The sequence below is a fragment of the Tetrao urogallus genome, assembly GCF_951394365.1.
Source record: "Tetrao urogallus genome assembly, chromosome: 3".
Classification (NCBI taxonomy): domain Eukaryota; kingdom Metazoa; phylum Chordata; class Aves; order Galliformes; family Phasianidae; genus Tetrao; species Tetrao urogallus.
Genome location: NC_136815.1, coordinates 70,143,028 through 70,287,206, shown reverse-complemented (window position 1 = coordinate 70,287,206; position 144,179 = coordinate 70,143,028).

Here is a 144,179-nt window from a genome sequence, read left to right as displayed (position 1 = left end):
TTTGTACCAGCTTTTTCCATTATTAGACTCCTTTATGGCTGCTTTTGGACATTATGTAGGAGGAAAATTTTAGATCATATTTATTTCAGATAATGGTAAAGAAGGGTCAGATTTTTGCAGAATGAAGTTCAAGGTGAGTGGGAGGGGAAACAAGAGAGAGGAGGCATCCATTTTTACAGCTGTGAGCCTATAAGGCTAACTCAACTTCCCATAAAATAATAATAATAATAAAATATAATAATAATAATAATAAACACTTCTGTACTGATTGTGTGATTTTTAATATATTATAACTTTTTTCATTCACTCTGGTATGTTTAAAAGCTTGTTAATACTGTTTTATAGCTGAAGAAATATTTGACTTACATGCACAAGCCCCAAAGGTGCTGCAGAAAAATAGCTTAGTACTTACAATATTATAGGTGAAAATGTATTGCCCTTCAAACTTAGACTCATGCAGATAGAAGGAAAAACAGATTTCAGACATTAATACATGTAAATAAAAAAAGAATGATTCTAAAAAAAAGAAAGGTGAATCAGTTTAGGACCTGAATACTGTAAGCTTAAAAGCTAAATATCTCCGGGTATGGACACTGTTATGAATCAGGAAAGTGATGATACTGGACATGAAAAAAGAAAGAATAACTGAGTAGAAAGAAAGCAAAACAGCATCCACAAAAAAAGCCCCAGAATATACAGCCTCCAGTCATTATAGTATACAGTTATTATAGAAGTTATTCCCTGTTGAGAAGAAAGCATGGCATAAATAACGAGGGAACAGAAAATGAATAAAGCATGTAGCATTTTCTGTATTGGGAAAAGGGAAGAGAGGGATGACAACAGCAAAAAATGTTTTGATGTTCACAATGGCTCAGCTGATGGGAGCTAAATGTACAAAACTAAATAAAGAAGAAGGGAGAACTACTGGGAAAACTTAGTAAGCAAGCCCATATTTGCCACTGCCCAGAGAGTATAAAAGAAAATCTGGTGCCAGCGTAAATATTTGGGCTGGTATGAACCAGAGACTTACATGTTCATGGGGACTACAGAAATTATTGTGTGAATCAATCTTCATCTGTGCTTCAAGGAAACTTTATTTGAGCTTGGATTAGTTAAATGTTACCTAGAGCATTGATGACTGATTTGCTAACATTAATGTGAAAGATGGAATACCATGGAAATGCCTGTCAAACCAGGAAGTTTAGTCTTGAAATATTGTGGATGCTAGTCAGATCTTCCATCCTGATTTTTTATTTATTTATTTATTTTTGCCTCTATTTTTCAATATCTGTGCTATATTTGTTTGAGGCAATCAGTTTTAAGAACTTGAAGTATCTTGAATCTGTTCTATTAAAGGAGAAAGGCTGATAGATGGTAGGAGATAATTAAGTCTGCAAAGGGCTGGATTACAAGCAGAGATAAAATTAAACTATTTTCATTATTATTAGTGGTCAAATTGTGGCACATTCACCCATTTTGTTTTTTTCTTCTTGCTTTGTGAGTGGTCTCATTAGAATAATTTAATCTTCATGCATACTAATTCACTAACTGCTATGACTAAGCCAGTGAATAAGCAATCTACCCTTAGGGGAATCAGTGACATAAACTAGTTTTATCCATGTAATGTTAACATTTGTGTTAACAAAAAAAAAATTACAAGTGTAATATTCAATTAAGATAAACATGTGTTATTTTAATAAGGCAATAAAACTAATTATCTGGACTTGCCCTTTAAGTTTACCTGTAAGAGTACTGTCTTAATTAATGATTTGCCCCATCTCTGGACTCTTTGTCTTCCTGGACCAGATCACTGTTAGGAAACATCTCAAATTTTTTCCAAGCCCAGGTGACATGCATTTAACAGAGACCGAAACAGGAAACATGGCATTCATTCACAAATCATAGAAAGGAAAAAATGCTTCTGTGATATCTGCTGTGGTAAAGATCACTTCTGCCATAGTTTTTTCCCTTGTGGTTTAAAATAGTAAGATTGATATCCTAACTTTATAAGACATCTCTTTTCCCTTGTGGTTTAAAATAGTAAGATTGATATCCTAACTTTATAAGACATCTCTATACATAAAAAAGGTACAATACTACTAGAAAAGCTCTGAATGATAATTCTAAATCTTCACTTGCCTGAAAAAATTAAACCACTTTTTTGTGTGTGTTTTCTTTAAGTAGCAAAAGAGATGCCTGACTTTATTCTCATGTGAATACATGTTCTTTTCATACAAATATCCATGTTGTAACCTTTTTAACAACATTCTGGTATTTCCAGGGGAAGTTTTGTTATGAACAGCTGCCACAGAAAGTAAACGTATGCTGTAAGTGCAGCATTGATGTAAGCATTCATTCAACACTTTTTTTTCATACCATGGCATATATCCCATAAGCTTCAGAATCCAAGTATGCACTCCAGAGCATATACCAGGTTGCAATGGAAATTCATCCCCTTCTGGTATGCTTTCTGCTCCTTACTGCTCAAATAAAGTCCCACTGTCTCCCTTTCAAAATAAGAGGCAATATGCTGAACATCTATAACGCATAGTAAGATCTTCCGATTGATTGACAGGACACATCATAGGCTTTGTTGCTACCAGTTAGTTGCTTCAATTCACCTTCAACTAAGATGTAGTAAGATGCAATAGAATATTTTTTTCGTAACTTCCTAAGTAATCTTCACACTTACTGGTATTTGTAACAGACAAAGCTGAAACCAACGTTCTCTTTCACTTCTTTATATGTAAAACGTCTCTTTGATATAGTAAGGGCTATCTTTATGTTTGACCAGTTGGTAGTTTTCTAGTTTACTGTCTAAACTGAAGTTTAGAATGCCCACTTATTTGTAACTCAACAGGATGTTTCAGTTATCTTACATTTTGCAGCCTATTTATTGCAATCATACAAAATACTTAAAAACAGGATAGATATCAACATATATTTTCTGATAGTTGATTGAGACCGGACAAGACAGTTATTAGTTGGTTTCAGATACTGATACGCAAATTCTTCCTCCTCTGTGTAACAGTACAGGTAAATTTCCTGTCTTCAGTAGATAGAAGTATAAATTTACTTCTTGTTTCATGTATTTTCTGATAAAGTAGATATAGTTAAGTATTCTAGTTTAAGTATTCTAGTTTATTAAACCTGAATTTTAGAGTCAAGTTCCTCATTAATATTGAAAACAAGCTACTCTTTTAGCTTCAACTTACATGGGCTGCAGTTCTAGGGAATGAATATTTCACTGTACTTTGATGCTTCTCAAGAATACCCAAGGAAAAGCAATTTCCGAAGTTGTTGCTGCTCGAGTTACTTTATTTTCTGTGGTGTCTCCCAGTATGCCATCTTATGGTCTCAGCAAAACTGATTCAGAAAAACAGTGAAAGGTTTGGCTTTCCAGCCCTGGAGTTATTTTTCTCCTTCTTGCAAACCAAATTTTCTGTTAGCGGAATTCTCTCTCAGCAGGAAGCTGTCAGTACTGTAGCTCAAGTGCTTTTTGCTGTTGTGTTCTCTTATTGATATATTGCCACCAAACTTCATGATTCTTACTGTTTGGTTATCTTGGTCTTTCAATGCCACTATACAGCAAATTGCCTTTTGACAAATCTTTTTTTTTTTTTTCCATAGAAACTGTAATATTACGGACATGTGAAGTGACAGAAGTTTTGAAAGAGCTTCATGTTCTTCACTCTTTTTTACTGCATAGAATTTTGAAGATTTTTTATTGATTCTGTGTTTCACACACAATTTCTGTCTCTCACTTCATCATCAAACATATGGACTTGCATATTTCTCATGTCTCTTTTAAAGAAAGAGAATTTCCTTCTAAAGTCTTGAATTAAAGAAATAAAAAGGAAGCATTAGGAAGGTTTTCAGTAGACAGAAAATGAAAAACAAGTAGCCAGATTGTAACCTGTTATAGATATGAAATGACTGAAATGCTGAAGAGCTTTTAATTATGCTCTTGTCCAGTGTTAATCTTGCCCTTTATATCCAGGTAAGTGACAAAGTATGAAGAAAAATCCTAGTCCTTTTCTTCCACACAGGCAGTTCCTGTAGGGACTGAAATGTCACTTCAATGGATATTCACACAAAAGAGAAGTGTCAGGATCAGGATTTCAGGTCCCAAGAATAGTACTCAATGTTTTGTTACATCTATTGAAGACCCCATGCAATGCTGTAGCTGATCCTCAGTCTTGGGAATGGACTGTTCCTGTCTGACTGCTAAAATCCTCAATTCTTTTTGCCACCTGGTGTCCTCTGTAGATTTTTCTACAGTGAGTTTGCCACTACTGGACTTGTTGTAATGACAAAACGCAGTAGTCACAGGGAATGGGATCATACGCTGAAAAGCTGATGTAGATATGCCTTGCAGCTTAGTTGAAATAAAGTATTTCTAGAAAGTTTGCACTTTTTCCTTTTTGCAAGGAAGATGATTCAGTACAGAACAAAACTTTCCAGTATTCTGTTTGAAACAGCAATTGTTGATCCGAAACTTAACACTTTATCAGCCAATTTTCCCTTCTGTTCCTCGTGATTCTGTATCTAGAAACTCCATCACTTACTTTTACAGAAAATCATAAAATGTCACTATGAAGGTAAGTTATTTTTGATGTAATTTGGCAATTTGATCTACAAAGGCTAGATATATTAGAGGGTTGTTGTCATTCAGGAAATACTTGTTTCCATAACATGGAGTTATTAGAACATGAGACTATTGATTCACTGATTCAAGTTTTCCTGTACCAACTTAAAAGTGTTTTGTTTACAACTCTAGCTAGTGTAACTCAAATATTAGTAAAATGTTGGTGAACGTGATTCTAAAATACTTTCTACTTGTTATCACCATTTTATGCAGAAAACTAGTGTATTAACAACGTTTAAAATAATCCTTGTCACATTTGTTCATCTGGATAATTGCTAAATCTTTTATTTGTCTTAATAAGTAAGGCATTAGATTCAAAGCTATTTACTCTTTAGATGAAGCATCAGAACATTTAATGTTTTTAGTTTAGCGAATCAATTACTTTCCTGAGAACAATGTACCATATACTCATATCTTTCTGAAACAGAAGTATAGCATTTGTGAAGGATCTTCTTAGAGAATTTTATAATTTCTCAGCTATCTTACATAAACCTCCCTCTTATTTTTGCTTACACAAATCCACATGTTTCACACACTCCAGAAAAGCCTATTTGGCAACTTTCTTATTGAAAATGCTCAAGCATCATCTTCTCCAGAGAAGCATCACCTGTCATCCATTGAGAGTTGCTTTATTCTTAAACATATGGCAAACCACTTCCGTTAGCATCAAAGTATGCCAAAACAGGAGTGCTAGTGCCATTTCCTCAAGCATTTCCAACTATGTAGCTCATCATAGGCCTTTCTGTTTGTTTTTTTGAATCCTGTCAAAATACAAATACATGAGAATGCAGGTTTACCTTTGAGCTCATAGATTAATGAACAGTTCAATGCAAAGTATCATGAGTTTCATGTATTTGTTTAAATACTTTTTTCCTTACCCCAAAGATCTCAATTTTTACAAATTTCCAACATCACTGTTAGCAACAAATTTGAGATCTTAGTGTTTGAACTTCACTTTGAGCATTCCCACATTTGATGCAAAGAAGATATATGGACATGGGAAGGACCTGACTCCAAAATCTATGTAAGAAACTTAAATTATTTCTCTTGCTACTAGTGGCTTTTGATCAGAGAATCTTTAACAGAAGAATAGAAACTTAAGTGCTGTTCAAACTATTATTCATTTTGAAGCTGCAGCATTTTTTATTTCTTTTTCCTTTGTGTCTCTATCAAAGAAATAAAGTAAATATTTTATATCAGAATAACTATGAAGTACTGTAAAATACATGGATAGTATACCTTACAGAAATGCAAATGTACATGTTTGTTTTGAAAGGGGATAATACATAAATTGTGCTTACTAGTATTTTATAAATAAGACGCTAATTGCAGGCATGCCTCTCAAATTCTGTTTTCTTTTTCTTTTGGAAAATAATTGTTTTTTTGCAATAGCAGACCAAAGTAGCATTCTGCTAACACAAGAAGGTTATACTTCAAGACAACAACAGAAAAGATTAAAAGTACAACTCTTCAATACCAACCAAATGAGAATGCTTTTAAAATTATGTCTAGCTTAAGTTAAACATTTAGCCACCTACATATGCAAACAGGAGAAATCTCATCCAGATTATTTCATATCCTCTGGATTCACAGTTTTACAAATAAGATTTAAGCTTCTTTGGAAAAGTTGGCTTTCTCTTTCCTGGTAAGGTTAACATCAGACATCAAGTAATATTCTGACAAGAAGTTGTCATGTGAAATCATGATGGTTATGAGAAGTGAAGATTGTACTCAACAAGGAGAAATTTAGTAATCAATGACAAGTCAAATGCACGACAATGTCCTGACGGCATATATTTATTTTCTGTTACCACATCTCTGTTTTCATCCTAGATGAACTTTAACAATTAGCAATTAAGAAATAAAAACAAAATTGCATAAATTATGTGTCTAGTGAAATACGTAGGCTACAGATCAGATACGTAATAACAACTTTGAAATATGCATTCAGTTGGATACCCATTTGTCTTCTGTGCTTTAAGATGGGCTAAGAAAATTTATGAAAAAAGTTTTTGTGAAGAACCACGTAAGTGTATATAAAATATTCATAGAAATCAAAGTTTGAGGTTAACATTAAAATGCAAGTAAGCACAGTGATTGTAGGAAAGATTTACAATAGGAAATGAGAAATTTTTCATACAGTGATATAAAACATAACCATGTAAAATGGAGCAAGATTGTGTGTACTGTTGACTCAGATAACAAAACAGAAGTTACAAATTTATACAGTGCATTTAATTTGATTCCTTACATTAAAAATCTTATTCCTTGTAAATGAGGTCACACAAGTAGAGGTGACCTGTAGATGTGCTATGCAGGAGGTCATGGAATTCTTAAAGCTTATGCTGACATGACATAAATGCAGATCATTTATTTTAACATTTATGAAGAATCCATTCTGTGAAGTGTTAATTATGAAAACGCTGTTCTGAAATTAAATTCAAGCGCTAGTGCTACATATGTTAAAAACTTCAAAAATTTAAATTCTGTTATAAACTTTTTTATATACATACATTCAGTTTCATTAAGTGGTCTCAAATCTGTTCTTCTCTTACAATGTAAAGGAGTTTGCTTCCCCAACTCCTGCCTAGAGGTTGAAGGACTTAGAGACGTGGGAAGCCTGATTTGCAGACAGAAGCAAATAACCTACTGAGTACCTCCATCTTTTCCGCATTCTCTGTTGCCGATTCCTAATTCTTATTCATCACAGAAAGTACATATCTTTGCTCTATCCTACAATTATGAAGACAAAACTTAATATTTGTAGTCCTAACTATACACTCTTGTAGCATATCACATGCCCAATATCAGTAAGTATATTATTGATTTTTTCCCACAGTGTGTTTCTTCTTTCAGAAAAACAATTCCATGGACTGGTAGCCAATGATTTTTGATGTAGATGTGATGTCTACAATCCTTACTGCCTCTAAAATCATAAAGTAGATAATAAAGTTTGAAACTCTAACACCACAACAATATTCATGTTCTTTCCTGTAGAATCTAATGTTTTATGTTATGTTTTATAATGTAATATAATCTAATTATATTATCTAATGTGTAATGTTTAATGTTTTATCAATTCTCCACTTTCCTATTTATTTGTGCTTCTTTATGCGTTTGAAACTGGAATGGACTTAATTATGGTACTAGGGGAAACCTTTCCTATTTTCCTTGTGTCAGCAAAGCTGAATGTGACTATGCTTGTGCCTAAGACTATGCTCAGATAACAGTGAACTCTGTAAAAGTCTTTTTTTTTTCTTTTCAAAGTAAGGCATAACTGTAACTCATCAGTGGAAAGCAGGGGGAAAATAGGAAGAAGAAAGGTAAAGATGTTCTCCTGTCTCAGTAGAAACTGTCTGATATGGCATATATCTTCTAGTTACTGAAATGGTGTATGTGTTTATACTTGTGCATCATCTTATTTCTACACCATTCTAGCAGCTTTGCCACAAGAAGTGAAAATAAGAAATTATCCACATTGTTTAGTTCCATACAGTCTGTCATATTTAGCTTCATGCTGAAGCATGCTGCAAACACACAGGAAATACATTTTGATTCTTAAAATGTTGAAGAAGGAAGCTATTTTTCAGAGTACTGTGTGCCACTATGTGGGAAGCCTCAGGGCAGATACAACAAATAAAATAAAGCAAAACACAAGCAAGCAAAGAGAACAAAACAGGACAAACAAACAAAAATTAAAAAAAAAAAACAAATAGCCACACTAAAAAAAAAAAGAACTTCTATCCTAGTATATATGTATTATTAGTCTTAATATCTTTTAAAGTAATTTATTACTTGATTGCTGCAAAACTGTTTTGTTCAAGGCTATATTCTTCAGGCATGGAATATTGTATATTATGACATCTGTAGTAATAAAAAGTTATTATTAAAAAATTATAAAAAGTTATGTGACTAATAGCAATTGCTGTGGTACCCTAATTAGGCTTTTTTTTTTTTGGGGGGGGGGGGGGGAGGCATCTGTAAAGTGACATTTTTTATGTCACTCCAGAAATGTCAATGGTTACATCAATCTTCTATTTCTGTACTTACAAATATTTCTGATTAATTTGTCCAGAATCTTTTATTCAAAGCTTGTTCTTCTTACCCGCTTTTATATAGTTTTATATTGCCATCCTAAACTGACAAAAAGGTTGTAAATTAGACCTTTGTATCACAAAATACTCTACAAAATACTCTACAAAACTACATACTATACAAAAATCTAAACACTTCAATCTACTTCCCTCTTTTTCTTTTTTTCATTCTCTATTTTATGATAATTCCAGTGCTTTTTGGAATGAAGTTTTGGAATCAAGTTTTCCACGCTATTCATAGCAATTGTTCTTAAATACATTACTGATTCAACAAACAGGTATTTCATTAGGATGTAATTTAGACTAATTTTTCTCTTTTTACTTCTGTAGCATTTGACATCTACTGCAAAAGAGATCAACTCACTCTTTTACTACAGTATAGTTGGTCAGCCATTTATTTGTAGGGGTCTCCAAAGGTGTTGTGCACAACTTCTGAACTTTTATTTCATTATTTGTAAGTTAGCAAAAAATGTCATTATTTTTATTTATTTTTAATATATAATTTATATTAAATCAAAATGGGAATCCTGTCCATAGTTTTCTTGTGTTGCCATTGACGACCTCAAAGATAAAATATTTAATCTTCCAAAATATTAAATTTATTTTGGCTTGGTTTGTAAGAAATGTCACATTGCAATGTGTTTTTTCAGGAACTGAACTTCTGATAAACTAGAATATGTTTTTATTTTTTTTAATAACAAAATCTCATTATTTTCTATTTGGCTTCCAGCTTGGATGTTTAGAAATGCAGTTGGGAATCATTGTTTTTTTACATCTTCCATTTTGGTTCTTTCATGTTCATTGTATTTTTTATTGAGTAGCAATACCACCATTAACAGCCTATGGCTTGCTGTGTTTCCTCTGTTACTGCTCTATGAATTGTGCTATATGCTGTGTTATTTACTTTCCATCCCATGTTATCAGTGCAGTACTAATGTGGAAATTATAAGTGGAAATAGTCAAACTAAAATTGTGGTGAAAAAAAATAAAGGTCTTTATCACTTCTTTTCAGAAGTGATGTCATCTAACTGAATCTTACTAACCAAAATAGAACAGGGATTGCTCTATACCTAAGGATACCATCTTAATGGTTTGAAAGCAAGCCTGAGGAGAAAACGGCTTGAGATCAGCCCTGAGGAGAAGGATGTGGGGGTGTTGATTGTAGAGAGACTGAACATGAGCCGGCAATGTGTGCTTGCAGCCCAGAGGGCCAACTGTATCCTGGGTTGCATTGAGAAGCATGACCAGAAGGTTGAGGGAGGTGATTCTGACCCTCTGCTCTGCTTTCCTGATGCCCCACTTGGAGTCCTGTGTCCAGTTCTGAGGTCCCCAACAGAAGGACATCAAGCTGCTGGAAGGGTCCAGAGAAAGGCCACAAAGATGATTAGATGGATGGAGTAACTCCAGTTGGACATTATAGCAGCGTTCCAGCACCTGAAACAGGCCTACAGGAAAGCTGGAGAGCAACTTTTTATAAGTCCATGTAGCGACAGGATGAGGAGAACTGGCTTTAAAACAGAAGAGGGTCAATTTAGACTAGATATTAGGAAGAAATTCTTTACTGTGAGGGTGGTGAGAATCTAGAACAGGTTGCCCACAGAGGTTTTGGATGTCTAATCCGTGGAAGCACTCAAGTCCAGGCTGGAAGGGGCTTTGAGCAACCTGGTCTAGAGGGAGGTGTCCCTGTCTATAGCAGGGGGGTTTGAACTGGATGATCTTAAACGTCCCTCCCAACACAAACCATTCTTTGATTCATAGAATCATAGCATGGCCTGGGCTGAAAATGACCTCAGTGATCGTCTAGGTTCAACCCCCCTGCTATAGGTAGGGTCACCAGTCACTAGATCAGGCTACTCAGAGCCACATCCAGCCTGGGATGATTCAATGATTCAGTGATGCTCTGATTAATGGCAATGAAGAAATGCGCTACAGGCAGCAGAAAGCTACAAGTACCTAAAAAGATTAACACAAATGCAACGAAAGAAATATCTGGTCATTGATATCTCAATTATTTGGCTACTGCTGACAGGTTTGAGAAGCAGCTATATAAAATTTTAAATAAAAATAGTTCATTTACTATTTTAGATTGCAGACAAACCCACAGTGGAAACAAAACAACCAAAAAAACCATGCACACAAAGCCTGAGAATTCTTTAGTAGTGATGTCAACCCAGGTGTTTTTTCAGTGCTATACTTGTTTATTTTTCTTCCATCACAATATATTTGGAGATCAAGTCAGGCAGTGCTGCATTTACTTCTTCCTGCTCTGTTTTTGGAACAAGTTTCTTACTTGTTTATTTGTTTCAGTTTTCATTGAATCTTCATGAAATTGTGCTCATTTCTTACAAGTATTTAATCTACCATGCCTTTATCTTATTAATTAACTGTTGTTAAAGAAAATATTAATTTCTTGGGTTCTACCATGGGCATTGTTGAAACTGCTGATTTTATTGAACATTGTTCCACAGGAGTACAACTTCTTTTTACAGAAAAATTTCTTTCAGAAAGCTATTTTAAAATATAGCTACTGTGAAAAAAATTACTTAAAAGTGTTTTGAATTGTGCTAATTTGAGGAACACCCAGGGGTTCTTTATGAAAGTTACTACAGGATGACTATTGTATGACTGCTGTAACTCAGCTAGACTTCTCAGTATCCTTTGCAAGTCCCATTTAAGTATGAAATTATGATTGCTTTAATGCTAATTTCATGCTTTTTCTTCTTTTTTTAGTAATTGTCAGGCATTTTACCTTAGATTTGAATACAGACATCAAGCTGCTTTGTTTACTTACATAATGAAAGCAGGTAAAATGAGCACTTATATCACCAATTAACTATATCAGTAGAAGTGCCAAAACAGATTTTATTTAAAATCAAAGACAAAAAAGACTATTTTGTATCAAAACCTGTAACTTATTAATATCTTTTTACTTCAAAACCATCTGTAATTGTTTATATATTACATGAAGCAGCTTTATAAGATAGATATGCTCCCATTAAAAGAAAAAAAACTCCCATTAGAAGAAAAAACTATCTGCTTAATGTGTCCATCCACTATCTAAAGCATGACAAGTTTTGAGTTTATGTGTAATTTCGATGTATGCGTATCCGCTTCCTGAGTACAATAAGTCACAAAAAAGAAATACATTAGAATCACCTTTCAATCATAACCTCACTTTGAAAGATGTATTTACTTCTTGCAGATTCTTTATAGCCACATGATTTTTTTTTCTAATCTTCCAGAAATTATACTGAAATGCAATGATAGAGAACTGCCACTGCTTAGGTATATATGCACATTTATATGAAGACACTTGTAGTTGCTCTGAAAATAATACCTCCTGTTTATTTCCATGGAAACAACAACAGGTGAAAAAGAAAGGAAGTGTACAGTGCTTAATTTCAAAGGATTTGTTGAAGATTTGAGGCAAAATCTGTGACACTGCAGACTTCACAGGAAAGTGTTTTCTGTCTTAATAATGATTAAGTATAGGAGTTAGATTTAACAGCAATGGAACAAAGCACTGACGTATTTGGTTAGGATAGTGAAAAGGATCTTTATCAGCCGAGCTGAAAATGTTTGAAATCCTTGAGATATACTTTAACTATGCATATTAGCCTTACAGCAAAACTCAGTCCTAAGTTTTGAAAAACAAACGTATTGATTTCTGAGAAAGCAGAAGCTCTTTTGCCTTTCAAGTGGTATCTAGCTGGAACATATCACTTAGTATCCATCTGTGTAATGTTACTTCTCACAGCTTGATATCACAGACATATTTCAGCAAATCATATCCAAGTAATTAGAAGTTTATAGCCAAAAGCTGAAGCTAATAGAATACAAAGTATCTATCTATTCCATGCAGACGCTAATGTTTGCAGAATGTTAAACATTTGGAATGTTGTTTCATCTTTTGATTTTACCAATTTCCTATTAATAGCACAAATTAAACCAGCATATTTAAATGATAGATGCTACAGCAAAACTATTAGGAAAGTCATTGAAGAGCCATTAGCAACGGCATTACTCTGCAAGGCTTCCCATCTCTCCAGGTCAAGAGGTCTCCAGTCAACAGTATCTCCCAGTTTAATGTCATCAGCAAACTGCCATTCTCCCACTGAGCCAGTTCATCACCCAGAATAGCCTAGGTGAACCTGTTTATCTCACGAATGGACAATTAATCCAGAAAGATTCTGTGAGAGACAGTACTAAAAGCCTTACGAAGTCTAGAAAGATTACATCCTTCCCTCATCCACTAAATGGGCCATCTTAACATTGAAAGAAATGAAAGTACTAACACAGTATTTCCCTTGAATCCATCTTGACTATGCCTTATAATAGCTTTATTGTATAATGTCTTTCAATTGCACGCAAGGGAGTTGCTATTTAGGAGTCTTGGTTTGTTCTACAAAATGATGGAAAACACTTTGGCAACAAAATAATTGTTCATAACGTTTTGTTTAAATGACATAATGCACAGATTCTATTCTTATTTCCAACTCTGTCCTTCTCCCACATAAGAAAAGTTGCTTCACCAAAGTTGTGACTTTGAAATCCAGGAAACAGCATGTTTATAAAGTTGTAGAAATGACTAACCTAAGAGGCAGCAGCTGGGCTTATTTGATCAGTACTGGCATGTTTCAGTCCTTCCATCATGATTCTTTTTCATCAAACAGAATTCCTCTGCTTTTCCTGTTTTCAAAATATCAATATTGTGAAATATTTGTACTTTCTTAAATGCTTTGATCTTAGTGAAAGACTTGCTCCTGCACTTCAAGACACAGATGGCATTTGAGTTATAGTTCCTTGTGATAGGAAGTGTGCAATTTGTGCATGTATGTTCTATCCAGCACAGATAAGTCCTCTGAATGTCACATAAAACAATGTTGACCTGCAAATAGAGAATTCTGTCATTTTTTCTATTAATAAATGTAGAATAACATGAATCTATCACAAAATACCATTGGGAACTATTATTTGCTTTCAAATCTTGCACTTCCCCCCACACCCCCCCTTCAAAATCTCATTTATTTTATTCTTACAGATGATATGTATTAGAGCTCTGACTACTTCCCTTCTTCCTTTGAAATCAGTATCGGTAAGGGTAGAAGAATGAGAACCTTTATTACCTATATTTCCCTCCATAGCCTGTTGTCTAATTACAGGTAATAGTAATAATTCACTTAATTGTTAAGTATATTGCAACTAAAGCTGTTTAATAACTACAGTTATAAATAGATCCTACCATATCAGTCCAATTCCTATTTATGACTTCTTTTGTTTGCTTATAGATGACTTTTTGATTGAATTTAATTTTATTTGCAAGCATGTTTCTGGTAAGTACAAATACTGCATATGGGAAACCAAATAAATATTGGCAAGATATGACATTCCAAAAGAGAACGTTAATGTCCTTATTAAATAAATTATTATTTAAATAAATTATTAAATAACATAACACTCATTTGGTTCTCCTCAATCAACTTCTATTTCTTTTTATGCCACAGACTACAGGTGCTGAAGTAACATGAATATAACTATGCACAGATTTTTCCACCAAGAAATGATTCTATAATACAGTCACTTCCTTTTTTCTCTCCTGCTAAAATTCTTCTTTCCCTATCTTCCTTGCCTGGTCTAAATAACTCTAAGGACCCTATTACTGTGAAACTTTGGGAAACTGGAGGGTAAGACAGAGAGCAAACAGCATCTGTTTGCATCCAAGGGTAAACAGGAGGTTCTTTTTGTATGCATTGTTAATCTTGTTATGCTTAAGAAACCTTTCATCCTTTATCACTTTTGTTTGGGAGAAACTAGGGCTGATTAACTGATTAGAGGAACTGTTAGAGGAACAGGAATTTCTTGTTTGTAAGTGGTATATGAGATGTATGTTGAACACAATAAAGAGAACTATTTTGATGCTACAAGAAACTATGAGAGCTCTCTAACTCGACTGGGTGTCAACAGTAGACTTAGAGTAGATATTTTGAAGAAATTCTTTACTGTGAGTGTAGTGAGATGCTAGAACAGGTTGTGAATGTTCCCTTCTAGGAGGCATTCAAGACCAGGCTGGATGGGGCTTTGAGCATTGTGGTCTACAGAGAGGTGTCCTTGCCTGTGGCAAGGGTACTGGAACTAGATGATCTTAAAGGTCTCTTCCAATCCAAATCCAATTCTTTGATTCTATATATTTAAGGGCTACAGGTATACCAGTAAACTATATCTCTTGGGAACATTCCTCATATACAGAACCGGCTCATCTATGCAAGAAAGTTATTAGAAATCTGCTCAGCTCACACTGGCCACAGGTCTTGCCAAACAATTCCCAGCAGTTAAAATATTTCTCCATCTGTGTTCAAGTAGATTTTGTAAATCCTTCATATCATTGTGCATTTCTGCTGTCACAGACTGGATGGGCACTTAAAGGATTTTAGTGTATATTTCCATTCTAAGGAGTGCAGAACAAAAAACTTGTCCTCGTAACTGACTTAGACAGTAATTGAACCTGCTAACAGTAACGACTATTCACATGAAACAAATAGTCAGAGGAACTGGTAGAAAGGAGATGTGTCCATTCTCAGCCCTGGGACGAAGTAGAAGCTCCAAATAGAATCATATACATGTATATATGTATATTTATATATATGAATAAAACAATCAGTTAATGGAGAATTATTCTTTATAGACATGTATTGTGAAGCAAATTTCTTTTTGACATTCCTGAAGACGGAAAAAGCAAAAAAAAACTTTGGTAATATCAGATCTTAATGATGTTTATTTTCTTCCATCTGTCCTGCAGCCAGTGTGGCCTCTCAGTACAATCTGTAGGTGACACTGTTCAGACACAGGAAATACTTCAAATATACAGAGGTCTGTCAAGCAACATGCTGTCTAAATGTTGCCTGCCTAGTGTATGTGGGAGTGATCACAACAGTCAGTATATTTTAGTGTGAATAATCTCACTCAGTGAACAATGCACAGCCTCAATCTTGGATTACAAGGAGATAAAAGGTTACAGAATCGTGCTCTGCTCCTGCAAATTTAAAAGCATTAAAGCAGGCTAGGGCTATTTCAAGAGACCCAGGGAATTCTCTTTGGAGACAGGCTGATGGTTTACATGTGGACACCTTGCCTTTCCATCTGCAAGGCGCTAACTCCTGGTGGCTGATTCTTAGCAGCTTAACTCTTTGTTCATGGGAAACAAGAATACAGAAGCTCAATACTGAGCCTTACTGCAATGTGCTGTACCAATACAAGATACACAGTATCTCTGTGTTGCTTAAGCTTTATTAGATCAGATTCACTTTCTGTAATATTCAGGTCTATAAATATCTAAGGTGTAGGGGGCTGAATGGCGAGGCCAGACTCTTTTCAGTGGTGAGTGGAGACAGGACAAGGGGAAACGGCTGGAAACTGCAGCATAGGAAGTTCCGCACAAGCATGCGCAAGAACTTCTTTACAGTGAGGGTGACGGAGCACTGGAACAGGCTGCCCAGGGAGGTGGTGGAGTCTCCTTCTCTGGAGATGTTCAAGACCTGCCTGGATGCCTACCTGTGCGACCTGCTGTAGGAACCTGCTTTGGCAGGGGGGTTGGACTCGATGATCTCTGGAGGTCCCTTCCAACCCTTACAATTCTGTGATTCTGTGATTCTGTAATATCTTGGAAACAGTGTCTTACAAAGCGGAATATAATCAGTAAGCAGCCATCTTGATGCACTGGCTGGACATTAATAATTTGGTTGTCATGACAACAACAACGTATTTAAAATATGAATGTAACTGCAAAATGTGCAAAGAAAATACCTTTCAAAAATAAAAAAGGAACTGACAAAATTTTCAGTAAGAAAACTTAATAGAAGTCTTTAATTAAATCTTTTATATTTGCTACCACACAGATTTCTTCAAGTCCCAAAGAGCACGTGATTGAGCATGCATGAGCTTGAAAAGCTGCAGGTACCAATCAAAACCAAGCAATTCTGTATTACTACATATATATAAAATGGAAACCATTTTATTTACCAGCTTTACCAGCTGGTAAGTAGTCTTCACTTTACTTCTGATATACTGCAGTAATACTTAAAAATAGATTAACATTGAGGTATTTAACATTTATATTCTGTAATATGGTAAAATTGTAAATGAAATGTGAAATATAGATTCTCCCAATCACAATAAATGTCCTAACCATAAACAGTCACAAAACTGCCACTCAGTATTATTTACAAGGACATGAAATTTTCAGTTAAAGATCTATATGGCCAAGACAAATGTGCTTTTTGATTCTTAACTAGTAAACATAGGCGTTTCCAAACAAAACCTTTTAGAATGCTTACTCTTTATTAATCTATACTATTATATATAATTTTCTTTTCTTTCCCTGGAGAAATACAAGCTCCTCAAATTAAAGCAATGAGATGTAGTACATCCAATGTAATTATATACCCAAGTGCCTAGTTTAGTGTTTTATAGGTTTCGGGACCTAGTTATTGAATCTTGAATTTATGTACTTAGTTGCATAAAATTATTTTTCCAATAAACTATTGCAGACCACATAATTAGTTTTGTTTTGTAAAAAGATATGATTTTAGTAATTCTTCACTGAAATTTGACCTTTTTACCTTAAGAATCTGAAAACAGAGAGTAATAAAAGCACGTGAAGGATTTGGTTTTTTTTTATATAATAAGTACAGAACAAAATAAAAATCTTACAGGAAATAGAATAAACTTCAGGGAATCACTGTATTCTGTATCTTCCATGAATCAAAAAGAATAGTTTAAAAACTTTCTTAAATATAAAGTATGAGATAATAATATTCATTTGTTTCCATTGAAGGGATATCACATGATGTAATAAATGGTAGATTTTATCAAAACTGAGATTATTACAGCTGGACACTAATCAATCTTCAAGATAGGTTAGGTAAAAAAAAATAGTATATTGGTCTGATTAAGAAAAAAGATAAGTAATTACTTCAAAAATTTACCTACAAAAATGTTCAAACTGTGACTGTACATATATTTTGATGTAATTCTGTTAGACTACTCAAAATCTTAATGTTATGTAGGGTAATTAAGTATTTAGTAATCTGAGCAGTTACACATAATGCGTAATGCATAGAGCTTAATTTTCACAAAGTCACAAAACTTTGTCTGAAGGAAGGTGAAATTACTTTGAATACAAGTAAGTACTTTGAATACAAGTGAAGTACTTTGATACAAGTAAGAAAAAACAGAATTGTTTAAATTCCTGTAACTCACGGAAAACTTTTGAGCACTGCATTTTGGAATCCTCTGCAGCTTCTTCCTTCCAAGTCAATTAACTGGGGATGATATGCTGAAGTACACTGTAAAACTGCATTTCAATAGGAAATTCATATTTCTGGTTTTGTTCTGTTTCCTTTCATCTGAAAATGAGATTAAATATTCTCTCTAGAAGAAAAGAAACCCTTATTACAGCTTACTGAAGGGGAGAAGAAGTAAATGGAAAAGTTTTGTGCCCGTTAAAAGACAAAATAAGCTAAAATATAAACTTAATAATATCAGAAGATATCATAAATTCTCTGGTTTGTTTACAACTTTGGACATGAAAAACAGTTATTTCTGGCAAAGCATCACTTAATTTAAACTCCTTAAATTTATGTGTTTTAGTGTGTTATTACATTTGTCTAAGTTGTATTTCTATTCTTGTTACTCTGATTCAAACAATGTCACTGCTGAACAACTACACTTTCTAAACAAATTTTGAACAATTTCCATTTTCTGTGCTTTATAAAAACTTTATAAAACTTATTATTACTACTGTATTTTTATCACAACAAATGTCCAAGTTTAAAGCAAATTATGAAACTATTAGAGAGAGTATTTTTCTTTCATTTTTTTTTAAAGATCAGTTACCTTAAATGATTGGAATAATCAACTATGTTTAATTTTATTTTCTGTTGTAGTTGCTTCATGCATGTAGGATGAGTTGTTATATTTTAAATGTTCTAGATGCCTAACCCAAGGCAGTTTGCCGTCCATTTGAATAGTTACTGTGTCTTTACTATATGATGAAGGTACTCTTCTGGCTTCAGAAAATCTTAACAAGTTAGTTAAAAATCTAATGTTCCACAGTGACAAAGTAGCCAAGATGTGAAATAATTTTCTGTATTTTCTTTCTGAAATTTCCAAGTCCTCGGCTTGAACAGAACCCTTATTTGTAAAAAATATGTAAGTTAATCAGTGAATATGTCTCCCTCATGCAATAGGTCACTGGGTACACTATCTAAAATAAAGATTTGTACCAAAGACAGAGCTCCAAACTGCAAGGGGTGCTCTGAAAGTAATGCCTCCTGTTTCATTATGTTGGCCCACTATGCCAAAGGCAGATGATGGTGGTATGGCAGTAGAGGTTGAACCTTCTCACAAATATTCCATTCCATTTTGATGTTGTGTGACAGACGGCAGCAGACTGGCAGTCTGACAGAATGGTGACAGGCATGAAGTGCAGAAGAAGCAAAGATGTGTCACTGAAGTCTTCCATGCAGAAAAAATGGCACCCTTTGACATCCATTGATGCTTGCTGAACATTTATGGACACCAAACAGTAGATGTGAGCACAGTGAGATGGTGGGTGATTCATTTAAGTAGTGGTGACAGCAAAGTGAAAAACAAATCACATTATGGATGACCATGCAGGTTTTTATGTGTACAACATGCAGGCTTATGCTCATCGCTGGCGCAAATATAGCTATATCGAAAACAGAGAGTTTTGTAGCTGAGAATTTGTTCTATCAGATAGTGCTATTACCTCTTTGTATCTGCTGTATTTCCATGGAAATAGATAGAAGGAGTGACGTGCATACAAGAGAAGAGAACTATATGACATGGAATGACTTCTGCCTTGCTTTCTATTTTTAGGTGTTCCTACAATGCATTTTTCAATGCACTGATTACTCTTTTGAGTACCGCATTCTCTACATGGAGATTAAATGTTATATCCAATGGTTTAAAAAAATAGGTGTTAAAACTGAATGAACTCAAAATATCCATTAGTTTAATGCTTAAGTAACTTTAAAGGAAGAAGTGATCTGTCTCAAATTGCTTTCTCAAATTGGCAAGAACATGGATTTTGACTTGTCTTTTCTAATACCTGGTAAATATCCAACTTATCAGAAAGTTTAAAACGAATCAATCACATAATCAGTTTTCATCCGGGTTCAGAAGGCAGTTGAGGCTTTTTTTGAATCTGTTTTTTTAGAAGTAAATTTTATTAGAGATCTAGTATTTATTGAGTGAAAGAAGTATGAGTGTCGGTTTTGTGTTTATCCAAGGTTGATAATAAAACTTGTAAGTTAGTACAAAACTTGTTTAGTTTACTAGATATAAATATGTTCATCAATGCCTGATTTGTTTTCTGTATAGCAATATTTATTTATTGTTTTTCTTTCTTTTTTTTTTCCCAATAATTAGATTTGATCTAATAATGATTCCTGTATTAAACTGAGGATTACAATAATATCTTGTCTATATATAAGGTCTCCTTCTTTTTTGCTCTTTACAAGATCTTGAGATTAACATTGATTTTTATATGACTGAATTTTTCTATCCATTGTCTAATATAATAGGAAAAAATCTTAACGTAGAAAGAAATCAGAAATGTAAATAAGAGAATTTTTATCCTTATAAATTATTCCCAAAGCAGAAATTGCTTTTACTGATGAAAGCAAATATATAATTTTTCGATTTATTGGTAGTGCTTTTTAAATTTTGTTTAGTTTTTTGAACTTTAGAATATTTGATTTTTAAAAGCATTCATTCTTGGTAGCATAAAATGTATCTCAGAAGTTAAGTTAAAAGAATACAGGCAAGAATTCTGACTCTTTTTGCATTGCCAGGTATGGTTTTGAAATGTGGTTGTGTAAACAAGGGTGTTCCCAAAGTATTTTTATTTTCATTGCACCTCTTTCACATTCTATTGAAGATTAAATGTGATTAGTCAATTTCAGGGGAATTACACAAATGAAGATCCACTTCATTCACCCTGCTATTTTCTTACTAACATTTGTGCATGTGAGGTATGAATTGAATCTAGGTGCATCAAAGCTGGAGTGGATAAATCGAATTTTTGAAGAATAGAGTTACATGGACTGAAATAAGTAGTAAAAACATGGACCAAATGTGAAATATTTACTTGAGAACTTTAAAAATTCTAGATGAACAGAAAATACCTTCAATAAACATAAATAATTCAATGACTGATATCAAGGAAAGAAGAAAAACATTAAACTACTTTTGAGGTATTTATTTTATGCAAAATATTAGATTTGAAACACCTTTTTCTTTCTTTCATTGTGAGAATGCCCATGAAAATACACTAAAATCAATTGGAGCCATGCTGCTTTTAAGCGTATGATCCCATTACTCTGATGACATGGCAGTGCTGTGGAGTGGCATAATAGGGAATTTATTGAAGCAAACATCAACCCTAAGTATTTATATATGAAGTCTTTAAGAAAATGCATTTCATGTATTCATACTCTCTCACTCACATAGAAACACTTATCTAAGATCAGTTATGTAAAAAATGAATGACTTGCCACTTTCAAGTCTACTTCAAGTTAGTTCTCTGCAGCTGTTCACTGGAGATGGCAATTTTCAGGACAGGTCTTTTGCACTATTTAGAAGTGATAAGTCTTGTCTGAGAATGTGGCTGATTTCTGTGTCCATAAATCTTCAGTTAATTTATTAAACTTTATATGTTTTTTTCCCTTATTTTATGGTTGAAATATGTTTCCATAATCTCTGCTACTGATAAGCAAATAGAAAAAAAAGAAAGGTGTATTCTGTATGTGGCAACATAGTTGCCACCCTTGTATGAGAATTGAGGTGGGAACCAACCTATGCTGCATTCTTAGAGTGCAAATCTTTTTGTCTTAAGAAACACAATTCTTAGTGCTACCTCTAAGAACAAAGCCTGGGTGCCATTGCTTCTCAATGCAGGCCGCCTTTAAAACCTTTTCTGCTGTTCCTTCCTTTCATTCACTGTGCATCCTACAAACTTCACTATTTCTAAGTATTATAAATCCATGCAGCATGACTGTGCAAAATTATCTGAGGGTTTGCCACAATAATATTTCAGAGAAAACTGGAAGCTTGTTTCTGCAATTTTATTAGGCAGTATTTATTAACCCATCTTAAGAGTTCATCAATTTTTGAATAATGACCAACAGGAGGAACACTGTTTAAAGAGATTGTTTTCGTGAAGAACAAAAGCTTTTTCCAGCTTGAGGCTGCAGATAGAGCTTCTTTGAATTTTCTGCATGCTTTCAGCAGCTCTGTACCAATGAATCAGATTATTACTTTAAGGAAGGGTGTACCATGAGATTCCCTTCACATGAAGTATGAAGTCTTACAAAAACTAAGAACACAACACACCCTGTGGTGGTGAAGTTCCATATGTATCTTACATTTGTCTAGATGTTCTGCTGTTATATTAATTTAAGGTAAGAAAATACAGGTTCTGGATAATACTGTGTAATGTAAGCATTCTGATTACTTACTGAGATTCTGTTTTTCATGTATTATATGTCTGTAACTCACATTGAACAAATCATTATTATAATCTTTAGGATCAGGAAAATATGCTCTTACACTTTAATCTGACAAAAGATGCTCACTTAAATGTTGATCATTTACACTCTATTTTCTTTGTTGTTCACAGGAGGCAAGTCATAGCAAGCCATGGGGCATCTTAAAAGGAAGTTTTATTTTTACTTTCTATTTATTTATGAAAGCATTGCAGTTCTTGACAATTACACACAATTTAGCAATAACAGCAACATTTATCTCTCAGAAAAACCATGTGATTTCTGTAATACCATCTATTGCAACTTCATATATAGGTATTAATAGGATCAATTTTAAGTGTAACAATAGAGATCAGTGTTGCTGTGCTGATCCCCTAGTTGACACCTAAAGTTAACTCTTCAAATAGTATAAAAATCTAGGAGTCATAACTACTGTCAGATTACTGAAAAAGATGTGGGATGTTTTGGTATGCGGTTTTGGCTGGATTTTGCAAGGAAGTTTCTCTTATATAATGCCTGCTGAGTACTTTCTTACTGCCAAAAAGCCATATCATTAGATTATCTTCATAGTTAAATAATGTATCTGAAACATGAGAAGAGGAAGAAGCTTGCTACATGAAGATAGAGACTTAGTTTTTTAATTTAGACCATTTTTCTAGGCCTGGAGTAAGGTCTTGCAATAAAGTGAGCCAACTTAAATATTTTGTTTGAAAAAATCTATGGGAAATTATAGGTATACAAACTCTTTCACTTCTACCCAAAAGCAACATACCAAGCCATCAGAAAACATCTTCAGGCACCAACTTACGTGTGGACATCAGTATTTAAACGTGAATGTTCTGACTGCAGAAAAGTCTAAGAAATGAAACAAAATTGGATATGATACCAGGTTTTTTAATTACTACAACAAAAACTTGTCATTATATACTAGACTTAATAGATTATAGTAGGATAGTTGACAAAAGCAACATTTATCGTTGATAAATTGTTTGTTGTGTTTGACCCGAATTGTAGACAACCTACTATACAAATTTGCTCAAGATTTTACAACAAATGGAACATTGCAGGACTCTTTCTGAATGTCAATTTAGAGCAGAAACATATTTCAATAAATGCTCATATAGTCCTTGAGAAGTCATTCAAAACTCTTTGTTTATATTATCAAACACCTGGATGTGGGTATTCACTGCTACATTCTATTTATGTAAATTTAGGACATCAGTATTGTCAGTAGGATTCTGCTGCTATTAGTGGTGTTTCTCTGCAGAGCAAGAAACTGATGTGCTGCTGACTTTCAAACAGATTCTCCTTGCTCACAAAATTTACAGTAAAAATCAGTCTATAATTTAGATCTGATGATATATGTTGGAAATTTGGGCATGTTTGGCTGAGGTCAGAAAAAATGATTGAGATCATGGCTAAAAGCATTGCAGTATAGACGAAGTCCTTTGCAAGCAAAAATGCACAGCTCCAACAGCTAGTAATTAAGCAGAGTTAGAATGGCTTTAGTTAGACTCAGGACTGCAGCAAAGACTTTGGGCAGACAGTTAATGGATATAATTTGGCAGGAAGTGACTTGGCAAGGAGTTAGGAGTTACAACACTGTACTTTAATGCCAGTATTGCAGGACCAGTTTTTCAGGGGAGTTAACTCTAAGGGGAACATAAGAACTATTAGACTGACTTGTCTTCTGAAAACTGAATTACCTGACAGTAAAACCATTAAGATATACTGGGCCAGGGAAGCATCCGCAGTAAATCAAGAGCTTGCGAGACTTGTCATTACCACATCAGAGAGAATTAAGATGAAGAACTAGGTACACTTCCTTGGAATTCTTTTGCTATAAATGCCCAGAGGGTTTAAGACAGGTGCACTTGGTGCAGGAACTCGCTGAGGGAGGGAGATATGAACAGACTTACAATAGTGCCTGCATGACTCACCAGTTCTCTTCTCATCTTCCACATTTTATACTCATATACAATTGTGTGCTTTGTACACTCTCTGTCCATTCCCTTAAAATTATTCAGTCTTTCTGCTTACAAAAAAAAAAAAAAAGACAAACAAACAAAATAACTTCTATACTTCTCTTTTGAAGAGTAGAAAAATAACCTGAGGCATCCTTCTCTCCCTCTGCATCTATAAATTAAACAGCAAATCTGACTAGACCATTTTTGAATAATCTGCTAAAAATTCTAGCAATAATAAACCCAAGCTTTCCTTTTCTTTTTTTCTGCTTCTTTCTCTCCTACTTCCTTTTTTTTTCTTTTTCTTAATTTTATTGTGTAAAAGTGTGTAACTGTGTATACAGAGTAAGAGTTAGAAAGATCTTAACCTAACACCGATAAGTTAAATGGCAGCATTACCTGATTTGAATTGTGATTAAACCAGGAAATCTCTTTTAAAAATATAAAAATATCACCCAGAATGTTATGGGCGCATGCTAGGTTTCAATTAAATCATATTTAAATCTACCTTAAGCTGATTATTATTGTTCTCTATAATACAGCTACTACAGAACTAAGATTCTAGGATTTGGAATACACAGAACAAGTTATTCTTCTGAAGCTTTTTTCACAATGGGCATAATTCATTCTTAAAATAATGCAAAGAAAGCATACAGGCTGTATTTGCTTAGTCAGTTAAATCTGATTCGAAATTCGTCCTATCTAAAATGTTTGAAAAACATTTTATAGTGTAAAATAGTGTAAATTCAAAATTCATTTTAAAGATTTCAAGTAATTTATACCTAAGATACATCAAGTTCTACCACAGAAATTCTGCTAAGCAGGATACTTTTAAAGTCAAATGAAAACTGATTTATTTACTTGCTCATCCTAAAACCATCAGGCTTTATTTTCCACCTTCACTGTTATTTAAAGTAGTTCCTAAGATTCCTTGAAATATATGAGTAACACTTTACAAATACAACATTTTCTTTTAATAATTTAGTCATGCATTACTACTATATACAGCTCTCCATCCAGATGATTTCTGTGATGTGGAGCTAACCTTGCTAGCTATTGTTTTCTACAGTTTGTGATTATGTAGTATGATTGTTCAATATACTATCTCATCTTTTAAAAGGCTATACTGGAATGACTTAAGCGTATTATATTCGCATTTTTTGATAGATGTATCCCTATCAATCAGATCTTCTTTGTATATCTTAAGTCTACTCTTACAGACATAAAATGCATTTTTAATTCCTATTTTTCCTATTCCTATTTTGTAAAGTTTCAGCATAATTCCATAACCTTCTGAGAAGGGTGTACTAATATGACAGACATAGATATTTACCAAGAATACAATATCAAAGGTAATGCCCTAAGCATTGTGAATACCCTTTGATTGAGATGTCAATAGCTGAAATACGTTTGCATGCAAAAAACACTTCTTTAGCTTCCACAGAAAAACAATGATGTAAATTATTTCTCAGTTGATTAAATCAAACATTTGCAAAGGACTATTTTTGGAATGGATAGAACATATTGGCTTGGTATTAGACTTGTAATAGCAGGACAAGATATTAAAACAAAAGACAAGAATATGAAAAGAATAAGACTAAAAATATAGGATATACATAGAATTGCGTTATTTCACTCTTTCAGATTTGTTATTTTTAATTGTTATAATTGTTTTTTTTCTTATATTTTATTGTACCATGTTTTATAGCTGTGCTAGATAGAAGGCATGGAAAATGATGTTGTGTTTTCTGATGCTGAACTATCTAAATCTATATACAGAGCACTCTGTCTCTGTCTCTGACTAGCACTCTGGTCTTCATTTTCTGTTCTTTTTTGACAATGAGAATTACTTCAGTAATAACCATTCTACAACGATACTATGCTATGCTTACTTTCCCAGAGGGTTTGAAATATTGAATTAACATTATCAACATCGCTCAAATCTGACATAATTTTCAAGCCTCTCGTGTCAGATAATCTTCATATTTATAGAGAGACAAAGAAATGCCAATGGAAATTAATGACATAGTAGGGAAGAGATAGGAAAAAGAAGTCATATAACATCTGGGGAGGTTTTTTAATTGAATTTTTCAATTTTTGTAGGAAGACCAAATGTGATGAATCAGGAAGACCAACTGGTTGGATTTAAGAGAATAGCAAATAGGTGAAAGTCATAAGTTCTGTAATAGCTAAAAAATGAGAAGTCCACTATCAGTAGCCTATATAACTATAGGAAACTGTGCTCCTCTGCTCTGCCTTTATGAGTCCCCATCTGGAATACTGTGCCCTCAGTACAAGAAAGATGTGGAGATTTAGGAGCTGGTCCAGAACAGGGTCATGTAGACGGTCAGAGAACTGGAGCACCTCTCCTAGGAAAACAGGGTGAGGGAGCATGGCTTGTTCAGCCTGGATAAAAGAAAGCTCCAAAGAGACTTTATTGCAACCTCTCAGTACTCAGGGAATGCTTATAAAAAAAAAAAAAACAAAACAGGAAGGAACTTTTTGCTAGGACATGCAGTGATAGGACACAGGTTAATCAACAGTTGTAAACTATGAGAGGGTTGATGCCAATTAAATATAGGGAATATTTTCTTTATTATGAAGATGGTAATTCTCTAGAGCGTGTTGCTTTGAGAGGTTTTGGATACCTCATCTCTAGAATCATTCAAGACCAGATTGCAAGTGGCTTTGAGCAACCCTAGTCTGGTGGAAATTTTATCTACCCGTGTTAGAGGGGTTGGATGATCTTTAAGGTCCCTTCCAGCCCAAATCACAGTATAATGCTATAGTTGCGTGATTCTATGTATTACTTTTAATGTTCAAATATATTGGTGATATTTTATGAAATTTTATACTTATAGGTGAGTATTATGAAATATTATATCAACAGGCTCCTAAAACTCTTAAATAAATATTACAAATGTGAACTGTAAGAACAGAGTACTGCTGTAAACATTTGCAGATTTTGTCATATCTGCAACTAAATGTGAACAAAGAAAAAAACAAAGCCTCACTAGTTTCTCAAAGCATTTGGAACACCAGAACAGCTACTGACATTTCAAATGAGAAGTTAAAAAAAGAATAGAGCATGACCTCATTAACTATCCCTATGACTATTTGCAAATGTAGAACCTGAAAAAAAATGCAACGATTTAAATGCATATATGGTTGCTCTAACAACTCAAGCTTAAACCAACTTCCATAATCTCATGAGTTAACCCTCTTTGGGATTTATTCTAATTGCTTTTTATCAATACATTTTTCTTTCATCTCATTATTCCTGTTATAATTCACAAAGGATAACGTGCTCATTAATGAGAATTAGTAAGACCTTATTGAGATCAGATGCCCTTTTCCCTTTTTGCCCTTTTGCTCAAGGGCAATTACTACTGATCCTTCTGATGTCCTGGGCAGGACTTAAAGTAATTTATTTCATGGTAAATTATTCTTTGGTGCCAGAATCCTAATGTCACATGGGGACTTGGTGACAATCCTATTCACAATATTACCAGAAGCATTTAACAGTACTGTTTTACTCTTATCTCTCCTGAAGAAGCTTTCCACTGACGGAAGCAGCACCATATCTGGTGTATGAGATGGGAGAGATATCCCTGAACTCTGTGCTAAGGACAACAAAATACTATCCTGAAGGATGTAAGTAACTAAAAGTGGATTTTGATTTTACGTGTACAATTTCTATTAAAACCAATAGGTGGTATTTTTGCATTACCAAGAGAAATGTTTGAAATGTAGCTTAGTATGTTGCATCTACTTCTTTCAAACTACAAGAAAGAAAATTCTGCCATTTTCATCTTTGCTACACTTAAATACTTTCAAATGTTCATACTATAATAATGTATGGAAAAAAATTATTGACATTAACATAAATTCAAATTAAAATAAATTCATTGGGTTCACAAAACTGAAGATGATACTTTACAGAACATTCAAAAAATTGATTTAGTTGATACCAAATAATGATTTGATACTACTCAATCCAGTACTCAATCCATTATGTTTTGTCTTAATGACTTCAAAAATGTTAAACTACGGAGCTTCCCTGATTTGTGGTTTGTTCATTTATACATATACATACATACATATCTGTCAACTACTCAATTATGTCACAGAATCATGGAACTGTAATGGTTGGAAGCGACCTATGGGGATCATCAAGTCCAATCCATTACTAAAGGAGGTGTAAATAATTGTATTGTGTCCTTCATATATTTATTATTTTTATTATATATTTATGTATATCAAATTTACACATATTATTTATGCATACGTAAATACACTTTAATATAATGTGCATAATATAAAAATGTGCATTATTATATATTTTACATATGTACATATACATAAATATAGTCCTTCCAGTTAATCTTCTAGTTACATGGTACCAGACCACAGTGTCTCACTCCAATTTATAGGAGGGAGAGGAGGTTCTTTTATTATTTATATACCCAGCGTGAGATTAAGAAGCAACGGTTCAAATGTTGGTCCAACCAGTTTATTACAAATCTTAATCAGGGAAATGGGGAAGGGCAGGGAGGACACTATTATGAATTAGGGTAATGGGGAAGGGAAGGAGGGTGATAGAAAAGATAGAAAAGAAGAAGCAAGGAGTCTTTATAGGCAGCAAGAGGGACATAGTCACCACCATGGATCCAGCGTGGTTCGTAGTTCAGTCTTTGATCTTCAGTAGTGGTGGGTCATCAGGCAGAGTTGTTCTGTTGACAACGACGATGGACGACCATGACCATGGCGATGATGGCCCTTTTTCAATGCTTCAAAGTGGTTGAGTCAGCTGTCTTTGGAGTGACAGCTCAAATCCAAAGTGGTTGAGTCAGCTCTCCTTTGAGTGACAGCTCAAACCGAAGGTGGTTGAGTCAGTTCTCCTTGCAGTGGCAGCTTCTGGCTCTGGGATCTCAGCAGGAATCTCCTTTGCTCTTATCTTTCTTGCCAGAAAGATAAGAGGAAGCAGGGAGGCACCAACTTGCATCTTGCCTTGGCAGGATACAATGGTATCATCCCCCAGCCTCCCATACCAAGCTGGAGCGGTTTGGCCACAAGCCAGATCTTCTGCCAGTGAACACTCCTGAGTATTCTCTTCCGCTCTTCTACAGAGCAAGCAGCTCTGGGGGGCAAGGGGCTTTCAAATGTTCCCAAAGCGATATCAACTGTCACACAGTTAGCACCCATCACTTGCCTCCTTGACAAGTCACTCAGAGTCTTATCACAAGAAAAACCTCAGGAAGCAAGCTTTGAGCCAAAAAAACAAAGAAGGATTCTCACACACAGTAACCTTCCAAAGATTTGAATGCACTTGGGTTTTCTGCTATGTGCATCAACACATGCAATCTATATACAAGATTAAAAAAAAATCATTCCACCCAAATTTTAATGTCACTCTATGAAGCAGTTTGGGATATTTGTTTCACTTTTCCTGTACCCTGAGCATGACAGTGTCACATTCATTAACATTTTCAGCAAACATACTCTGCAGAGCTCTTTCACATACCGTTATCTTCTTACCATATTTCAGTTTGTCATTACACTATTTATTATTCAAAGTAACATCATCTCACACACAGTTATCTTTTTCTGTATTTGCAGGCAGTTTTTTCTTCCTTGAATCACTGAGTTTCATCTGTCACTGAGTTGTCAATAAATCATATATTGCTATTTTGATTGAAAATGACTTTCTAATAAAACTTCATTTATAATATGCATTTATAATTTCCATTAAATATAGTTTCCATTAAATATAGACTGTCCTCACTGATGAGAGTTCAGGTATGCAGTACTAATCTATGCATGGCAGTCTCTAAAAAACTAAAACATGGAAATTTGTGTTGAGGTTTTCAAGATTCCCACACAGTTGGCTTTCTAATTATCAAAATTCGGTAAAAATTCGGTAAAAAAAAAAAAATTTAAAAAATAGAACTTTGGCTGGAATTATTTTTGTTCATGTTTTGGAATGTTCCATCCATTATTAATATAACATGAAAAATGTATTACAGCGAATACTTTCTTATCTGAAGTATGGAATTCTTTGGAAAAAGTGAAATAGCCAGTTTTACTGTAAAATAATTTTGCCTACAATATAATGTCTAAATACAGTGGTAGGCATATTGTTTCCAAGATGAACTGGAAAGATTAAAACAATCACTGTTTGGGAAATCTTAATGCGTAAATTGCATGTTTAACTCACTGAGGAACTTCTAGATTTAAAAGGTTTCAAATAATTACAATACTCCTAAAGTTTTGTATTTCTTTTTAATTGTGATGGTGAAACTATACATATGAAGTCTCATGCAAACTTTAATCTTTTAATACTTAAGGCCTACAAGGAATGAAACCATGTGATACAGAGAAATCTTTAGTCTCTGAAACAGTTTCTTGGTTTTTCTAATTGCACCTTATTTCCCACTGCATCACACTTAGTTAAAATAGATAGAAAAAGATCAAAAAGGTAATACAGATGAGATACTGCTCCCTTAGAGGTTCAAGGATTTTTTAGTCCAATTAAAGCCAGTCTCTCAAAAAAAGGCAAGGAGATGGAATAAACACTGCTGTCATGGCAAAAGAACATTTTACCTGATATTAACAAGATATTTTGAATTACACTGGAAGATAGAGGAAGAAGGCTTTGCAGGTGTATCATGCATGAGGATGCAAACTTTTAAATATCACAGCTGTCCTGCTCGTATTTCCTCTTTTTAAGGAAAATAAAAATGTCATTATCAGCCAAAAACTGAATGTTATTAAAGTTGTGTGTTGTTCTTTAATATCTCTAAATTTTCAGGATTTTACTGTTGTTACTATATTACAAAAAAAAAAAAAAAAAAAAGTTATAAATTGACTGCCCCAAAGACATCATTTTACAGCAAACATGTGAGAAGTCATGACAGTCCTACACAATTCCTGTTGCTCTCTTCCAAACTCATCTAATGTCATAAAATACTCCCATTCTCCTCCAAGAAATTGTCCCCAAAGCTGTTTGTTTTCTCCACTCCTAAAAATTATTTTCTCCTATTTCAAAGAGAGAATTCTGGTGAACTTGACATTAGCCTTTGCAACTTGCATCAGACTTCTGGTATTTGGGGATCATGTTCTAAATGCTGTTACTCTAAGACATTACATTCTGGGGAGGAAACTTAAATGATATTCCTGCTGAAATTATGTAAAATACAAGTGCAAGGTGAACTACAGGCCAGTGAGCTTCACATTTGTGCGTGGGAAAATCATGGATTAGATCTTGGAATCTCTGTTACAGCAAGACAAGAATGTGATTCAAGACAGCCAGCAGCCAGCATGGCTTCACAAGGGCAAATCATGCCTGACCTATCTGGTGGCATTCTGCCATCAAATGGCTGCATAAGTGGACGAAGGGAGAGCAATAAATGCTGCGTACTTGGACTTCTGCAAAGTATTTGATATGATCTCACATTATTATCTCCAAGTTGGAGAAATATGGATTTGAAGAATTAACTCATCAAGTCTGCATATTACATGCACCTGAGTGGTGTAGTTGGTATGACATAAGGAAGGAACACCACCCAAAGGGATCTGGACAGGTTTGAAAAATTGGCTCTGATGACCCTAATGAGGTTCAATAAGGCCAAGCGAAGGGTGTTGCACTTCAGTCAGAGTAACCCCAGATATGTGTAAGGAGTGGGAGAAGAACTCATTGAAAATAGCCCTGCAGAGAAGGGCTTGGGGGTCCTGATGGATAAAAATCTGGATGCGAGCCACAAGTGTGCACTGGCAGACCAGAACGTCAACTGTATCCTAGACTGCATCAAAAGAGGGGTGGCAGTAGAGAGGGATGTGATTATGCCTCTCTACTTTGCCCTTGTGAGGCCCCATCCAGAATACCAAGTCCAGGCCTGGGGCCCACAGTACAAGAAAGATGTAAAGCTGTTGGAGCTTGTCCAGAGAAAGGACACAAAGATGATCAGAGGGCTGGGGCACCTCTCCTATGAAGGAAGGCTAAGTGAACTGAGCTTATTCAGCCTGGTGGAGAGAAAGCTCTAAAGAGACCTCACTGTGGCCTTCCAATTCTTACAAGGAACTTATAAATAGGGGAGAGACTGACTTTTTATATTGGCAGGCAGTGATAGAGCAAGGGGGAAAGACTTTAAACTCAAAGACAGGAGATTTAAATTAGATGTTAGGAGGAAATTCTTCACTCAGAGGGTGATGAGGTACAGGAACAGGCTGCCCAGGGACTGCATGGATGCCTCATCCCTGGAGGCATTCAAGATCAGATTGCTGGGGCCCTGGGCAGCCTGATCTGATTTGTGGTAACCCTGCCTACAGCAGGACGTTGAAGCTGGATGAACTTTAAGGTCCCTTCCAACCTAATCCATTCTGTGATTCCATGATTTTAACCGTGTTTCTCAATGTATTATGTGTAGTAACACTGAGCAAGTCAGTTTCTGTATATCCCACCTTATCCCCACAGTTGCCTCTTGTTCCTCAACCCAGAAAAGTGTTGAGTTGCCTAGTAACACACTGTCCTCACCTGTAACTTGGAATCACCAAATCTTAATTGTTTTTAGGTTGGATCTGCCCTTTAATCTTCATATCCAAACATTTGAATTATGGCTTTGGTTTGGTTTGGTTTGAGTTTTGTTTTGTTTTGTTTTGTTTTGTTTTTTTTAGGGGGAAATACTACTACCTAGGCTGAATTTTTTTTTTTAGCAGCAAATTTTTTTGTTTAGTCTGCCAGAATTCACTATCATTTGATGCCCGAAAGACCATTTCCTGTAACTAAAGTATTTATACATATGGGTTAATTTCTTGTTTTAGTATACAGAATAGTAATTTCTCTGGTTGTTACTTGTTATCATGGGTAGTTAGAAGGAGATATGTATTATGTAGTGAAACATCCAGGGTAATGTCAACTTTGAAATGTTGAAATTAAACAACTTTTTGTACACTCTCCATACTCTGAGACAAAATAAATCTTCAATATTCATAACAATAAGTTCTTCACTAGATGCAGGACAGTGAAACTGCTTTTCCTATCAGATAGTGATTTTAAAAGTAGTTCATGAAGTAAAATAATGTAGTAAAATTAACTACAACATCTTCTGATCCAATGCAGAGATAGTATGAATCAAATTAAGATAAAAGACAGAAAGGTTAGAAGTAAGCCTTTTCTAAAACAGTTTTAAAACAGTAGAGTTGTGTCAATGGGATGTTAGAGATACTAAGGTAAGCTGCACAAACTAATGAAAATGAATATATCAAGCAGTACTGAGTATAAAAACACTAGCTTTGACTGATCAAACATGACTCTTGAATTCTTATTCTGCTTTCAAATCATTCCATTAATATATACTTTTTTTTACTTTTTTTTTCAGACTATTGCTTATGTTTCAAATGTTCTATTGCCAAAGTGATTTCAAATAGCTACCTTCTTGAGAGCAGAGTGCACTGGAAGCTTTGCATTACTTCCCACATCTCTCTGTTTTGCAGTTTCTGAGAACGTCAGAATCTGCAATTGCAGTGACACTGAAAGTGCTATTAAAGCTGTGAGACAAGACTTTAAAAAAAATTCTTAACCTAATAGAAATTGCTCTGCAATAGCCTTAAGTGTCATTTGCTTAAACTACTTCAGTCGTGTATCAGACGTAGTTAGATCATGATGACATAACATCTAGGTTACCATGTTCCTCATTATAAAGTCTAATTCAGACTTTTTTAGCAGAGCCATGGAAAAAGAGGCTGCAGAGGAGCTTCTTTGACTTTGTCAGCAAGGGAAGAATGAGAAATCAGCATCATTTTTAGTATTTCCAATAAGAAGAGACACAATTTCAGTTCTCGGGATGCTAGCAAGCATCTGCCAGGCTTTGAGAATACCAGTTGTTGCAGAGCAGCGAGGCATATGGTTCATAAGACAGTGTGTTGATGTGCTGAGAGTACTCTCTTGGGCACGGGAAGCAATGTCTTCTACCCTTACTTGGTGCTGCTGTTGACTGCAGTCACAGCTGAGAAAAAAGGCATTGGCAGATAACCTCTGCTCAGCTTCTTTGTCTGAAGCTCACTGCAGTACTTTGGGACAATGAATAGATGGTGAAGAATGCAATAATCCTATAGTAAAGGCAAAGAAAAATGCTCTGTCATTATTATGTACATTTTGCTGATCACACCCATGCAAATTTCATTTGATAACAGTTTCATGATAGAAAGCTTTATGAGCTTCAGACAGTATAATAGGCAGGAGAAAATAACTGTAAAGAGAAAAAAAACCACAAAATAATTTTTCTGAAAGAAAAATCAAACTTTGTAGTTATACCATCACTTAGTCTGTTGTTATAGCAAAGATTAGATGGTAATATGAATGTCTAACCTCCTTCTAAATGAATATTAGGATAATGTATTCTAAATCTCTGATCCAAGCAGAGATTTTAGAATTTTTAGGGCAGGAAGCATTCCTGTGTTTGTTAATGTTTGTGTATCAGTATCTTCTGTACTGACACTGAAATGTGAGGTCAGTTGCAGCAGACTCCGGTCCACATAGTCTGGTATGCCTACCATTTGGACAATAATAATTCTAAAAAATAAAAAGAAAAAAAGAGGTTTGTCAAACAAAATAAGGCATCCAGTAATTTAGACAAGTTTGGGTTTTCTACCCACAGAATTTGTCTGGACATGATAAGAACTGATAAGATAACATCTACTCTTCAGATCTTCTTATATTCTAATCTATGGGTTTCTAACTTTTAAAGGTGATCAGAGTGGAAGAATGTCAAGTGTTTACAATTAACTATACTAACAGCAAGATTGATTCTATAATAAACTACAGATAGGCAAAACTGCAACTTATGAGTATAAATAAACCTCTCTTAACTGTCACTCTCTTAGTGAAAGTGTATAAATTAACAATAAAATTTGTTCTGTTGCTAGTTTTAGACATCACTCCAACTACTGTCACTACTGGTTAAGCATGACAGTGGTGTACATATCTACTCTAAAACAGGAAAGAAAATGCAAAATAACCTTGGGTTTCTCCTTTCAAGAAATTAGTGATTGCAATTATTTTTCTTATAAATTTATCTCAAATAATTTCGATTATTCTTCCACACCAGGCTTTATATCTACAGTTTTCTCTCTACCTAATAAGCATAAAAACATGTCATTTATACACTTTATTAGTTGAGCAAATGAAAAAATAGAACTGATCATGTTTAAAATACTTATATATCAATCCTACTTATTCTAGATATATAAAAGCAATATCTAATCTGTCCAGTACAATACTTCACTTATGAAGAGAAAAAGGAACAAAGAATTCTGTGTCTCTCAGAGCTGTGAAAAGTAAAATATGTAAAAGAAAATGAATTTAGAAGATGGTGAACTGTCAAGAATTTTTTACTCCAGAGATAAATCTACTTTTTACCTTGTCTAGAGAAACGTTTCCATTTAAACTTTATCTATGCATTTGCAATTCTGCTTCTCTGCTTTATGTATACCGCCTTGGCACAAGTAGATTCCAAATACATGACTAATAGATAGAGAATGACTTGAATAGCTGTGGACTCTGTTTTTGTGATAGGATTCTGCTTGGTGTCTGCAGCAGAAGGAAATATTGGTTAGTAGAGATTTCTCAAATTCCTTTGAACAGACTGTTCTAGGAGTCAACTACTCTTTCTTCAGTTTCTGTTATTAGCTTCTAATTTCCTACTGGTGAGACTCTTGAGAGCAGATACAAATTTATTGTTTTCTGGACACAGATTATTGTTTTTTTTCCTCTTTTTGACTGACAAAGCTGTATAGCTTTGAATAGTTTTGTATAGCTTCTCAGTTTGTCTTGTGTTGCAATCTCTTCTATGGTTTTGGATCTCCAGTTCTGGTTGCATTCTGATATCTTGTAACAGGTTCTGCCCACATTCTATAGTCATCTGTCTGAATCATCATTTCAAGTAATAAATTAATCAAAGGACTCTGCCTATGTAATGTGCATTAAGAATATGTTTTATTAAAAAAATCATATATTTGTTGAGAATGTTATAATCTTTAAACTTATCAGCTAAAATTTCAGAATTAACTCACTCTAACAAACCTGTTAGTGTTTGTGTGTTTTAGTTAGTGTTTGAGTTTGACTTAATTTATTAATATTACTAAATGCTGTTAATATATTCTTTCTCATTGAATTCCTTTGTTCCTACATAGACTTGAATACTTTCAAGTCTCCAGTTACTCCATCTCCTCAGGAATCCTATTTCCTCTCTCTTTCGACTCCTCTTACTCTTTGGAATAAGAAAAGAATAGCAATATGTTTTCTGAGATCCTGCTGTCTTGGAACATTAGTGACTGGCATTTTTGTTCTCAAAGAAAGAGCTTAACTGAATTCACAGTAAAAATCAAATGCTGAGCTTCCTTCAAAACATAAAATCACATCAACAGACTGCTTCTAGGGGCTGAATGGATTTTTCTCCAGCAATATTTTGTACATAATAATATATATAATGTATATATGTAAGGTATATGTAATATATATGTAATAATATACATAAGCTCTTAAATATTCTAGTATTATACTGTTTATAGCCATCAGTGCCCTCTTAATTTTCAGCCTTTATGGTGGAGCTGGCTGTAAAATAGTTGTCCAATTACTTTATACATATACACCAAGTCAAAAAGTAATGTTCTCTATGCTGAAGCAAGGCTTTATTTCCATTATGTTTAACCTGACAGTGCCTCACATGTAGGTCTTCCAATACTCTGAAGACAGCTGGGGGTTTGTAACAGCCTGCCGAGTACATAAATACTGAACTGAAAAAAAAAAACCAAAAAACAAACAAACAAACAAACAAAAACTAAAACAAACAAAAAAAACCATCAATAATCTTATTAAATATCATGGAAAACAGTGTTATTTGTATTCCGTACAGTTTTAGAGCTGTAAATAACTTCTGCCTTTTCATTGTGAAATCTGAACTTCAATCATTTCTGCAAACTGATCTAGTGTGAATCTTTTCAGTGTATTTTCTGTTTCTCTGTACTTTGGGTTCGTTTAACATGAGTTTAAAATGCTTTCTTTGTTAGTCTTACATCTCTTTGATAGAATGGATTTGCTTTATGAGCACTGTTAACAATATTTGGCTGCCCCTTTTTCACAGTTTTGTTGATTTCTAGAGCTGCTTATGCAGATGCTGCTGTTGTCAGATGAAATACACAGGCACATTACCTTGTCTGACAGAAACAATAAGCATCAAGAATTTTATGAAAAGAAACATCAGTATTCAGCATTTGAAGTTTCACATTTCCCAACACTACTAATTACATTATCTCCTTAAGACTGACTTCTAATAATAGGTATTGCTGTAATGTGTACCACTGCTCTTCTTCTTTAAAGAGAATTCATTTGACAAACTGCACAGCTCTTTTATCTCAGCCGTTGCATTGAACTGACTCAGAGCTGACTGGCTATTCCAGATGAATTCAGTGGCGATAATCCAGCCTATTTCAAACGAAGGAAAGATAGAAACTCACTGGCAGAAAAATGCCCTCCTTCATAAAGTTCCAAATGTCCTCTACTTCTTTGCCCTGATGAAGCCTCATCTTTAACTGGGAGTTGGACTAGGTGATCTTTGAAGGTGCCTTCCAATCCCCATGATTCTGTGAAAAAAAGCAGAGAACTAGATGGGAACAAAAGAAATTCCTGCTGAGGTCCAAAACCCAGAAGCTGTCACTCCAAAGGGAGCTGACTCAACCACTTTTGGATTTATAAATAAGTTTGTACTGCAGTTGAAAAAAAAAGTTGCTGTCACTGTCATCAATCGAACAACAACTCCTGATGACCCATCACTACTGAAGATCAACATCTGCACTATGAACAACACTGGATCCATGGTGGTGACTATCTCGCTTTCTACAAGGACTCCTTGCTTTTATTACCTTTCTCTTTTCTGTTGCCCACCTTCCCTTCCCCATCTCCCTGACTGAGTATCTTAAACAATGACTTGGATGAAGGATTAGAGTCCACCCTCAGCAAGTTTGCTGATGTTACAAAAACAGAAGGAGTGACTCTCCAGACTTAGACAGACCAGAGAGTTGGGTGGAGAGGAGCCTAATGGGGTTCAACAAGGGCAAGTTCAGAGGGCAAGTCCCCCTACACCTTTGGTTGTCTAACTGCATGCATCAGTACAGAGTAGGGGCTGACTTACTGCAAAGAAACTGCAGGGAAGGACTTGAGTGGCTGAAGGAGCTGGGATTGTTCAGTCTGGAGAAGAGGAGGCTCAGAGGAGACCTTATTGCTCTCTATAACTACCTGAAGGGAGGTTGTAGTAAGCTGGGCGTTGGCCTCTTCTCTCATGTAACTAGTGATAGAAGGAATGGCTTCAAGCTGCACCAGGGTACGTTTAGGCAGGACGTTAGGAAATGCTACTTTTCTGAAAGAGTGGTCAGGCACTGGAATGGGCTGCCTAGGGAGGTGGTGGAGTCACTGACCCTGGAGATGTTCAAGGAACGTTTGGATTTTGTGTTGAGGGATGTGATTTAGTGAGTACTATTGGTGATAGGTGGATGGTTGGACAGAATGATATGATCTTGAAGGTCTTTTCCAGCCTTAGTGATTCTGTGATACTCTGTGATGCTGCGAGTGTCCTGGTGGACAGCAGGTTGGCAGAGCCAGCATGTGTGATGCTATGCCAAGAAGACCAGTAATATATGGGGGTGCATTAAAGAGAGCATGGCCAGCAGGTTGAGGGAAGATATCCTTTCCTCCTAATAAAAAAGACAAGAAACTTTGAGAGTGTCCAATGGAGAGCAACAAAGATGATTAGGGGCCTGGACCATTTTTCTTATGAGGAAAGGGTAAGAGACCTGAGACTGTTCAGTTTTTCTGTTTAAGAAACTCTAGAGAACTTGCTATAGCTGGGAGGTTGGACAAGATGATCTCCTGAGGTCTCTTCTAACTCCTACAGTTGGAAGATACCATGTTATGTTTCTGTGACTTTTGCCTTGTCCTCTCTGCCCCCTCTTCATCCTAGGTTAATAGAAAATTTGAAATGTAGGAGGGAGGAGAAACTACCTAGCAAATAAATCAGGGGTATATCAAAGACACTCTAATTGCTAAGAAGTTACTGTAATTTGGATGAGATTTTCTGTTTTGAAAAGCCTACTCATCTTCAGCACGTCCTATTTCAAAGCAAAGAGCTCTGATGTTTCTTACTCTGAACCAGCAGTTGAAAATCTGCGATTGAATGGCATGTATTTACAGCCTGTGACAGAATAGTAATAATATCTTTGTCAAGCCATGGTCAGTACAACTTCCATTAAACTGCACAATTGCAGTTGAAATCTGTGTATAATAGGCTCACAAGTTATTCAGCATTACAGAAGACTTTTGTTGGCTAATGGGTAAGCTACATGAAATGACTGGGAAGCTCTCAGCCAAATTCTCATTTGAGAAATGCCTTAATCCAAAATGTAATAAAAATTGTCACTTATTCCTCTGCTGCCTATACTTGGAAACTGGTCATATCAAGGTTAAATTGCATAGCTAAGTAGCAACATAATTAATGGTGACTAAGAGGCACTCACTGCAATTATCATACTGCTTGTGGTCCCGCAGTATCTGATTATAGCAGTACAGTATTCTTTCATAGCATTAAAATTCAGTCTACGCTGTGTATAAATTCATGTCAAATGCATCAGTAGTGTCTGTTATATAGGGACACTCATTTACTGTAGATACTGACTATAAATTTGTTAAATAGCTGAAGAACAGTTTGGAAAAATTGAAATGTAAGACAAAGAGAAAAATAAATAAAGTGAAACTTTCAACATAAAATTTAATGAAGGACAGTTTTTTGCAAACTGTCTTGAGAGTAATTTAGAATTTTACCATTATGAGCAGTTTTGGGCATCGTGGAGAAATAAAGTCTTCCTTTTGTCCACGGAAGATTGAAGTCAAGCCCTGAAAGGCCATGCAAAGCCTGAGGATATTCTTATTTGAAGATTAAACAGTAAATATGGAGATAAAGAAATGTTGTAGCCTACAGTTTTCCAGCCCTCAAGACACTGTTACCATGAATCTCTGGTCATGAAATTCTTTTTCTACCAAAAGTCAGACTGATCTTTGGTTCCACAAATAATGCTTTTTTGTTGGCAACACTGAGAATGTATTGCTTTAGCTAATAAATGCATAGCCTTCTGAATTTACTTATTTTTTTCTGAAATTTCGTTCTGATAAAACACTGAGTGCAGATTGGCAAGTCTGAATAAACTTGAGGAATGACTGGAACTTAATACATCTTGACTGAAATACCTTTGATCTCATGAACTTTTGCTGAAAAGTTATTGTTCAGTACATGTGTGAATGGAGAATTTAGAACTCTCTTTCGGACAGAAATGGCTCTTTCAGATTTTATGTCTGAATGTTCGATAGAGACTATAAAAGTGCTGCCAGTTCTTGGTAGTGTTCCTGTTATGGATCTGATCAATGTTGTGTATTTTGTTATATAGAACATATTGATGGTTCTTTCCCTAGATATGTAACAGGAGTATTTCGCAGAAGTGACTTTTTCTGTATTTTGCCTTTGTAACATTGGTGTGAGTTGTCAGGGGACCTGAGATCACAACTCTGAGAAAAACTGTTTATTTAAGAAGTCTCAGCCCTCGACATTTTCGTGCGTTATCTATGTGCAGCAGAAGAGATTTAAAAACATCCAGATTTTATGAATAACTTCAATTTTAAGTCCATTTTGGATTTTTTAAGGGATTTTACTTAAAGGTATAAGTAATGTTAATGTAAAACATAATAAAGTAGACTCCTTTTGTTGCATAATAATGATGTGCGTAATAATGATGAATAGCTAACTGGTTTTTATCACAGAATCACAGAATGGCCTGGGTTGGTAGGGACCAAAAGGACCATAAAGCTCAAAACCCCTGTCACAGGCAGGGCCACCAACCTCCACATTTAGTACTAGACCAAGCTGCCCAGGGCCCCATCCAATCTGGCGTTGAACACATCCAGGGATGGGGCATCTACAACCTCTCTGGGCAGCCTGTTCCAGCACCTCACCACTCTCACATTAAAGAACTTCCCCCTGATATCTAACCTAAATCTTCCCTTCCTCAACTTAAAACCATTTCCCCTTGTCCTGCTGTTATCTACCCTTTCAAAGAGTTGACTCCCCTCCTATTTATAGGTTCCCTTTAGGTACTAAAAGGCTGCAATCAGGTCACCCCATGCTTACTAAATACAATATTTTGGTTATTGTATGTTTTATTAAAATTCTAAATTATAAAGATTAATAACTGTTTATTCATGAAGCTTGAATGTGCAAAGTTAGTCATGCGCCACATTCAATGATTGGCATCACATGAAATTATAAGAAAGCAATCAAGCTCCTGATTCGAACACTGCTCTTCAGTGTCTAAAACTTTCTGTTCAGTAATTACGCTTTTCTTGCTTACCATCAACATTTTTCAAAGAAAATGAATATCTTTCTACATACATCTGATTCAGCTGGACTGCTCTATTACAAAAAATTCTCACGATACCTGGGATTTATTTTGACAGCACCATGTGCTTTTATTTATCCCCTAACTTTGGAATATTTGTGTTTCCCATGTTACTACATGTTCACAGTATACCTAAAAAAAATTTTTTTTTCATTTGTTAGTGATATTTCTAATTTTGTCTTATTTATTTTGTAGTTTATTTAATCATTTTCAAGAAACAAGAGCATGATGTATACTGTTCCTGTTCTGCTTAAAGGATTGATTTATTTACTATTATTTTTATTGTGATTCTCTCCTGTGATGTTTTAGGGTTAGTTAGCAACATTGAGAAGGATATTCAAGATATTTCCTCTCATTTCAGAACTTGCAGCTTTGTCAGAATTTCTGTTATGCTTTTCCCATCCCATATGGAAGTCTTAAGATACCCTGCTTTGCTTCACAGTACAGCTTAACAGGAGTCAAGCAAGTACAACGCTAAAAAAAATTTAAATGACTTTGTGTAGTCAGCAGCTGTTCTTGTTTGGCAGAGGGTGATTTGGTCCAACAGATGGACATTTATGTTATCTTGCACTTGTGCTTTTTGACGTTCTGATTTATCACAGTAACTCACTGGAAGTGCTGAAGTTAAGCAGGCATATCACTGTAGTAACAGTGATGAATTCACTTATTATTTTAGCTGTGCAGTGCAGTCCAGACAACTTTAGAGATTATAAAGCATGTTCTTAGAATTTATGAATTTATTTAAAATTTTGTCCTGTAAGCTTTAATATTTTTAATTTGACTGATTGCTTAGGTGCATTGATGTTTTGCAGAGGTCACAAAATAATTTATCCGTAATTAACAGTTTAATCAACATTTTTTAAAGAATTGGTGACTAAGTATGAATTTGTCTAGAATGTTGCGACAACGGTAGTAACGGATATACAAAATGGATAGACAAAATACCCAGAATGCTCTCTGAGAGAGAATGAGCTATGAACTATGTTACTTTTCCTACCTGTAGTCAGTTTTTAATTCTACAAAGAACAGAGGACTACAAACTTCCTGCAAACACTGAGAGACAGAGTTTAGTGCCAGGTTGAATCTATACTCAGTGGCTTGTGTTTACATCTGTACAGCAGATTAAAATTACAGTCTCTCAGTACTATGCTGCTGCTGAAACTCAAATTTTCTTGGCAAAGTAAAATCAGTACAGATTGCTTCAGTACGTCAAGCAGCATCACTGATGATTGATAAAACTACTATTCTAACTACGGCAAGTGCAATTCATGCCATCAAGTTTTAACTTAGTATTAGAAATGGAAATAATTATGATGGGCTTATCACAGATTTAGAATAGATTCTTCCTTTTTGTGAAGAGGGAAGTACGTATAAAAACTTAGTTTACTTATCTAAAGAGAAAAAATACAAGCTTTCTTTTAGTATCAGACATTCACATACAAACATTTTTATTTCTTCTTCTTTGTCCATCAACCAATATCCTTCATTTTCTACAGAAACAGGAGGGAAGACATTAATAATAACATTTACAAAGATGCTGAAAATTCATGCCTGCTGGTTTCTTTTTTGTTGTTGTTACATTGTTTTGTTTGCTGTTGTTGCTGCTTGCCCAAATCAATAAGGAAAATAGGACTTGTTTATCATTTATGTTCAATGAATGTATCTGTCAAAAAAAAGAAATTGTTGTATAATTTGGCTTACCTGTGCTGGTACAATCAAGCTGGTATGGATAAAGGCATACTGTTGAGTTAATATTATACTCTAGGAATATGGATTTTCTGAGGAGACTGAATGGGTGTGATCCGTGAGCACCACATGCCCCATCATGTCAACTGACACCAGAGTAACGCTCAAACTCTGTGCCAGTATTCCCATCAGGACTGCAGCTATCTTTTTATTACAAGATCAGTTTTTCAAACTTTGCATGAACTAAGAGTCTAAATTCAAGAAAATGTTTTATGAACACTTCTGAGGTGAGCAGGAGGAAAGAGTCCATAGTGATAGTCCACTAGTATACCTGGTTTCCAGTTTCCATGACCTACTGTATGGCGCTCTGTTACAACTCTTGAACCTTTCAAGGAATTCCTGTCTTTACAGACTGAAGAGAGGTGTTCTGAGCAGTTCTAAGACAAGATCTTATTCTACAGCCATTTAGTTATCCTTCTATTTCCCTATTTCCTCTAAGTACCATGATACTGGGTGGCTTTTCTGTGTTTTGCTTTTTTTTTTTTTTTTTTCCACTTAGCATGTTTATGCTCTGCCCACCTATTCCTTTTTGCTTTATATAAGAGGGTTATTGGTTCCATCTCGACATGGAACATGAGATATTTTTGCAGAGTTTCTTACATGGCTCTTATTAGTTCATAGAACCATTCTAACGCAAAACCCTCATACTATATGTTGTTGATCTGGAGTTCTGCTTCCACTCATAACAGATTTACATTTTATTTTTCTAACCATCTTGCTATTATTCCTAGTATTCCTTTTGATTTTGCCTGGTTTTCTTTTGAAAACAAAGGCTTATGCAATTATGTTTTGTCTGTCTGTGTGCATGTGATGTAATAAAAGACTGCTGACTCACAGCTGGCAGTTTTATCTTTTTAGTAAACACAAAGTAATCATCTCACAAAACTCCAAATCTATCTTTGCAAATCCCTTGGCACTGCCAGCCTTTTTCTTGTCACGTAATAGTTTTCTTGGGTAATGTAGCAGTTCGTGAATTTGCCATAGCACTGTTGCCTGTGTAAATAAGAGTAATTAATGCTCTCAACACCTTAAATAGCAAATTAAGCAATATTTCTTTGTTCTCCACAAGAATAACACTGTTACTCTATTTTCAACTTTATCATAAATAGCAGGAATTACAGAACTTAATGTTGACTAAGAAATTTTTGTATTATTTTGTTTTGTTTTTGCTTTATTTACAGAAGAAATAGGAAGAAGAAGCCACTCTTTGGTGCTGAATAGTTTGTAGAATGTTTGTTGAATTTTTTTGCATTCAATAAAAATCCTAAATCCTGTACGACTTTTTCTACCCACTTCATATCACATTTCCTATCAGTATCTTAGGAATTATATGAATGATACATAAACATTTTGAAAACATTTTCTTCTGATGAAGGAAATACTCAGTTCAGAACCTGTGGCTGCTACATTTTTTCCCTCTGAACTTGTATTTCAAGCAATTTTCCTTTGTGTTTAGCATGAGATCAGACTTAACTGGCCTCATTTCTGCTTTTTTAATTGCAGTAGATACAGAACTCCTAAGACATCAGTAAACGTTCATTTTCTAAACTGAAGTAGTATTACCAAGCTGCTAACAATTCTGTTAGTTGCAGACACCTTGACCATCACTGATGGTTATCACTTAAGAAGGGATACAAGAAATAAAGGCTGCACTGAAGTCAGGCAGAATACACCACCATATCAGCTACAACACATTTCTCTATACAAAAATATTTGTGAGGAAAAGGAAACAAATTCATGCTATTCTCACTGGTTTTAGATTTTGTTAAGGTCTTATCTGCAATATATATTAAAACATATATAAAATTACGCATACTTGTTTGCCACTATCTGTAAATAATTTATAAGGAGATGAAAAATTCAACTTTGAAAATATTAACATCTTGGAGTAAATTTGAATAGATATGCTTGCATCTGATTTATGAATATCTCTAATCTATAAGTATTTCAACTGTACTGCAGTGGTATGCACGTCACAGTGAGACTTCCACTGAAAAACCACTTACAATACATGGGAGAACTTCTTCTCAGCAATCTTTTTTTTCCTTCAGTGAAAAGTATTTGTATGTGTAATGCCATAAATGAACCTTACTTTTTTCAGAATAATGATACAACCTACGCTAATGATAAGAAAACAATCCCTGCATTTTAATGAAGTTGTTAGAAAAGCATAATAATCTAGAAAATTGTAAAAAGTAAAAGAGCCTTCAGATTATTTTTAATGTTTTAGATTAGTTCATACTTTTAATATAATTTATATTTAAAGAAGATAAAAGTGAGGAATATTTATTGTTACAATATATTATGCAAAAGATTTCTTGTTCTTTAGGAAGTTATCTAAAAAATGGACTTGGTAATCTTGACATGTGATATCTACATCTATGTATAAAATGCATTCAAAATTCAGGAAACACACTGAAGGCACAAGATAAGAGTTGAAACTTTCAGAATAAATGAGAATTATACATGGTATTGAGCATAATAAATCAAAAATATGGAAATTGTCCAGGGTATAAGTAAAGTATTTTTCAAAAATGCTGAATGCAAGCTAGCTATATTGTTATGGTTTTGGCTGGGATAGGGTTAAATTTATTCATAGAGGCTTGTCTGATGCTGTGTTTTGTATTTCTGGTGAAAACAATGGTGATAAGAAATCAGGGTTTGTAGCTGTTGCAGAACAGTGCCTGCACAGACCCTAGGATTTTTCACTTCTCACACTGCCCTGCCAGCAAGGAGACTCATGGGACACAAGTAGATGGGAGAAGACACAGCCAGGACAGCTGATCCAGACTGACTAAAGGGATATCTCATATCATATAATGTCATATTCAGCAATAAAAACTGGGGAATAACGGAGGAACATTTAGAGTGACAACATTTGTCTTCCCAATAAACCACCACACATGATGATTCTTGCTCTCTAAGTAGTTGAACTTCCTGATGGGAAGTAACTAATGGATTACAAGTTTTGCTTTTATGTGAGCCTTTTCCATCATCTAGTCAGTTGCATTTATCTCAACCAAAGAGTTCTCACACTTTTACCTTTCCATTCTCTCTACCCCTTCCTATTTGGGAGAGTGGCTGTGTGACGCTAATCTACATGCTGAGTTTAAACAACAAAATATAACACACAGATAATGGTATTGCACTGCAACCCAATTTAAAAAATAAATCTTGTAAGTTCTTAAGGGTGATGCTATCCATTTCCCATTACTGTTGAAAATGACAATGCATCTGGATTTCCAAATACCAGATGAAAGTAAAAGCAGCAAGTTTCAATAACCTGGTACAAAAGGAAAGCTCCCTTTTATTTTTGTTTTTTAACTGTTTTTTCTTCTTGAAAGAAAAGTCAAGAGAAATTCATAGCTGATAGAAGACGCAGGAAGTATAAGAATCAACATACTGTATGAAATCTGAAAATCTGCCAAGCTGAATATTCTGTGGCCTAAACCAGAAGTATAGAGGTGATGAAACAGTGCAAACACACAGTAATGCATCCTCAGGATTTTCTAGGCTGTAAATATTAAAGACTCGATGATTGCATGCATCAAAAAATATGTATTTGCTTTCACTTATATAAGTAGTTCTCAATTTTACAGTGCAGACTTTTTCCATGATTTTTTGTAATTAATTAATTAATTAATTAACTCAAAACACCTTGCAGCAAAGCATTCCTCAGCTTAGTTACAATGTGCCAGGGAACCCATCTCAGTCTGATTGTTTTGAACATGTCACTTCTTATCTTTAACTGATGTTGCCATTACCTTTACCGGAGAAAAGTGAATGTTTCCTAATTATCTTTCCCATTCTGCTCTTGCATGTACAGGTCTCTCTCTTCTCCTTTCTGTTCTTAAAACAAAACAAAGCAAAACAAAGAAACAAGCAGTAAGAAAAAAAAGAAAAAAAGACAACAGAAAATCTATATAGAAAATAAGTATTTGATATGGAAGTCATTCCAGGCATTTGGTTATCCCTTGACACTCTTCTCTCAATCATTAACTGCTTCCTGTGGAGCAGAATTTCCTGGTCAGTAAGTTTATTCTCAGATCCTTTTCTATAATTTCAATGGATGCAAATATTTCAAATTCTCCAAGTGCAGCTAACGGCAGCAGGGACAGTCACACTTGGAACTGACTTGTACAAAACTGATTCAAAAACAATTTGCTGAAAATGAGGTGAATAAGTTCAGGAATACATCAACACACTCAGCTTTTTTTTTTTTTTAATATAATTTCCATCCTTCATTATAATTCCATCATTAACAAAATCCATCTCCTCTGAGAGATAAAAAAGGACAAGTTTTCTATTTTGTCAAAAGTAGCAAACTTTGAAAGTGAGCTACTCTTCACTCAGTTGCACTAGAACAATGTGCAGCCATATCCTTGGAAAAAGAGTATGGTCATCTTGTAGTACAATATAGGCCCACTGCTATCTGTGATTATATTCATATTATATGAGGAGAGTTAAATTGAAAAATACTTTAAATAGTATTAGATAAAAATGAATATAGCACAAAATTTAAGTATGTAACACGTGCATATGCACACAGAGCAAAGCACTTATGGCAGCTTTTCCATGTGTTACCTAAGTGTCACAGTTCGTAGCTTTTCCATATTTCCTGGCTTAGTAAGCTTTCTTATGTACACACTCAAATGTACAGAAATGAATGACATATCACAGTAATGATGCTTTCTGTTACTAGATACAGTCAGGATCAGAAAGCTTGTTGTCTAGAAACACAAGACTTCTACTGCTCTGCAGCTTTTTATTATTATTGTTTAAATTCTGGTGAAAGAAAATATACTGATTTTTAATTCAGAGTATATCAAATTCTATATTTGTTTAGTGGGTACATGATTTATTTTTTTGGCTTTTAGATTGTCAGATCTATTCATGTTCGATCATATTTTAATCCTGTAAATCTGCTTCCTCAATTAGTATTAATCTCCTCATTCCGCTGTATAAACAATGTTCAAAGGTGAACAGTTTCTAGCAGAATCTGTGACAGAATGGTTCAAGGGACAATAATTTACTACCTCCATCATTTATATCTGACTCACTGTGATTATCTCAAGGAGCATTGACTGGTGTACTGAAGACTGAAGTCACCCACTTCACAGTTTTGATGTTGTACATGTCTTTATATAATAACTAAATATTTAATTCCAGTTTTGCTCATGCCTTAAAATTCTATAACAAATTCTATCTATAGAACAGTCCTGTCTTGTTTTAGTTTAAATTTCAATAAAATTACTTTCAGATTGTGTTTTAAGTTGTAAAAATATTTTTTCTTCTACCTACAGAGACTTTCTGTAGGACTCCTAACTTAATAATCTGAAGGCAGCCTTACCTTCTGTATCAATGCATTATTTATGTTGTAGTTTGTACGTAGTAACAGATGGTGTGGCCTTTCTAGCCTAAAAGTTTAGCTCTGTTTTCAACAGTTTTATTATATTATTTCTGCAAGGCAGAGGACATTTTAGAATTTTTCCTTTAGAACTAGAAGGGAAATCATTTTAAGCAGGAACACTTTCTATTGCACTCTTTTCATTTCAGCTGTTATATCTCCTCTAAATCCTTTCTTTCTGCCTTTTTTCTCCCTGATTTTTACAGAAGAGGGATCCTCTCCCAGAGTCCCAGTCTGTAGTTTTGTACATGTCCCATACCATTTGCCAGATCAGAAGTTTCAGAACTAGGCAGAAAACTTAAAATATTTGCTGATGAATCGAATGCAGTGGAGGCTGATTCTCCTTGCTCTGTTATAATCAGCCTCCTATTGGCTACTGCTTCAGGTCACATGCAGTCAACTTGTTCCATTTGCAAGAGATCAAGTGAATATTTTAAGCTCCTGTGTCACTGTTCATTTGGCAGCTTACTGATTCTTCCTTAGGGAAAATGATCTGCTATAGAATTGCTGGAGGATATTTTAGTCCTGTTACATAGCAGTATCTTTAGTTTCAACCATGCAGTAATACTTGACATTAGCAAAAATTATTTGCTAAAAAATATTATTTTTATCCTGTTTGAGTAACATGGATATTTTTTTTTTCATTTTCTTATTTTATATAAAGATCCTGCTTGCAGTTAAGCACCTGTTTCCTTAAGAACTTGGAAGAGTTTTTGTTTGCTTGACATGTACCTTTACACCAGTCATGAACATTAGCATACAATCTGTCAGAAAAAAAACAACTAATGTGATTCTGTTGGGTAACTACTATGCTTCTGCTCCAGAAATGTACTGAAATAGTTATGATTAATATATTAATAATGATTATGCATCAATGATTAATGTAGGTTAAGTTATGGCAAATTTATAGCATACACCATGTAAATTCCTGTAGTCCTAGGAGATTAACTACTCAGAAGACAGGGCTCTGAAAAATAGTTTTGTGGTAACTGAGTATAAATAGAACAGCCTTTATGTAAATTATTTTCCTTAGCAAATAAAAGTTTAGAGATTTCCATAATTGAGATAGATCTGTAGTTATGGATCAGCAACAGAACAGGACACTGTCAGTGTAACAACATGAGACTAATATGCCATAGTATAGCCGGGAAGAAATTTGAGACCATTCACCTCATCACTTTCCCTTATAATTTTATAGTCAAAACTACTGATAAAAATTGTTGAGGAAGAGACAGAGAAAAAAAGGAAAACTCTTTTTGTTGTTGATCCAGAACATATATTAGCTGTACTGTTTGATATAACTAGCCTTTTTGATGGGCTTTGGACAGTCAGTTGACCTTTTTCTCCTAATACCTCCTAGCATTCATGTAGTGTAGAAATGATGGCTTTCTGCTTGCTTTAGCTATACTTATGAGCACACTGTTTATTATCCTTCTCACTATAATGTCAAATTGAAAGGCAAACATTCAGTGTGTTATTGCCATCTCTTTTCAATATATCAACGGCTTAAAATATGAACTCTGTATATGTTTAAGGTTCCTATGCATATACAGTGAAGTTGGATATCGTTCTTTGTCAAGCTAATAGAAGCCAGAAGGCAGACAATAAGGTCACTTCAGGTAAGAACAGTATAATTGATCTTTCTTTATTGCTTTGTGTGGCCTCAGTAAGGCCACTGAGTGAAAGAAAACAAGGTTGGACAGTGGTTGATATAACATGAAACAGAAAAAGTATTGTGGATCAGAATATAGTGATAACAGTTTTGTCTTGAAATGGAAATTCAATTCTCAGCTTACAGTTAATGAGACCATTAAAGTGTTCTCCATAGTTCTGAACACTTAGAGGTTGTTGTGCTGAATTCTAACTGATTTGTATCATTATGTTCTGTAAATGATGGAAATTAGCATAAATTGCCTGAAATGTGCCATTTGAAATGCAGTGCACAATAATGGTGAGGATATTGTCTTTCCACTTTGCAAAGTATTAGTATATAATTGCCTTTTATCCCTTGTGCTCATATTCCATGTATGGAAATGTTAAATGTTGCCAACAAAAAGTATAAAGTTGAAAAGTTTGTTTTTTGTTATATTCATTGTGGTAATGAGGTATAAATTGTGTTGGGCAACAAAAACGATGCAGGTTAAAAAGCCACAAAGTTTATCAATAGAAACCATTGCTTATATAATTACATATCATGGATAAAATGAGTCTAGGAGTTTAACAGTAAAAGATATCTTTCAAAGGAATGATGTTTGTGATGAAAAGTTATCTAACCTCTGCATTCTTTTCACAGGCTTTCAATGTAAGGCAGGAAATCATAAGCTGGCACACAGGTCTTTATGTGCAGCTACTTGATATTGAAGTATATCTTTGAGATAACTTGAAAAGTCTTTGGGGAAAGGAAAAATATCCACATGTAGTACACCAAAGTCCTCTTGCTTGTCTGCTTTAACCAGTTCAACAATGAAAAAAGTTTAGATTATTTTCACATATAGTTAGGCAGTTTCAATAACTAAAATTATAACTGAAGTGAGTTCCCATATAAAAGAAATTTTCATGCACCACTTCATATTCAAAAAGAAACACAAATTTATCTATAGAACATTTATGAAAGGTTTGGTCTCCTCATATTCATTTGCAAGCCACAATATAACTAAAACTTGGTTTGTGAAATCATTTAACCTGTTATTAACAGTGAGGGGATGTGTTCTTGCTCCTTATAGTCTTAATTACATATATAGTACTTGTTCCTATTGTGGGTAGTACTTTTTAAGATGGGAGATGAATGATATTGGAAACAAAATCAGAAATATACAGAAACATAAGAATTCATGCTCTACTACTAAAACTGCAGCTAATAAGACGATTGATATATTCTTTGATATATCAGAATCATAATACCTAGTGTTCTGGAATCTCTTTTGTCCTCATCCATGCTGTTGTAGGCTAACAAGTTTCATTATGCACTTTAATTCTTGCATGTCTCATTTGATCTTTGAGAAGTAAAGCACAAGAGTAGACAAGTTATTGCAATATGTCTGGTTTACAGTGTCTGAGCTAGTTGCCATATACTTTCCTCTTAAAGGCCTGAGTATATATTAGATTTCATACCCATTTCTTCAAGATTCCAAATTAAACAGAAACTTAACTAAAGGCGTAATTTATGTATTTTGAAAAATCAGTACACATGACATTTGAGTCAGCTCAGTCTTAGATGTCCATCTAAGGAAATAGATAGTATGCAGACCTTTTCTTAATTCTTTTATGTAGTCTTTTCTTCCTTCAGATTAAAAAGTTCCTTCAAAATAACAAAAAGAGATTTCTGTATAAGCTCATATACTGTTCAGTGGATGAAGAACAGGCTGCAGGATTGAGTCCAGAGAGTGGTGATTGGTGGATCAATGGATGAAGATCAGTGATGAGTGGTGTTGTCCAGATGTCAGTTCTGAAACTGGTTCTCTTTCATATCTATATCAATGACATTTACAATGGAGTCGAATGTGCCCCCAGCAAGTTTGATGATGACACCAAGCTGTGGGGTGCAGTCGACATGCCCAAGTGATGAATGCCATCCAGAGGGACATAAACAGCAGTGGGCCCAGGAACCTATGCACAAACTAAGTGCAAGGTCTTGCACCCGGGTGGAGGCAACTTCTACTACCTCTGTCAGCTGGGAGATGAAAGGATTGAGCACAGCCCTGCCATAACGGACCAGAGAGTACTGGTAAATGGCAAGTTGAACATGAGCCAGCAGCGTACCCTCACAGTCCAGTAAACCAACCATGTTCTGTGTTACATCAAAAGAAGTGTGGTCGACAGGGTTAAGAAGGTGATCCTGCCCCTCTACTCTGTACTCGTGAGGCCTCAGCACTCAGTACTGCATCCACATGTGGATTCCTCAGTACAGGACAGACATAGACCTGTTGGAGTGTGTTCAGAGGAGGGCCACAACATCCAAGGGATGGAACACCTCTCCTACAAAGACAAGCTGAGAGAGCTGAGGGGGTGTTCAGCCTGGAAAAGAGAAGACTCCAAAGTGACCTGCTAGAGGCCTTTCAGAATCTAAAGGGGAGCTACAGGAATGAAGGAGACAGACTCTCTAGCAGGGTCTGTAGTAATAGGACAAGGGGAAATGATTTCAAACTAAAATAGGAGAAAATCATGTTTGATACAAGAAAAAAGTCTTTTACAGTTGCCCAGAGGTGGCGAAAGCCCTGTCTCTGGAGACATTCAAGGTCAGGCTGGATAGGGTTCTCAGTATCCTGATCAAGCTGTAGATGTCCCTGTTAACTGCAGGGGAGTTGGACTAGATAACCTTTAAAGGTATCTTCCAACTCTGAGGATTCTACGATTCTATGATAGTAACTGATGGTACCAGGAGTTCCATATTAACTTGAAAAGAGATTGTCAGCTGTGAATGAAGATGGATGTCTTTGCTGACTTGTTTTCTACTCTGTTTGTGGAAACAAAACTTGGTATATCCTCAATCTGCAAGCAGAATTATCTTGAATTCACTTCCCACTTATCATTTCCTAATGGTTGCCTGCCCCTAGGTTTGAATTAAATAATAGATCAAAATGAGTAATGTCCAGTTCAGCCATTCTGTGAAACAAACATACTTTATAGCCTTATCTGACACTTCTTTTAAGGATTCAGGTGGATATATATATATATCTATATATATATATATATATATTTACCTTCTTTTTAGAAGTGATTTTGAATATCATTACTAAAACAAGAAACTTGTAACGTGTTCCTGAAAGCACTAAGTGGTGCCTTTGAAGCTGTAAGAATGTCTACTGAATGCCAGTGAGAGTCGTAAGAGGTCAGGTCTTCAGTTTCTCCTGGCGCTTTATAAGATCTTGTCATCTTTGTAGTACTCAAAATATGGTTTTACATAGCATGCTTTTAATATTCTATGAGACAGAGATATAAAACTTCACAATATAGCTTTCCCACAGCTGACCTCAAAATTAAGGATCTACTTCTATAAAGAGTTCTCATCTTACTACCATTAATATTCATGGATGATATGGAGTATTTGTGTTTCTCTAAATGTACTTGGACCTTCACAGAGGAGTACTGTGTTTCAGAAGGACAATGTTATAGTTCTTGCATGTTTTGAGAATGTTACCCAGAGGATATTATTATAGAATTATTCTTGTCTTTTATGCAGTTTCAATATCATTGTCAAACTGTCACCTCTCTCTCTTCCTTTCCCCCTCTTTTGTTAGTAAGAGTAAAAGTTAAACTACAAAAGTATTTTCCACTTGTAAGGAAAATTTCACAATTTTATCTGCTTTTACTTGGAGCGTATGATGTATTTTCTTCTTACAATCTCTGCTTATCTGCCAAAATATTAGATGGATTGGCTGAACTCTGCTCCCTGACATGGCTTTAAAATGGAATCCAAAAGCATGTGAACCATTTTTTTTCCTTCAGAAATACCCAAATGTAAATCCTTAGGCACACTAAAAAATAAAAAAAATTATATAAAAGAAGTCAGATAAGTTCTTTTTCTACATTGGCAATATTAAAGTTAACTGATAAAATAACTCATTAGTACTTGAAAATCATAAATTTGAAAGGTCAGTTGTCTGATTAAGAATGTTTTTATTCATTTCACTGCTATACAGAACAAACCCACCGAAAGCATTTGCTGTGGATCTATGACATATACAATTTCAGTTAGAAATGAAAGGTCAAACACTTGAGATCAGTTGTGTCCAACCTGCAGCCCATGGACTGCATGTGGCCTCAGAGGATCGCAACATTTTAACATTATTATGTAGTTTTTAGTGATATTTTTCTTGAGTTGATTGTGTATAGCTGAAGAATGGGCCGTTACATGTCATGTGCACCTATGTCACTTAGCAAGTAGTAAAGCACAGTGATTGTCAATAATATTTAAACCCACCTCCATGTGTGTGACTTTGAAGACACACATTTTTTTTTGTTAAGTAGACATGTAAGTCTTCTTATTTAATTATTAAATTTGGACTTATGTTATTTTGTAAAATAATTTAATAAGTTAACAAGTTCAGAGGAGAAGAAGTATCCAGAATTCTTGTGCAGTGCAGACAAATTTTATAATTTCCAGTATTTTGACGCATTGAGTAAACATAGGCCAGTAAAAAGCAAAAAATGCATGGCCATGCTTTCATTTTTGATTAAAGAATTTCAGAATAGGTTTCAAGATTGTTGTAAAAATCATCAATTATTTAGGTACATACGTGACTCAATTTTCAGTTGAAATAAATACAATTCATGTGAATTTTCAAATGCAGTGCATGAAGTTCCAATCAGATGTTCAGATCAAAGAAAAAAATCTGATCATGTCTCCTTACCAGACTTTTGTAAGACCTTTCTTACCAGAGAAAAATATCCCTTGCTTCGCAGTCACGCTGTCTTCACGTCATTGCATTTTGGCAGTGCATACATTTGTGAATAACTATTTCCAAGGATGAAGCACAGAAAGAGTTACATTAGATCAAAAGTCTCTGATAAGGAGCTTGAAAACTCACTAAGAATTGCAACCACTTCACTGAACCAGACTGATGCATTAGTGTCGCAAAAACAAGATCAAATATCCCCATATCTGTGAGAATAAATCTTGCATCCCTCATCTGTCATGCACACCATAACTCATACCTTGTATATGTGCCCAAGACAACGACTTTACTACTTCCCCTCTTTTTAAATGTTTTAATTAAATATATGTATGTATTTAAGAAAAAAAAAAAAAAAAGTTTTGTAAGTCATACACATAAGCCGAATTACATATTTTATACGCAGTCCAAGACAACACCTCTTAACTCGATGCTGCTCAGGCAAGCCAAAATTTTGGTCACCCATGCTGTAGATCATACGCTGATGCTGAAGGGTTTTTTCCTGAGGGACTTACCAATGTCAGCATCGTATCAACGTGAAGCTATGTATCCGATGAGCTGCACAAAATACCAGCCTTATGACTGTGGTCGGGTTCTGTGGAAGGCGATCAGTGTCACCATTCCTGTCTGATGATCAGTTTTGTTTTTAGAAACAAAAAGTCTTGACCTCATTAAAGCTATGAAAGAGAAACATGTCTCTTTAGGAAACAAAATGATGACATAAACAGGAAAATTGTAATTAATAATAGGACATGCAGCTCCTGTTGATCTTTCTGCCATTGAAAAAGACTGACTTCTCCTGGTATCTCTCCACCAGAGGGCTGTTGTTGTGGGAGTGGAATGTTCCTTTGCACAGAGTGTGTAGGTCCACTTCTCTTCTCAGCCACTACAAAGAATTTGTCACAAGAATAAAGTGCTTCAGAAAGAAAATGGCTAAGCTTCATCATTGGCAATTTTTATTTTATTTATTTATTTATTTATTTTTTGAACAGGAGTAGTTTTGAGCCATTGAAAAATTTTTCAGTGTTTCATTTGTTATAAGAAGTCAACAAACATTTTAAAGAGAAATGAAATAAGCTCATTTGGATAATTGTGTCTATATTTTTACTATAAATGAATATAGTATGGTTCTATCTCTCTGTATTCAAATTCATAGAATCATATAACAGCTTGGGCTGGAAGGGATCTTACAGATCATTTATTCCCACCTTCCTGCTGTGCAGAGTTTCCACCCACCAGCTCAGGCTGCCCAGGGCCTCATCCAATCTGGTCTTGAATGCCTCCAAGGATGGGACATCCACGGCTTCTATGGGTAATGTGTTCCAATGCCTTACCACCCTCTGAGTAAAAATTTCCTCCTAATATCATATCTAAATCTGCCCTCTTTTAGCTTAAAGCTGTTACTGCTTGTCCTATCACTGCATGATTCTGTAAAAAGTCCTCTTCAGGTTTATTGTAGCCCTCATTTAGATACAGGAAGGCTGCAATCAAATCTTCCTGGAGACTTCTCCAGATTGAACAAATTCAGCTTTCATTCTCTCTTCATAATAGAGGTTCTTCAGCCCTCTGAGCATCCTTGTGGCCTCCTCTGTACTCACTCTAACAGATCCATGTCCTTTCTATGTTGCAGGGATCCCCAAGCTGAACACAGTACTCTGGTTGGGTTCCCACAAGGGTGGTGTAGAACTGGAGAACCACCTCCCTCAAACTTCTGTTCATGCCAAATTCAGATACATTATGTTCTTTTATTTTAAACATTATTCACAGATTCTGTGCTTCACTAAGTTTGCTCTATAGTTTCTTATTTCTTACTTAGCTATATCCTTTTACAGACATATGTTTAGAAAGCAAAGTCAAAATAAAAAAAGTAATGCAAAAAGAAAAATTCCACTGAACTGTAGATTAACTTGTCAAGAATATTTATTAATTTTTGTTCCATAAACACAAGTTATTTTACTATGTAAATTGAGAAATAAAGTGTATTCTTGTATTTACCTTTGTTCTGTTTTACACTTCCAGTGCTTTCAATTCAAAAACAATGTGATAAATAGGCATTGTTGCTTAGCAACTGTAAATATTTCCTTTCTAAAAGAATGCTTATAGTTTGAAATATAATATAAGCTCAGTGCATATTATATGATAATTTATTGGAAAATAATTGCCTTCTTCTTTCTTGTATTTTTTCTCAGGTATATTTTTCATGGGTTAATTTACCTTTTATTTTTCTAGAAAGAAAGAGCTTGTCTATAGTGCATACACATGTAAAGATTTTGTTAAACAAATGGTTTATTATCCTACATATTAAACAATTATTTTTTTCAGCAATTAACATTTAAGTAAAATTTATTTTACTTGGGCACTGGAACAGGCTGCACAGAGGGATTTTGGAGTTAGCTTCTTTGGAGACGTTCAAAGACCCATCTGTCTTTTGTGTACTCTACTGTAGGGAACCTGCTTTAGCAGAGGCATTGGACTCAGAAATTTCATCATAGCCAGCATAAAAAGTCAATTTCCTGTCCCTAAGGATTTGTGAGATTTTGGCTCCATAGTCTTAATAATACAATTATTTAGTTTGTAAGGAACTCCCAGTGGCCATGTAATCCATCCTTCTTTTAATGAATTTTCTTTTACATTACAGGGAAATAGTCCTTATAACTGAGTAACATGCAGTCAGTTTAAAAATGGGAATAATTTTATGGAACATACAAATGAAAGAATAAATATTATCTTAAATTTGTTTTAGAACTGTTAAAATTTTAAACTTCAAAAAATGTAAATTATGAGGAAGTGAAGCATAAGTGTTGCAAATAGCTGGCTAAAATACTAATATGCGTAAGTATCTAAGGGTGTCATAATCATGAATCAGTACTTTAGTCTGATGCATACTCTATAATTACACTCCCTAAACGGATCTCTGCCACAAAAGGATTTTTAATCTCTGAAGTTTATATATAAGAGAGTCACACAATAATACATAAAAGTCTAAAAATGAACATGATTAATTCATTAACACATCATCAAACCAATGATAATCATGGGTTTTACAAAAAAATAAATGAACAGCAAAGCAATATATCAAGTAATATTTTTTAAGAATCATTTAATTATTTAAGATGGAAAAGATCTCTACGGTCATCAAGTCCTGTCATTAACCTTGCGCTGCATAGTCCACTGTTAAACCATGTTCCTAAGAACCACACCTACACATCTCTTAAATACCTCCAGGGACAGTGATTAAAGTGTTTCTCTGGGCAGCCTGCTTCAGTGCTTAACAACCCATTCAGTGAAGAAATTTTTTCCTAATTTTCATCTTAACCTTCCCCTGGTGCAACTTGAGCTCATTTCGTCTTGTTCTAAAGAAAATGGATTATGGAAATGTTAGTGGGCATTTATGTGGAAATTCTGTGGCAGATTGAATTTGGCCTGCTACCAGCCACACATTCACTCCCTTCCTCAACAAAACAAGGAGAACATGGAATGAAAAAGACTTTGAATCAAGATAAAGGTTACCAATTATCACCACAGGCAAAATAGACTTGATGTGGGAAAATTTAATTTATTGAGAACTAAAATAGTTGTTAATGGTGAAAAATAAAAACTAAAAGACAACTCCACCCTTCCTTTCCTCCATTCCTTTTCTCAGGCCCAGCTTTAGTCCTCCATCCCCCAACTCTTCTACTTATCTGCCCTAATCAGCACAGGGGTATGGGGTCAGCCCCTGACAGCCCCTCTCTGCCACCCCTACCTCCTCACAACATGCCCTGCTCCAAAAGGGCCCTCTTTAGTCTCCTTCTGAGGCACCCACCTATGGCTGCTGGGTCAAGCTGTGTCCTTCCATTTGGGGCCATTGGAGTCAGCTGGAATTGGCTGTGTCCAGCACAGAGCCTCACAAAGCCTACCTCTGCCTTCTGCCCTGCTACCATCAATTCATCACATAAACTACATGTAATTGGAAAGACATGTTTTTTGTTGATGCACTTAAAAAAGCTGTTATCTAGAAGTTGAATGTTGGTTTCATGGGATAATTGGAGACCAAAACCATATTCTTCATAGAAAGAGGAAGGAAACTTAACATAAATGATTTGAGTATAGTATGAAACACCAAGCAAATGCCAGAGATCTATGAAATGTCTGAAGTTGACTGGGAAAACAATCTTTGTTGCAATGTTCTAAATGGTTTACAGGAAAAGAAACATTCAGATTATCAAGGTCATTTTGCTAAAAATCAAAAGCAAAATGGGACTCCAAACAAGTTCTAGCTATGTATTTGAAGAGAAAAGGTCATGGCTAATCTATTATGCAGGAAAACTTGGCAAGCATTAACGATATTTGGGCTATATGAGCCCTGAGTGACTTTAAGAATGGAGGCTGATATTAATGTGAGTAACTGAGAAGCAGAGTGGACAAATTTGTCTTTAGTGATAGTGAAGGAGAACAACGGTTTAACCTTATTGAGGTAGCAATAGAGATGACTAGATAAAGAGATGTGAAAAGAGGGAAAATAAAGATGAGGTAATAAGGTTACTGTCTAAGCTGTTCTCATGAGGCAGATGTACAAGGAAAGAAAGAGGAGAATAAAACCGAAGATAGCAGAATAAAAGAGATCCATAGAACTGATATAACAGTGAAATGAGAGATGTATAACAGCAGCAAGATTGCAGAAGTCATTCGTGGATGCGTTTTCAAGAAATTTACCTCTTTAGAATGGATAAATGAAAGAATAAGAAGGAAAGAACGTGGCTAACAGTATTTATTTATCAATCAAAGCTCAAAACTCTGATTTATAAACCCAAAATTTGACCCCAAAGTGGTATAAATCTCTTTGTTCAGGATGTAGAAAAGGGCTGAAAAATAAAACAGGACTGATAATGGCTGAATTATCTTGCATCTTGATCATCCTTTAGCCGTGAAGACTTTCATCTATGTATATTTTTTAAGAGAGAATTGTTGGTTTTCATATCTTTACAAATTATTCAGTAAAACAGCCTTTTGGTACGTTTTGTTGCACTGTCACTGTTAAATCCCTAGATTTTATGATTCTGCCTACAGGTTTTATTTTAACATGATTCCAGGTTTTTTTGAAGGTTGCAATATCATTTCTAATTACTATTCTTACCAGAGTGTTTAAATGTGTTTGTTATCAATTTGTTCTCTAAAATAGGTCCTGACAGTTGTACAACTCTGTTTTGTGTTTCCAGTGATGTTGTGCTCTTTATAGATATTATAGTTTCCATGGAAATATATATGAAACATTACTTTCGGAGTAACCTACGGACATTTCAACACATACTGTATTCTACTGTATTCATGGTCTACTTTGTTTCTCATGCATTGTTTGTGCTGTAATCTAGCGCTGTCCAGTTTACTACCTTCCTTCTTCCCAGTACTAGATATGACTATGAAGTTTATCCTCACTAAAGATTTCCAAGTTCACTTATTAAGCTTTATACAGTCCTCATAAACTTTGGTACATGAAGAAATTTTTCTGTTTTTCTGCATTCGCCTTACATAGCATAAGGTATGCTGATAGTGATGTAAAATTTTGTCTAAGATTTCATCATTAGTCAAGTTTCTTAGTAATACAGTGCATGCAAATAAATTCTGTGAGATTCTGAAGACTATTCTTGAAGTTTGGCTTTTGGGAAAGATCAAGTGCCCAAAATATTTTTCCTCTCTAAATAAAGTTTATTAAGTTATGCCTTCCTATTTTGGATCTAAACAAAGAAAATAAGATGAAATCGCTAGACATTAACATCCGATCCTTCTATTTTACTAGCACAAACACAGCTCTATTTATATAGAAATTTTAGAGAGATACATTGAAACATAAATTGAGACTCTCTTCAGAGATTAGCCTTAGGTGAGAAACTTAAACTTATTTTTTAATTAAGGAAGAGTTTTTATAACAGTAGCGATTTGAGAAAGAGTATGTTGATTCAGCAAGTCACACATAAAAGACAAAATTTGTTAATTTTGAATGATAGTTTCGAGGAACTTATCACATTCTTTCTCTTCCAGAAGGTGAGGTATTCATTCTCCTTCATCTTCTCTGGGAAAATTTCCTTAGAGACAAAGAAAAAGAATTTCTGTAATTCAGTAAGATATTTCAATCAAAATACAATTTAAAAAAATTTAAAAAGTGAAATTCAAAATTCAATACTGCAAATAGGTAGCTGTATAGATATTTTAATTCAGTTATTAATACAATTGGTCAGTACAATACAATACAATACAATAGCTAAGTAACAGAATTTACTAGCATTTTGTGTTCTTTTATACTGCATTTTTTAAAGATAAATAAGTAAGAAAGTCCAAACAGGGATAAGAGCTTTAGCAAATGTGATCTACAACAGACTGTGTCTGTTAATATGTGAAAAATTATTTCAAAGAACGTAGTAGCAGTTTATTCAAATTTGTACATGCCCTTCATATGCACACATACTAAGACGTTGTAGAAAACTGTGGTGTCAAACTTTCTCCAGAGGATTTTTCAGAACAGATAAGACAAACATTTGTGCATTGCATTCCAGCTCAGCTCAGGGCTTTGCTTTAGACAACTTTGAAGACTAAATAGGAAGTAGAATTTAATACTGATTATGAGTTATATCTAAAAATTATTAGTACTATTTAGATAAATATATCTTGTAGAATATTTTTAAATTTAATTACTAATTCTGTCTTCGTTGCAGTGAAGACTTACACTATTTTTATAATATTTTCTTTCTATCATAGTATTATCTATATTTATTAATGAAGCTCATAATACAGTAATTAAAAACATAAGAATGAAAATAACTGGTCATAATATTAAAAGAATTTGACAGACTCTGAAAAGCTCAGGACTGGTGTTCGTTTATGCATGTGTATGACCAGGATTTAATCTCTGTGTGTTTGTGCTTACTTTCAAACTCAAAAATTGTAAATGACCAAATATTATGCAAATCATCTTCACGCTCAACCTATTTTTGTTCTGAGGATTTTTTTCTTGAATGTTTTAAGAAGGGCACTTGTCAGTGTGATTGTTTAAGTTTTTCTTTCCTTTTTATGCAGCTAAAGAATGCTAGTCATTAAGCTTTGTTCTCAAGTGGCATGCTTGATATTGTGACTCACAAATTGGATTGGGATGTTGGATGTGAAACGAATGGAGTGAGAGTTTGAGAGTTATTTGTTTTAATGAAGAATATTTAAAATCCCATAGCTGACTTCCTTTATTAACATCCTGCTCAGACATTAACTTTTACTAAAATATGATTATTTTTATTTTTACACTAATCAGTATAAGATAGCATATACATAGAAAATGCATTTTCTTTACTATGTCATTACGTTAACAAGCAGATGAGTTTTGCTCTACTAATCACTTGTTCGTTTTTTAGATAACATTTTTACTTCAAAAGTCTTCTGCCATTAAATCTCTATGAAAGAAGTTATTTTCAGTATGTATTTGATAAATTATAACCCTTGTAGAGAAGTGAGACCAAAAGAGAAATGCACATAGGTTGCTCTGAAAATAATGTATTCTGTTTATTTGCATGGAAATACCAAGATACAAAGAGCACAATAGCACTACTTCATAGACCAAATTCTCAGCTAGAAAACACTAATTTTCAACATATCCACCACCATTAGTTATACATTTTCACTAGCAATGAACAAAAGCCTGTATGCTGCATTTGTAAAAGTATGCACCAGTTGATGCTAGGAAGAGGTTGCCCACACAGTCCACCTTTCATTAACTCAGATAGAAGTCAGAAGACTCGTTTCACAACTGCATTGGTAACTTAAATCCACTGAATGCTAATTCATCATTATTCCCTAACATTTCATAATTTGGTCAATTTTTTTATCCATAAAAAATCTTCCTCCTTATTCTGAAGACTTTGGATCCCTATTTAGATTACAAATCCAACAGAATATTAGCCACATCACTTTTCTCGTGGACTATTTCTCTCCTTTAGAAAAGTCTAGCTGGCTTTTGGAGCAGGACTTCTTTCTGCCAAAGCTGTGCTTAGTCTCCCTATTAGGTTGTACTTATTTAGCTGTCCACTGTTTTTTTCTCTTATGTTTTCTATTTATTTTATTTTATTCTCTTATGATTTTTATTTATTATATTTATTTTCTATTCTTGAGCACACAGTAATTCCACCATCTCCCTGGGCAGTCTGTTTCAATACTTCACTACTCTTTCTGAGAAGAAATTTTTCCTAATGTCCAACTTGAACCTCCCCTGGCAATTTAAAGCCAGTACCTCTTGTCCTATTGCTAATTACTTGTCTTTTGGTCCTGCAAGTTTAGAAGCACCTCACTAATGTAAGAGTCATAGTTCTTTACAGAGTGCCTGAATTCGCCTCAAGAGTATTTCTCTCACTCTTTTTATGTCAGCCTTCTTCACACAAACACAATTACTGTTTTCTGTCTAGAACTTTCTAGAGTGATTCAAATTCCTTTTGAGATCACATACTTCTGGGCTTGGCAGACAAATCATCTTGGGTATACTGTGTATGCTAAGTTGTCAGTTTTCGAGAAATTGCATCTTTTGCCACTCAAATCTGATTCTTTCCCAGTTAGGCTTTCTGTCCAAAGCAATGACCTGTGTGCAAAAGGATAAATTGCTACCTTGTAGTAAGGAAAGGAACACAGATGTGTGCTACAGGGATTATTGACCTTTTCAGTCTTGTGTCATGCTCCCTGAATTAAGGACTGTGATCTGAATCTGATTCCATTTTATGATGTCCTGAAAATCACTGTGAAACTCTGCTGCATTTCTCAGTAAGGGGGATTATTTGCTTTGAGAGAAATCTGCTCAAGGATGTTCTTAATCTTACCATGAGTGAGCCTTGTGAGTTCAGCTACTCCTCTCTCAAGAGCTGAAATGTTCTCTGAAGACTACCAGTGGACTGTATTGTACATACATGTATGCTACCTTTTCAGAAAGAGATTCTCTCAGTAAAATAGAAAACTTTCCTTTCCTTCCCCCCCCCTTCTTTCCCCCCCCTCCCCCCCGACCAGGAGTTCTTTCTCCATTTCTTCCTTCAGAGTAAACAAAGGGCTTTTTTTTTTTTGGATTTTTTTTTTTTTTAATGTTGATTTTGTGTCTGGATGAGTTAGCTACTGTTATATATCAATTCATAAGCTATAACTTTGTCATTGCTTAGCAGCAGCATGTTATGCATTCTCAAACTGATTACATAGATTGCGGCTGTACTTAACATATTCATTCATACTAATCAATGCATGCAAGATGCATTGGTATCATGGTCTATTATTTGTTTATATTGACTGTGGCTTGCTAATTATATTTTCTGTTAAATATCTCTTCTGACTACCTACAGATCCAGTTAGGCTTATGTGAATTGCAAACATTACCTTTTAATTTTACATCACTGACAATATTATTAGAATTATTCACATATGTTCACCTTTGTGTCAATAAGTTGGACCTAAAGATGGTAAAGATGGATCACTTCAGATTCAACTGTGAGATTTTAATATTATAACTCATAGTTTGTTAAATTTGCAAGCATGAATTACTGTAAGAGATAAATGAATTATTGGACATAAAGGTCCTGACCAAGAATGAACTTGAGTTGGAACTAAAGATGTGACAGTTTTAAGGGAAGCGGTATTTGCAGCTACAGCCATTTATCTTGTTCTGGTAAGGAGTTAACCTTGCAATTATCTTGTTTGCCAGACGGTTGAGCTTGCTTCTAGGCAGGTGATCCACTTGGGCTCTGCATCATGCGCTGGCCACGTGGATGTGGCATGCAAGTGGAAAACACCCCACAAACTCTGGAGAGAATAAAAGTAGGAGGGAGGTTGTAGTGTGTTGGAGAGGAAAAACGCACTTTGAAGCAGAGGATGCTCTACTGACACTACCTATCGAATTCACCACCAGCATGTTTCTTCCCCTTCCCCTGCTCAGTGTTTTCTCAAGGGTTGGTAAGTAATATTGCACTTGCTTAAGGGAGCTTCTGTTTTAGCTTACTAGGGTTCATATTGCACTTGCATACGGAGTTTCTGCCTGCTGCTTACTATAGTTATCTAAATTTATGCCTTGGGTGTGTGTGTCGAATAAAACATACAACCCTCCATGCTGCCCTAAGTGCATAGGTTCTTGCCTCTTCTCCTGAGACATCCTGTCTCTCTGACCCAAACCTACTCTGAAACAGCGAGTCAGTGGTAGTCCCCATGCATGGAAAATGTTATTTCTTTGCTGTCTCAACACTCCAAGCTTCAGCTACTATCATCCATTGGCTATGTTAAGTTCTAGCTTGTTCAAAACAGTCAGCAGAGTCACAATATTGTAGCATCTCACTCATCATGAAGGGGGAAGAAAGGTTGCCTGGCAGCAATTCTCATTCAAGATATCAGGCTATCCAAGCTTTCTTGTCAAGGTCAATTCTCAATAAATAACAAAGGACAGAATTCAGTCTGCAGACGTATACTTTCCTTCACTGGATGCAAGGCACCAATAACTTAGTTTTGTAGTAAATCATATAACCGTTAACATAAACGTGTAACTAAAATGTATTGAAGTAAATTTTCAGAAGGCAACAACTGTCAGACTAAGCCTATTATGATCAGCTCCTATTTATTAGCTTTCAAGGAAGCCTGTCTTGTAACCAGGGAAAGTAGTTACTGTCAACAACAGAAAGCTTCTAAAAAAGTGAATATATTAAAGCAACAATCCAGCTACTGCTTCCCAGCAAAATTTATTAGGTGTAAAATAAAGGCATCTATACTCATGTCAAATCATTTAATGACGCGTTTATAGTAAGTAGTACTTAAAAGACAGATAAATCTCAGATCTTAACTACTACGAAATTTTCTGTGAAAGAAGTTTAGAAAAGGTTTATGTTCTATGTGAAAAGTATCTAAGAAAATAACCTTTGAGTATTTTCTTTTTCTGATAAAGTATGCTCTATTAGGATAAAGAACAGTAATCAACATAAATGCAAAAAAGTAGGTTTTTTCCTCTGTTTAATTTTGTCCTTGAAAAAGAAACATGTATAAACAACAGTTTTGTTTTGAACTGCCCAAGCACAGACTCTAAATTTTAAAAAAATTATCAAAACTTTAAAGTCCAAAGCTGGAAATACTTTCATGAGACATTGTTTTTCTTCCCAAACTTCAGTCAGTCTGTGCACAAAAATTATTCTTTTTTCCACCACTAGACCCTAATTCAAGAATTAACAGAAGTGCTAATTTTCCTGGTTGTATCTACACTGTGTGCTAATAATGCCAGGAAGGTCCCATAGAAACCAAACTGAAACTCATGTAAATGCAATGAAGTTTTCTGAATGGTAATACTCACAAAATTTTATCACTGATAAAATACGGCCTAGGTAGATTCATTTGTGTTTGTGATGAAAAAGAGTAGGATTATACTTGCTGCTGCTTAGAGATAGCACTGAATAATGGAAGGTATAACCACTCAATCTCAATGCAAAGTCCTACTGACAGTAATTTTTCATTTATTCTTAATGTTAATAGAAAAATCTCTGCTTTACTGCAAGATACGTGTAGCTGCAATCAAGAGCTTGGTCTTAAGCTACACCTGGAGAACAAAATTAAGCCAGGAAGATAAAACTAGTTACCAAGAAATAAACAGACTAGGAGGTTTTACTGGGTCCACAGCAGAGCCAGTATTGAAAGATAAATCCCACAGAGTCAAATCCTAGAACACTGGACAAGACATGAAGGGGTGCCCTTAAAGAAAGAAATTTTTTTTCATTATAAAAAACACACATTATAAGTGTGAATACATGTCAGGCTTGTACAGTCACTTTACAGAAAGATGAGACTAATTATTTCATTTTTCACTCTTTGAAGAGAAAAAAGCCTGAAGTGAAAAATAAAAAACTGGTAACATTCTTGCTTTGAAAGAAAGGAAAAACTAATGCCATATATATATATATATATATATATATAAATATATATTCTTCATTCTGTCATTCCTTACTGTTTAAATGAGATTAGAGGAAAATCTTACAGAAAATATACTTATCAAGACTCCTGGCGTAAATTCCTTTGTTTTTTCTCTTTGTATAGCCTAAATATTATGGTCTTCATTTAAAATTTCTTGCCATCAAAACTAAACTGAGTGCATTCCTAGATGGTTTTTGACTTTGTTTTGCTTTATTACTAATACTTTTTTCTTTTTTTTCTAACTTACTCAGACTAGTTTTGTTTCTGATAGAGGTGCTCAACCTGCTCACAATGAAAGCAGTCAGGCCCCATTTCTACTAGAGCAGTATTAGTCTTTTTCAGGTCCAATTTCAACCATAAGCTTGTTTTCCTGTTAAAAGCAATGTTGATGCTCCTTTTAGATATATTTTTTAAATTGTAGCAGATGGCAGATTGTGATTCACCTGTTGGCATTTCATACTCCTGACACACTGTCCTGCTTACAGCTAGTTTTCTAAATTCTGGAAAGTACATGATCCTGATTGTACCTGAAAACTACATTTTTAATTTAAGCACCTGAAAAGAAATATAAATTCCTTCAACTCTTTCTAGTCTGGAATCTATTCATGGAGTTTGTGCCTTGACTACTCAGGTTCCATCATTTTGGCAAAGCCAACTATTCTTCACTAATCTTGAATGTATCTTGTACCCCATCACCTAATATCTTAGGTATTCTTTGACACGGACATTAAGCAGTTATTAACAGAACCTCTGTTACTGATTTACAAAAATTACATGCAACTTATATACATTTTATCATGGTAACTTGGTTGCAATTAACAGAAACTGAAGCTAAGTTTTTGAAATGAATTAAGACTTTGAACACTACCCCAGGGAAAGAACTTAAAAGATTTTGATACAATTCTGCCCACCTGCCCCCATCTTCTTCTTCTTTTTTTTTTTTTTTTTTTTTAACATAATATATTTTCAGAGACCTCATCCTGCAACTGAGAAAACACTTCCTAAAACTGTTCAGATTTCAAAATTCTAAGAATATCTAATACTGAGGGTAGGCTTTCACCTAAATGCACATATCAACAAATACTAAGGACTTGCAAGCCACGACAGTGCTTTCTGGAGCTCTTCTGGAAGGAAGTACAATGCAACATGATAAAAATAGTGAATACACATTCTTCATAATTATCAAGGAGAACAGAATTCTATCCCACACATTGTGAAATGTACATAAAATATTTTCTTGGCTTATAGAAAACAAACAAGTTCAATTCATTTGAATTAGAATGCCAAATTACAACAAAAGGCAGCTAAACAGGAAGGAGGGATTTGTTTTCTGTCCACCTTCCCAGAGGAGGTTGGTTTTATTTTGTGTTTTATTTAAATTGAGGAAAAAGGAAGCTGGGAGCTTACCTTTATCTTGAGCAGCAGCAGGAGGTTTTGGAATATGCACAGAATTATTGAGAATCACAAAAATTATACTAAAATATATAATGTACTTTGAAAGGAAGATGATTTCTCATCCTCTTAACAAAGCCAGAATTATCTGTTCATAATAAATCCATATATACATACACCCTCTTTTACATACTGAATAAATCTATCATGTTATTTTTCTTAAATAGTGAGTGGCAACACATTATATTTACACACATAGTATCTCAACAGATGAAGACTTGGTTGTGTTTTTTTTTTCTTTTTCTTAGCAGTTCTCAAGCCAATCATTGTGAAAAAATATGTAGAGATTTCTTTCCTTATAGTTTGCTATTTGTACAGTTTATTCACTGAATGACTCCAACTTATAATAAACTCATCTAACCTATGTGGTGAAGGATGGTTCATTTAAATATTGAACTATATGAAGACATTATCCTTTAAACAACTAAAAGTTCCAAGTCACATTCAAACTACAGTATAAGGAAATAGATATGCATTGATCCCACTCATCATTTCTCTGGTATCATTTCAGATTCATATAGGAAGACAGACATAAACACAATTTCTGTTGTGTTATATAAATGATATTAGGATTGTTTTACATTCATATCCAATAACCTTATTTCTAGGGTAGTCTTCCAACTCAATTGCTTTTTAAAAATTATCTCTGGTATGTTATATACTGAAATCACTTCCTTGTTTTATAGGAACATTTCCTCTCAGATTAACTACACAGATTTTGCTGGTGAAAAAAGTGTCCTTTAGGTTAGCAGGAGTCTATTAGTTAATGTTTCTTTTCCAATTTAATCTTCTCTGAAAGCTTTTTAAAGATATAGTGTTTTCTCAGCTGCAGCCCTTAACTTTATTGTGCCTTTGTACAAAGTTGTAACTTTGTTTTGGTGCTGATACTTACTGAAAAAGGAGACTTTTCAGGCAAAGTTTTAGCAAAATTTGGACTATTGTGACTGTATAGATAACACAGATAATACAAAGACTGTGTGAAGTTACTATCAAGTCTTCCAATGCCATGCTAAATGGCATTTACTATCAGCAAGTATCAGTGCCTCATTTCTTTCTGCTTTCTCATAAAGATGGTTAAGGTTATAAACATCCATTTCAGGACTTATGTAGAAGTTTAATAAACATGATAACCACCTAAAATTTTTATCAATGTTGATTGTATCACAAGTTGGCAGCTAATTACCTCACAGCCTCTTGCTCACTCCCTCACAGTGGGATGGGGAAAGGAGTTGGAAAGATAGAACTGAGAAAACTCCTGGGCTGACATAAAGATAGTTCAGTAGATAAAGCACAAACTGTGTGCACAAGTCAAGAAAAAAATTAGGAATTCATTCACTTCTTCCCAAAAACTTGTTCTGCCTCTTTCAAGAAAGTAGGGTTCATCATGCATAATGTTTTTTAGGAAAACAAATGCCATCACTCTGAACTTCCTATCTTTCCCTATTTTTCTTGCTGAGTAAAGCATCAGATTTTATTTGATATATATAGGTTAGTCAGGGTCACTCAAAGTCTGCTGTCCTATCTGTGTCCCCTCCCAACTTCTTACTCTCCCTGGAAGGGCAGTGTGAAAAGTTAGAAAGTCCTCAATGATATGCAAATATAATTGTCTTTGTAGCATTGTTCTGATCACACTCAAAACACCATATGAGCAACTGTGAAGAAAATTGACTCTATTCCAGCCAGACCCAACACAATCTTTTTTGATGTGTTTAGAATATTGAAACAAAACTGTCCGAGAAGTTAGCTCATGCCTTGTTCCAGAGGTACACAGTGTCACACAAAGCATTTTAAGAGAGGTTCAAATGCACAAGAATTTATTTGTAGGGTCTATAGCAAACAAGCTGTTGTAGTGGCAAAAATACTTTGGGGCCTAAAAAGAGAGAAATCAGTGAGAAAAAGAGAGAGTGACATGTGAAGGGAGAAGGAAGGGGCAGAAAGGGAAAATATAAATGATTGCAAGTTTGGAGGTTTTGGGTAGCGAGATGTTTTTTTTATCTAATAGAAAAATATGTTTTTTAAACTATTTGACACTTTTGCATGTTTCAAGTAGAACTAACTAGAATTCTAAATACTTATCTAATTTGTAAGAAATGATAGATAGAGAATCATTTTGAAACCCATTTGAAAATGCTGTGACATTTTTTATAGTGAGTTTGATATTGAATTGCATCTGTCTAGAGTGCTGCAGACAGTTATGGTTCAACCAGCTAATGCTATCATTCTTCTCTGAGGACTGCATCTTCCATTAGGTACCAGGCACAACATAAAGCAATGTCTTATAGAAACCTACTTAGCCAATAAATAATTGTATGGAGAGCAGCTGGAAGAAATATGTTTTATATTTACTTTAAATAGTAATATGTAGTTTAATAAATCAAAACTCACTCATTGTGATATGCTTAATTCATTCTTTGCTAAAAAATCATAGCAATTTTTTCTGTTACGTCTACTATTAAAATGAGTCTCATGAAGTCTTTTGAGTTTAATGTCTCTGTTTAGAAAAAAAAATACTAAACTTTATAAAGAGTGTCATTCAAACATCAAGACATTTCATAGAATCAGGAATAAGTAGTTGATTTCTGTTTCTTATAATCAAATCATTATATTCTCTTTTTTTGGTGCATATATGATTTATTTGCAGATAATTCATGAAATTTGCTTTTTCCTAAGTTGTCAAACTGCAAGATCTTTAATGTAAGTGAAGCAGCATACACCAGGCTGTAGGTGAAAAGTTGCCCCATTAGTTTCTGTAAACAGGCTTGTTGGTTTTATTTTTGAAGTCACCCTGATGTGTACCATTTTCATATAGAATATTGACTGCATCCATCACTTTGCTGTTGTCATAGGCAATTTAAAAATAATTCTCTTCATGAAGGATGGCTCCAAATACTTTGCAATACATCCAGTGAGCTTTTGTAACTTGAATATGCTTAGCTTAGTGTTCACAGGAGTTCATTTCCTTCAAAGATGAACCAGTCAAAGGCTAACTCATAGTAACAGGGTGTTTGCTTCATGAAAGAACACCTGTTAAAAATCACTTCCATTTACAGCAAGTAATTTACTGCAGACTAAAATAAAATAAATTTTATTGTGTATAAAATTATTGTTAAAATTGACTAAAATATCTACTGCAGACTAAAAAAATTGTAGTAAAATTATTGTATAAAATTATTGTACTGCAGAATAAAATTATTGTAGGTAGAGAAGATAATTGATTGCGCTCCAAGCAGATAGATCTACAAGTCTAATTCTAACCTTCATAGTTTCATTATTACCTGTTGGAAGAGGGAGGTGAAGAGCAAGGAAGCAAGGAAGACCGCAAAAAACAGTATGGATTTTATGAGACATAAATCTTCATTAAAAATTTTTGCTTGCTACCTGTCTCCTGTGATCCTGCATTAAGCAGACACAATCTGGATATGAGAGAGAGACATTTCTTTTACAAATCTGTTATGTAGTAAACAATGACAATTATCAGATGCCACAGATAGCAAAATTTATCACGATAGAGATTACAAATACATACGATTATTAGTATAATCACAGGATCATTCAGACTTAGCAGAGATCTCAGATGTCACCCAATCTAACTCAGAACAAGGTCAGCTTTGAGGTCAAGAAGTTATTCAGCCAGGAATGCACAAACTCTCTGGACAAGCAGTTTAAGTACTTGCCTGTCCTCAAGGTGAATTTCCCCTAATTTCCCCTAATTTCCCCTAATATCAAATGTTAAAATAAAATGAAAATAAGGCCATATGTCTATGCCAAGAATACTGACTTGGTCTACACTTTTCAAGTGAGCCATGACAAAATACATTACTTTTTTCAACATCAAACTTTATTTTTTTAAAAAATAATTTTGCTTTTCCATATCTTTATTTTCTTAAGGAGAAAATTGAGAGGAGCCCTTAGGAGAAGGTCTTGGATATATAGGTTGATGAGGAATTCGGCATGAATTGTGAATACAAGAATACATGAAATGAATGCAGTGTGCACTTATAGCCCAGAAAATCAACTCTATCCTGAGTTGCATCAAAATAAGCATGGCCAGGATGCTGAGGGAGATAATTCTCCCCTTCTGCTGCTTCTTATGAGACCTCACCTGGAGTACTGCATTCAGCTCTGGGGTCTTCAACACAAGAAGGATGTGGACTTCTTGAAGTGAATCCAAAGGAGGCTTCATAGATGATCAAAGGACTGCAACACATCTCTCTTGAAGACAATGAGAGAGCGCTGGTGTTTTATATAAGGTGATATCTCTAATACTTAATTAACATTACTTTATGTACTACATTGTGCTGAAGATTTCAAAAGGTTCTTTAGGCCAGAAATTACACAATGTGACTGTGGTAATCACTGGTTATCATCTTTAGATGGGTACAAGGAGTCAGTGACATAGCTTAGATTTAATATCCTATTACTGCTAATTAGGTTTGCTTCACTTGCTTCAGTTTCTTTTGCATTCTTGTCTTATAGCTTGTCATGTCCTTGATAGATGTAGGCGTCAAGAGATAAAATATAGTAACTGCCAGATATAATCCTACTTTCATTAGGCAAAAAAAAATTAAATGTTTTATAGCTCATTCTTTGCTTCTTCTGCTCTGCACATTGCTTTACTAAAACAGTGCAGTATTGATAATATCTGTTTAGGTATAGCATGTAGTACAGCAGCTCAGTAACTCCTTTGCCACCAAATAATGCTTATCTAGGACCACAGGACCACAAAGATAGAGGTTTTATTTTTCTCTACAAATCTGTGACCTCTCTACCAATTATCCTAGGCTCAAGATCAGCCAGGCAGTATGAAAAACAGCATGAGACAATGGCTCAGTGCTAAAGAGAAGCCTAAGCATTTCCCAAAAAAACAACAGGGTTCGTCTCTGCAAGGCAGGGGGTCAGTATCATCAGTAACAGATGAATGGTTACCTACTGTGGGATAACCAGGGTTTCAAAAGCATCCAAAGCTTTTCTGCTGTTCCAAGAGCTCACCACTGTTTAACAGCTGTCACAAGAAGGCTAATGACCACAGGGAATGCATTACGTTTCCTTCTTCTGAGATAGTAATGTATGTATCTATCATTGCATAGATATGATGATAGATAGATAGATAGATATGATAGAATGCATAGATATATGCATTCATTTGTGCTGTTTTTCATATCACTGATAGCAGTATTAAAAAAGGGAAAAAAAGAGACATAGTTCCAACTATATTACTATTTCCATGAAAGAAGACACACAATTTTGATGCATTAAAGACAATGAAAACTGAAAGACAGTCAGATTTATAAAAGATTCCTAGAATATACCCAAGAAAAAGTAAAATATACAAATTACAGAGTTCACTGAAGTCACCGAAAATCAGAATATAAATGATAAAGTACTAATATAAATTATGAAACAAATTAGGCTTATTATTTTTTTGCACTGGTGTCCACACAGCCTTGTGCAGGTCTTGCTGTGGCAGTGAATGCAGACCATAAGATAAATGACAATGGACTCCAAGACAAGTCGTAATATAATTTCCTTACCCCTTGATCTTCTATTATATACACATTGGAATCATTATGCACTTATGAAACTTACTTTTCCAGTCTGTTGATATAACACATAAACACAATTGTAGATTGTATTCTTTTAATGCCTAACTTAAAAACTTAAAGGATACTTAAGTTGTATAGAAAATTTTGTCAGATATTGAGTCAAGGTTTTTGGTGTTTTTTTTGTTTGTTTTGTTTTGCTTAGACTCTTTCAGATGTGGGATGATGCTTCAGCTGCTTCTTCTATGAATAGCGCTATCATAATTGTCCTCTTGACTTTTTCCTATGTCCATTGTTGGTTTTGTGTTTTTTTTAATGTTTATTTTTGCTTGGATGTGTTTTTATGAAGTGCATATATTTCCTTACTCATAATGAAATAGAGACTGATTTTTAAAATGACTTATCCAAATTATATAGCAAATTCGCTGGCTGAAGATCTAGAATTTCAGTGTTCTGACATCTGCTTGCATACTATACTGTAGAAAATATTTAATATAACTTGTAGTCCCAATCATATAAATATCAAATATAGAGACATGATTCTGCATGTGGTAGAAGTTTTCAGCATCTCCAAACTGTCATCCACTTATTTTACACCTTAGAATTATAGCATCGTAGACAGAGGACCACCTGAAAATCAGGTAATTAAGAAAGCATTGTCCAAGTGCTTCACTCATCATATTATATATATTTTTAGCTGAAAAGCTGAACATTTTGTTAAGAAGGATACTGTGGGAAACAAGAAAAAGCTGAAGTTCAAGATATTGCATCAATTGTCTTTCCTTGTCAACATGGATGGACATGGGTGGACATCCTTGGAAGAGAGAAATAGAAATGATGCATATCCCATGTAATTCCTTGGAGAGTGAAGTACAACATCTTTGAATCTGTTTTTTCCACTGCCAGTTTCAAGTCATCAATTAGTGCCAGTTCAAACATTTCTTCCAGGGAAAAGAGAATCAAATCAACTATGATCCAAAGTTCTGATATCAGTTTGATTATTAGTGACTTACAGAGTAGTTAATAGTATCACATCTCTTAGTTTTGAAATAGTAGTGAAAGTCATTCAAAGATGAAAACACATGATTTTCTTATATAAAACTGTATGAGTTATCGCAGAGGATGTGTGATAAATAGCAGTTGATTAAAGCTGCTGGATGAACAGTCCAATTGGTTCCAAATGTACCTTCTGGTGGAAGATACTGTTGTGATATGCTATGTGTGTGAAAGAAAGCAATGCAAAAGTAGACTTTTTTTCCCCATTATGTCTTACTTCAGGCATCTCCTGACTATCTTATACAGTCAAAACAAGGAATGGAACCTGAAGGTAATGGAAACTCTTGTTGCTGCTCCTTAAGCTTTGATGAATATACTTCTGAACCGTGGAATAATTTGGTCAAGTGTATTTTTTTTAATGACAGTGTCTGAAGGTGTTTCACCACCTATCAACTCATGGAGAAAGAAGGATTTCTAAGGGCTTTTGTTACAGTGCTGAGTCATATAAGCCTTTCTTCAATGGCAAACAGATTTTGAAATCCAGACCAAAGTGTACTTGTAGCTTAATTGTTTAGAAAAAAGGTCAAAAGTTCTCTTGACTTTACAGCTGGAGCTATTAAACAACTGTAGATGAGACTGTGTGTCTCCAATAAAACAATCCACGCTCTACAAGAATTAGAAAGGCTTGATCCTTGGGTGTAGATCAAGCAAATTAGTTATATTAAAGATGTTTAATCTGGTAATTTTGAGTTCAAACAGAACATTATTACTTGTTTACTTCACTTTCATGTTTAAAGTTTAAAGTGAAAACGACTGCAGGAAAAAACTATTACTTAAAATATTCAGGACAGCAGTGTATGTCTCAAGAGATAAGACTTTTGCTGTTAGTTTAATTAAGAGATGAAAAGGCAAGCTTCAAGTGTTATTTACAAGTTCTTGACATATTCACTAATGAATCATAGGAGGCTGTAAAGGTTATTCTGCCTATTACAAAAGAAGTGCACAATAGTTGTTTTTTAACAAACATATCTTCAAAGTTTTATTGCCTTCATGATAGATCAATGTGACTAAAAGGAGAAGCAAAGACTCTTCTTTTACTGTTTCATCTATCTCCTTATTTGAGATAGCAGATAGTGGTACACTGTTATATTCATTCCTGTATTAGGAGTAAAGTTTAATATTAGCACAGTTTTTTTCACTCCAGAACAGTTAATTCATTTTTAGAAATATTAGAAACATTTGGCGCAGCTGCCAGCACACCAGCTAATGAAGGACTTCTAAAATTCAATACGTTATTTGCTAGTATAGTAAATAATTTTGTTTAGTATGATCTAAATGCTAGTTTAATCAATCTTTCTACTTTCTGTCATGCATATTTTTAAACCTATTGGTATATTTTTACTTTTTCTTTTTTCTTTAAAATTTTTTCTTAGGCACAGACATGCACATTCTTTGTTCAAAATTTATTTGTTGCATTAGACACTCACTCAGCTGAAACAAAACAAGAAACAACTTCCAAATGAGTGGTTTTAGGATTGATAGAAATGATACTGCATGCTGCCATTGATATACAAGGTGCTGGATAATGGATAACAGCATCTGTATTAGAATTGAGCTTTAAATGTATCTTCTATAATAATATCCTGCTCATCTTCTGTCTTCCAAAGAATCAACATTAAATGTATCTTATATAATAATATCCTGCTCATCTTCTGTCTTCTAAAGAATCAACATTCACTTACTTCAGCTGTGGCTTGCTAAAGAAGACAAATTTTCAGATAGAGTTTATAGTTCCTCCTTTTTCTTTAGAGTGCTGCTTAAATTGAATAGTCTACATTGGAGAGCAATTGACTTGTCCTTATGAGAAAGAACACAAGTGCACCTGATCAAAGATTCTTTATTTTTCTGTTTGAAACATCTTTTTGTTTGTTTCTCTGTTACCACTACTTTATTAAAGGGGAGTGAATAACTAATTACACAATAAATCATGTTTTAAATGTTTCATTATGTATCTTAAAAATAATAATTAAATCTTGTTTCTCTTCAAATGAACAGAAATTAAAGATTTAGGTTTAGCAACAAAAAAATGACTGACCATACTATGCCTAGAAGGTAGAAATAGTAATTGAAGCTATGCACGCTTGACAGAACAGAAGAAAAGCTAACGTTCAAAACCTACTTCAAGAATGACTGTGATTAGCAAATTAGGTACAGCTTGTGGTAATGCGTGTCTGGAAAAAGGCCATATCTCTTCCTGTTGAGGCCCTTAGATACATTCCAATGTCTGCTTCAGTGTCACTGCATTTTGTGTATGGAATCAGATTTATCAGTCACCAGCAGCCAGCAAGTGTACAGAAGAGGAATTGATAGGAATTATATTTCTGCCAGCAGCAGTTGGCTTCCTTCCAACAAGGGACCTTAAACAGACCCATTTAATTTCTAGCCATGTCATAAAATCCGTATTTAGTTTTGGAGGAGACTATCTCCTTCAATTTATTCTGTTGCATTTGTAGCAGGTGGAACCCTGAAAGATACAGTTCTGGTCAAACTGGAGGGATTGTGTCTCCTTCCCACCACTCCTATACCTCCTCTGACAGCATGAGCAATTAGGAGCATGGCCACACCTGTAAGCTTCTCTTTCCTTTGGTGGAAACAGGTCACTGAAGAAGTCAACTAGGGTTGAAAAGAACTGGCTTTAACAACATTAAAGAAAGAACAATATAAGGTGTAAGAGAACCATTTATAGCTGTTTCCCCATACTCACTGTAAGAGAAGAGAACATCGTTCATTGGGTTAAACATCACGAAATTTCTTTTCTTGGAGTAAATGTAAAAGATAGTGAGACTTCTTTGTGGGACCAAACAGCTGACAAATGAAATCATCCACGTAATATATAAACACATTGTTCAAAGTATAGGCATGTCTTAAAAGAAAGCTCTTTGCTAGATGATGATGATTATTTTTTTTTTCTTTGGGGGGGAGAGGGCATTATTTTTCTCATACAACCCTAACATATCCTATGCAAATAAAGAAATATCATAAAGGAGCAGACCCAAGAACATAAGAAATCAGAAGGTTATTCATAGTTCTTCTTATGGTTAAAATACTACTAACTGCAAAAAGAAAAACCAGAAGCAAAACAAAAACTCCTGATTTCCGTATCATAAAAATGGCACTGTCCATTGTTTAGAAATATTTTTTTATAATTTCTTATCAAATCAGAAATACTTGAATTTATTGATAAAATTTCCTTCTAAATGAAATAAAGTAAGGGATTCAGTATCTTGATTCAAGTTTAAGAGCAAAACCAGTCTTTCTGCCTGCTACTCCGTCTTTAGAGATCTCTGCCAAGGTCACAGCCTGACTTTTCATCTTCTTCATCAGTACCACTGAATAAATGCAAGGGTTCTCCTATCTACTGCTACTATAAGCTATTAGAAATTTAACACCCATCTCTCCCCAGAGGAAGGAAGAATTTTGTTGGCTTATGTTGTAAACTTGGTGTTAATGTAACTCCTCTTTGACAATGCCACCCTACAGCAGCAAAGCTGATTCACTGCTGCCCAGGAATAGGATTCAGCAAATAATACACAGGTCTCCCTCAGTTTCTGCAATACCTGTGACTAACTTGCTGCTTCTGAGCTTTAAGACATTATTTGTATTTCACAACTATCTGACAAGTGACTGCCATTCACTTTGTTCTTGTATGTGTATAGGACAAGATGTGAATAAACAGGAAAATTGGGATATGGGAGATATTTTCTCAACAACTGTTATCTCGTTTTTATTGTTAGACAACCAATATTTCTATGCTAGCATTATAATTTATTAATGCATTTTTATGCTTCAATATTAGTACATTTTAATCTCTTTATAGATTATCTCCTGTTGTGAGCACAGTGAATTTAATAGCAAAATACTTAGAAGATAGAGATACTTCACTCGAAATTGATTGAACTTTGTATGAGAAACTCAAATGTAACTTACAGCTCTTCTGCAGTTTTACCTTGCCTTTTATCTTTGTATCTGTGTATGATGGGATCCACATTGCAGCCTAAAAAAGTTTTATCACAGCATTCAGAAATATTTACTTGGGAAGGTATTCCTGAAACTATTCCAACAGTTCTTGTCTTTCCAAGTGAGCTACAGATGTTGAAGCAAAACAGTTTATTAAAAACAATATATTATTTAAAATAGCATAGTCTTTACAGTTCATGATGAAAAATCAATCCTATATCCTGTAACCGAAAAAATACTTTTCCCTTATTTCTCCATAAAATTTTCTTATGTCTAATATTCCACAGAAGAACTACTATCTGCAAAAATCTCTTTTTTTCTGAATTCCAGGAGTAAGAGGTAATCACTCTTTTAATAATTAAAAACCATTTATACTTTGTATAGAATATGTAGCCTTAGCTTCGCTTTGTATTTGTGCATTTCCAAGCTCTTCATTAAATTTATTTATTTATATATATATTTTAGTACGTTTGATGACTTCCAATCTTAAAAGAGCAACAGTAAGATCTGACAGTAAGCTAGTGAAGAGATAGTAAGGGAAAGATTATAGTATTTCTTAATACAAGGATAATGAGCTAACTACATGATAAGAACTTTTGCCATATACCTTCTACTCTATTCATGTAGTCTGAGCCTCTTTCAGAACCACTGAAAGACCACAGGTTGCATAAGCGACACATTGAGAGCCACTGCTAGTTAATTTGCCTTAAGAACCTATCTTCTGTCAATGAGAGAGCTTACCAAGAAAAGAAAGAAACAGGTATAAAGAAAAATCATTCTTTTAAGTCTCCAAAGAGATCTCTGCAGTTGGGATTCGGACTGAAATTCTGCACCTGTGGAGTGTTCTATATGTGCTCAGAGGTCATTCTGTGTAATACTGCTCAGGTTTTTGATCTACATTACTCATTTTTTATTATTTGAATTGCACTCGTAGACTGTGCTATTAGAGGTAGATATATAGAAAAATATAGTTTATATGTAATCTTCATGGAGGCAGATCACAAAGAGTAAACTTCATTAAACTATTTATTTTTTCTTAGAAATATAGATAGCCAATCCAAATTGTTTTTTTTTCCCCCTTTTCTATTATTCCTCCAAATGTATCAAAGAAAAGCTAGCAAATATGCACAATTTGTTTCTTAAAAAGTCCTTAATAGGGCAAAATTAATCAGAGATAACAGAAGACAGATCTTATTATTGGTAAACGTCTTAGTAATCCACAGTTTAAGCTCTCTAGGTACTTAAAAGTTTTGTTCAAAGTTTGTCTTTCCTCCTAAGAAAAAAACATGCTAACAAATGTGGATTTACTTTATCTATGTATTTCATGCTGAACTACAATCTGGAAATTTATGCCAGGGAGAAAAGCAAAATCATAAAACTTAAATCTAGATCTGGATGCATGCTTCAAAAACTGTAACACATGAAGTTAGGGTCAACCCTACTGCAGTTTGATTTGCAGTTTTAAAACATTCTAAATACCTGCCTTTAATGAAGAGTAGACACTATTAATTTATTCTAGAACTGTCAATATATCACTGTCTGTAGTCAAAACCGAAGTACTTGATGCATAATATCACAAAATAAAAAATGGTGTGTGCTGTGATATTCACTTTTTCTGTATGCATATGTTCAAAGAGCTTGCCCTTCCTTGGGGTAATTTCTCTATACTTATAGAAGCAGAAAATGAGCAAGAAATGAAAAACGTATGTAAGTTGCCTAAAAGTCAGTTAAATTCTTTATAAATCTATTCTTCATTTTTGTCAATACCAAGAATTGTGATATAATGAGCAACATGAATGCAGACAAATGTATGCAGAAAAAATTACGACATGTGACTCAAGAAGGTGAGTTTTACAATAGCTATATATCCCAGATAGAAATCTCTATAAAATATTGCATTTTTATCACTGATGCCAGTAGTTTTTACAATACAAGTGAAAGGATAACAGATTGCTCTTTAAAGGTAGCAGCACAGAAATGAGCAATGTTCCTACATATATAAAGCAACAAGAGTCTTTCCTCTGTCTTTAGTGGTGTGTAAATCAAGCCTTGTAGAGACAAATCCAGATTTTATTTTATTTTATTTTTTTTTTTTGCGCGATTAGGAGAGCTTTTCTGTAGAAACAAATTTCTGTAAATATAAAATAAACCTGATAGACTAGCATGTTAGCTTACCCACTACAAATATTGCTTTCTTGCCTGTTTTGAAATACTTAATAACATACAAACTATCCAATTCCCAGTTATAAAACAAATACTTTTTCAAGAATGTGAATTTGAAAACCAGCTCAGTATATTAACCTTTAGATTAAAGTCTAGAGACTGTACCACTGGGGAAGAAGTTCAAAAAAGTAACTGATAATTTTTTTTCTAGAAGAATAAGATTTAGTGGTCTCCAGACATGGCCTGATGTAATTAAATAGCTGCTAAGAGACCCCAATTAGTAGACTATAATAATATATATAATCTGTACACATATAGTCTGGATTTTCTCTCTCAGAAGATATTTTGCAAAATGATATTCTCAAGAATAAAAAATGTGTTTTACTGAAAGTGTTCTCCCGATCGCTTTTTCTATTTAATTGCATGGAAATAAAATACTTTTTTATTCCCAGTGGCAGAATGAGTTTTAATGGTCCAGTCACCACATGAGCCGTCTCTGAAGGTTTTAATTCCAGGAAGAATCATTCAGTTTTGATGAGCAAGTTGACAGCAACAAGCCAGAAAGCATTTCACTGATCTATCAGTGTAGGTTAGCAAACTGTCATTTTAAAAGATAAATTTTAGAAATGTAACCAGATAACTAGGTCCCACAACGGAAATGGCAAGACATGCCCGGTGAAAACTATTAAAGAAATATCTGCCAGAACAAGGAGCATTGCAATCATAAAGTTATTTTAATGAAAGGAGAAGAAAGGGGAGGAAATTTTAGACATAGAATCTGATGAGTAAGCCACTTTTTAGTAGTTAAAAAAAAAAAAAAAAAAAAAAGTGGTTATCTCAGACTAAATTTCAGAAGGAAGCAATTGTGAGGATTTTTAATAGCTTGTGCTGGGGAACCTTCCTCTTTTTCAGATATAAAAAGTCAAGATAACAAGTTTTGGACTTCTTTGTTTGCGAACTGATACATCCACATTCTTCTATTCATTTGTTTATGTGTCATTTCTTGGAGCCCAATTGCAATGATATGCAAAACTGTTTGATCCCCATAGACACAGGTGCAATCCTGACTTTCTCTTTTAAAACACGTTCTTTCTTAAGTGCTAGATCTGTGAGATCATTTTCTTTACCGTTGTGTTAACTGATAAAGTGTACCAGCAATACTAGAATGATACTCACTTTTCTGCCTCAACCAATATTTCTTTTTTCATTGGATCATTCATTTGGGGACTTTCACATCTTTTCTTTGAGCATCAGCTTTAGCACTCATCATGTACTTATAAAGTGCTGTGATAGAGCAGAAGGTCAAAGAGAAAAAAGGAGAATACACAAAGATGAAAACTAGAAAAACAAGCTGTAAGGGTTAAGGTAGACCCTATCTGTGAATATGAGTTTCTCTATAAAGTATAGGCAGTTTATTTCCTAAATGCTTCATTCACTTACTTTTGTACCTTTGCCTTGACCTAAAGTTTCCTCTCTTTTTCCCATTGACTCCATCATTTAATCTTCTCATTTATCCATTAATCACTTGGCTGTACCAACATACGCTACCGTCAGAAACATAAAATGTTTCCTGTGTTTGCTATGATTCTTAGTCTTGTTGACAGCTGTAAAATACAACCTCTTACACTCTATATAGGTTGAGAAGTATAATGGTGTTTCAACAACAGTGTGATCAGGAGCTTGGGTTTTGTCAGTTCAGACTGTAACTCAGTTCTTCTCATTTTCCTATGAAAAAGTAAATAAGCACAGCAAGCAAGATTGGGCATCTCCAGCTACTCACTGCAATATCTCTTTCCTACAAGCAAGAGAATGGCATGCACAGGCTCACGGAGTGAAAGAATCATCTCAGTTTGACTGTGTTTTAAGGGCTCAATTGTGTCTTGAAAAATGGGAATGAGAAACACAACAGCAAAGTTCTTTAAGGAATAAGGCTTGTTCTTTGTTTAGGAAAGGTCCGAGAGTGGTGAGGCTGCAATTTTACCTTTGCTTCCCTCTGCCTCTTCAGTATCCCGGAATAGCTAGATGATTACACAATTCCAAACTAGATTACATATTCAGAAGGATTTAAGAAGCCCATATTCTCATATTTGATGCCTAGAGATGAGGCTTTTTTGTTTATTTGTTTTTTGTTTGTTTGTTTTAATATTATTGCAGTGAACACCGCATTCCTGAATGTATGCAGAATTCAGCTCTAGAAAATCTGGTCTCTGAAAATTAGATGTAAGAAACAGTGCATGATAATGAGTGCATGAAACTAGCTACCTCTGAAGTGAATTCAAGCATTCACAGAAATGTCAATGGGCATGAATTTGGCCTGTGTTCCCCAAACAATTCCCTAACATTTTTTTGATAGTTAAAACATTACCACAGGACAAAAATAACAGAATCATTCACATCGGAAGGTGTCATATAGAAAAGATATTTATTATAATTTAAACTAAGATCAATTTTTAAATGGTTTATTATTTTGTTAATAACACAATTAACAGAACTATACAAGCTGATGCATATCATTATGAGAAGAGATAAAGCAGATCACCATTCAACAAACTTAATGAACCCATTCAAGTTTCTGACCTTCCTATAGCTAATCCCAAAAAATTCTCATCACATACCCACACAGTGTTGCATACACAGCATGCATAGCTTGCAAGTGGCAAGTGCTCTATGAGCCTAGGTTCCCTTGCTTGCACACACCTGCAATGAGTGCTGTCATTTCATGGGTGAGTGTACAATCTCATGTGCACTTCCCAGCATTTCAGTTTGCAGTTCATTTGAGTGGAAACCCTGTCCCTTAAGACACAGACAGTACACACAGTTTGCTGTACACCTTCTGGGAAACATTCCTGTTTGCTACTGTATATGGTAACATGATAATTCAGGGTCTTCATTTTCCCACTGTCCTCCAGCAGTATCATTATAGTAGGCAAAACAAATTCGCACGTCCCTCCATTGTGTTAAAAAGCCACCAGAGAGCAGCAGATATCTGAGCCACAATCAAGAAAGGATATGGTTCTAACTTAAGCTAAACAAAGATACTAAAAGTCAGCTAACTTGAACATAAACAGCAAAATGAAGAACAAGACTTTCAGGAGATGGAGTGCTCCAAAGCACACTGGCAGGAATAGTGGGCTGCATACTGGATTATTGGAAGCTCACCAGAGACCGCAACATGGAAGTGAGTTGCTTCTTAAGGAGCAGAAGATGAGATGATATAGAGAATTATAGAATTATTTGGTTTGGAAGGGACCATGAAGACCATCAAGTTCCAAATCCCCCGCCACAGGAAAGGTTCCCAATCACTAGATCAGACAGCCCAGGGCCCCATCCAGCATGGACTTGAATACCTCCAGGATACGGAATATCCATAACTTCTCTGAGTAACCAGTTCCCCTGCCTCACTACCTTCTGAGGAAAAACTTCCTCTTAGTATCTGATCTAAATCTCCTCTCTCTTTGCTTGAAATCACTCTCCTTGTCTTATCATTGTCAGATCATGTAAAAAGGCCATCTCTCTACCGTTTATAGGCTCCCTTTAAATAATGGAAGGCTGTAGTGATGTCTATTTGGAGCCTTCTTTTCTCCAGGCTGAACAAGCTCAGCTCTCTTTGAATTTTCTTCATAAAAGTGGTAACTCCATCCCTCAGTGTTGACTGAGACAACTTTTCTCAAAGGTGTGAGAGAGAGGATGCGCTGTAAGAAATAACAACGCTAAGCAATTTGCTCTGAATGTTACAAAGGTGGCCTTACAGCAAAAATGAGAATTTTTAATGCAGGAGCAGAAGACAACAAACTCTGGTTAGTCTTTTTATCTTTCTCAAAAACAAAATACTCTGTGTAACTTTAGCACTAATGTGGATTGTATAGCAATTCTTCCTGCAAGAAACAGAACCTAGAAGGTCTCTATTTGGCCTGACTCTCATTAGCTGCCCCTAAGACTCCTAACATTCCTGACTATTGAGCTTGAGGCTTTGTTGTTTCACTGTCATTATTTTGTACAATATTTCCTGTGCTAACTAATATGGATGATATTGTGAAGAACTGGTGAAAAAAAAATAAGGGGGGGGGGAGGGGGAGGGGGGATTTGCAGTAACTCTGTCTGCTAGTTAGTGAGGATTACAGCTGCACAGAAGGGTTGACTTTATTAATTATAAATTTGCTTGTGCCTTTGTCTGTGTGGAGGGAATATTCTACATTAATTTATTGTTTGTTATTTTATCTTAGCGAAAACAGAGTGACAATGAGATGTTAATAAGGCAAAGACAGAGCCAAATGTTACAGTACTGTAGTTAGTTCCAAAGAGGATCTGTTCATGCCTGCTGTCTCCTTCTCAAGACTTCCAACCAAGTCACAAAATCCTTTACCTCGTCCATCTGTAGCCTAGAACCTTTCTTGCTAAGCCCTTCATCACAAACAGATAAGGCCAAACTTTTAGATACAGTTTGGGTGGTAACATCCCTGTAACAACAAACTGTGCTTTGTCTGAGATGGTGAATTTAACCAAAATTAAATAGTGAAATGTATGGACTATTTCTGGGAATAAATGCACCTTCCTTCCTTCCTTTAAGGATAGGTAGTGAAGCTAATGCCTGTTAAATGAAAAAAGAAGGTGCTGAAAACAAATGTAGGTTTTATGACTTCCTCCACGTTATGATTATTGATGTCAATGTGAAGATGATAAATAAGAGCAGGCGATGCATGTCTCAGTCCACTGAGCCTTGTCATCAGAGGTCAGATAGAAGCCTGCAGCTGGGGAGGGTCAAGCTGGTGAATGAGAAGGGAAAGCTTGCTGAGACCATAATCCCTTCACTCATGTCAAAACAGATTTGATCTATCGTTCAGCCTGTGGAACCCCTATTACCTTTAAAAGCCATTCCTCTGAAAGCATTCAGAAGCCTGTGGATGGGAAACTTGAAATGAGCGCTGTTTAAAGGAATTCACCTGTGTCAGTTCAAGGAGAGAACAGTCTGTGCCCTACAGTTATGAACACAAAAAACTGGGGCTTAGTGAAAGTTTACTTGTTTATGAGTTTTGGTTTTAGAATAATTACAATCATAGGTTTTTGATTGATATTTCTAATTGCTATCTTTAAACATATTAATTAATGGTAATTACTTGCATTAACCTTGGAATGAGGGGTAAAGTTCCTCCAGTTATTGATGGAAGCAGTGCTTCTAAATGAGATACAAGCTGCCAAGCATAACCATAATGCACAGTTGAAAAGCTTTGCTAAGTGAGACAAGAAACCCAGAAGAAAATTAGAATCCATTGCAGGACAAGTAAAGCCCACATAAAGGATTAATAAAAGTCAAAAGATTGGAAAGTATCAGTGTAGGCTGAAGAAAGCTCAAAAGGAATGTGCAAGTAAGAAGTCCAATACAGGAAATAGCTTCAAAGGCTGGTTGTATCTGAACTCATGACTTCCTGGAAGCTACATATTAACAGGTAGAGAAAAAGGAGAACAGAGGACAAAGGGATTTTGAAGCCCAAACCATGTTCTATAGATTGAAGGTCAGTAATGTCTAAGAGGGCTTTTTATGCTCTCTGAAAGAACTGTCATGTTGAGAGAATATTAACTTTTAGTCAGTACTAATTATTGGGAAGTACATGAGCATGAGTCAACACAGCAAAAGTAAAAACTAATGAAGTGATTTAATAGAAATCACAAAGCTTCCAGATTATTGGTCATACAATAAAGTGGTATATGAGTTTTTTCAAGTAATACCAAGGAATGTTTTGTTTGACTTTAACAGAAACTAGAGCACATATACTGTGTCTCAGATCCAGGCCCTAATTCTGCTAGATAGAAGAAGAACTGAGGAAAAGAAGCGTGATTTTTTTTAATGGGAATAATCCTATGAGGCTCAGTCTCATAGAAGCCAATGGAGAAAGACAAAAAAACAGTGTAAAGGCAAGTTATTGGTTTTGTTCTTAAATGCAATCGATTAATCACTGTTTCCAGTGATAATTCCAGTGTTTGCTTATGAAAAAAAAATTGATCGAGAAATTTTGACTGCTATACTGCCAGGTTGGCAAGAAATTTCTACTTCTTTTACACTCTCTTCCTTTATACTCCTTCAACCAACAACCCTAGACAAGGGAAAATAATTCAAACTAAAAAACTGAAAAACTAGGGGAAGAATCCACCATATTAAAGGAACAAAACCAGAGGCAGAGACTAAACTTGAAGATAGAAGTCAAATTTTGGTAAAAATAATAATAAAAAAATGATCATGCCTTCTTGTATCATGCCAAAGCCCCCTGTCTTATTATAACAAACTGTTCTACATCTACAGTCTGTGCCCACCAGAGAAATGAAGGCATGATCATTTGAAATGAAAAGGTAAATCCTTGCAAGTCTTTTCTACCTGAAGCAAATCTTCTGAACAGACTGAAAAGCAATTTTCTTCCTTTTTTTCTCTTTTTGTTTTGTTTTGTTTTTACAGCAGCCTTCTTTGTCACCCTGTGTTTTAAGGCACTTATTGCCTAGTACTTTGAATTCAATATGATTAATAACAAATAAAAGAAGAAGTGGCATTTTGTCTGCCCTCAAGTTCACAACATTGAATTAATAAGAGAAAATTTGTCTATTTATTGTGCAACCCTTTTTTCTGGGAAAAATCAACCACGCAGAACTAAAGAAACCTTGATACCCAAGTAGTGAACTTTAATAAAAAGGAAGATAATATGTATTCTACCATACATGGTGGTTTAACTCTTCCCTCATGAAATAATCTCAGCACTGTGTTAAGTTGCAGAACCTTTATGGCCCTGTACTGTAACTCAGGCCCTTGAATTCAAAAGGTGCATGAAAGAAGGAGATTGAACATTTAACCCAGCAGCATAATTAGTACCAAAGTGTGTAGTATTATTGTCTGTGTTGGTAGCATTGTAGTATTAGTGTTTGATTAGTAATTGTCCCAGTTTCAGCCAAGACAGTGTTAAAAGAACACTGATGTTTGGTTGTTGCTGAGTTGGGGGAGATCACCCAAGACTGGACTGGGCTGCTTGGCAGGGAAAAGCCACAACCATGATGGCACAGACAGCAGGCCTGAATTAGGTATGGTGTTATTCCATTCCCAGTGACACCGTGCAGGCAGCTGTAAAGCACTGGATACAGTTACACTGAGCTACTCTGTTGTAAGAAATTTACTCTGAAGGACTCTATGGTACTTTTGTTAAAGACGTTGAATTAACACAAGGTTATAGAACTCCAAGACTATACTTTCTATCAGTTTACCTTATTGTTGACAACTCTAAAACCTATTTGCTTTGATAAGATACATCACAAAGGAATGTTGGGCAAATGAACACTGTCCAGTCTTCAGCCATTTAATTATACTCTACTTTCTTTTGCACCTCATGGTGATAGACTATCATCTGTTAGATAAAAATAGAGAAAACTGAGAGATATTTTTTATTTATCTGACAAAGATGCATTTCTCCAATAGCATCACTTTAATTCTGGAAGCATATTATTTTTCAGCCAGAAAGAATGACAGCATCTTTTTCCTAGTTTCATTCATCATTCTGAAGCTTTTCATGGCTTTGGCATCTGTCTTGTGAAAGACAAGTATATGTCTAATAGGAGAACAAAAGTGCAGCTTTATTGTTCAATTAACTCCCACAAGAGTAAGAAAGACTTAAATGTGATGTTTTAAGCACATTCATTTTGAGTATGGAGTGAAGTGAAGTGAAGGAGTGGGTTCTCTGTTAAGACTTGTAAACCTCTGAAGGTTTATATTAGTAAGTATATGTCATTTTTCATCATGGTAACAGAAAAATCACACCAGTTCAAATATTGGAAGACAGGATCCATAAGTATTTGGTACTCTCAGTTCTGTCACAAGAGTGGAGAGCAGAAAAGCCTGTAGGAAAAAGACAAAAAATAAATATGTAAGACTCCTGCATTGTAAAAGGAAACAGGGATCCATGCTGCACTCTCTGAGGCTGAGGCTAGCTGATGTCTGCTGTTAATAAGTCCGGAATTTGTGAATAGATAAACAAAAAAGAATACCTGAGCTACTCAATTTCTACCTATTATAGTGCTACTGGCAGTATCTTCCCTTGAGTGTACAGAAGATCTGGACATCAGGATTGAACCTGGAAGAAAATTCACTAAACTCAACCTATGTGCCATGGGTTTGGAAAAAATCAAGCTACAGCTTGGAAGCTTTTCTGGCACTTAAAGCAAAATAAAAGTACTCAAAGTTCATGAGTTGGCTGTAGTAGCAGCATGCTCTTTGCAAAAGGAAATAAAGAGAATCAACAATCCAAAAAACATTTCTGTACATGTTTCTGTTTCAGCTCATCAACATGCAATGGTTTTATGTTGCCAATATAATAAAAGACTATAATAAAAGTGTTGCATGTTGTAGTCATCTCTTTTGTCATTCAAGGACATTTTTGACCTATTGCTGAAGCTGAAGAATGAATTTCTTAAACATGTTTAAGTCATGTAAACATTCAAGCTGTGATATCCAAAGATAGCTGTCTTTCCAGCTTTCTGTGACATCTGCTTACCCTCTAATAAATAAATAAATAAATAAATAAAATCTCTCTCCTCTTGTCACAATAGCTGTGACTCCATATTGGAGATGGGACTTTGCTCCTGACACTGTCAGGAAAGAAACATACAAAAGTCTTCATTTTGATCCAGACTGCATTTCTATTTTCAGGTTTAGCTTGTGTTCTTATCATTTATCCTTGTCATTCACAAACCACCTAAGCCATAAAAATTAGACCAATATTTAACATAAAAGGAAACCTTTCTTTCCTACTGTATGAGAGTTAAGATTGGAATGCAGGCATAGGAGCCCTTTCCTGACTGAGGCCACAGCTGACATACACTTACTTTTTTCAAATGTGATCAATGCTTTTGCAAGATTGCCTGATCTTGAAGCAAGAACAAGGAAACAAGCTTAGAAGAAGTAATAGGGAAACAAGATAGGAAAGAAAAGTAGTTATTTTGAATCATTTTAAAGTGTGCTAGAGTGAAGATTTAAAGCAAATTTTGAAGGTGTTAATAAAAAATAATGACCAAATCACAACTTCAACACAAAAGAAATGGTTTGAACAAGGTACTCAGTGAACCAGTCAGTTCCCAATCTTCTGTGTTCAGCTGGACACTTATGATGGCTAGAACAAATTTCAGTTCTTATCTTCTTTTATTTAACTTTTCACTGACTCTGTCCATTTAATGAGCTGTTTTAACAGCAACGAAAATAGATGCATGAATCATATACATAGTATTCCAAATTAAAGTGAAACTATGAGGGTCACTTAAATGTTCTATCAATCACTTAAATGTTCAATCAATATTTGACACTAAAGAAGAAATTTAGAACAGGATTCTCTTGACTATCATGCAAATTTCCCAGTGGAGTCAAGAAAGAAGACATGCATAAGATATATATACTAAAAAATGAGATGAGAGAAGTATCTTCACCTAAAGATCTGCCTGGATAGGCAGGCAATGACATGCGTAATACAAGATAGCAGTTCTAGCACCAGGCATCCAGAAATCATGTCAGTTGTCTCAAACATCAAGTCATAACATTAAAAGTATTAAAAATATATCTTTTCAGACTAATAATGCTGGGTTCAAAATCATTCTTGGTTTTGAGTCTTCAAAATTCATATTTGAGCAACTCTTCTGTGACTGAAACTTGCCTTGTTTTTATTTCACAACAATTCATTTGTTGAGGGTCATAAAGTACAAGTTTGCAATATAAATGTTGTTTTGCAGATCTCAAGAGAATTGCAGATCACAAAGGTGATGACCCAGAGTGAAAATATAGAGTAAGCTTGCTCTATACCTCATTTATGAATACATGTCATTCAATATTGTTACTAACTTCATTTTTTTCCATGCTTGTCCAGTTTAAAGAGCAAAAGCACTATAAAAAAATTCATCTTACACTTGAGTCCAGATCACAATAAAATATTATACATTGACTGAAATACAAAATTCAGCCACTTTTACCGTAATTTCTCTGAGGAGTTGAGTAGTCACTACTCCTGTAGATCTTTTTCACTTTGATGTCTTCATGCATGCAGGAGTTTAGATTATGATTATATGATAAGAACATGGTAGATAAAAACAAACTAATTCTTATATATCCATATAGCAAATTTATGAAGAATGCAAGCCCTGCTGCTATGTCAAGTATGGACCTCCTGGACTACATACCAGCATAGTTCTTTCCTTAAGAAGAAAAATATTTTTGTAAATAACTGTTATTCTCACCAAGATATACAATTCTTTAACTGGAAAATCTTCCACAAGAAAACAGTTATAATGTTTGAAAAAGTAATGGTAAATTTTACTCACTCTTTCAGATTTCTCAGGCCCTGGAAAGAGAGAAAGATTTTTACGTGAATCCATAGTTTGACTTACTGTTGTCATGTTTTGACCTTGAGGACTACTCGGTGGGAAATTGTAGTATCTGATATGGGAATACCTGAACATAAATTGGCTGTAATCTGTTTTATCTCTTTTGCAAATGTCATTTTCATAATCTGAAAATATTCAGGTTGTCCTAAAATAAAAATAAAATCTAAACATTTTGTATTATTTTTAATTTAAAGGTTGGATAGTAGAAAATCACTTTTAAAGCACAAAGTTTCTAATTTATTTCATCTGTATTTGCCTAAGAAACTTGGCCCTATGCATGTCAAGCTGTCACTGACATCACAAAGACCCAATCAGGATACAAGATATTTCATTATTACTCTTAATGTTGATTGACCAAAATACATTAAATTTCATTTTAGGGCTGAATTTCAGAGATAATGAAAAAATAGGATATTCTTGTTCTAAATAAGAGAGTAACATAACGTGAAAAATCAATTTTTTCCCATTCTGCAATGAGACAATGGAGGATTAGACTAGAAGATGTCACTTCCTGGTATTTCATCCTGTGCCTTTCCCAGAAATGTCCTTGTTATTATACAAGGAGTAATCTTCCTGTTTCAGGAGGTTGCTGAAGCTCTGAATCAGTAGAAACTGACACTGTAATGTTATAATTTTTTTTATTATTTTACTGGGTTTTAACTGCTAAAGTACCAAAAATCTAAGAGACATTTCTTGGCAAAGTGCATTAAAAAGATGGAAAAAATCATCTTGAAAGTCATAAGATCATAGTTGTTTGTGTGGCAACATATATTTATGAAAGTTCAGAAAAGACTTCACTCTTTTGTGCTTGACAACAGTATTATAATTTTCGTTTTTATTATTTAACCTTTTTAGAACAGACATTGAATTATATTACTGTCTAGATTTTCCAACATTACTTCTGGAGAATCATAGTGATAACATATAGACTATAAAAGTGATCCTTCCAATTCAAGTAATCATAATAGTTTCTGAGAGCAAAAGAAATCGACAAGATACACATTTTTGCAATGACCCAAGTAAATTTTCAGTGACTACATAACAAAAACACTGTGAATATTAATGATATTAATATTAATAAATATTAATTGTTGCTAAGAGGTAGTAATGTGATCAGCAATGTGCCATTTTTAGTTCACACTCTAGTTTAAAAAGTGCTTCTGAGTAATTAATGATGCTGAACTGACAGGTTCTGGTGGAGATAGAGAAAAATATTTCAAAGTTTCTTTCTTTTTTAATATTTTTGCTTGCGCTCTGTCTAAAGTTACTTTCTTTACTACTTCTCCTTTATTGCTTTTACTTTTAACATTTTGGCTTCAGAAAGAAAGTGAATTATAAGCTCAGTTGGCTAAAATCATGGTAGTCATTACATCAGATACATTTAACAGCAGGGAACAAATAGTATTTCATTATAATTAGAATTTGTCAATATTACAAATACAAACGGTGCAGAATTTGATTAAAGTGCTGCTGTGTCTTGACCTCATTGCAAGGTGACTCTAATTTGCAGTGTACACTGTTGGCTTTCTGTTATCTTTTTACTTTTATAACTTTCTTCAGTCCATTAATGATAATGAGATCCAATTCTTTCATTTTATTTTGGTGAGGAGGTTGGAGGTGAACACCATGGAGAGATGCTGAATTATTATTACATGATGAAAAGAATCATCAAGAACATAGTACAGTAAGTTTCATATGAGGCATCCTATTTTAATCTATGTGGATATCTGCATCCAAATAAAAGTCTAAATTAATATTAATTTTGTCTCCTATTGTCAGTGTTTCTTATCTTGTATAATCTACATTCTAGTGCTTGCACTCAACTGTTTATCTCCTACAACCCAGCAGCAATTTTAGTAATGTCATTTACCAGATAATTTTATACATTTGGGGTTTGTTTTTCATGCTCTATACATGCATCCTTTTCATGTAAATCTTGCTTCATTTGCTTTTGAAAATGACAGAACAACAGATTTTACAGAAACAGGGAACTGTTTTGTGTCTTAAACAACAGAAAAATATTCTATGCTGTCTGCACACAAACAAACAAACAAACAAATAGACTATTTAAACATTGAAAGTAGTGTTTTGATTTTTTCCTAGATCACTTTAGAGCAGGGCCAGTTTCTATGTACTGTGCATATTCATAAAAGTGGGAAGTATTTAAAGTAAACTGAGTAGCTCAATAATTTTGGTGCCTGTGGTCACAAACCTTGATATCATGTTCTAGTGCATCAGTTTATGCACTGAATTGAACAAAAATTTCAAGTGTGTAAAATCAAGTTTGTCAGTGATCATTTCATCTCATACTTTTTTTAAGAAACAGAAGACAGATCCATTTCCTACACATAAAATCAGCATTTAACATGTATGTGTGTTTGCAACTTCCTCTATGAACGTATAAATGAATAAAAGGCAACAGTGAAGAGCAAATCAGTTTTGTATCCTCACAAATTTTCACTTGGGATGAAAGCAGTCCACAGTCTTCTCTTTCTGGAGATTTCAAACTGGCTTTCACACATTTGTAACTGGAAAAATCTGTATTTCAAAATAAAAAGGGGGATGAGTAACACTGGGATGAGTTATGAAATTGAACATATACATATATGTTCTATATATATGTGTTCTATATGGAGAGAGAGAGTGATCTTATAAATAGTTGAAACTTAGAAAAATCATATATTGGATTTCTTCTGTACTAACAGCAAAATAAAAATAAAAATGGAAGACAAATTAGGAAGTTATGAGTGGTTTATATAACTATATTGTGGTCAGTGGTGCAGAAGTTATGGAATAATTGTTTTACTTGCACTCAGTACATACTACACTGATAATCTGATACAATAAAATGAAGGTGAAAGGGATGTTGTGTTATAAAATATACATTTCAGAAGCAAGGACAGTTTTAGAACTAAATAATAAGCCTCAGGTAAAGAGGTTGTAGTTTTTATCTTTTTTATTTTTTTGCTAAATATTTAGCTAACCCCCCCCCACCCCCACCCCCCACACGCACACAAAAAAAGGGTGTAATGCAAGCAAGCCTATTATTGTAATAAGAATTCTGTCCACACAATAAAGAGAGTCTTGAAGCTGCTTTTGTGATCCTAGGAAACTCAATTGACTTCTGTGGATGAAATCCTGGACTCAATGAGTGAGGTCAAACTGCTGTTGAGTTCAGGATTTCTTTTGCAGTGTCCAACTTCTGCATCTGCATGCTGGAGATAAAATTAATTCTCCACATCAAAGGGATGGTAAGAGGCTTAATTCATTAATTGTTCTAAATTGCTTTGAGGTCTTCAAATGAATGCAGTAGAGTTGTTATTAATTTATTCAATTCATGAAAGCCAACAGTAACTGTTCACACCAGGTGTAGCATGCTGTTGCAAAAATTAACATTCCTAATTATCTATTAAATTCATAGGTTTTTTCCTCTCTGAGGTTTAGCTGCCTTTGCTCAAGGCCATACCTGATCTGGTGCAACTGTGTGAACCATGGTCGAAAAACTGCAAAAAGAGCTCAGAGAGAAAGGACCATGAGAAATATTTTTGGCAACTTGCTCCTCTGCATGAGAGGATGCTTAGCTTTGTCTCTGCCAGAGCTATGTGGGAATTCTGCCTGTGGTCAACCATGTCTTACAGGTTCTGACCTGTGGACCAGACTTTCCAACTTGACCTCGGACGTGCCCTGTGGCTATGGGCTAAACTTGTGATCATGATTGTCAGCTGAACCTGATCATTGCATGTGCTCTTTATTCATGGGTATCATGAGACTATGTCTGCACCTCCTGTTTTGCTGTCACTCAGCTCCTGGCTTGCTTTCCCTTTCAGAGTAGCTAGCTTCTGCTTATTCCTAACTTTACCTTCAAGAGAACTGTAGCATACACATAGACTGCTCATCCTTACCTCTGAAAATAATCGTAATATGATAAAATAATACCATGTTTGGTATTTCAGATAAAATAATCACACATTCATCTTGTAATCCACATAAGCAGGTGATACTTTTCTTTCTCATAATAACAAAGTATATGACTTTGCATATGAAGCTGATCTCCCACTTCCTCCTGTGAGTTTCACTGGAACAACAGAAGACAAAGACATCAAAGTTTTTCATTAAAGATTTATCAAACAGCAGCTCATGTTTGTGCTTCTTTTCAAGTGCCTGGATGTACCACAGTCCAAAGAAGGGATGTCTTGAGAAGCATTTTCTATTGGCAATACCAACAAGATAATGTTAATTGTTACTTATTTCTTTCATCAGTGATAGGAGTCTTACTAGATCAAAACTACGTTTACAGATTACACTGATGAAATTGAATTTCTGTTTATTCTTTGAGGAGATGAATAAAATTACAAGCTACAGCCAGTATTTGTGTTTCCCACCTCTTAACAAGAACACAGCTAACCATGACATACCTTGATCAAAGTGACAATATGTTATTCCTGGTATATTTTTTCTAGCAAGATTATACCATGGTTTAGTTCACTTTACAAATATCAAGGTTTTTTTTTCCTATCACAATCCTCATCAGCTAAACTGTATGAGGAACATTGCCCTTCAAGTGTTAAGTCTTTATACTGTCCTCTTATTCCAACACTGCCCTGAAGACACAGAAGCAGCTGTCAGTATCTATAAGCTTACTGTAGAAAGTAGCAGAGAATCTTCTTAGTATGCTGATTAACTTGCTACAAACATGTAGTGTCTTAACAGCATAATTTAAAGGGCTCCATGTGAATGCAAAGCACCTGGAATTTGTAGCTCACTTGATAAATGATCATAAGCACAAGAAATTATATGTCATTAAAGGCTTCAAGATGTTCTTTAACTGAGAAATTACAGTACAGTGATTATTTAAACAGAAAGTATGAGTAAATTCTATTTTTTATTCGTCTTTAATTGTCAAATAGTTTCACAGGTTTTGACAGTAATCTCTGCAGATGACACTTGCCAGAATGTCAACATACACAAGAATTTACAGCTGATAAATTTGCATTTTAATATCACATATATAATGAGTTCAAAATACTTAAGATGTGTGTACCAGTCTTTACCCTTCTGACTACACCAACCATTATCCTTTTAGGCATTGAGCACCAACCTTGAACTTAAACATTTCTACCTTGTTTTTTGCTTTTTCTCTCAGATTTTCTAGAAGATGATGCTTTGAAGAAGCAGTCCTTGTGTTGTCTTATACATTTGTGAGCAGCCAGATGCATGTGACAAGAACTCTCTTTCTTGAGGCATGCAAGCAGAAAAGATTTCTTTCTTGTGTTTCTGCCAAAATGTTTTTTTGTTGTTTTTTTGTTTTTTAGTGAGGCTTTTATTTTACATATTGGTATTTATTTTACATATTGATTTTTTTTTTCTCTGTATATTTAGGTGCACCACTTCTCTGAATATTACAATAAATTGTAAAGAATTGGGAATATTTTGGAGAGGAACTTTTTTTATTATCAACTGAAGCAGCTGCAATGCCTGAAATGCTGACATGGAGCAATCCTTTGCAGCCATTCTGACTGGCAATGATAAGCTGATAAAGTGATTATTTTGTTGCTTCAACTGCACGTATCTAAGTCATGCTCTAACACCAATCCTCCAGTAGCTGGCTGTGCCAACTTCAAGGGCTGCCCTCTGCTACTCTGTTGGTCAGGCCTATTAACTTTTAACACTGAAACTGTCATCTTATGGCTGACACAGTGGAGACAATTCCAATACTATTACAACAGCTGCGCTTTTTCCCATTAATTTTGGGGTAGAGGGGAAGGGCATTTAAGCTAGTTAGATAGTAAGTTAATTAGTTAGTACTTTGTACAATTTGTAAAACTCTAATTTTCATGCTACATATTCATTTTTTGTTGATGATTTCTCTGCAGACATTTCACACAGAGCCCACACAGAGCCACTGGGTGGATGATAAGGGCTTTTCTGAGTTGAAAGAAAAATGAAGAAGTATTCTGGCAAAAAATCAACTACTTTATAATCCATTAGGAAAGACAGAAAAAATGTAACTATCAGCTTCATATGCTGCACAATATATTTCATGAAAGTTTGCAGTTATTATTTCTCATTCAGAAATTTGAAAATGGAAGTACAGAGGGCACCCTTCCCACTCCTTAGTTATTTGTAATATAATTCAGTGAAATTATTTAAATGGCACATCATGTAGGAAAAAGAGTTGTTCCAATTAAGTAATTGTCAGTGTCATGAAGTTATATCCACAGACAATTGTTTTCATTAGATGAATTTCCAGAATAATACCTGATAGAATTATCCAAAGTATTCAGATGTTCTGTAATAAAGCTGAGTATATGAAAGATTTATTATAAATAGGTCTGTGGGAGAACTGTAAGCTCCACAGAGGAATGAATGCACCATGATAGATAAATTCTCATCATTATGTTTCTCAGTCCATGTAAGAATGAGGTCAAATTCTTTCAATCTGCATAGCAGTAAATTTCATCTTTATAAATAACATATGAAGCTCAGCAAAGAAACTGTTATTATTAACTATTATTATGCTAATAAAGAGGACTGATGCTTCTATAAAAGAATTATGTTGTTATATTGGTTTATAGCACAGCTATAAGTAAAATACTTTTACCACATTTACTCTCATGGGAGGGGTGATTTCCCAAAATGCATCAAGTAATTATGCTGAAGTCAGAGCTGAATGCTGTCGAAGCAACTACATCTTAGCAAACAGTTGTCCTTCTGTGCATTCAGGGAGAGAATTTAACCCTCTCTACTAGGTTTGGGGTTTCCAACTTGGGAATCTGCGGTAGGTCTCAAGCTGGGAGTATATATGTAATATTCTTTCAAAGGATAAGCTTATGTAATAGATTTAATATAAAATAAATGTGAGCCTAGTGCTCATTTAAATCATTGAACCAAAAGAATTTTTCTTAGGAAGTATAACCACTAAAAGCTACAAGTAAATGTTAGACTGAGTTAATCACACAAATGTATATAAGGAACTGATAACCAATCATGAAGAAAGACATATGGCTATGCAATGAATCGAGTAATAAAAGTTACGTAAGTAAAACAAATATCTATCAGGGTGTATGCTCTTCTTTTTGCCTAGATACTTTCATAATTTACCTTGTACATCATTGAAGGATGTATACTCCCTGTACTTTGGAAATAGGTCATTTTATTGGAAATGAAATATATAACAGTTATAGAAATACTTTAGAATTTCATATAGTTTAAATCTGTCACAGCACATTTCTATAACAGGATGTATTTTTATATGAACTGGAAATTTTATTATTAATTGAGTGATGGATACCCAAAAACTAATATAATAGTCTACAGCTCTTTCCAGTATCGGACAAAAAAAAGCTGAAGTAAAATGAAAGACATAGCTGGTACATACTGTTAATGAAGAAGTAAAATTTTGAAAACTTACAGTGCCAGAGTTGTTTTTCATTTTTAACTAATAATTTTGCAATATATTTTTATAAATAACTTTCATGCCATTATAAGAATGTCCATGGAGAATATAAAATACCCCTATTTATATTCTCTAAACTGTTCTCCAGAGACTGTACTGTGAAAATGCTTTTCATATTAGCCTTTGCAAAATTCACATACCATATTAAAATATTTTATTGGCTATTATACTACTGGAAAAATCTTTAATCCATTTTTATCCCATTGTAAATTCTGCTTCTAAATGTTTATCTAGTATTACATCCACCTGATAAAATTGACTTAATTGATTTCATTGAACATTCTGAGGAATTTCTAGAATTTCATAAACACTTGAAAATTTGTAGCATAAACAGTTCAATTATTATTTTGCCTAATTTTGAATCTAGAATATGTAAAAATATTTTTAGTTTTCCTCCCCTAAAATACGATCTTATTTTTCTTGTTGTGGAACATTGCAGATCACCAAGGTGCCCTGCCTGTCATGAGTACTGTTAGTGGAAGTGTCAAGCACAACATTTGGACTTCAGATTTGCTTTTTAAGGTCTGGAATTTCATGAAAACGTTCCTTCAGCACCGATCAATGAGCACACAATTCAGTGGAAATATGTATCTGCAATGGCTATTATTTTCTGTGCTGGTAGGATCTTGAAATGAGAATCTTCCTCAGCCAGAGAAGACAGTTCTCTGTTCTGGCAATAATTTTATCTAAACAGTGGTAGAATCAAGCTAACAGGGACAGTGGCTGTCTTTCCATCTGCCTGCAGCACCATAAGGACAGTGGATATTAAATATGCAAACTTTTCCAAAAGGTCCATGTTTACTAATAAGAAAGTTCTTTGTTAGAATGGAAAACAGTAATCACTAACTCCAAAGGTAGTACTTTAAAAAAAAAAAATATATATATATATATGTATATATATGTATGTATTTATACATTTTCTGACTTCTAGAACACAATTGGACTTTGTTGGTAAAATATCTGGCCCAGTCAACAGATACATTAATCTTTTAAAGGATCAACAGTGAAGATTATCTGTAATTTTCTTGGTTTAGTTACAGAAGAAAGCAAGGATTTAACTATCACAGAAAGAGGCATAGAAGAGGAGGTGGAATTATTATGCAGATATTAGCCTGACATCCATGTCAAACTAGTACTTAAGCTCAGCAGCAGGTCAGATGAGGTACATTCAGGTATAATGAGAGGATCTGTGTGGTTTGCATGCTATAACATGATAACATGGGCCTAACTATTTTAAGAGAGATTATGATAGCAAAAAAAAAAAAAAAAAAAAAAAAAAAGGAATAAAAGAATACAATTTAGAAGTACTAAAACTAGAATACATTGAGATTATTTGGCCATAGCTATTTTAACACGTAATATGAACTTCATTTCTGCTCACTTACTGTTTCTTATCAATGAAACAGCAAGTAAGTAGCTGAAACCAGACATATATATATTTATGTAGAAAACATATTTAATAGAGGACAAGGAAAGAAAAGTAGTGAAGTTCAAGTAACAGAAATCATAGCACCTTAGCTATAGTTTGTGAAGTAAAATTTTTTATGTACCCCATTCTCTGGAAAAGTCTGGAATATATTAAGACTTGTATTTGTAAATTCTTGTTTCAGCAGCAATGGAGCAGACCAGTGAGGTTACTGAATCTGTAAGTAGAATTTTATTCACTGCACGAGTACAATCAAATTTAGGTTATGCGTTTCTTTTTCAGTGGGGATTTGATAGTTTGGCAGTGCATCCTACCAGATAATACTGATGTCCTTCCCTGAGATTCTCTTAATTTGTAGTGAATAAATTTGAAAGTTGTGAGAAAGCCAAATTCTCCCACGACTGATAACATTATTGACAGAATGATGCAGAGAGTGCAGAATCATCTCTCTTCAGCCTTACTTCATCACTTTAATGTAACAGTGCTCTGTCCATTCAAAGAGACTCTTCATTGGAAGAATCTGAAAAGAAAGTGACTACTGATATGGAAAAAAATCAGCTGCAGGAAAGGAAGGGATCACTGCAGAACAGATGACTTGATAGATCTGCCTGTTGTAGAAGAAGTGCGTTGGCAATATCTTTTTTTCTGATAAAAAGAGTTGAAATATGGAAAGATGAATAGTCAGAATGATTGTTAGGTAGAAGGCAAAACGAAACTCTGCAAACTTGAAGATGAAAAAAGACAGTGTAGGAAAGACAGAAATGTGGTAATGCTTTTGGTAACCATGGTGAAGACCTCCAAGTTATAGAAAAGACAGAAGAAATCGCGAGGGGGAATAAATGGTCTTTTGGAAGAAAAGGTGAGGAGAATATTGCTGTGATCACAGGTGTGATACTTGTTCTCCATGCTTCATCTCAGCTGTGAGTTGCTGGAATGCTAGGTTGGAGGGAACCTCCTGCAGGAAAGGAAAAGGAGAAGTCAATTTTGTTCACTGAGAAAAAAAAATATACAGGGTTTGAGGTGTGCAGCAAGGAATGAATAGAAGGATCTACCCTGGAGAAATAGCAAATAGCCTGCTAGCCCTCAGAAATAACAGAAACAGAAAATTAATGAAGACCAAGCTGAAACATAGTGAATTTATTACAACATGGAGAATGACTAAGATGACTAAAGCCATACCTGGAAGCAAAGACATGATGAGCAGGGTAACTATAAACCCTTCCATACTTCCATACTGATCTCAGCTTTCTCTACCTAAAAAGTTAATTCATCTTCTGTAATAAAAGCAGAATTTTCTGAGTTTAACCTTTCTAGTCTTCATTGGGTTTACTGTAAGGTATCTGCCTCAAAATTCTGTGACTCGGTTCAGTACATTTATGAAACACTCTAAGTTTATGTGAGTAGACCAAATTTCTTTGGCACTAGGGAAGACTAGGGAATAGAAAAAGTGTGTTTTTTGAGGAAATGTTATGGAGAACCCTGGATTTACATTATTTTAACCCAACCTCATCTTGTTATTATTCTTAATTCACATGAACATATTTTCCTTACATTTGGCTCTATCAACTATAGTTGCCTAAGACAAAGCTATTAATCTTGAATGTAGGTGTCTCTGGAAGTAATGCCTCCTATTTATTTCTGTGGAAACTAAAACAGGTACAAAGAACACAATAACACTATTTGCTAGATAAAATTCTCAGCTACAAATATGTTTTCACTGGCAATGAACAAGAATCAGAGTCTGTGTGTCACTCTTGTGAACATCTGCACCAGTGAGGTGACACACTACTTCTGTTGCCACTGCTGAAACTCACCACCCACCACCTCACTGTACTCACATCCATTCTTTGGTGTTCATAAATGTTCAGGTAGCATCAATGAATGCCAATGGACGCCATTTTTTTCTGCATGGAGGAATTCTATGGATTGTCATTATGAATTTTCTGTTTCTGCTATCTCTGAGCACTCTGTTTTGACTTCCATGTCAGATGCCATTTGCCAGACTGAACCTTTGCTGCAATCTGTCACACAGCAACAAAATGTAACAGAATATTCATGGAAAAGTTCAACCTCTGATGCCATACCAACAACATCCACCTCTGATGTCATGGGCTGACATCATAAAATAGGAAGCATTACTTTTAGAGCAGCCCTTGTACACTGATCCCCTGGGTCATTTGTCTGCACTATCCATTACTGATATAGCAGTAGGTAACTATATATCACACTACCGTCTCAGCTTATTGCTTTTCCTTGGTCTCAGGCTTGTTGCAACACTTCAAATAACTCTGTACGTGGCACTTTGCTTTTAAAAAATGATGGTTATTACAGGTCAGAAACATTTATCCTAACATGTTTCCTATGTTCACATATTTGTTATAAATAATGCAGCACAGGGTAAAATAATGTTTTTCTAACTATGGATTTATGAGCAAAAATCCTTACAGCATTAATGGAAAGGATGTGCATAAATTCCCTTGTGCACTGATGGCATTATATTTCCCAGAATGTATGTGCACTGCATGTCGTTTGGTGCTTTGCTTGGCTAGAATCCTCCCAGCCATTTTGTCAATCCTCTGAAATCCAAGCTATTAAGGTACCATCACATGCACAGGAAGACATTTCTGGAAAACTTTCTCATGGTTACCGTTGCTAGGTAAATCACTCCCTTGACACTCATGTATTTAGATATGCTTCTCACTTTCTTTGTCTCAGAATTGAAACAGTGACATGACTTTGGGGCAGGGGTAAGGAGAGATGCATGCAAGCCAAAGCAACTGCTAACCTGTGGGAATAAAAGATATACTGTTAGGATTTATAGATGAATACACTGGGGAGACTAGGAAAAAAGAAAGATAAAGTAGTATTTGAAAAATTCTTGGGTGGGAAATGAGAGAAGAAAACCTCTTTTTTATAAGGAGAATAATAGATTGAGCTGATTAATTCCAACAGTCTTCCAGAAATTCTTGTCAAAGCCCTGAAATTAAACAGGCTTTCAATAGCAGGTTGATTCTAACACTGACTTTCTCTACAGGAGTAAAATCCACCCTTTGTGAGTATTTGATGTACCTTTAACAATACTGGTGACATTTTTAATGGAAATATTACCATTCTGTGAAAGCAAGATTTATCTTACAATTTTTATGCATGTCCCTTAGCCTACCCACTTCAGAAAGTATATATGGGAACCTTGCTTTTCTCTTAATAACATGACTGTTATGTAAAGAGTAGTGAAAAACATTTTCTGAAACTAATATGTAGATAAAGTTCTAGACCAACTAATAATTTAAATAAGATTTTAATGAAGACGTTACAAGGCAGTTCATGTGATGTACATCTTCTTTCGAAGTCTTTCTAATTTTTACTCTGAACCATTCACTCAGCTTCTTCTCTTCCTATAACCGAGAATATTAATTTCAGAAGCAAGAGATAATGTTGAGATACTTGGGGTGTTTCATTTGCTCAGAATTAGATTTGCAGACTAAAAAATATTATTACTAAATAAGATTCTGTATGTCACTTATTACTTGCTTATTAAGCATTCGATTACTCTCTAGCTAATATTCTATTTACTGATGTTTAAATTTTACTTGCAGCTGCAATTGTGTGACTAGTAATAATATAACTGAGTGGTTTCTTAATGCGCATTTGCACACATACATGCATGCTTTATACCCAGGTGTATGAATTAAAAATACTAATTGAGAGAAAGGACTATATTAAGGTATTTCTCTTCATAATTACTGATTTCTAAGGAATAAAAGCACAGTTGTCTTTTTTCTGATTTCTTAGTGCCTACATTTGTCTTCACTATCTGTCCTTCCATGTCATTAAATTCAGCAAATTTTCAATATGGTTATCTGGATCTTTATTTCTACTCTGTGAGGTTTAATTTATCTGAAAGAAATAAGACCTCAATTTGGAGATATCATTTTTTTAGCCTTACAAATTAAAGATAATATAATATTTCCAATACAACTCTCTTTAGTTAGGGTTTTTATACACTACCAATAGAGAAGCTTAATTTAAACTGCAAAGAAATAAATTCAACTGAAAAAAAGCCCATTAGTTTCAAAGTAGTCTGAAAAGTGCTACATACTAATTTATAATACATAAAATATTTATCAAGATTTAAAAATGACTAGAAAAGAAGGAGAATGTTCTGTAGAATTAACCCATGAGCATTTCCTGCAACATATGTTATCATATTACAAAAAAGGTTTTTGAATACAAATGGGCAAGCTAAAAAAATATTAAATATTTTCCTTAAAATGCCACCCAAAGGCTGAAAATCTTTCTAGGATCACCCACAAAATAATCAGAAAAAATTATGAGATCTCTTTCCTCTCCTCATCTGCTAATGGGGCTAGAAACAAGACTGTGGTAATTTTAAAAGTGTTTAGGGGCGGAACAGCGCTGGAAACCTTCCCTGGGCAAGGGAAGGTAGGCCTTACAGTGAAGCAGCAGTACCTGGCAATAGGCTACAGTGATATGGCTATCAGGAAGAAGTCAGTGATTGTTCACCATGAGCACCAGAGCAACCAGAGCTATTAGTATGCCTGAGGCCATCAGGAGTCAGTTGTAAGCTCCACTAGTTAGCCTGCTTGGATGTACACTCTTAATGAATAAGTAAAGCATGTAAGGTCCAGATATATTCTTCACTGATCAATGTAAATTGTGACTTCAGGTTATTTGAGAACCTTGTATTACTCAAGGGTGTGACAAGTGTAAATCAATAAATGCTAACGCTTGCTCCAACAAGGAATAAAAAGACCTCTTCACTTTTGGCAAACATGATTCACAGAGATGTCTTCAGAATTTGAAAAATATGTTTTACTATTTATATAGAAGTTTTAAAACTTTGAGAATAGTCCTTAATTTAGAAGACAAGATCCCAGAATTTTACATTTATTTGCTGAGTAATTCCAATTTTCCTAATAGCAGCAGAATAGAGAAAGAAATACAGTTGTATCATGCAAGTTGTCTACTTAGTATTTGTGGCTACTTAACAGACCTCATTATGAGCACAAGAAATATGTTTACTCTGCAGCAAGCACAGTTCAGTTTACAAAATAGGATGTACAATAGGAAACAGAATAGAACAGAAAATATAGCCATGTCTGTAAAGACAGTGAGTTCTCCATTATTCAAGATCATCAGGAGAAGGTCAGATAACAGTATATGTCAGGATGGCACATATACGTAGGCACAATTGACTCTGCTGTAGGGTAAGTACATGAGCTACAGTAACTCATTTACAGTGATTCAACAATGAGTCATCTCTCAGGAGACAACAGATCAGAGACAAAATGAAAAGCTAAATCTGGGTTAATTTGAATGACATGTACCAAGTGACAGGAAGTAATAGCTCCTGACTTGTAAAAGGTATTGTGGTATTAATCCTTCCTAATGATTTTTAATTCATACAGCACCTTTCTTCTTGGTATCACTGGACTTTCTCGTAAGTTTGACCTGTGGCTATCCTGGCTCAAAGATAGCAGAAGTAACCATGTAAAAATGAAACTGTGATACTTCACATCTTTTTTTTTTTTTTTTAATTGCAATTTTAGAATCTTCCAACACGGAATGAAATAAATAAACTCTACTTATAATGATATTTGGAATGAAGGAAATTATTTACTATTTGATATTGCTGTAGGAATCATAATCACTAGCTTTTTGCAGCTATGCTCAGACAATAAAAAGATGCATTTTTCTTTATACTAAACCATACGTAATTTAAGATGAATGCAGAAAACATAAAGTAACAAAGACATTCATGAATGCTCCAAGAATGAACAATCATGAGACACCAGCTGTGCGCCTCTGTGGAATGTTTTTGTAGCAAAAGTGAGCTTTAAGAAGGGTTTTCACTAGGGATGCCACATTGATTGTCCATTTATTTATGAGTTTACAAAAAAATTGCCATAAACCAGAACAGAATGTCAATGAAAGCAAAGGTAATGCTTAAAAAAAAAAATAAATGTAAAATTGGTAGCAAAGATTCTGTATAATTTAGACAGACGAAAGAGACAGTATCCCAGTAGTGCGCAGGAAATGATGGACAGAATATGCTGTGGGAAAAATGCAGCAAGTTTATTTGATATATTTAACAGTACCAGTCCTTATGATTTCTGCTTGAATATGATTATTTTCATTTTATATATAAGGGAAAAAGACTGGATAAGGAAGTTAGACATACTGAAACTACAAAAAACAAAATCAAAATTTTGAATTTTAAATACATTTTAAGGAAAGTAATAGCTCTTATTGGAAGTATCATTCTTGGAGTACATGATTTCACTGCAATATTTTCACTGATTTTTTTACTTGATTTTTGATCCAGTTCAGAAAAATTTTTCGTATGAGTTATGCATGGGATAATTTCTTTCAAATCTGTTCCTTTTTGAGATCTGTTCTGCATATTTTTTCTTTCTTTATAGCTTTCAATTTGGTTACCTTGAGAAATTTCCTTCTATTTTTTCAGTTTCAGTCTTGACTGAATTCTAAACCAATATGAAACATGACTACAGGAAGAAATAATGGTTCTTATCTTACCAAATATCTCTGCCAATAGTCATGCGGAAAACGAAAAAAACAAAATTGTGCAACACTTTATTTTCCCAACTTTGCAAAATTCTTCAAATTCTTTTTATCCTTTCATCCCCATATTTGCCCAGTAAATACTCAAAAGCTGTATAATTGCCTAGTGAAAGGGATCACTGTTGGTTTTAGTTTGCTTTGTGGATTTTAAGTGGTTTTGATTGGTTGGCTGATTTGTTTTGTTTTGATTTTCAGGGGAAACAGTAATTTACTGGGCAATGTATTAAAATCATGTTTCTTTCATAGTTTTCTTTCAAATCATTATCGAGTCAATTGATTGTCCCACTTATGTGGGATAAGCTATTATTGTATTCCAGCCTCAAAGAAACAAAGAGAAAAAATGAATGCAATTACACTTTTTTGTGTATCTTTTTGTGCTTATGCACATAAGCAGCTACTCCAATTCTCTTCTAAAGTCTTGTTTTTGTAAAATTGAATCTTGTTTAGGTTGAATGAAAGACCTGGGTTGACCTCTGTTGATTTTGTCATCAGACTGTGTGCATGAAGTAGAATCCAACATTTTTCTATGTTGGCACATTTAACGCCCTGCCTAAGGGCTACAGTTACTTGAAGATGACTATAATTATTTTCACTGTCTTGTAGTTGGATCTGGAATTATGAATCTGTTTGTATAATCTTGGTTCCTAAAAAGGAATGAAAGTAGCCTTTTTAGAAGGCATTTCAGAGGATTATTGTTGCTTGTTTTCATCCAGAGTTCTATTTGAGATGTTTACAAAGATATCTCTGGCTATTTTTTTTTCTTTAAATGCTGAAGTTGTGCTGTTGTTTTGTTTGTTTATTTTTTAATTTAACCACAAAGATTACCTGCATATTTTATCTGTATCCATAACCTTCATTAAAATACATATTTTTTTGTCATTAATTAATATCCAGGTATATATGCTTACAACCTAGGTAAATTCCAAAGCATTATGTGGCTGTTTTTTTTCTTGTAAATTCATCTAATATGTTAAGATGTTTGTATTATTTTTATTGTTAGTCACCAGTCTTTTACTTTTCTATCTCAGTATTCTTCTTATGAAAAGTGTCTGAGTGCACTTGGAAATCTTGTAAACTTTTTAGTGTCATGTGGTGCTCTAAGTTAAAAACTGCCAATGAATGCTTGCATACTGAATATTTAATAGGAATAATCATGGGAAAATGTTACCTTTTCACTAATTGTTTGGGTTTATAACTCTTTTTCTTGCTGTGTATAAAATGTACATTCCAGTTGACTCCTGAGATAGCTGAGGATTTCCTGAGGCAGAATATTAAAACAGTATATGATATGTCACATAACTACAATGAGTGTCTTTATATTTATCATTTATTGCTTTTTTAAATGCCAAGTTTAAGTAAACTGGATATTCTTTAAGGATTATTAAAAATTGCAAAACAGTGAAAAGACTTCAATATTGTATATCCTCATCTTCTGATCACTTCTGTCTTGGATTAAAGACAGTGGGAGTTTTGAGTGACCAAGGGTTTCAGGTTATGTAAACAAAACACTGAAAAAAGAAGAATTTGTTCAATAACACAAACACCCCTATGAAAACTCTGCCATCGAGTGCAAAACACTCTCAACTGACTGTCAGGCTTCTTTAAATATACACGAATTTGCAAAGACCAAAGACTGATGTATGGACTCTCAGGCAGAAGTATGGCCACAGTCAACTCAGAATGTTTCCTTTAGCAATGATCTGGTCTTCTCTGGGGATGGGGAAGCTAAGCCACTACCTCACTGGGTAATCAAGGAGGAAGATCTACATATGTTTCCTAAAGCGTATAATTTTAAGTTAAATCTTGTTAATTGTAAACTAAATCTAAGTAAACTTCCTGATGTATTTTTGCCCAGTTGATTACTGACAGGTAATCTGAGTGCAAACATTGCAGACCCAACCTGGAGAATCTGAATTAGTGCAAATGAATATTTCATATAAGAACCTAGGATCAGATATAGGTTTAAAAGTTTCTAAAAAGCTGGCGATATAATTCTTCAACAATGTCTTTTCTTAGCAATCCATCAAAATTGCCACCCTCATTTTACTGTGTACTGAAGTTTTGATAAGAGGCAAGAGAGCAAAATTAATGCCTGACAAGTCAAGGTGATGTTAAATGTGGAAAACAGCAAATGAAGATAAAGATGTCACTATTCACTCTAGCCTTTTTCCATCCAGCAGCACAGATGGTTTGCAGTTTGCACAAGTCCTTTCTAAAAGGAAACTAAAACTATAGTAGGCTACTTGATTACTCCCATTGAAATACCAGGGTGATTCATAGCCTTGTATTTTCTTTGCATAGGCAAAAAAAAAAAAAAAAAAAAACAAATAAACAAACAAACAAACAAAAATCAGCAGTCCAAATGCTGGCACAATTTGAGTTCTTCTACTGTATATCCTTGTCACAGCTGACAAGACTCAGCTTCTAGAACATAGCTAAAGTTTGGTCAGTTTCAGTAATGTTCATGCTGTTTTAGCTGCATCCTCTGAAATGCTTTACAGTGCTGCAAATCAGTTGCATATATTGAATATGCTCATTTTTGTTAATCTACACTAATCATCCTTACTTAGTATTTAAAACAGAATAGTTCAACCATGGTCGTAAAGGCACAGCATTGCTTCTGATTTAGTTATTGCTGCCTCATAAATTTTCTCTAAACTGTACTTTCCGTACATATATTCTCTACAACAACCTTGTTACTGCCACAATATAAATTTTATTTAAGTTGAAGTATATTTTAAAAATTACACTATTACATCTCTCATGCTACTGACTACACTTTTTTTCCTGCTATACTCTTGAATGCCTACCTTAGTGTATGCCATGAGCAAGCACAGACCACTCTACTGAGTTTTGTTTGACTGGTGGAGAACCATTAAATATGCTCTCTGCAAAGTGCCAGTCTCAGGGTCTCCACTTCATGAGCAAAGACTGTTGTCTTACCAGGGTTTCTAAGTTCATTGATCAGTTTTCCTGATTGTATTCAGATCTCAGGTATACTGAGCAGTTTTTTGAGCTGTCTGCAGGGTAGGAACCTTACCTAAGGACATTTACCACTTGTTTGAAGTCAAATGCTCAGTATTTTTTTATTTTTTTAAGAACATTGTGCTTTAGGTCACTCTTCATTAGTGTAATCTATTAATGTGTTAATTATTTAGATTATGATTGTCTATGTTTTTTAATATCTGTTTAAATCACTTTTTCAGCAAGTGGGAAGTAAACAAAACTATTATATTAAACACTGACAAGTGCACTGCAAATCCCTTCCCAAAATAAAAGATTAAATATGCTCCTTGGATTGATAGAAATTCTCTCCGTACAAATTTAATTTCTTATGAGGCTGTCATAAGACTCTGCAACAAAGGAAATGAGACCGAAAAAAAAAAGTCCTAAGGATGGCATTTAGGAACTTTCTCTTTTTTTTTTTTTTTTACTAAATTTTTTTTTAAAGGAGTGACATAATTTCAAATATTCAAACTATGAGATGTTTTACACCTGAATTTTATGTTTTCAAGTTACTTCAGAGGAATTTCTGTGAGAGCTTTTGCCATTACGACCTGCCTGATAAGAAATTTTTTCATTACTGGAAACCTCACCTGAGGTTTTCTTAATTTCATGTGAAAAAAAAAAAAATTGACAATTCTTATTCCATAAAGTGTAATATAATCTGCCTGCAGCACCATGTGCTTTCACTGTAACATTTTGATGATTATTTGTATCTTTCCATGACTTTTTTGCAGTGATCTATTTCATTAAACAAAAAGACATTCACCACTATGATTTTTTTTCCAGATTTTTCTCAATTTTTTATTAATTGGCAAGTCGTTGTTTTCAAAATAGTGAAAACTTTTATGATCAGACATATTTATTGAATCATTGTGACACTGATTACAAAGTAATTACTTCAATAATCCCATCAATAAGCAATGTTATAGCTGTAAAATTGAGTAGGTAACTAATCATATTAACACCCATTGTCCAGATAAGAAGATTTGAATTAACTTGGAAGTTTCTGGACTCTCACGTAAGGATATCTTTGAAGGCTGTGAAGATGTCACAGTACACAATAAGGCCTCTACCAAGTTTAAGAATCACTAATATATTTCTTGCTTTTTTGTTGTTGTTGTTGCTTGTTTGTTTGATTACTGCATTATTAGACAGTGTTCAGTTTCCATACTGTTAGAAGTGCTACAAGTTTTCTGTATTAATCATTCTGTCACATAGACTCCAGTAGCCTACCTGATGTCACCTTAGCTATTCTCCCTGACTACCAGTAACAAAGATTTTAAAATGTCAAAAAAAATTAAAAGTGGAGAAAAACATCCTATTTTTTTAAATGTATTTTTTAAACAATGAGTGTTTCATGATGCATTTAGTTGAGTTTTGGAAACTTCATGTTTAGTACACTTTCTCCTCTATAATAAAATTAAACAACCATTTTTTGTACATAACAAGAAATGAAAATAACAAAATAAAAATACTGTTTTCAAGATTAGAAAGCAAACAAATTTTGAGTTATTTCATAGTACTCAAAATTACTTTCAGATCATTTCTAGAAAGACTATTTATCTACAAAATGCAGAGTCAGCATGTGAGTTCTATTTCTTTTTAATCTATTTAGAAACCCTAGGCCTTAACACAGCAAGCTGTCATTGGAAAATATTGTTGCCACACTTGTTTCTAGGTGTATTAATCCTTCTCTGATTAAGTCAACACAAGCAAGCTAGTGAATTTATGAAACAGACTTATTAATTCATTTGATGAATGCTGAAAAATATACATGTCAGCATGACATTATACACAGTGTGAATGTTTTCTATGTAATTCTGAATTTCTCATATATCATGGAAAATAAAGGCATATAGTAACTATGGATTTATGTTGAACTGAACAACTAAGGCATGTTAATTCTTTCTTTTTCGGAGCTTTTTTAAAAAATACACATGCATTTTTAGCTTCAAAGAATGGCCTTTAAAGAATGACCTTAGAAATAATCCCACTGAGATCAATAATATGGTAGGGAAGATATGAAGAAGAGAATTAATGAGATATAAAAGACCTAGGTTATACCACAATTAATTATATTAGTTATATGTGTTTGCCATTGCTAACTGTTCTGAGGCATTTTTTTAACAGCTTTAGAGGTATTTTGATCCAAAATGTGAATAAATGCATGAATATTTTCTGTCTTTCACGCTGGATGTTACTTTCAGAGTTTTCTTCTGAGTGTTTAAACACACTAGTTTCTATGTATTTAATCTCCAGTGCAGTTCACATATGTACAAATGAGAATTCTTAAAATATCAAGTTAGGTTATTACTTCTTTTAAAGACTTTATTTATTTATTTCTCTGAATAAGCTATTATTTCCCTAACTTTGTCAGATTCTCCAAAAAAAAAAAATAAATAGGGATTTCCACTAATACACCAGTTCCAAACAGACTACTGTAACTCAGTCACGTTAGTTCAATAATTGTGTGTATTGTTTTTTTTTTTTTTTAATTTGCTTGTTCATTTGTATTTCCCTTGTTTTTTGTTGATTTTTGATTTTGCTTTGAGCAAGTCTTTCTCTGTAACTGACAATAGCAGCGCAAGATGAGACAGATGGGCAAGTGGATGTAGAAGTAATATCAGAAGGAATAGTTTCACTTGACCTTCTTTCGTTTGTAGATGGCTGCTGAAATAGTGCCAGGCCTGCTTCAAAAGTAGTGCTTCCTGTCTTATGATGTTAGCCCATGATGTCAGAAGCATATGTTGGTGGTATGGCAGCAAAGACTGAACCATCCCACCAATATTCAATTACATTTTGTTGCTATGTGACAGATGGCAGCAGAGGGGCAGTCTGACAGAATGGCGTCTGACATGGATGTGCGGATGAAGCAAGGTGTGATACTGAATTCCTCCATGCAGAAAAAAATACCCCACATTGACATTCATCAATGCTTGCTGAACATTTATGGAGTCAGTGTGAGCACAGTGAGGCCATGGGTGGTGTATTTCAGCAGTGGCAACAGTGATGTGAGAGACAAACCATGTCCTAGATGCCTATGCACAGCAGTCACATCGCGAAATGAACAGCATCTTGATCACCTCCTCTGCACAACAGATTTCATCCAGGGAACTGTATATGGATCTGAATATTGGCTTCCAAGATTTGGAAATGACAATGGCAATGTTGGAACATCACAACACTTGTGCCAGATGGGTCCCACAAATCCTTTCTCTATGCAGCCCTGCATCGAGTACATAAATAAATATATATATAGTTTAATACTGTACTGCACTGCACAAATGAACTTGAAATGCCATTAGGAAATTCCTGTAGATGATGCTATGCATCTGTACAACTGCATACACTTGTGCCTTGATGGCACCAAACAGAATGTCATTTATTGCTGCCAAGCATTGCACACACTGGACTGTGCTCCTTCTTATGTTCAGTTCCATGGTAATTCATTTGAGCACTCCCTGTGAAGTTATGTGACAGTTCTGAAGAAGCCACCAGTTCTAGTCTAAACAGTGCAAACAGTTCTGAGATCTGGTTAAACAACATATAGTATTTAACACACAGGAAGAGATTTTTAAAGTGAGACTTGGGAGGTTCAAGTTGGATAACAGGAAAATGTTTGCAAGCATTTAGTGCTTGAATGATTTATCTAATCCATCAGGAAAAGTGCCTGCTCTTTTCTGTATTCTTAATTCTAGTATAAATAGAATTTTAATTACCATAACCAGAAACTTAGTTTTCATTCTATGCTCAGGAGCCAATAACAACAAAATCCCAAGTAATACTGTCAGTATTGCCCTGTTCCAGAGTTAAAATCACCTTAACATTATTAATCAATGGGCACTTTTCTGTCTGAGAACATACTTTATTTGCTAGGCAACTGTTAATATTCAAATGATTCATAATTTCTCTGTCTTGATTAATACTTGTATACACAATATTCCTTGGTTTACAGAGTGTTGATATTATACATGATTTTATGTTCTCTGGGAAATTTAGAGGATAGCATCTTCTCTACTCCAAGCCTAATAAGATATTAGTCTGTTTCAGTTGGAAGCAAAAGACATGAACACAACTTAGTTAAATCAGATTTGACTGCCTCTGATATTCAGATGATTCCTGAATGACTCTGCCAGAGAAGTAATTTAAGTAATAATAACTTGTTTTTTTTTTTAAGTGGTTAATATATATCTATTCAGAAAAGTGCAGATGCCTGCAATTCAGCCTCAGATTTCCCCTGTTACCTGATTTATTTACTTGTAGGAACACTTCTGTTCCTTTATTGTATCTAATACACAGGTTGCAAATCTTTCGGTACAATCTACCAGAATTTATTTTATTGTAAAATATTCCTAACATGATTTAGCAGAGAAATATAAAGTTACCTCTGTCCTATACTGTATTAAATTATTTTCTCACAAACTAGATAATAATGCACATGTATAAAACAAAAAAAAAATTCTAAAATTCACTCTTTCTCACATGCATCATGAATAACTACTACTTTTTGCTATTATGTTAAGACCTACTGCATTTATTTCATTGACATTAGGATATGCAATGCAACAACCTTGCCCGAGTACTGTTAGACATGAAATGGCATCTTTTCTGTTTTAATTCTATAATTGTCATAAGTATTCAAATTTTTATTATATTAAATGTGTCTATTTGAATTTCAACTGTTGTAATCTTTTTATTAGCAGTTATAAGATATAGCTACTAATGACAAAAAATAGTATACAGGTTAATTTTTCATATTTACTATGATAAAATGAATTTTTTTTTAGAAATGAATATGTTGCCCAGAGCGCAGATGCTTAGTGCTTCTGTTTACTACCCATCTGCTCTTTGGCAATGAAGATATAAGCCATGCACAGGGCACTTTTTTAAGTGTGCTCTAAACAGAGTGCATTGAGAATTTTCTATGCGACTTGCTCAAGCTTAAATTGGAAACCACACCGTCAATTTCCCCCTCTGAAATGAGGCTGCTCTCTCAAATGAGGACAGAAGTATTTTTGAAACCCAGACATGTTTGTCTATTTGTTTTTCTGTATAAAAATTAGATTCAAAGGAAAGTAAGCCCACCATGTATTTTATTTCTACATTTTTATCGTGACGTAAAGGTGCTGTATTTCCCTCTGTCCTCTATCTAATTTTGGTGACCCCAATGAAATCTTACTGAGAATTGCATAAGCACAAATTGTCTTAGTGACTACTGTATTCTATTTTCCAGTAGCAATCTGAGCGATTGTAAGAGTCCTGGGATTTCGGATTGTTGGGCAAAATAAAACAGCATTAAACAAAAAAACAAAGTTTAATTCTAAGAGCAAATATTTAGCCTTAGAAGAAAAGTACTGACTACCTTACTAAGTAAAAACAGGAAGAATGGTTTCGATTAAAATAATGAATTTTTAGGGTGAAGGAAAAACAGATTTCCTGAGTGTAACAAATTGTCCTGAAAAACAGAATGGGAATTCACTAGAACAAATAATTTTATCAATAATATACAGAAAAAATCAAAGGTAGTAAATAGCTATGGAAAAGTGAGTAAACATTAAAAGTTAGCTGTAACAGTAGGAAAAGGAGCTATAGGATAATTGAGGTATGAATTATTATTGCCATCAAATAAATACTCTTGGTATAAGACTGAAGAGAAATCCCAAAAGCATTGGTTAGACATTGTTATAACACTGAGGTGCAGCATCCCAGCTGCACAGACCAAGAGTATTCTCTGAAGCCTGAATGATATGGTGTTGACATATGTCAATTATATGTTAAAAGAGCAGCCTAGACATGCCAAAGAACAATATTGTAATGGCAAAAAGGTTGAGCACTCTGAACACTTCACCAGCTAGCTTTAATCAGTATCATGTGACTTTTGCACAATTTAGCTATGTATTTTGAGAAAATCTAGCACACTGAAGTACAGAGGAGTTATCTGAATGACATAAATTATTGAAACTGTTCTTTTTTTTCCAAGCTTCCAGCTATGAAAGCGGGTTCTATTATCTGCTCTGCACTGGATTGGAAATTTATTTGTATTCAAGAACATGAGAACTTCTTCAGTATGAATTTTGTTTCTGCTGCTATCTGATTACTTTGGGGTCCTGTTCTGGTTTGATTTTTCTAAAGCTTTTCAGTCACAGATGTTTAAGGGTAGTTAGGTGCTTAATTGCTGTGGAAGATCTGTGAAATACCATTTTAATGGATATTAAATACAGCCTTTTTCAGTTCAGGATTTTTCAGCCTTGTTTTCTCTGGAGGAAGGTGAGCAGTCTAGGTTAGACTGGCTGACATATTGAAACACAACACTTCAAAGAATGAAACTGTGCTAAGTGAGGATGCAGAAGTTCTTTACCCCTCCCTCTTATGACACTCAGGATCAAAAGAAACCTTATAAGCTTCTCTGCTCTTGCTTTCAGAAATGCAGCTGTAAAAGTTTGATTTGCTGTTGTTATTTAATGTCTATGCAAGATTTGTGATCACTCAAGCATTGTACATTTTGAGAAAATAGAAGAACATTTTGTTTTTATATTCTATTTCTTATGCTTGAAAATGGTGAATAGTCCCCTTACTGACATCTGTCTTTGATTATCACTCATCCCAATGCACAACCTGTTAGAATTGTGCATTAAAAGTAAGCATCTACAGAAAGATGTCACCAAGGTTTTCACACATAATAAGCTTTTTAACATACCTATCTGATTTCAGATACAAATCTGAAAAGATATTAATGATCCTTCCTCTAACCTAGAATGAAGTGAGATGTTCATTTATTGCAAATGGGTACATCTTCTTTGCCAGTTTAAAACTAGTCTGATTAATGCAGAAAAAGAGACTGGCTCAGTGAGAGCGAATGTATTTCCTGCACCATTTTAGGAGTTTGCCCTTGTTTCATCAATACATGGAAAGGAACTACATAAATATTGTTCACATGACTTGGAGGTTTGTTTACAATGGCTTGTAGATTCTCTTCTTTCCCTTGGGTGAATTGTAGCTCTCACTGAATTTTAACTTCCATTAAAGTCTTTGTAAAGAAGGGCAGGATATTTTTCAGAATTTGGTTTGCAAAAGAATGAGAGACTTGCTTCCTGTCAAAGAAATAAAACCATAGCTAATTCTGAAGAGGTGCATTCTGCATTAGATGGTATTACATAACTACATACCAAAAAGACTTCTATAGTCTTTTGCTGCTGTTGTTTAACCCAGCAGCCTGCTCAGTATCACACAGCTGTTCTCTCACTCCTCCCTCCCAGTGAGTGGAGAAACAGAATCAGGAAAAAAAAGTAGAACTTGTGGGTTTAGATAAAAACTGTTTACTGATACAGAAAAAGAGAAATAATAGCATTTTACACATATATGCACCATCCCTCAGGGACTGCTCCCCACGGCTCCCCATGGGTTGCAGCTCTGGCCTGGAGTGAGAGCGCTGAGACACTGGAACAGGTTGGCCAGTGAGGTTGTGGTTGATTCCAGATGGAAGGTGGCCAAGGCCAGTCTGGATGGGACTTCAAACAACCTAGTCTAGAGGTAAGTGTCCCTGCCGATGGCACAGGGGTTGCAACTAGGTGATCTTAAAGGTCCCTTTCAACCCAAACCATTCTATGATTCTAGGATTCTATTTTGCTTTAGCAAGAACATTACTGTGCATTGTTACCGTGAAAAAGTTGTTCCTGTGAAGGATTCCCTACATTTTCAAAGCCTCCTGCAATTCTGCTAAATGAATGTAAGTTAGCACTGAACTGTATCAAGGGTGACCTCGCCAGCAGTGTTACTCAGAATATTCCAGAGACAAGTAGTTCTCTTCTGCTTCTTGGGAGTGAACTGCATTTAAGACGGATTTAAATATATTTTTTGACTATTGGAGTTTTGTACTTTTTGTTGGTTGTTTCTTTTTTTTTTTGTTTTTTTTTTTGGGGGGGGAGGGGGAGTTTGGTATAAGAAGAGAGTTGATTAGCAGTTTTTCAAAAATTACAAACAAAGATTTAGTATCTAGAGGAAGATGCAAGGAAAGACAGAAATATTTGGGAAGGTGAAGCAACAGCTATGTCTGCTTGTATATTGGCAATGAATCTGCCATTTTCTGTTATTCTTTTTTTTTTAATCTGTGTCAAGACAAAGAGAGAAGAAAATAGCGTGGCCTAAAATATTTCGAGTATGCCTGTTAAATCTAAAATGTGACAGAATGATCCAGGAGCTCCACAACAATATTGATCTCCAGCCTGAAAATTTTCTGTCTTAGTGAAAGAACAGGAATGCTGTGAAGAAAGGGAGGTCAGTTATTTCCTGGTGGAAGAGGGCTCTCCCTTTTGCCGCTCCTCTGCTCCACAGATACTTTATTCCTCCAACATATTTATCAACTGACAAGTGAACTTACTTTTCTGAAATCGTGATATTCTACTGGAAATATTGTTGTCGGTCCTGTCCTGCTTGTCTCTCACATGTGAACACCATGATGACAGGACACACTGGGCAAAGCCATCTGCAAACTAGGCACAATGTCATTATCTACTGAACAGTCATAATTTTGCTCTGTAAGGGAAAATGGTACTAAAATTGTTTAAGTATTGATTAGGAATCTCCGTCCAAGGAATCAAGACTGGTGTTTGGTTGAAAATACATATTTGCACTGTCATTTTTATCTCTCAAAAGGGAGGGTTAGAGAGGTGTGACCCTTGTTAGCTGGTACTGTTGAGCTTCAGAAGTTCCTAGTCCAGCAGAGTCACAGACTGGGCTTTGGTGGTATGTAGCAAGTGGTGCACCAGGTGATCTCTACTATGCAGCAGTGAGGCCGACTTCTTCAAAAGGGTGGAAGCCAAGTGTAGTAACACAGCTGTCAGGACAGGTTTCAGTTCCCTGGCACCTAGGTGAGGCATCTAGGAGATCTGGAGATGGTAGCCAGGTTCAACCAAGAGGACAGAATGCAAGTCCATGGTGATGAGGCACGCTCCTAGGTCAAATGAGGAAAATGAGTCAGCATCAGGCCCAGTGAGGGTCACATGGATCAGACATGGCTGGGTTCTATCTTGTCCATGTGAGACAGCTGAGCAGAGCCCTCAGGATTGGGGTCGGCCATGGGCACATTTGGCCCTGGGGAGTATTAGCTGAAATAACGTAAGCTCTAATCCTCGCACAATGGAGTGGTACGTTTGTATGTAGGGAAGGATGAATAAAGCTATGTGAATTTTTTCTTCTAAAACACTAAATTTGCCTTACTTAATTCTGAATTGTAAAATGTAATGCTGAGAGAGATTTATCATGGAAATAAATGAAATAGTAACATAGTAGTTATTTCATTGTTTTTATCTTCTCTCCTGTCTAGAATCCCCAGAAAATCATAGAAGGTAGTTTCAGTGAACAGGAACATGTAATATAGGTCTAGGACTAGACTCCCTGATTCTCACTCAGCTGCCACGTAAGGTAATCCTTTTATTCTCAGAAGTTAAGGATTCGGTACAGTAATTAGTAGGTGAAATTCTACTTCCTGCAGGCTGCAGGTAGAGACTAGATTAATCTGGATCACAAAGGGTGCTTCAATAGTTAAAGGCTGTCAATTCAATAATTCACTTTAAATTTTTACAATATTGTCATGCTAAGTAATCAGAAAGAGTCAGGAGACTGTTACATCTCCACAATGTCTGGCAATTTATGTTTATAGGTCGTAGGATATGATTTGTCATGCTTACTGGATGCCAAAACAAATTCTAGTGGGAATACTGATTTTATGTTATAACATTTGTTTTGGAAAATGGAAAGGGAAGAGGTCACTTGTTTGATTTTATTTATTTGCAGCCACCCAGACAGGCTAATCAAACTTGGCTCTGCTCTGTGGTAACTTTCATTGCTGTCTCTTCAAGACGAGACTCTGATTTAGCCTGCTTTATATGAGTCAGAGTAGATTCTTATTTTTTGAAAAAAGGCTGTAAAAAAATTGTATTTGAACATAGCAACAAGAACAAACAAGTAATAAATCCAAGCAAATAATAATTAAAAATGAGAACAGAAGCACCAAAGTTCCAAAAAGCTAACCAGAATGATCAGGAACAGGAACAATTCCGTGCTCTTACAAGCCAATTTGTTTCTTCCGGGCTCGTTCTTAGTCAAGAATATTTGGCTGTGATCTGGCTGTGTCTTCTGTTCACTTCTCTCTGCACTCTCTTCTGTTCGAGACACACAGCTTGCTGAACACTCATACTTGGCACATCCCACCCAGCACTCAAGGAAGTATTTTTGGTCTTTTGTCTGAATGTTCCCAATTGCAAGAGAAGGTGCAATCTCTCAAGGCAATCTGCACATTTGCCAGCCATTTATTCATCACTTCGCTACTTTTTCTCCTTTAACTAAGTGCTAGCAAGGCACAATTCATATGCTTTTAATGGATTGGTAAGCTGAATACTCCTCAATTTTGTACTGTAGGTTAGAAACCTACCTACTCTCTATAATAAAATACTTCTGCGGTTGGCATATTTCAGAACCCAATGTCTAAATATTAGGTTTCCGTAACCATATTTATCTTAAAAAAAAAAAAAAAAGAAAAAAAGAAAAAAAAGAAAAAAAAAAGATGCCATATCAGAATTTAGGGCTTAATTTTCTGAAAGTTTCAGTAGATGTTATTCTTCATATTTAGGTTCCTAAATTCCTGACATTAATTTTCAGGTAACCATTGTATTAAAATAACACTTTCATTAAAATTATACTAGAAATATTAAACTATCTCCCAAACTAAAAAGAAGAGAATATGTAATGGCCGAGTACTTTGTTAGCACTCAAGTAAATTGATTTCTTCTACATTCAAGTTTGACAACACTTTGTTGCTATAATGTAGTGTTTTGGAATGTTATGTATTTGTGATCATGTTTTGTAACTAAAGCAGATGATTATTCCATCCATGAAGAAGAAGCATATTTCCATGTAAAGTAAGCAAATAGATTCAGATGTAAATACACTAAGATAATGTAACCAACGGTGATTTACCAATTTACCAATGGTGGTAAATACCCACCTAAGCCTCAACACTGGAAAGATTTGGTTGCATGACTGTGGTCTGTGGCAGAAATAAAATGACGGTGTGAAATGGCAGCTGAATGAGAATTTGGGGGGTCTAGTCCTAGTCACATGTTTCATGTTCTCTTTCACTGAAACTACCTTCTGTGATTTTTCTAGAGTTTCTAGACAGGAATAGAGAAAATAAAAACCTAAGAATTTCATGAATGTGTATGTAGAGTAATGCAAACTTGTTGGAGGGAAACAGGAGTATTAAACTTATTTAAACAGTGTTATGTGACACTTTTGAGGGCTTCTTCAAAAGCAATGCCTCCTATTTTATGATGTTGACTCAACAACATCAGAGGCAGATGTTGGTGATACGGCAGTAGAGGCTGAACCTTCTTGTCAATATTCCATTACATTTTCTTGCTGTGTGACAGATGACAGCAGAAGAGCAAGTCTGAGAAATGACGTTTGTCATGGAAGTGCATATAGAGTAAAGGTGTGGAATTGAATTCCTCCATGTGAAAAAAACAGCACTTACTGACACTCATCAATGCTTTCATAACATTTATGGAGACCAAACAGTCAATGTGAGTACAGTGAGGCCATGGGTGGTGCATTTCAGGAGTGGTCACAGCAACAGTGGTTCATCTCTGCTCTTGCAGACTTTTATATGTGGCATGCAGGCTCTTGTTGTGACTGTGTTGAAAAATAGTGTTTTATAGCTGACAATTTGCTCTACCAAATAGTGATGTTGTGATCTTTGTGCCTATTGTTTCTATGGAAATGAATAGGAGGCATTAATTTTGGAGTAACCTACGTATATATATATATATATACGTGTTATGTAATGATATGACTACGTCTGTGTGTAGCATGCAACTGTTCTCACATAGTTATATATGAAGACTGTGACTTCTAGTGTAACACTCCTTCAAAATTAAATTATTTTCACTGCACATAAAATGATTCACAGATCTGGAAAAGGATGGATATTTCTATGTCTATTCTGCATAGGATTCTATGGAACATATACCTCTTAAGACAGGAAAAATCACAGAAGGTGGCCTAACAACCCACGTACATACTTTTTTTTGTACAAATAAATCAATGTGCATTTCAATGAATTTTTGTTTAAACAGACAGATAAGGGAATAGGAACTTAAAAATCAGCAGGGAAGCTATTAATACACAGATAACGTTAAAAATTGATTCAGCTTTCTCTTTGATACCTCATCAAACACAGAACTCTGGAGTCAACAGCTAAACACTCACTACTGATTTTTATTAGACATATTAAAGAACAGTTATTTCTTCTGATTCTATATCAGCTTTTGAAAGACTTGATAAGCCTGTGAGGCCATTCTTTGTCTAGTGAAACAAAACAATCTTACAGCTATTGACTGTTAAGCTTTCTTATATTTTTACCTTGCAACAAAAATGAAGGCAGTTTACACCTGCAGATGTGAATGTGGACACTTCATTAGGTACACTGATGGTCCCATTTGCCAAGCAGAGTTTGGTACAATTATAATATTCTTCCAACAGAATATGGGATAAATAAGTCATGAACCAGTATGAAACACAGAGCAGGTTCAAACACAATTTGTCTTATACACAGAACTAATTTTCTCGGCATTTGCTTTGCTCTCTTTAAAATGCAAACAGTTACCACTAAAAGCTATGGTTGCTAGCTGTTTCTTATTTGCATTTTTTTTATTTGATTCACATTACTTTGCAGGCTGTGTTTAACTAGACCTGTGAGCAAGCACTATAGAGATCATCAAGGCCATAAGTTGTTGATCCATTCAGTTTGCAGTTTGGCTGGAATTTTCTTCTTCAGAGACCAAGGAAGTAAGGGACTCACCTTGATTATGGGAACCTAAGCCCTCCAGGGAAACTGTGGTCAGATGTGCAGTTCTGAGTTTGTCTTTTGAAATTTTGATCACCCTTGGAGCAATCTCTGCAGCTCTCTCTTCACAAGGCAATTTCTTTTTGTTGCATCATCTTATTTGTATAGAACCTCCAAAGCCTTGTTATGCCATACTGAAAGCCTTGAAGTGGCTGTTGTATGTCTCTTGCCTGATACTTGCAATATGGAAATTCCCATTTAGAAACATTTTTAGTGTATTTTTCAAATAAGCACACAATTTCAGATCAGTGAGCATGATTCTTTTTAATTTGCATGGGGATTGCATTCAGATATACCTGTCAGAATCTCATTTTATTGGCCACTGTACAGACATAACATAAGAGACAATCTATCTTGGCTTGCGTGTATGTAGAATGTGAAAACACAGCATGGGCAGGCAAGAAGGAGGTATCAGTAAAAGCAAGTAAATTACCATACCATTACTGAAGTCTCAGCTTCTCTTACTTCGCTTCAGGGTTGTCAGTCTGCAGCACGCTGTGTGCTTACTGTATTCTACTACACACAGAAGTTCATAAGTACAGGTATGAACTTTACTTATTCATAACTGGAATACACATAAGGTTTTGCAGCTCTTTTCAGAAGGATTAAAAGTTTGGCTTTAGCATAAGAACAAAAAGGAAAATAAGAAGTATAGCTTCTGCATGTCTGCATTTTTCTGCTTGTTTTCCTGTGATTTGAAATGAAATAGTTAAGAATTCTATTTTACATTAGATACAGATTTGACTCTTTAAAGTGTTTAAGCAATTCTAAATTAATCTTAAAAAAAGCATCCATACTACTGGGAAGACCTGTCAGAAGCAACAGATGCTAGACTTGTGCATATTCTTAAAAAGGAATGTCTGCTTCCAAAAGCCACTTCTAAGATCTCCTCTTCTGATCAAACTATACTATTTCCCCCTCACATGAGACCCTTAGAAGTAGCTTTTATTCTTTCAAGTATTCTTTCAAGTAGAGTTTCCAGCTCTCCTACTCAGAGAGATTAAAACGCACTGTACTGATAACAGGTCTTCAGATTAAGTGTTTAGTCAAACCTGATCACTTAGTCTCTTTTGTGGACTGTGACCATAACTGAATGTTTGTAATCTGTCAAGCTACCAAGGAAATTCATCCTTTTCACATTAAAAAAACAAAAACAAAAACAGTGTTGTCACCCCTAAAAGTAACTTCATTACGGAAGTTTTGAATGAAATTTTCAGATTGAACTTTTTTCTCGTAAGTGTTTTGATGTTTTAGATCTACCCTGTACCCCAGAAAATATTTATGAGCAATTTTATAAAAAAAAAAATTCAGCTGATTATAGTCAAATGTCATCTTGTGAATTTTTTTTTTGGTTGGTAAAAATTCTTTTTCACCTAGAAATACTCATGGTATTTATTCAATCAAATTAAACATTGGTGCTGTATATTTACTAGTGTAGATGAAACATGAACATATATTCCTCAGCACTGGAAAAAACACCTCTGCAATGACATAAGCATCTCACTGAAGAAGAATCCTCTTTGTGAAACAGTTGCAAGAACTTGTCTTAAAGGCAGTTGTAATACATTTAATGCATAATGTTATCTTTGTAAGTATGCTAAATCACATTGTACAGGATTCAAATTTCTATTGTTAACAAAGAATAACTCAGATTACTCCTGATGCTAACCATGCCACATTAGTGATGAAACTGTGCTTTCCATGGTGAACAGTCTGAGAAAATGGATTTCTGTTTTTTTTTCCCAGTTCACACTGAATTCAGTTCTATGAAAATACATATGTATCATGAAATTACTGTTTTTTCCCTCCCCCAAAATCATTACATAAAACTGAGTGCTTGAGAAGAGGTCTTCTAGGAAGTTCAGTTTGATACCTGTCAGTCTATTCTTACAATTAAAGACCTGATGTCAAAATCCTGCCAGGATTCAATAAATGTTGGTTGTAATGATTAGGACCATCATGCTTGGACTTAAAATTTAAGATCATTTTGCACCAAATATCAGGAACATGAAACGAACTAAAATAATAAATAAATAAGGCTCATTTTTTAAATTCTTGAAGAGCCCTCTGAAAACTTTAGGAGCTTTCTTACTGCTTCTGTGATTCGTATGTTCTCACCTTTGCTCACAGAGGAGCAGACTGTTCACCTGCAGCCTACGGGCAATGCGCAGAGCAGACCTCCCTGCACAGTCACTGAGAAGGATGAGGTCTGAAGGAGGCACAGCCCACGGATATTCCCCAAGCCAAGTGTGTTTTGCCTGTGACATTAACAGGTGAGTGATCTCACCATCCCTCCAGCTTTTCCATTTTCTTTCACCCTCTTATCCTGTTAAGGGCAGAAGCAAGAGTGGCTGTGTGAGAGTCTGGCAGCCATCCAAGTTATAGAACGGTTTGGGCTGGAAGGAACATTTAAGATCATCTGGTTCCAACCCCCTGCTATAGGCAGGGACACCACCGACTAGACCAGGTTGCTCAAAACCCCATCCAGCCTGGCCTTGAGTACTTCCAGGGAGGGAGAATCCACAGCCTCTCAGGGCAATCTGTTCCAGGGTTTCACTCACCTCAGCGTAAAGGATTTCTTCTTAATCTAGTCTAAGTCTTAATCTTAGTCTAACTCTACATGCTTCCCGTTTCCCTGTTCCTACATGGACTTATAAAAAGTCCCTCTTCAGGTACTGCTAATAAGATCCCCTCACAGCCTTCTCTTCTCCAGGATGAAGAGCCCCAGACCTCTCAGCCTGTCCACACAAGGGAGGTGCTCCAGCCCTCTCATCATCTTCATGGCTCTCCTCTGGACCTGCTCCAGCAGCTCCATGTCCTTCATGTGTTGGGGTCTCCAGAACTGGACACAGTACTCCAGGTGCTGTCTCCTGAGAACAGAGTAGAGGGGCAGAATCAATTCCCTGACCTGCTGGTCACATTTCTCTTGATGTAACCCAGGATGCAGTTGGCCTTCTGGGCTGCAAGCGCACGTTGCCGGCTCTTGTTGAATCTTTCATCAACCTACAGCTCCAAATCCTTCTCCTCAAAGCTGCTCTCAAGCCATTCTCTGCCCATCCTGTTTCTGTGCTTGGGATTGCTCTGACCCAAGTGCAGGACCTTCCACTTGGCCTTGTTAACTTCATGATGTTGGCATGGGTCCACTTCTTAAGCCTGTCCAGGTCTATCTGATATTTTTAATCATTGTATTATTTTATGGAAAAATGATCACTTCAAGTAGCTGTGAAAAAAAACATATTTTCATTACATTTTATTATGGCCAACCTGTTTGAAATCTACTCCCTCCACAATGCCAACTCTGCTTTCTTTTTAAACCTTAGGTCAGTTTAAAACTGACAATTATATCTGTTTTCTTGCACCCTGGAAAAATATATATTCTGTATATATACTGAGATTTTTTTAAATACAGTTAGCACTCTTCTTGTACCAGTAATCAAAATTAAATTTAGATTGTATATATCTATGTTTGAAAAAAAAAGCTTAGGAACATGCGTGCCTGTTGTAAGACTTGTGCATTTTCTTTATTAAGTATCATAACTGATACATTTTGAAATTTTTGTGTTCCCATAACTACTGAATAATATTTTAATCATTCATATAAATGCACAAGTGCATTTTTAATCCTCTTATTTATGTTTTCTTATATATTTATTTGTATTTAATTATTTTTTGCCATAGCTTAAATGCTTTTGTATTACAGGATAAGGTGTAGAAGCGATCCCAATGTAGAAAATAACACATGCCCTAATTCAGGGAAATCTTTAATACTCACCTTTATGTTTGAACTAACAGAACTTCATTGTCCAAAGGAATATCTGTGTCTGAAGGTTATCCTTGCAGTTTGTATTTAAGGTATGTTATAATTTTTTTATTGTTATCTCAGGGAACTAGAAAATAGTAGTCCCCTTGCACTGGATTTCTAGGCTCGATTTCTAGGCTCGTTCACACATTTTAGACTTACAGCACAGCAGATATAGTACTGTGGTGAATTTGCTTTTTGGGTCATTCGTTAAGTTTTGTTTCTTGCACATCTTGGAGGTCAAAGTACTCACTTTTCAGGAAGGTATGAAACCATTGGAAATCAGTGAAAAGACTTCAATGAAGCTAAGAAAAGAGTTCAGTGAAGCTAAGAGCATTGAGCTCATCATTTGGACTGTAGGTGAGCTGTCATGCTAGCTGTTCCTCACAGTCTCATTAGTGGTATCTTCATTCCCCACATGCCTTCTTTTCTTGTTCTCTCTACACATAATGTATATCTCCTTCTGTAAAAGTGCCACTCACACTTCTTTTTCTTCCCTTTAGTAATGCTGTTGGCATTTCCAGTATTAATCAAATAATAAATAGTATTATCCTGGAGCAAAATCATAAAAAGCCTTCTTCTTCCTTCAGTTATCTTCGATAATTTGCTTTACAGATTGTCTCACATCATGGCTCTGAGAAATGTCAAAGAAAACTGAATACATTCATTCAACACAAATGCAATCCATGTGGAAAATTGTAAGATAACAATAAGACTGGTTGATTCACTTCAAATGTCTGTATGTACACTTTGTAGTTTTTCTTTTTTTTCCTTTGCTTTTTGGTTTATTTGACATTGTGGATAGTTCAGTGTATGTATTCAAACATATTTCTTCGTTCCGGAAATTGTTTGGTATCTCTTTGCCCTTGTAGCTTATCCCCCCTTGATTGCAGTGATGTAACTAAACATGGTCTGTTGCCATAGAGATGATCAGCCGTGTATAATGTGAGCTGCTATGATTACAGGTCTGTGCTGCTCGACTGTTTTTTCCAGTCTGTTCACTGAGAGATCTTTTGTTTCATGGTATACTCCAAGTTGTTTTATTAACATGCTTAACCAATTTTCTGCCTATAAAAGTGCCTGTCACTGTAGAAAATATGTTCCTACAAGAGCCTTCGATTTACCCTTAATGCACATACAAACACACTACTCTAGCCAGCATTTGTAACTTGGAGAAGCATTGACTTATATATGTGGAGAAGGGCACAGGGAAGGCTTTATTTTTGACATGAGATAGCATTTAAGCCAATTCCTTTTCTTAGATCTAGGCACTAACAGACCCAAGCAGGAAGAATGGGGCAAATTGTGAGGAGTGATTAAATGAGAGGAGAATGCTTGTTGGAAGGCTTTCCTTATAAACACCAGCACCAAAATTTGTTTTTCCCCTTTATTTCTCTCTTACTTTTTCATTTTAAAAACAAAGGTTGTGCTACAAATTACAACACACATCCAGATTCTGAAAAAAGAGAATTTACTAAGGGCATATCTGCCTGTGGAAATACTCTGATTCTGCTGCTGGTCCCATACAGCAGTAGCCCACCCTGCCTTGAGTGATGCATAGCAAACATGTTTTTACAACTTGTTTAGTTCCAGTCTGCTGTTGTGCATCTCACACCAAAAAGTAGCTCTGAGAATTAATGTGCAATTTATTAATATGAAATCACCTCAACTAGCATTTATCTACAATTTTGCATTGGCTTAGAAAATTCTTTTTCTGCTAGCCAAGTATTTACATAAACCTCCCTCTCCAAACTTTATGAATATGCTACTATACATACTATCTTTTGGGAAGCTGAGTGAAAAATAGTTATCTATTCTATGTCCTTCATTAAGCACAGAATTAAATTTCCCTGCCCATCTGCAGTACCTCACAAATACACTAGCAAACTACTGAAGAAAACCTGCATGGGTGAGAAACAAGACAAATGTGAGGAAGTATTCAACTGTTTACCTTTTCAGCTGGTACCTTTTGTACCACAGTTTTTGGATAACACTGGAATAGCCCCAAACTATGCTTCATCGTGTTTTTTTCTCTCTACTTAGATAGACTGTCTAGGGCACTTCATATATTTAATTCAGAGTTCTGTAAGAGCAACTTAAAATATTTGAAAAATGAAAAAATATATTTAATGCTGCATAAACATTCCTTACTTCAAATACAAATTGAAGAAAATATTTTACATTGATATTTTACATTCACTTCATAATTGACATTTTCATTCAAAATGGGAGCACTAGAGAAAATTATCTTTTTAAAAAAGCGAATCAAACACACAGCTCCTCCACATTTTTCTTTACCCTTCAGAAAAACCTACAGGAAGTGGTCGTAGGTATGTGATCAAATTTGTGAATTAATTGGTTCATTTGTACTCTTTTTTTAAAAGTCAGTGACAAAAGCAAGGATTAATTGCTCCTGTGCCAGAATCAGAGATATTCTTCCCTTAACAGGGACCTTTCTTTACCTGAGAAAACAATTTATTTTGAAATTAAAGGACATTTAGAGTAGATAATGAAATATATAGTTATAAATTATTTCTGATTTCACCATTCATTCTCACTCCCTTCCTCAGTCTTCTGTTACTTGAGAGTATACAGTGGAACGACTCCTGGAAGCAAAAATTTAGAAATGAATTTTTGATATGGAAAGGACATGAACTTCTCAAGCACTGATTTAATTTTCTTTGATAATAGAGGTGAACTGGGTTGTTTGCTTCCACTAATGTTCATGGGCAAGTGCAAATGTTGTCTTCTCCTGGACTGCAGCCAAAAAGGTTGCTTTAATTTGTTTCCATCAGTTTCTTCCTTAATGCCAGAAATCAAGAACATCCTTCCGTATCCTATACTAAAGTGTACTCTTTCTTCTGAATATCTGTTCTTCCTCAGTGTCAGCAGTATACCAATATGAATTGCGTACCTGTATTTAAAGAGAGAAGAAAAGTACATGTGCATGAATGTTAGTTATGAATTCATTTGGGATTTTGTCATAAAATTGTAAATAATCAAATATCAAAGAATTGATGCCCTTACACATTCATGAATCATACAATAGAATGAAATCATAGACACATTACTGATTATTTTCCTGTATAAATGTTTGTAATTTAATTCATGAAGTTAAAGTATATTAAAATCCAGACACTGAAGTAAATTAGCCAATTTTTTTTTCAATGAATACAGTTTTTTGTTTGTGCTTCTGGTCGTATTTTCCAGTACATGCATTGTGGAAGAATAGTTAGTTAATGTGTCCTAGACCTTTGCAGTCCTAATCAGTTAAGAAATACTTGCAACTAATGTCCTTGCCAGCCAGCAATTTAACTAACAAAGGAATGGATTATTCAAAATATACTGCCTAGAGCCTACTTACGTTAAAGATTTCAGTCAATGTTATGTACCATCCTGCTTGTCTGACACAATTTTGATGAAGAAGAAGTTGCACACTCTAGATAAATGTGCATGAATCCTTTAAGTTCCTTTCAGCAGAGCCTGGCATTCTGCTCCAACCTGGCTACATTGTGTTTCCTCGCCACTAAGGAACTGAAGTACTCCTATCCAACAGCTGCATTTCAGTTGAACTAGCAGCAAGTGATAGTTTCCAAACACTTGATAAGGGGTCCATTTTTCATGTTGGCTTTCATGCATCTATAGCGATGCAAGATCTCAGAAGAGAACAGGGAAGTCATTAAGGCTATGATCATTTTCTTCATTCTCTTTACATGTGGGTTAGCATAGCCTATTATAATTAATTAAAACAAAACTGAACACATTTTTTGTATATTTAAATCAGCATTTCATCAAAAAGGATAAATGAACTGAAGTATGTCTTCAGTTGGGATGGCACTTGACTCAGTTATAATTGGGGCAAGACAGTTTTGCTGTTTAGATTCTGATTAAGAAAGAATATGCGTCTGCACTGGTATGGAGCAACTCATTAGACAAATATCACAGTGCTTAGTCCCTACTAAATTCTTCTTAAGATCTGATGAACTATATCATAGCAAAATTAAAGTTTCTAAGTGCCATTACTGTATCAACTAGTTGCTCTTGTGAGGTGGAGATGCTATGATGATAGTTTAAAAGATTTTTCTTTCCATGTTAGAACTGGCTGAATCCACAGGAGAGAAAGACTTGAAATGTATCATCAGTTCCTCTAATAATGATGCTTTATCTCTTTCAAATGAGGAAAAAATGTTTAATTCAAATGACTGTCTAAATGAAAGATGCTATTATACAGAACTCTTGGGATTTCCTCAGAGACAAGAATGCTATAACAGGGTGCCTCAGGTGATGTTGACTTTTTGACTAAAGTATTGAAATTTTCTCTTGAAGAACAAAGAGTATCTTTTCAGCACATTTGTATACTTTACTGCTTTTTGATATTTAATATGTCAAGCTCATCTTTGTAACCAATATGTTTTTTCCTTGTTCTTTTTTTCTTTCCTTTTCATGCTTTCTTTAGTTTCTTTTTCCCTCTATTTACAAAATCTGTCTTTTTCTTGTATAACTAAGGAAACTGACATCTGTTAATAAACATTTCTGATCTAGATTAAAATGACCGAGGTAGAATAAATGGAAACACATAATTTTCTACTTTCAGATATTCTGACATCTAATTTTATTTCATAGAGCTTCATCAGATATTATTCAACAATCATGGAACTGAAGACATATGGCAAACAACTCATGCGTAGTCACAATTATGGTACAACATAAATAAATTTGATTGCCAAATAAAGATCTTCTATCCACACCTTCACTTCAAGGTCCCTTTTAGTTTACTGTTATTTGTTATATTAGTCACATCATTTCCAGTGAGTCTATTAAAAAAAAAAAAAAAAAAAAAAAAAAAAAAAAAAAAAGCCATACTGCAGATTACACAGATAACCAAATAGTATGGAATTTTAGCTGTCTCTTCTTATTTTGAAATATGTTCATTAATTTCCTAGGGAAAACATTTGTTTTTTCTTAATTGTAATCTCATTCAGCAAGGTAACATGCATTTTTAATTTGTAGAATTCATATTCTTATTTCTAAGATTTTATGTGGATATTCCACCACCATCTATTAAGCAGCCTTAGATTCTAATGCAAACAGAATTTAACATGTAGGTTAGAAAATCAACTGTTTTCTTGCATCTTTGATAAAGCAAGTGATCAACTCCATGGAGTAAGGCAGAAATGTGAACCTAAGTAACTGTGATGTTTCAGTCAGCTGGAATCTGCTTGCATTTTTTCATTCCCATTATTATCAAGGAAAAAGTAAATTAAAATTCACATTCAAAATTTTTTGCTGGAAAGCTTTTATAGGAATAATTGAAATATGTTGATATAAAACATTTCTCTAATGAAAATGATTTTTTAAATAAAATAAACTGTTAGATATTATATTTTGAGTTAATCACAACTGAAAATATTTTGTTGGATTGACCTGGAACACACTATCTTAAATCAGTTTTACTTCTTTATCTCAACCTTTTCTATGGGGAAGGTATGAGCACTCAGATGTATTCTATACTCAGATACTCGTGTTTTACAAATATATGATTAGGCTGGTGAGGGACAGTTACTGGTATTGAGTTTTGAAAGCCATCACAGGATAGAAAGGATGTAATTTATTTAAACAATTATGTGGCAGTTCTGTAAATGGAACATTTTATTTCAATACTGAAAATGTTAGAATGTTTAATTTATGTGGAAAAGAACTTTTTGCACATCTTTTTAGAGACAAGTTCCTAAAATATATATTAAAAATTTATCTTTGCCTCCCTGGTTCTAGTCAGAATGAGAATTTCCAACTTTGTTTAGTACTACTATTATTATATTATATATATAATATAATATAATATAATATAATATAATATAATAATATATATTATATTATATACTATTAATATATGGAAACTATTATTTCCAGACCAGCTAGGCATATTTGTGTTACAAAGTGCATCAAGATTTATATTTTTCTTGTCCTAGTAGTAGAGGATATCAGGGAAGGCAAATTTTCTTTCAGTTATTTAAATCAAATTGTATGTATTGGCTGTTATCTTTTTATTTTTTAGAATAAAAACAGAGTAGAAGTGGAGAAGATTTGGATCCTTTTGCAAGGGTCATCTTCAAGTTTTGGTATAATGTGGGTAGCTGTTCTCTCCTAAAAACTTTATGTTGTGATTTTACAATGTAGGGGCCCTTTTGTGAATGAGATCAGGAGGACTTTTTGGACTAAGTCTCCCTGACAGCAGGACCATTGCCTTAGCAAGTAGTCTGCTACCAGCATTGTCTAAGAGTGTTTACTAAATCTGTCCTCAGCCTTGTCTTATTCCTTGAATTGAGTCTCTTTCATATTGTTTGAACTATAAGGAGAGATCCACCTGATATTATTTTTCTTTCATGCTTTTTCTGTTGCTTAAATGAATCTGCAGCCTAATTTAGCAAGTAAAAGAAATGTCTGATATTGGTGAGGAGCTTATTTTTTTAATTCTCTTGTGTCTAATTAAGTCGTATATTTTGAACTATTGATAGAGATCTTAACTGTATGTTAAGGTGATAAGTAACTGTTATATGCAGCTGGCATTACAACGTACTCCCATGAGCTAGACTTCTGCATCATTTTTCTCACTATAGTTGAGAGTGGATTTGATAATCCAGGAATTTCATTCCATTTCTAAAGCTCTATGAATATAACTGAGATTTGTAGTGGAAGTCCTATTAGGAACAATGGACAACACCTGCCATTTACACTAGTGGTTGAAATGGAACTGAAGAGCAGGGAATCATTTTTGCTGATTGTTGTGTATTTGCTTAGTATTTACCTAGACTTATATTGTACAGGACTATCCAACTGAAAAGAAATATTTGGAAGTAATGTTCAGGATATCTGCTGAGTATAGAGGAAATATAAGGAGATGAAGAAAAGATTCATATTGCTTTAATTAGAATTGTGTATGTGCTCTGAAAATATGTGAGGAGAATATATGTGTGATAAATAATTTTACTTTATGTATTATGTCTTGCATTTATATAGGAACATATATTCATAGTTACTTAGCTTCTCACTAATTAAGAGATTATATGAGAACATCTGAGCATAGAAGAACATTAAAAATGGAAGGCAGCTGTGCAGCGTGATCTATCAATATAATATTGCAGTGATAAATATTAACTCATTGACTCAGGATTGTAAAGTGTTCCCACTTATTTCAGCATAAGGGCTATGCACTTATTTAGTCATTTATACCTCTGCTGACTGCTTTGAAAAACAGAAAATTACAACCATAGCATCTACCCACTCCTCTATGTTGACTTTATAGTTGCACAGTACCTGCAGTAAAGCTGGAAAGAAAATTTGATTGTGAGGTAGAGGAATGGGAATCATATGTGAAAGAGTGCAGTACAGGGAAAGCATTGGATGCTGATGCATGGGCAATATGACTGAATAAGGAGACAGAAACAGCTCACATGCACTGTACGAGGAGAGAAGAGACATGAATTTGGCCTGTTTTCTTAAGTAGTAAGTCTGCAAGTGAAAATGTATCATTAAGAAATAACATGAAGGATATGTAGAAATGCAGCTGAATGGGACAGACTGTTCTAAGACTTCTGTTTCCTCATTTTCAGTACTATCTTTTGCTACCTCAGACACACCCAAAAATCTGTAGAAAAGGAATGTGTCATTTGTTTCTTCTATAATGAACAATAACATGCTTAGGAAGTCAAAAAAGCAGTGATAGTGGAGGATTTAACTTACCTAGATACAGATGGAAGAAAAGTGGTATTGAAGATGATGCTAAGGTTGTTTTAGGTATCCATCACAACTATTTGATTTACACCAGCATGTGAGATTCACTGCAAAATCTTAAAAGAGCCGTTGTGCAATAGTGACTGCAAAGTTCTCGTATTCAACCTCCCCCAAGGGAAAATAAAAATGAATATACCATAGCAGTCCACAGTTTTCAAAAGGGGAGCTATAAGAAAGTGAGAAAACTCCCAGAAGTTAAAAAAAGTATTTGAAAGCAGCATGGAAAATATATTGGAGTCATAGAGCAAAAGCGTATCACCTGTCAATAAAGACTTGAGAAATGATGATAAATAGTAGTAGCTAAAAATCAATGCAGAGGAAGCTAATAAGAAGGCATCTTGCAAAAGCTGGAATTTTTGTCCAAGAAAATGTCATAACATGCAGCAGGCAAAGTGTAAAAGCACAGTAATGTGGATCAGTGGATAACAAAAAAAGTCTGAAGAACAACTTCAAATGGTGCAAAAACTGATACTACAATTCTTTCCATGGAGAAGCAGGAAACTTGCCAGATTACCTGCAGAGATTATAGAAAAGCAGAAGTATAGAAAGAATATTTTAAGTAGATAAAACTTATTTTTTGTGGTTTTTCTAGTTGGTTGGTTGTCTAATTTTGTTGTTTAGGTCTGTTGGGGACTTTTTTGTGTTTTTGTTGTTGTTGTCTTGGTATAGGTGTCTTGTTTGTTTGTTTGTTTTCTTTGCATCCATGTTAACTGCTGACAGAATTAGTGACAGAAAAGAATATGGATCAGAAGACCATACGAGCAGTAACAAATCACCTGGAGCAGATAGCGTCTGCCCTGCAGTTCTAAGGTATTTGAGTGTTAAACAGTCAAACAACAAACTGTGGTGTGTAGAACACTGACTCAGTGTCAGAGAACAACTGCTCTTCAATGGAACGCAGTTCACAGCGGAATATCCATAGAAATCTGTGCTGAGTCCTTTGAGGTTCAGCATATGCATGTGAATCCTTAAAAAGGGAGGTGAATATAAAAATGACAGAAGTTGCTGATTCTGTTAAACTATTCAGAGTAGTAAAGATAATGTCCAAACTGGGAAAAAATTCAGAAAGCAAACCACTAGAATCTGAACTGACAGCTAAAAGGCTATTTAGACATATGTAATGCTGTATGATAATCTGTTACATGTGACAGAACTCAGCTGTTGATACAGAACAGAACAATTAACCATATAGAGGTCTCTTAGTGTGAGTACATGTCATTTCTTAAACTTGAATTTCAACCAAGTTCTTTCATGGATTGTTTGACTCAGTATTCATTTAAACACATTTTGTACAGTGTTGAATGTTGAACAACTGCCATTCATACTAAGTTGCCTGATTTTCATTACATTTTAACATTCTTTTGATGGAAATCAATGCTGTAAATAAATCCGTTCTCGTGATCCAGTTTGTTCGTGGTATAATTACAGTATTAAACACAATTGGCTATCAAATTGTATCAGATAGGTGTGTGATGTTTTATCAAAAAGATTTCAGTATTTTCATAAAAGACATAGATTTGTCTCAGTCAAATTGGTGAGATGATGACATTCTCCAGTATTTCAATAAAATTTGAATAGCCTGACACATTGTATTCCTTCTGTACTATCTTATGTAATCTAATAAAGAAACAATTTTTTTGTCCGTAAATGTCTATATACAACTGCATTTACCTACAGTTATTCTTTCCCTCTGTCTTGTTTCATCCCTATACTCACTTCTCTCTGAAATTTATTACCATGATTGTTTTCATAAGTCTTTTAGTCATAAAATGTTGTAATAAAATTAGCAGACACCAGAATATTTCAGGAGGAAGACATAGTGAATTTACCCTCTACTAATCACTAAAAGCAGTCTTTCATACTGTGAAGACAGATGCAGCTGTGTAGACTCCAGTCTCAGTATTATTTCAGGTTACTGTTGTAAAACCATATTTTCTCCTGACTATTTTCCTCTAAAATCTATGGAAACAAGATTTGTTGTTTGGGATGGGGAGAAGGAAGGGTGTTTTTTTACAGTGAACATTAAAAAGAAACATTGGCCTTTCAGCCTGTAGTTATTTTTATCTTTCTTCATGGAGTTTGCACTTAAATGCTTTATTCATCCTTCATTTTTATTACAAGGATTCATTTAGTGTATTGTTTTTCTTTCACAATCAGTGGAATTTTAATTGATTTTGATAGATAAGTGTGTGCTTTGAAATGTTAATATAGATCAATATTCTTTTTAACATGTTTATTGTAATTTAAAAATATATATTTGATACTTGCTTACTTATGTGCTTGTGAAGGATACACTCACCTTCTATTCTTGTTTTTCACTAATAATATTATTGAAAAATTGAAAATTCCCTTAGTTTTTCAATATGTTCTCATCTAAAATAATTTTCTATGTGTTTCTGAAAACTGTACTTTTTTGAAAGGTGGCATATAATATGTAATGATTCAAAACAGACTTTGTGGTTACATAAAAGTTATTCTGGATTTCCTAAACATTTTTCTTTAAACCACATTTGAATTTCACATATGGAGGATATCATGTTAAATCTATTGGAGAAAATAAAACTGTTAAACAAAAAAGTCTATTTTTATGACAAAAAGCTGGAATCTGATACATAATGAAGAAAAGATGTCTGTGAGAAATGTACTCTGTTTATGAGTCCACATAGCAACAGGGTGGGAATGAGTTTATTTCAATGTCATTTTAATATAATTGTTCCTTCCAGTGAAATCAAATTCCTCAAATAATGAGATGCATCTGTGAAAAAGAGAAATCCAATCATAGGATGCTTCAGGCTAAACATTTCCAAAAAAAGTGGGGATGTATCTCTGCTATTCTATAAGAGCTGAGTCAGAACACATCTGGAAAACTATGAAGTTCTAGTCCACCATATTCTACCAGGATTCTGGTAGAAAAGAACAGCTTGTTTTTGTTGTATGAGTAAAATAAATGTTGAGAAGAGGTATGATTACTCTAAATTTGACATAAGGGAAGCTTTTAGAAAACAAAGCTGTTAAAAATAAGTCTCATTGTTGGGAAAAACACAAATGTGAATAGCCTGGCTATAATTGCATTTAGCTCAGATATTACAAGATGCCTGACCATCCAAAGAAAGGAATTCTGAAAAAAAAAGAAAAAAATTTTTAAAAAATCTCCATCAGAGGAAAGGAGGAAAAAATCTATTTTAAGAGGGCATTATATCAGTATAGAATCATAGAATTTTTTGATTTGGAAAGGAACCTTAAAGATCACCTAGTACCTCCCCTGCAATGAACAGAAACAGGTACAGATAGATCAGGTGCTCAGAGCCCAGCCCAGTTTGATCTTGACTGTCTCCAGGGATGGGGTTTCCCCACATCTCTGGGCAACCTGTTCCAGTGCTTCACTACCCTTCTCATAATATATATCTCATGTATCCAAACTAAATCTCCACTCTTTTATTTGGAAACCATTTCCCCTTGTCCTATTACAACAGAACCTGGCTATGCTAAAGAGTCTTTCCCCTTCTTTCTTATTGCCTTCTAATGCTATATTATGAGGGGAGGTAGCTGGGAATTTGTGATTGAAGGTTCTGAATGAGTTGTCTGACTGCTAAATAAGGTACCATTGTGACATCGTACGAAAAAAAAAAAGTAGAACTACAGTCAGCTGCTGTATGATTTGAGTAATTCACTTTGAGCTACACTGATTTTGAATGATTCTCTTTACTTCATGCTGGTTTTGATTCTGATGAAACCTACGAATGCCTTTCATATTCTTTTATTTCCACATTTTTTCCTGTGCATTGATGTTCAACACCAGCTTTTGATGTTCAATATTGCTATGCTGTGATAAACATTTTTTGAACTTTTTCTAGCTTTACTCTGTAAGATGTTTTAGTTTATCAGAGCTGGATGCTAAAGCTTTCTATTCCATTCTATCAATATGCTAAATTAAAGAGTAGAATATAAAATTTCAGAAGAGGTATGGAATTTTTTAAGGGACACACAGATTAGGATTTTTAAAGAAATATGCAATGCTCAGTCTAAATTTCAAGTTAATTGCACATTAGAATCCAGAAGCTACATAGGTTGCTCTGAAAGTAATGCCTCTTCGTTTTTTCCATCAAAACTACAATGGGTACAAAGAGTACAGTGACATTATTTGGTATTCTCAGCTAGAAAAAAAATTTTTTTCAACACAGTCACTACCATTAGATATGCTTTTTCACCAGTGCTGAACAAGAGCCTGCATGCTGTGCTTGTGAATATCTGCACCAGTGAAGGTGACACTGCTGTCACCACTGCTGAAACAAACTACCCACTGCCTCACTGTGCTCACATCCACTGTTTGACCCACATGTATGTTCTGCAAGGTACATGTCAATGAGTGCCGTTTTTTCTTTATGAGGGAAATTAATGACACACTCTTACTACATCCACATTTACGTCATGCTGTTTTGTCAGACTGTCCCTCTGCTGCCATCTGTCGTACAACAATAGAGTGAAATTGAATATTGGTGGGACACACTATCAACAGTTGCCTCTGAAAAAGTGAGCCAAAATAATAAAATAGGAGGCATTATTTTTGGAGCAGGCTTCACACAGATCACCCAGCTGCAGCCAGAAGACAGATTACTGAATAAATTACAGCATTTCCAATATTGTCAGGTATCTGTCATTTTACACTGTAGGCAAGACTATTTTTATATACTGTAATTAAGCACTGACTAGTTGTTTTTTAAAGTCTGTATACTGAAAGACAAACAGTGCGAGATTTGACATGTATTTGCAAGGTGTTTTTCTTTTATAATACATAATCTTTTTTTTTTTAGTAAATTGACAATGATTCATATGTAACAAATACTGTTAAGACTTTGATTTTGAATAATTCCCAGGACACTGTGTTCATTAACTAACACCAACTTCTTTTGGAAGAGATGCACAAAGAATTCATTCAGTTTTGAAGTGAATATCTCAATGTGCACAGTGTTGATCTTCGAATTGTTCCAAGAATTGTACTAATGAATACACCACATGTGTGATTTAAGTTATAGTAGTCTTTCACATGTACTTCAGCAGAACAGAAAGAAATAGGGTGAGATCAACTTTCTGTTGTCTCTTTCTTTTTGTTCAGGATGTTGCAAAATAACAGGGAAAGGGAACTTCAGGAGACATACTGTTCATGTAGATATCAGATATGGAAGCATAATTTGACAGGTATATTTGGTATATTCCATAATGTTCAATGTAGGAGTTCAGTCAAATGTCTTAGGAATGCTTTGCTACTCACAATCTTGTTTTTGAAAAATAGTTAGGCATGTTCGGAAACCTCAGCAGAGAAAAAGCAGAGAACTGGCTGAAATACAATACCATTAATATTTTCTGAGAAGTGCAAAGGCAGAGACAAGGTAGAAACCCATTTAAAGTTCCCTTAGCAAAAGGACACAATATAAATTCTTCCAAGAAATTGGATTTTGTCTGGTACCAGTCACTCAGTTCTGATTAGAAAGCAGACAGTGAACTTCTGCCACTTAACAGAAATCTATTCCTCACAGTGCTACAGCCTACTATTATATTTTCCCCATACATCCTGAATGCCATTAAATTATATTTTATTTCAAAATGTTATATATAAAATATTAAAGACTGAACCACTAGGCACTTATTGTCCATCCATAGTGCTGTGTCTTTCAACAGTATTGCCTTAATCTGTAGAGTGGGTCCTCAGGATTACCCCAGTATCTGCAGGCTTATTCCAGGTAGTTTATTTGTCAAAATGGAATGATTTTTGTGAGACCTACTTGAACACTTTCAATTCCTGTCTATAAGACATCATCATTTAAAACTAAATCTTCTACTCCATATGCAGCATAGACATGTGTAAATAGTGCTGAAAGGTACTCAAAATATGGATGAAAAATACTGTATTTAATTTTAAGTATTATTCCTTTTAATAAAAAATAAAATAAACAGATAATCAGAAATCAGGTGCCTGTTTCTCATAGATCACAGCTAAGTTTTAAGTATGCAAATAGAACTTACATCATTATTGCCATACTATCTGTATCCACTATTAAATTATACTATCTGTAAACATAATAATGCAGATGTTTGCATACATGTGTGTCTATATCTGCATCTAAAATATTGCTATTTCAAGGCAGAAATTCAAAACAATCCCCCAGAATGTAAGAACTGTCTGGAGAAAGTCATCTCTGAAAATGCTGACTGTGGCTGGTAAAGCAGTAGCACATTCCAGAAGAATACAGACTTTCATGAAAATGCCAACTAATAGTCATGAACTGCTATAGAGGAGGGCAAAAGCTTTACCAGTGAATTAAATAAAAATTAAGTATTTTTCTTTGACAAATATTTAGCAACAGAAAATTGTTAAATGGCTCACCAAAAAATTTTAAGTGTTTGTTCACACTAATGTAAAAATGAAAACAGCCTTCAACAGGAGGAATAAATTTGTAGATTTAGTGATAAATTATGCCATGCCAAAGTCATTGCTGTGTTATCCCTGTGTTCATTCTCCGTGTGAAGGTGCTTACAAGCTCAGTTTCCTACCTGATTTTTAATCTGATATTTCTTTGGTTCACATCTTGCTAATCAGTGCTGACAACTTTGCTTCATTTACCCACATCAATCTTCCACAGATTACACTTTAACTTTTACACTGCATTTCTCTTTCACATATTCCTTTCCTGGAGTTTTCATCCTACTGATAACCTTTCTTTTCTGCCTAAGGACAGTATCTTGTTTATCTATTTTTCCAAAATACCTTATTTTGTCTCTTTAATTTATGTTCTTGAACCAAACTAAATTAATTAATTAGGGTTAAAGTTTTAAAATAAAAAAACTTAAATGTGTCTAAATGCATAATTTAATAAGCATACTTGTTCTCCAAGCAGCTTAAAGAGAAACATATTCTATGCCCTTGTAACATAATTTTTTTCTTTTTCCGGTTATATTTTCAATATTCTCAGTAGCAGTAATATGCAAAAATAAAATATTATTTGTAAATATATACAGCATCAGCAGATGAAGGAAGAGCTACTGACATCATCTACATGAACTTTGAAAAGCATTTGGCACCGTCCTATGCAACATCCTTGTCAACAAATTAGAGAATGATTTGATGGATGGGCCACTTGCTGGATAAGGAATTGGCTGGATTGTTGTACTCAAATAGTTGTGGCCAATTGCTCAATGTCAAAGTGGAGACTGGTGATGAGTGGTGTTCCTCAGGGATCAGTACTGGAATTGGTGCTAATTAACATCTTTGTAGGGGACACAGAGAGTGGAATCGAGTGCAGACTCAACAAGTCTGCAAATAACAACAAGCTGAGCAGTGCTGGTGACACACTACAAGGGAGGAATGCTATCCAGCTGGACCTGGACAGGCTTAAGAAGTGGACCCATGTCAACATCATGAAGTTAACAAGGCCAAGTAGAAGGTCCCGCACTTGGGTCAGAGCAATCCCAAGCAGAAACAGGCTGGGCAGAGAATGGCTTGAGAGCAGCTCTGAGGAGAAGGATTGGGGCTGTCGGTTGATGAAAGATTCAACAAGAGCCGGCAACGTGCGCTTGCAGCCCAGAAGGCCAACTGCATCAAGAGAAGTGTGACCAGCAGGTCAGGGAATTGATTCTGTCAGGGAATTGATTCTGCCCCTCTACTCTGTTCTCAGGAGACAGCACCTGGAGTACTGTGTCCAGTTCTGGAGACCCCAACACATGAAGGACATGGAGCTGTTGAAGCAGAAGCAGAAAGCCATGAAGATGATGAGAGGGCTGGAGCACCTCCCTTTGTGTGGACAGGCTGAGAGGTCTGGGGCTCTTCATCCTGGAGAAGAGAAGGCTGTGAGGGGATCTTATTAGCAGCTTTCCAGTAACTCAAAGGGGCTTACGGAAAGCTGGGGAGGGACTTTTTATAAGGCCATGTAAGAACAGGGAAAAAGAAAATGGTTTTAAAGTGGAAGAGAGTATACTTAGACTAATTATTAAGAAGAAATGTGAGGGTGGTGAGATATTGAAACAGGTTGCCCATTGAGGTTGTGGATTCCTGCTCCTGGGAAGCACTCAAGGCCAGGATGGATGGGGCTTTGAGCAACCTGGTCTAGTGGGTGGTGTCCCTGCCTATAGCAGGGGGTTGGAACTAGGTGATCTTAAAGATCCCTTCCAACCCAAACCATTTATGATTCTGTGATTCTGTGATATATACTATGTACATTTTAGGCGGGTTCTACTTTACAAGTGGTTACTTTAAATCAGATGAATTAAAATACTTGTAAGCCTCATGTATCAAAAGTATAAAGTGATTATGAATTTGGTAAAAAAAAGTCTGGCAAAATCTGGTAAAAGATTATGACAAAGGACACAAAATCAGAGTTCAAGATACCTCATAATTTATTCTTGCTCTTAGGACAGACAAAATAATCTATGTCTAAATTAAATTGAAGTTAAATCACTTGAATCTCTATATTTTCAAAACTTTCAGTCCATCATCCTCACTGATAAAATGTCTCAAATTTTCTGTAATGTTAACTTATTTCGTTAATGAGTATCAATATGATGAGTATGTAACGTTCTTTTGATTCTGACCTTTTCTTTGGAAAGACAAAAAATACATACATACAAATGTAAGAGAAGATGAGTTTAAATGGTGTCAAGCAGTTGTCTAGTCCAGCACATTGTTTACATCACTGCTTCTAAGGAACATGTGAAAATTTCACAGAATATTACTATGCAATGAAATTTCCTGGGGAAAAAAAAAAAAAAAAAAAAAAAAGTCACTTAGAGAATTACTGTATTTTCTTCACTGATGCCATAAGCAAAATAGTGCTGGAAAATTTTGCATAGTTTCTTGCACTGAGATATACTGCACAGATTGCTTCCTTACAAAATGCCAACTGATATTAAACACTTTTTTAATGTCATCCTGTATCTCAGTTGACAAATGATCCCTAATGTGTGAACTTTTGGAAAGCTGGACTTCATGAAATGAGAACAGTTCTCCTGTAAGCTGCATGGAAATGTCACTTCCCTCCTCTCAGCATGCTGGACAGATGTAGAGTAATGTGTAAATGAGATCTGGGCCTAAATATATATATATATTTAGAATTCTGTATCTACACGATTCTTAAAAACTGAAATATGTGGCAAATACCTTGATGACAGGCAGCATAGGAGGAAGTCTGTGAAAGAATATTTCTGCTAACACCTGAAATTTTAAAAAGGCAGCCTAAATCTGAGAGGCAAGTGAGATGCAAAAAAATGATTTCTTTAATAAATATTTCTATCTATTTTTGGAAATGATCTTCCAGCCAGTTAAATTCCTACTAAGAATTTTCCTTAATAGAAGATCCAAAATATTTTCTATGGCCCTATCTTAGATTAAAAAATAACACATAAAGCT